General features: G+C 47.5%; 1 protein-coding gene and 1 long non-coding RNA gene across 2 annotated transcripts; one reads left to right on the forward strand and one right to left on the reverse strand.

Moving 5' to 3' along the window:
- Positions 1-3514: 3514 nt before the first annotated feature.
- ANKRD55 (ankyrin repeat domain 55) lies at positions 3515-84004 on the reverse strand. Its single transcript, XM_066253565.1, has 11 exons — positions 83665-84004; positions 57419-57541; positions 55078-55208; positions 50902-51011; positions 42534-42594; positions 29774-29902; positions 25317-25501; positions 19548-19715; positions 15106-15767; positions 6413-6505; positions 3515-3920 (listed from the first exon to the last, which is right to left on the reverse strand). The coding sequence occupies exons 1-11, from the start codon at positions 83717-83719 to the stop codon at positions 3799-3801; spliced, it is 1839 nt and encodes a 612-aa protein (XP_066109662.1). The 5' UTR covers positions 83720-84004; the 3' UTR covers positions 3515-3798.
- LOC136320373 (uncharacterized) lies at positions 27922-29719 on the forward strand. Its single transcript, XR_010728324.1, has 3 exons — positions 27922-28042; positions 28888-28940; positions 29579-29719. It is a non-coding gene; the product is annotated as an uncharacterized lncRNA (long non-coding RNA).
- Positions 84005-144179: the final 60175 nt, after the last annotated feature.

Consider the following 144179-nt stretch of genomic DNA (forward strand, 5'->3'; position numbering starts at 1 on the left):
CCACTGGTTTTATTGCTAGCTTTACCCAGTGGCCAGATAAGTTGCTATTGGATGAGTACAAAAAACGTTTTCTTTTTTAAAAAATTTTTATTTATTTATTTTATTTTTTACAGAGTCAGAGAGAAGGATAGATAGGGACAAACAGACAGGAACAGAGAGAGATGAGAAGCATCAATCATCAGTTTTTCGTTGTGACACCTTAGTTGTTCATTAATTGCTTTCTCATATGTGCCTTGACCATGGGCTTTCAGCAGACCGAATAACCCCTTGCTCAAGCCAGCGACCTTGGGTCCAAGCTGGTGAGCTTTTGCTTAAACCAGATGAGCCCGTGCTCAAGCTGGTGACCTCGGGGTCTTGAACCTGGGTCTTCTGCATCCCAGTCCGACGCTCTATCTACTGCGTCACCGCCTGGTCAGGCAAAAAAACATTTTCCATAAATGTTAAAGACACACTTTGAAATTAAATACCCATTACATTTTGAAGTTCTTTATTACATGTTCTTACAAGCTAATATCTTTTTCAAGTATGGTACTTGTAAAACACTTTAATATGAAAACACGAGAATTCTTGTGATCCGTCCTCAAAGTTAGTTTTGGGTTTGAATGTCATATTTCATCCTGAGGTCAAATGCGCCCTGTCTTGATGACTCCTCGTAAGCCTCTGGTGGATTCAGGGGGTCATTTGCAAAGGGCTGCCTTTAAAAGGTCAGGTGCCCTTGCTCATACAGACATGCCTTAGTGCATCCCGGAGAGGAGAATCAGCGGTGGTGTCTGCCCTTCTGGGAGGTACTATCTTTCTCATCAGCTACTGGTGGGGTTTCTAAAATCATGTTAGGTGTCAAGCGGTGCACCGACAGTTGGAAGGGACACTAGTCTCTCTATAGATTGCTTCTAGGGAGAGGAGAGCACCGGAGATCAGTGTTTGCTGGGAGAAATAACACTTGTGTTAAGCCAGGTGCTTACAGAAGGAGACTAAGAATATGGAGGGAGAAGGGGAACTCTGAACAATGTTAACTGGTTTAGCATACACTACTGGGTTGGTGGGCTCTTCCCACGGAGATCAACAGTTGCTGCACCTTGCCTGCGTAGCACATGGGCTAAATAAAGTGAGGAAAGAGGCTTTGCCCAAGGCATATCTCAGCTATGAAATTTCCAGAACAGGAAAATGGTGCTCTGGGAATTCTGTGTGTGGACTGTAGGACTGGAGACTTCCCTGCAAAGCCCTGCTATGCCATTTATTAGCTGGGTGACTTCGAGCAAATTACTTCCCTTCTACCCCGGCCTTGTATACTTGATTTGTACTTGGGGGACATAGGTTGATGTAATGCTCCAAATGGAACAATGTATGCAAAGTTATGATTTTTAAGAGTGTAAATAAACATCCCTTTCACAATATCTCAGCTATGAAATTTCCAGAACAGGAAAATGATGCTCTGGGAATTCTGTGTGTGGACTGTGGGACTAGAGACTTCCCTGCAAAGCCCTGCTATGCCATTTATTAGCTGGGTGACTTCGAGCAGATTACTTCCCTTCTACCCTGGCCTTGGATACTTGATCTGTACTTGGGGGATGTACACAATGAAAGTTAATGATATAAGTGGTAAAACAAGAAAAAAAAGTCATTTGATAAGAAAATAAATGTTTAAAAATGGTGCACAAATTGGTGAATACCCAATCTCTGATTTGGTCAGTATAATATTGGTTGAGAATGAAATCTACCCCAAACAAGCAGTTTTACCAAACAGTGAAAGGCCAGCTGCTCTATTTGAAGAGGTGGAGGCCGGCAGGGTATGACTCCCTTGTGACTAATGAAAGGTTCTTAACTGAACTTGGAGGGAAAGGCCCAACTTTGGGCTATTCTATGTTTGTACACAGAGGTGCAAGTGTAAGTGTTGGGTGATGTGACTTTTACCACAGCTGCCCACAGTTCTTTCCCTTTCTTTTTTTTTAATTGCTCTGACCTCTTAGCTGTCCACCTGGCAGGGAGCAGGTCAGTGTCCTTAAATGACCACTTAGGGCCAGAGCTTTAGTCCGTGTGCTCATTTTTTGGATAAGTCACAAACATTCCAGTTCTCTCCTGCCCTGACACGTAGAAGGATTGCCTTTCTCTCTGAAGTCAGGCACAGCTACATGACTTGAGTTGGCAAATGAAATAAATGTGAGAGGCAGTGACGAGATGCACCTCCCACTTCCTGTGTTTCAGTCACCAAGGAAGCGCGCGTTGGAGTGGAAACTGCAGCAGCCAACTGCCACCTGGTGTGAATGAGACATGTACTGTGAATGAGAAGGAAAATGTGTTCGTCAATGAGATCTGGGAGGCTAGCCCATCCTGACTCATCCAGGCAGTGTAGAAGAGTTATCTCCACAGGGAGGGTCATGGGTTCAGAAGTCACAAGGGGACACAGGGAGCAGCCTCACTGATACTTACAGAGAACGATTCTTCACTGATGAAAACAGCCCACAAACGATCAAGACAGAGAGCTCTTCCAATTGCACCAGGATGTGCTCCTCTGGCTACTGTCTGGCTGGGAAGGTTGAGCCATATAAGCACTGTCTTTCAAATCTCTGATTCAGAGGACTGTCATTGTCCTAATAAGACTGCACACTCATAGCCTCTTTCCTGATCACTTCCTACATCTCACCGTCTTGCCAACTCCCTACCTCCCTATTTCCTCCTCTTCCTTCTGTCCTGAAAAATATTGAATGAGCCAGGGCCTCTGATATGCCAGGCATGGTACAGATTTCTAGAAGTGCAAAGCCAGATAACTGTGATTGGGCCTCAGAAGAGTGCCTGTTGCGTGAATGGCATGGTCTGACCCCTCTAAACAAGTAAGACTAGTATAAAAGGGTCCATATGATATAGAGGTGTTTACAGACTAACACGCAGGCTCAAATATAACATAGAGCAACCGTGATCTTATATGGCTAACTAAGCCTTGAGCTTCAACTCACTCTAAACAGCATATGAACATCCGAGGAAGGTCTGCAGTTAGTTTCAAACTTTGCTAAGTCATAACTCTGGGAAAGTCTTGTGTAGGCTGAAGTCATTCATTTGAAACAGAAAAACAAATGATCAAATACATAGAGTATCTGAGGAATGTAGGAGAAATGCCCGTCTGTTCCATTCTGTTGGGCCCACATGCAGACCTTTCCAATTCACGTGGTCTCTCCACGGGAACAGCCAGTCACACCTGAAAATGTCAACAGGCGAAATAATAAAAAAACAGAGGACACACAGAAACACTGTCCAGTGATTTGGTCTGTAGCCAAGAACTGACCATGTTAGGAGGATATTTTGCAGAAGGCTGTATGTTTAAGTCATAAACTGTGACTAAGGCATTTACCACTTAAATTTTAATCAGTTCTGTCATTAGAAGGTGGAATGACAACGTGAATAGCAATTACAGAATGTGCTTTTTTCTTGTTTTTTTTTTTATTCAGCAAAGTGTACTTAAAAAACAAACAAACAAAATGTCGAGTCATTCAGAAAAATAAATCCTGACACATTCCACAAAGCAAACAAAGCACTATTTCCCTGCTGATCACATATTTTGGTGTTTTATATGGGTGTGTAGAGGTCACAGAAACTCACAGACTGACAACATGGGCACAAAGATTCTAAATGCATTTACGGGTAACGTCTTTACTGGAGGGAAGAATTTTGAGTTACAAAAAACTGTGAATGGCTTTAGAGAATGCAAGTTACTGAAGCAGTCTGTTCTTATACCCAAGTGTCATCTCATCCTCTGACGGCTGAAAATATAGATCATCCGTATTTCTGCGGTCTGTGACCCAGAACTCAGCTTCTGCCAGCGGTGGGGCTGGTGGAGCTTCCACTCGTGTCAGTGGTGGCGCCGTGCCCGCGCTGGCTCGGGATGGCGGGAAGCACCCGGCTCGTGCGCAGAGGTTCTCCAGAGAGCACTGGGGTGGGAGAGAGAGAATGACAGGCTCTCAATATTTTCTTCTCTCCGAGTCTCAAGAGGAACAGGGGTGGGAGAGTGTGTTACTTCTTAAGGCGTGGGGGCATGTCTAAGCAGCGTGTCTTGGTGAGAGCTAGACTGCAGGAGAAAGCGTCTGTGCGTGCGTGCGTGTGTGTGTGTGTGTGTGTGTGTGTTCAGGCTTGCCACATGTAGTCAGGGAGGTCAAGTTTGCACCAATACATGCCAGGTCTGCATTGGACCGAAACATGATGGCGCTGTGTGTGCCTGGCAGAGCTCCCTCTTCCTTGGGCGGAGTGGCTGTTCATGGCCAAGTCAGCACAGGGCGCTAAACAAGCCGCAAGACATCTGCACTGTGCTTTTGTGCAAACCTCAAAAGGTTCTCGGGTTTCTGTTAGGAAAAGCAATGGCGTACCTTTCCATTTCTTTCTCACGGAGCTAAGGTTGACCAGAGGTCTTTATCTCCCCGCCTCTCTTAGACATTGTGAAAAGCCAAGTTCCTGGGCGCTGCCTAAGAAAACCCCACTCTGTTTGGCTTCTCTGGGCCCCGCCAGTGTTTCAGGCTGATGAAATAGATGTCTTTCTTCAGACATCTTAGACTAGTTTCTGCTTTAAAGACAAGGTCAGGCTTGACTTCCATTCAGTGTTTGAATTCACACCATCCAAAACCCTCACTTTGCACAGATCAGCACGGACACAGGGAACTGCTCTGTTCCGGAAGAGAATTCTGGTTTCTGCTACTCTTTGTGAGATCTGGCATACCCTGCCTCCACCTCCCCCTTTCCTTATCTGCACAGATAGGACTGTCCTAAGACCACCCTTGGTTCATTGCTTTCACCAAAGAAGTTCTAGAACTTGTGCTCTGTCCCCTCCACATGAACGCCTGGTGCAGAAAAGGCATAGGTGGATATTTACTCTGGCAAACAGCTGCTAAGTGTTTGGCATGCTTATCTCATTTATTTCTTCCAATAATATCATCAGATTGGCCCTGCCGTTAGAGGCTATGTGAAGAAAGTCAAGTGCAGAAAGGTTAAGGGGTTTGCTAAAATGGTGAGGGCAGCTCCTACATCACTTAACCTCTGCAATCAAGGAGAGTGGAGGAAGGGAGGGTGCGTGCATGCGTGTCCCTGGATACGTGCTATAACTGGGTGGCTGGGCTGAGATGGGGGGGAGGGTTGGGGAGGAAGCCTATTAGAATCCTGGAAGAACTGTTTGTTTTATGAGGCTGCTGACTCAGCATCCTGGCTCTGCCAATACTCCATCAGTCATCTTGAACAAGTCGTGGAGCTTCTCCGAGCTTGAGCTACAGAATTTCTGGGTGTGTGGCCCAAAGTCTGCTTTATAACAAGCAACCCCAGGGAATATTTTGAGGCACTCAAACAGGAAGATTACTGGCTGAATAGAATCTATTAATATTTTCTACTGTGAGACATTTTTGTATAAACTATAACAGACATCAAAAACACCAAAAGTCCTACGGACAATCAGCTTCTCCTGGGCCATTCCCCCTCTGCTTAGCAACACAGAGCCTGTGGATGCAAAGCAGACGAGATATTTCCATCATTCCAGTGAGGACACCAAATGTCAGGAGACTGGTCTTAGGGATTTTTTTTTTTTTGTATTTTTCCGAAGGTAGAAGCAGGGAGGCAGTCAGATAGACTGCCGCATGCACCCGACCAGGATCCAACCGGTATACCCACCAGGGAGTGATGCTCTGCCCATCTGGGGCATTGCTTCTTTGCAACTGGAGCCATTCTAGTGCCTGAGGCCAAGGCCATAGAGCCGTCCTCAGCTCCTGGGCCAACTTTGCTCCAATGGAAAAAGAGCTGGGGAAGGGTGGAGAAGCAGATGGGCGCCTCTTCTATGTGCCCTGGCCTGGAATCGAACCTAGGACTTCCACATGCCAGACCGACGCTCTACCCCTGAGCCAACCAGCCAGGGCCGTTTCAGGGATTTTTAAAGCTTCTCCCTTAACACATTAGCTTGTACATAAGAAAATAAACTGTTAGCATTTTTTTTTAAATTACTTCTTTTTTTTTAAATTTTATTTTATTTATTCATTTTAGGAGGAGAGAGAAATGGAGAGAGAGAGAGAGACAAAGAGAGAAGGTGGGGAGGAGCTGGAAGCATCAACTCCCATATGTGCCTTGACCAGGCAAGCCCAGGGTTTTGAACCGGCGACCTCAGCATTTCCAGGTCGACACTTTATCCACTGCGCCACCACAGGTCAGGCAACTGTTAGCATTTTTATAGTCCAAACAGGAAGATTTCTCCAGGGGAGGAGCACCTTTGTTTGTTAAACACACATTACAGAGCTGCATGAAGCTTTAAAGGCTGTTCTCTTCCATTTTCCTGTCCCTTATGAGTGCCCTGTTGAGCACTTGAAAAACGAAAGTGACTTGAAATAACATTTAGCTGTGATCAGACACATTGATGCCTGGTGATGGGAGCTGAGGAAAGACGGAGAATACTTACATTTCTGGTCTGGCAGGGGTGCTAGGTTGTTCCGGGGTAAAGGAAGATCCCTGATTTGGGGTCTGTTCTGGGAGAGATGCTGAAAATTTTGTCCTGCGGGCAGACATATTTGCATCAGTCATTTGAGACTCAACCAAAGGCAACGTAGAACATAGCGTGGATAAGATAAACAAAAAATTTTTAGAGATCACTACCTTTGAGATGCTAATCACCACCACCACCACTACCACATAACAGATGGACGTAACTGAATTTCTGTTCTATGCCACTCACTGTGTAAATGAAAAGGCACCAAGAGTCACTTCTGGAATGATCTGGTTTAAATTTTATAAACAAGCACTGTTCGAAAAGTAAAATAGAGCATAACGTATTGCGTCTTCATCAAATCTGTGGTGAATGAGTGAGGGACAAACTGAGTAGGACACATTCTCCTGGAGCAGAGTTGTTCAGTCCTGGCTGGACATAGGATTTATCTGAGGAGTTAAAGAGAATACTGCTGCCTCAGCCAAACCCCAGGTGCATTAACTGAGCACATCCGGAGAGGGACAGCTATGACTGTCAGCTAGGACAGGGAACCACTGCCCCGGAAGACAGAGGTGGTGACCATCTCAGGAGAATGCTGTTATTTAATTTAGACTTGAGGCAGTGCTGGGCTGAAGCCACAGGTACCAACTCTTGAGAGCCGATGGTCAAACTTTCTGGAATTTTGTGAGCTGGTTGACATCACACTGGGGGCTTGAGATTGGGCATGATGGAAGTATTTACACCACGATAATGGGCAAGCACTGATTTTTCTCTTGGAGGGTCAGTGGTTAAATACAGAGCCACACACTACAGATTACCTGAAACTAAAAGGGAATACATAATTGTTTAAGTCTATTTTATAAGTCTATTTTAAAAGTTCAACAAGTGGTATAATTATTGGGAGCTTGGGCTCTGGGGTCTGACAGGATTGGGCTCGATTCCCAGCTAGGGTGAGCAATGCGCCCCCTCTACACCTCGATTTTCTCTTATAGAAAATGGTAAGAATAATTGTATATCTGTCTTTTCCAGTTGTCACAAAGATTAAATAGAGGGACAAATGCCAAGCATTTAGTGTACAGGGTTAATACTCAATAAGCATTAGCAATCATTACGGTTTCAGTCTACGGAGTGTTGAACATGTCTCCTGGACAGGGGTGGGCATTTATTTGCTCTCTTGCCTACAGGTCCAGTAGGAACCAGAATCGGTACAGCAATGCTCATAGAGCTAAGTCTTCCATGTGAGCAAAGTAGTCCTTATAATAAGGAAGGGGGAGGAGAGAGTATTAGCCTTCATAGGTAAGTCCGATGGTAGACCTATAGGCCAGCCCTCTGAGCTGCGTTATTTGATGAAGACTGAACAAAATCTTCAGTCTCCATGGTGGATATGTTCTCATTATTTTTATTCCTTTGGACTCTGAAGGTCAAATAACTTCATAAGCTATTGTTTAAAAACAAAACAAAAAAACAATCTTCTTGAGTAGAATTACAGTAAGACCTATATTGGCTCCTATGTTATTTATTCATGAACACTGGAAAAGAAATTGCAAAATCAGGATCTGAGATAATGATCATTGTGGAGCATGTTTATCAAGCACTTCCTGTTGTTAGAAACAGGGCTACAATCCTTGTAGGTGTCATCTCAGGTAACCCTTCCCTTGTGCAGTAGACGCAGTTATCAGCACAGCCATCATAAACCTTGTGGCTCGGGGGAGATCTCAGAGTGCTCGAGGGCACATACTTGCAGCAACAGGGCCCAGGCTCCAACTTAGGCTGGTCTGACCGTAAGAGTCAAGCTGTCCCTCTGGCCCAGGAGTCAAAGCAGTGTTGGTAGGCTGGGAGAAGTGGGCAGAGAAGAGGTGAGAGGAGAGGTCGGCATCACCAACACTAGCATTTTGCTCCGGATTGAAGGACAGGGTGGAGCTCTGCACAGCCCAGAGCCTTCTTCCCTGTGCTGCAGGCATATTTTGGGAGTGGCCAGGTTTGGGGACAGGGCCAAGGAAACTTGTCCTATACCAAGAAGGCCACAGAGGTTGTCACACTAAATGGGGGAACCAGAAGTGAATGCAGGGTGTTAATCATTAAGCAAATTCAGCCCTCATCCTGCTGCGTAGTGACTGTGCTCCGAGCCCAGAGTTGAGAGGAGGCAAGGTGCCCCAGAGGGGCATGCAGTGCATGTTGGGAGAAACAAGGACACTTGTGTCTTTGAGGCCCAGAAGAAAGAGGGTCCACAGAGGTCAAGGTGCCTTGAGTCTCCTCGACCTCTCTTCCTCACTAACTGTGTGACCTTAGGCAGGTAGGTTAACCTCTCTGTGCCTCCTCCACGTCTTCATCTCTAAAACTGGGCTAAAAACTCTGCTGTGGTGGTATTGCTGACAGGGGAAGGACTAGCTCTCTGCCCCAGAGCAGGCTCAGCAGGGTGGGGCTATTCCTCTAAGGATGAACGGTCAGCAAGAGCCACAACTCCTACAGAGGTCAGAGGGCAGGGTGACCTCTACATCGACCTGAGTGTTGAGCTGGTGGTTCTTTGAAGACGGTAGGGCTCTGTCAAGCACAGGGCCAGCAGAAGGTAAAAGTAGCACAAAGATATCCCCGAGTGAGAAGGCACGGGGTGTGGAGGAACCGAGAGACACTGCAGGAACTGTTGAAGGGGGGAGTGGGGAGGATGGGAGCCGGGCAGGTGCAGAGGCCAAGCATGGGCGGGGGGCCCAGGCCATGCTGCCACCACTGGGGGGACTTGTCTGCCTCCCTTCGGGACATGCAAAGTCCCTGATAGCTTTAAACAGAGGGGGTTGGGGGGTTTCAGGATCAGACCCCCACGGGGAGGCGAGCGCATTGTTGCTGCGATGGTCTAAATATCAACAGTACAACGATTGAAATTTCTTTTGAGAGCCAAATGTTTTAAACTTAAACTATATAGGTAGGCACAGTCCTTATCGAGGTAGCGCCCGCATATGGTATTTTTTTGAAGAGCCACACTCAGGGGGCCAAAGAGCCGCATGTGGCTTGCGAGCCGCAGTTTGCCAACCAGGAATCTAGAACATTCAGAAGAAGGAAGCTCTCTCTTGAGAGAGGAGGGAAGCCAGCATGTTCTCACTTTCTTTGTGAAGGCTCGAGTGGAACCAGGCGGGCAAAAAACGCCACGGAACTTTCTGTTCCACTTTCTCTGAGAGCTGCTCGCAATGAATTCAGCTGATGTGTTCTAAACCCCCTCATTAGAATAAGTGCTCCCCCCCTTTTCCTCCCTCCAGCAGCGGCAGCGCACTGATGGGTCTCAGCAAATGTCCGGCAACACTCATTACAGCTAACCGGTCAGGTTGGCAAGGCGTCTGCGCCAGGAATCCCAAGGCAGCAACTTGGAGCCCATGTTATTTCTACCAAACCCAGAGCCAGAAAGGAGAAAAATCCAAAAGTCACATCCACATTCAAGCCAGGGGCACAGTGCTAGGATTTATAGATGTGTTTTCGACCACCCATCTGCAGACCGGTTCACCAGAAATTCCATGCCCTGTCTGCAGAAGAGTTAACCCCTCGGTGTTGTGTGAAGACTACGGACCCAAATGATCTGAGTTGAATTCGCTTATGCTCCAGGTGATTTCAGCCCTGAAATAATTCTCCTACTGTCACCAGTCCCTAAGGGTAAAAGGTTGAAAATCACTGATTTACAGTGTCCAGTGGCTTCACCACATTCGGCTTTCTCATGTGTGGAGGTCAGCGTAGAGAGCTGAGTGTGTCATCCTGCCTTGACCGGCACAAACCACGGCTAATAAAAACACCAGCTGCACAGTCTGGGAGCCTCGGTAGTTCTAAAACCAACATTTCAAACTGGCTTAAAAGTGTCCACAAAAAAAACCCTCCATGGGCTGAGAAATTTTTCTGACTTTGGGGAGGACAATGTCATTTCTTAAGGAAGTCGCATCACAGGGGATCGGTAGGCATGCCGACACGCTGGGCTTTGAAATTTAAAGGCGGGTGGGGGCGGGGGGAAACATGGCTGTGGCGATGCCTTCCTCTTTAGGAGATCGGGGTTCAAGTTCTGAGCATGTTACCAATGGGGTGGTAACACTTGGAGCAAATGGCTTTTCATCTCCCGGGCCATGTGAATTATACCTGGAAAGGGTCCCATGAAACATAATGGTCCCAATGTTGGATCCAGAGGGTCAGGGACTGTAGCCTGGAGAGAGGACGTGTCTTGCTTTATTGATCATGGCTCATCCAGGCAAGGAGAGACAGACCTCTCTAGGTCTCAGAAACAAAAGGGAATTTTATAAGAAAAAGTTGGCTATCCTGGTGATGGCTAAGCTGAGAAGCCAAACTCAGCACGGAGTAGGAAGGCTATCCAGATGGGAGCCACAGCAGGAAGACGCCAACACCTCTGGGCTTGGAGGGAAGGATGAGAGCTGGTATTACCAAGGCTCGGAAGCCAGAGTGCGGGGCTGTTGTTGGGGTGGGGGGTAGCCGGGAGGAGAAGGAGCCACTGTGGAGGCCCCCACAGCGAGCAGAGGGACACTGCTTGGGAAAAGGTGCTCCTTTTCCTCCTGCTCCTCCCGTCCATCTGTGTCTCCTGGGACTGGGCCCAAAGTCACAGGGGGCTGGGAAGTGTAGTCCCAGAGATGCCGAGGACAGCAGCGGGGGACGGCAAGGTTGCAGCGCACACTGAAATTCGATCGTCCTTCATAGAGGTCAGGTAGTTAGTTAGTCTGTAAGGCATAGGGCCTGGCATAGTTTAAAAAAAACACACTCAATGTGGGTGTATATCTAGTACTACGTTCAAGTCATCGTTCCAAGCACTTCACATATGTTAACTCATTTGCTCTTAACAGCAACGTACCATCCTGTGGGGTAGATATGCAGGTCCATTTTACAGATGAGGAAACAAAGGCTGAGAGACATGAAGTAAGAGCAAGTAACTGGCAGAGCCCGAACCTGGAGCCAGACAGGGTGGCCCAGAACCATTAGCCTCTGAAGATGCTGTCTCTTGATAAATTAGAATGGCAGATGCTTAATAGCCCTTTAATGAATGCGTGAAGAACTAAGATCCTTTCCATGATAACATGAGCAGAATATCAGTTTAAAGTCAGATGAGCAACCTTTGTAGCAAATCCGGACCCCTTAAAGCTCAGGTAGAGGCTGCAGGTCCTCGGGACAGTTGCCCACATCACGAGCTCTGTCGCCTAGAACAGCGCCGAGTTCTCGGCACTCAGAAGCACTGGTGGAAAAGCTACAGGCTTTGATGCAGACACAGCTGGTCACTGAGGAGTCCCGTGGGCTTTTCCCTTTCTGCTGCTATGCAACCAGGCTTTCTCTGGTTTCTTCAACGGAAAAGTGGAACAAACCATCAAACCAACTTGACTGAACTTCCCTTTGACTTCAAATAATACTGGATGTTTTGGAAGGTGCATGTCACCAAATCCTAGGTCTGTAGCCAATACCCACTCTCTCCTCTCTTTTAGAAACAGAAGTCCAGTTTTGGAGGGAGAGCCCAGCTACAGGCTACAATTGGAGCAGCTAGGTGGGACCATGTGACTAAACCTGTGACTCATGAGCCTGATCAGGCGGTGGCACAGTGAATAGAGCATCGGACTGTGATGCAGGGAACCCAAGTTTGAAACCCCGAGGTCACCGGCTTGAACGCGGGCTCACTGGCTTGAGTGTGGGATCATAAACATGACCCCAAGGTCGCTGGCTTGAATACATGGTTGCTGGCTTAAGCAAGGGGTCACTCAGTCTGCTGGAAAGCCCCCCCCCCATCAACGTGCATATGAGAAAGCAATCAATGAACAACTAAGATGCTGCAACAAAGAATTGATGCTTTTCATCTCTCTGTTCCTGTCTGTCTGTCCCTATCTGTCCCTCTTCCTGTCTCTCTGTCTCTGTCATTAAAAAAAAAAAAAGCTGTGACTCATGAGACATCATAGCAGATGTGTAGGACTTCATGGAAGGTGATTCCTTCACGGGAGCTGATTCAGCTGGGGGATGTCCGTGTTTTCTCTCCCCTACATCATTCCTCCTGTGAAATGCTCTGAAGACATATAATAAGTGATGGAGCCCAGAGATGGAAGGTGCCTGGGGCCCTGGTGAGGGTGGAGTGCCATCGCACACCTGGGAACCACCTACTTTGGACTTCATGTGACAGCAGTCACCGTCTGTGTTGTGTAAGCCACTGTAACTTTGGGTTTCTGCTACAGGCAGCTGAAGCCAATAAACATGAGTCTAGAAAAGACAGCCCAGAGCTGTCTGGGGAACAGTAAAAGAATGAGACTTTCAAAAACTTAAAAAGATTTTCAAAAAAAAAAAAGAAAGTAAGAGCTAGGACAGGACTAATTCCAGAACCCAGACTGGATCAAAGCACAAGGGACCACTCAATGTCGGAAGATGATAACCCATATCTTCCCTTCCTGCCCTTCCACTGCAAGACCAAAAACGTGACCCATGCCACCAACCCAATGTGTCAGTACTTGTGGAGGAAGTAAACGCTCGAGTGGAGTTTTCCTCAGACTCCGGGAAAGCAGCCATGTTGGCCCTGGGCTTAAGTACGACTTATCAGTATGTAGGAAGGAGCCTCCGTCTACAACACAGGCTTTCCATGTGCATGAGTGACAGAAGCCAGACTCATGCTGCTTCTTAAGAAACAGTACCTTTCGGTCTTTCATTCCTCTACTTTGAAAAGAAATATGGGTTCAAGGGATGCAGCATTTCCCCCACCCCAACCCTGCTATAAGAAAGAAAATACCAGAAACACATTGATAAAAAACTAGCCTGACAGGACAGTGGCACAGTGAATACAGCATCGGACTGAGATGGGGAGGACCCAGGTTCGAAATCTCGAGGTCACCAGCTTGGGCGCAGTCTCATCTGGTTTGAGCAAAGCTCACCAGCTTGAGCCCAAGGTCGCTGGCTTGAGCAAAGGGTCACTTGCTCAGTTGGAGCCCCTTGGTCAATGCACATATGAGAAAGCAATCAATGAACAACTAAAGTGCTGCAACAAAGAAACGATGCTTGCCCTGGCCAGTTGGCTCAGTGGTAGAGCATCGGCCTGGCATGCAGGAGTCCTGGGTTTGATTTCCAGCCAGGGCACACAGGAGAAGCACCCATCTGCTTCTCCACCCCTCCCCCTCTCCTTCCTCTCTCTCTCTCTTCCCCTCCTGCAACCAAGGCTCCACTGGAGCAAGGTTGGCCCGGGTGCTGAGGATGGCTCCATAGCCTCTGCCTCAGGCGCTAGAATGGCTCTGGTCACAACAGAGCAATGCTCCAGATGGGCAAATCATCGCCCCCTGGTGGGCATGCCAGCTGGATCCCGGTTGGGCACATGCAGGAGTCTGTCTGACTGCCTCCCTGTTTCCAACTTCCGAAAAATACAACAACAACAACAACAAAAAGAATCGATGCTTCTCATCTCTCCCTTCCTGTCTGTCCCTCTCTTTATCTCTCTCTGTCTATGCCACAAAAAAAAAAAAAAAAAGGAACACTGGACTAGACAGTGGTGTGAACTGGCTCGAACCAGGGATGGTGACGTGCACGTGGTTGGTGACCAGGGGGAGTGTGGGTCCTCAGAGCAGCCAGTGGTTCCCAAGTAAGAATTTGGGTCCCATCCTGCCAGATTGTTCAATTTCTCAAGAGATGCCAGAATTTTAGACTTCTATGTAAAACTTCATAATTTTAAAGTATCAATGATTATCACTTGAAAACAGACACAGATGTGGGGGGCGGGCTGTCCTGCAACCTCTGCTCTAGGGCAGGAGTTCTCCAGTTTCTGGTGTGCATCACCATTTACCACAGACCATTTTTCAGAAATAAAAATAAATTTTAGCCCTGGCTGGCTAGCTCAGTTGGTTAGAGAATCAACCCAGTACATCAAGGTTGCAGGTTTGATCCTGGCACAGGGCACATACAAGATGCAACCAATGAATGCACAACTAAGTGGCACCACAAATTGATGTTTCTCCTAGACTCGCTCTCCTCCTCTCTCTCTCTAAAAATTAATAAATTAAAGAACATAAATTTTAGTGTGGTTCATTTACTTAAAAAGGACAGAGAGATACATTTTTAATGTATATAACTATGTGTGTGTATAAATAAACAAAAATTAACAACATTGGTAATGCTGAGGCCAGGGATACGAAGTAATGGGAAAGAGGCAGGAGGGAGACTCACCCTGTCTTTGGGACGTGTGGAACCTTGAATCGTGAACATGTGTGTGTGTTCCCTTTCCACATGTGAACATATAAGGCATTGCCATGTTCCCTTCTCCCGTGTCAAGATTTTGGGTCAGTCGGTCTGGAGTGGGGATTGACCACCTGATTTGAAAACAGTCACACAAACAAATTAACCCCTGGGGGTATACCGCCCATGCCCATGTCCCTGGCTAAGAGTCCCTGCTGGTGAAAATGTAATACTCCTGCTCTAATGCTCCAGTTACCACGAGTCATTGCCGGAGAGACAAGAAGACACACTCTGTTATTTAGAATTGTGGTCTGGGTGAAAAAGCAGAATGTTTCCGTGGCCTGGACATCTTGAATCCCATGGATTCAAGGAGAAAAGGTGAGCCTGACACCCCATTTTGTCCTGGCCCTGTCCTCTAGGCTGCTGTCGCCCCAGTTCCTAACCAGAACCCGAGGTATTTCTTTACACATTTCTGTCAGGAAGGAGGAAGGAAGAGGCAAGGACTTTACCTGAGGATGCATTATGCAGGTGAGGGAGATAGGGGGGCCCCGAGACTTCCTGGTGCCTGGCTCTGCTGGTGAGCAACTGGTCCAGCAGCTTATCAGTGGAGGACACAGTCCACGCCTTGCCCTGGCTAGCCTCACCCCGCCAGGGGTGATTGGGCAGTGCCTGGCCGCCTGTTCTGTTGTTCAATAAATCCTGCTCGCTTCGGCTTTTCTGAGATCGCGGGGCCGTGTGCTGGGTGCCAGGGCTCAGGCCGGCGTGAGCAGCAGCCCCGTGGGAGGCCGGCAGGAAGTGATTGCCCAGGGTGATGGGTGGCAAGCTCTGTGTTCTGATTGGTGGAAGCCCCTGCTGGGCCAGAGGCTTCCTCTCAGGCAGGAGGTACTTTGAATTCTCCGAGGTCCGCTTTTTAAAGTTGACCATCGCCACTCGCTCCCTAGGCTGTTGCTGTTCTTGGCAGTTGGTATCCACCATGCTGTCAAAGGTGGCGATGATGTCATCGACTTTCGAGGGGTGCTGCTCCCTGGGTCTGTCCTTGCCGGGAGCCTTCGGAGAGGCCCCCTGCTCGTCTTTCTTGTTTTTGCAGAAGATTTGGTTGAGCATGCCAAACCGGCCCTCCCTCTTCTGGGGCCTACTGTTCTGGGAGGGAAGGGGTCTAGGAGGTTCTGTTCTGGAAAATAGCAAGGAGAGCATGTGAGTGTACATAAGCGCAGGCACACCCTCTAACTCAGACCCCCTGCCCAGTGACTTGCTGGGGGGGGGGCAGCAGGATGTCTCAGCTCCTTCAGACACCTGGGAGCCCTATCCAGTCTGAGGCTGTATGCCAGAACCCCCACCCCCCGCCCTTCTAGATCACCCATTCTCAACCGGTGTGCGGAGAGAAAATTTTAAAACGTGTAGCCCCTGACTTGTTAGTCAGGGACACTGGCCTCTTTCCTCTTAGATTTGTCAAATAATAATAATAATAATAATAATAATAATAAAAATGATGATGGCTAACCAACAATAGCCGTCCGGTGTGAATGAATCAAAGTCATACCCCTTTTCTCTGGGTCAGGTTGGCAAAAAATATAAGACATTTTTTTGGTGTGCTGCAGAATTTCAGTAATTAGTTTATGTGTGACATGAGATGAATAAGGTGGATAATTACCGTCCTAGATAGGTGTGCTTCTGGGACTTGGTCAGTTCTCTCCCCACGAGGACGTGTTTTAGTTACTTTCCCCTCGCTCCCTTGGGAGCTGTGGTTTCAAATTTACCCCAGATGATCCGTTTTCCCCAAAGGGTAAATGAAGCTGGAAACAGCCCAACAGTTCAGGGCGGGTGGAGGTGTCGGCATGGGGGCCGTGGACAGAGCTCTGACATGGCCCACCGCAGGAAGCCCCCCATTATCATGAGCCGTTTTGTATGTTCTTTGTTCCCTTTCAGTCTTTACTACATTTCCTGTTGAAAAATGTATACTTTTTAAAGATGTACCAACTGAAACAAACCAAGGAGAGCCACTTCAGTCAGGGTTTCGGCCACAGCAGAGGACGTGAGCAGCCCTGATGGGCCGCCGACTCCAAGGGAAGGAAGGCCAGCCATGTTCGGGGACTCTGCATGTGGAGGATTTTCCCAGGGCAGCGTTCTGCTTCTGCTCCTCAGAAAATTCCGTTCTTCTCCTTTGAGGCCACAACTGCCCTGACGATCTTCTGTGGTGCTAGTTCGTGATGAAACTGGACCCACGTGCCATCCCCGAATGCCAGCCTCACAGGGCTGGCTCCTCAGAATGAGACAGCATCCTCTGAAATTTGAAAAATGTTAGCACTCTGGCGGGCTGCATCTAAGGACCGTTCTTTCTACAGGTCACACAGCATACTTGAGCCTTTATTCCCACGGGTGTATTTATTCTTGTCTTCCCTCTTTTCCTGTCCAACAGGCTTTTCGAAAAGTGGAACAACCACTTCTGGACGCCTGACACTACCAGGAAGAACCCCAGGGGGTATCTAATATTATTTTCAAGTGTTCATATATGGGCTATGTCCCTGCGCTTATTAATGCCACACCAGCAGCTCTGACCATCACCGTCTTTTCCTGTTAAGGTTGTGATTTAGGACAGCGTGTCTCAAAGCGTGGGCCACCGAACCCGAGGGTTGGGGGGCCCTGACAGTCCTTAAGGGGTTTCATGGGGTTAAAACGATATTCACAATGATACCAAGATATGACTTGTCTTTTCCACTGCGTGGCTTTCTGCACCATGGGTGCAACAGAGACGGAGGATGGAACTATGGGCTACTCGGCACAAATCAAGACAATAGCATCAATGGACTAGCATTGCAGAAATCGTCATGGGACATAGTAATGTCCAGTACAGGGGATCCCTTTTATTAGATATTGATCTTTGCATAGACATCTTTTGACAAGATAGAAAGTACCCATAAGAAATTCCACTGTCCACTGAAGTGGGATGGTTGTGGTCAGCTGAACTAGGCACTTTTTCATGGGACACCGTTTCTCTGACTTATGAACAGTGGTTATTCAGAGTGGGACGGCTGCAGAAATTTTCTCAAAAACGAACGAAGAGAGCCTGTTGTTTCAAGGGAAAGAGCCGACAGTAATTGTTGGTGATGACCAAAGTCTATCTTTCCAGCATAAAATCTGAATTTCGAAAAACATGAAACACATGCCGCCATACACTTGGCAGCTTCCGGACTCATGAAGTCTTCTCTGACAAAGATCAGTGGTGATATTAACAGATGAGACTTTTTGATCTTGTATAATGAACTGTGTCACCTGGAAGACATTCATAACTAAGGGAATCAGAATTTTCCAAAGGACCCAAACCAGATGTTATAAAACTGTGGGTGTGGACAAATATAGATTTGAATGCAGCTGAGTAGAAAAGTACATGGATGGGGTGGCGGAGTCCACGTCGCAGCGAACCTTTAGGGAGGGGCTGCCGAGATCCGGTATAAAATGAAAGTATCCATAATGAACTGAAACGGCTCATGGAATAGTTCCTTGTCCAGCCACATGTTTACGTGAGACCAGACTGTTTTCACACACTTTCATCAAAACACCAAGTGCAGCAAACTGAGTGCAGAAGCGGGGGTCATCCAGCTGTCTGCCCCAATCTTCTGTCACGGCATTAGAGAGATGTGCAAACTGATGTTGAACAGTGATGCTCTTCTCATGATGCTATTTTTGTTGTTGATGTTTTGTTTTAAATAATGAGTTATTTCAACTAAAAGTATGGTGTGTATGTTAACATGTAAATATGAAGGGTTTATCATTAGTTTCAGTGAACTAGGACCTGGCCGGTTGACTCAGTGATAGAGCATTGGCCTGGCATGTGGCTGTCCCAGGTTTAATTCCCAGTCAGGGCACACAGGAGAAGTGACCATCTTCTTCTCTCCCTTCCCCCCTCTTGCTTCTCTCTCTCTTTTCCCCTCCTGCAGCCATGGCTCGATTGGAGCGAGTTGGCCCCAGGTACTGAGGATGGCTCCATGGCCTCTGCCTCAAGCACTAAGAAGAGCTCGGTTGCTGAGCAACAGAGTGACACCCCAGATGGGCAGAGCATCGCCCTCTAGTGGGCTTGCCAGGTGGATCCCAGTTGGGGCACATGCAGGTGTCTGTCTCTCTACCTCCCTCTTCTCGTGACTACAGAAATAATAATAAATGAACAACTAAATAGTGTACTAAACATTTCTCAGTTTTAATTTTTAATGCCACAAATATCAATAGATGCGACTCACATAAATAAAAGCCCTTGGGGGGGGGTCCTTCCTAATTTTTGAGAGTGTCAAGTTTCCTAGGAATAAATAGTTTGAGAACTGGCAAAAAGAAGAAGAGGACATAGCCAAAAGCAGGGGTCCCCAAACTACGGCCCGCATGCGGCCCCCTAAGGCCATTTATCCGGCCCCTGCCGCATTTCTGGAAGAAGCACCTCTTTCATTGGTGGTCATTGAGAGGAGCACATTGACCATCTCATTAGCCAAAAGCAAACCCATAGTTCCCATTGAAAAACTGGTCAGTTTGTTGATTTAAATTTACTTGTTCTTTATTTTAAATATTGTATTGGTTCCCGTTTTGTTTTTTTACTTTAAAATAAGATATGTGCAGTGTGCATAGGGATTTGTTCATAGTTTTTTATAGTCCGGCCCTCCAACGGTCTGAGGGACAGTGAACTGGCCCCCTGTGTAAAAAGTTTGGGGACCCCTGGCCTAAGGGATGAGGAAAGAAGGGAAAGGTAAAAAGGAGACGGAGGTCCATTGAGCACCCAGCGAGAGAGTTCAGGCTTATAGCTACCATTCCGCTCCACAGAGCTGGGGACACATCACTGTCTTTAGATAAATGGCAAACACGATCACCAAGCCCTTGCTGGTTTTGCAACACTGGCGATTGAGAAAATCTCCTCCAACCTGATCAACATTGGGAAGGAAGACAAACATCAGAGCCCCCCTGCTGCGCTCACCTGCTCCGCTGGGAGAGGAGGTGCACGCATGCTGCGTGGCCGCAGTGCATAGCGTAGGCCAGGGGCGTGCTCTCGTTGATGTCTTGCAGGTGGCTGTCCACGCCCAGGTCCAGCAGCGACTGTACACAGTCTGCCTTCCCTGCAGCAGCCGCCCAGTGCAGAGGCGTCCTGGGGGGTTCACGCGGGAGGGAACAACACAGGCGTTTGAGCACATGAGTGGACGGGATGACCAGCCCGCACAGCTCCTGCCTCAGGCCAGGTGGGCAGGAGAAACGTGTTGCTATTTAGTGTGGGAACAATGTGTGTCCAAGGGGCCTCAGGGCGATGGTGGATGTGTGTGTGTGGGCCTTTCCTCTGACCTAAGGGCTCCCTGGCCTTCCACCTTCTCTGGCCTTTCTGAAGAATTTCCTAGAAGAGGAAGCAGTGGGTACAGAGTCTGACCAATCTTAAGGCCCTTTATACTTCATACCAAACTGCCTTCCGATGGCACACCCTTTTACCATCGGGGTCCCCAGTTCCTTCCACGAGTGAGTGCTGTTCCCATCTTAAAAGCTCTTTGCAGGTGGGTAGGCAAACTGGCAAAATGGTACTTCACTATTATTCTATTTTGTATTTATTTAACTAATGGAGAGGTAGAACTTTGGAAATGTATGTTTACATGCCCCCTGAGTTTCTTCATTGAAATTACTCAATGCCCTTCGCCCCTTGTTCTGTTGGAGTGTTTGTCTTTCTTACCAATTTATCTGGGCTTTATACATATTAAATGCATTAATCTTTCATAGGATATGCTTATGCAAATATTTCCTCTACTTTGTTACTTGACTTGTTAGTTGTTAGTGATTTTCCATAAAATTAAAAAAAAACACGCACATATATAAATACCTCTTCATTTCTTTTGTTTCTTTTATGATTTTATGCTCAGAAAGCTCTTCATCAGCCAGAAGGAAAATAAATACTCACCAGTATTTAAACCTTTATTAAGATGAAAAACCAGTATTTTCTTAATAAAATGAAAAAAAGAAAAGAAAAAGCCAGAGACTTTGGAGAAAATCTTTGCGAAGTGCACATCCAACGGAGGGTTTAGATTCAGGATATATAAAAATCATTCAAAACTGAATAAGAGAACACACAGAATCGTTTTAAAAATTAGCCAAAGGTCAGAACAAACATATCACCAAAGAAGACATACAAATGGTTAAGGAAGTGCACAAAAAGGCGTTCAATGAACGTTCAAATAACTCTTAGAATGGCCAAAATTAAAAAAAAAAAAAGAAACAAATAAACAAAGAAGCCTGGCAACACCGGTGCTGGCTCTCTGACACGTTGCTGGTGGGAATGCAAAGTGGTAAAGTCGCTCTGGATGAGAGTCCGCTCCTCCCGCAGTTGAACAGAGACTGACCACAGGGAGCGAGCGGTCTCACTTCCAGGTAGCACTTAAGGTAGAGACAAGGAAATGTAGGGGCACACAAACAGCGGCACGTGAATGGCTGTTGATAGCAGCATTATTCAGAATGGCTCCAACGTGGAAACAACCCAACGTCCTTCAACAGCCGAATGTCTCCACAGACTGCAGTGCATCCGCGCGATGGAATAAAACTCAGTGATAAAGAAGAACGGCCTACGGCTATGGGGATGGACACAGACGAATCTCAAAGGCAGTCTGCCCAGTGAAATATGTCAACCTCAGCAAATTGCCTGCTGCCTGCTTCCAAGTCCATGGCGTTCTAGAGAGAAGAGAAGCCATCCGTTGGCTTCAGAGTCGGGAGAGGGCTAATGAAAGGACAGCCAGAGTTGAAGTTGGAATGGATGGAACTGTTCTGAATCTCGTTTGTGGTGGTTACATGAATCCATGCACAGGCGGCTAACAGTCCTATAACTGTAAACCGTTACCACCAACAACAAAAAGTCAATTTTATTAAATGTGAATTTAAACAAATCAGTCGCTTCTTCTATATTTATCTGGATTAAAATCAACAAAGTGTGCATGTGTCTGTAGGTGCATGTTGGTATGTGGGGTGAGGGGGGGAGCCGATCTGACTGGTTTTCCAGCGACAAAGCTGAGTGTCTCTGCACCGTGACTAATGTGGTCCGATCGTATTTCAGATCTTGACCTTGTAAGTCTGTTTCTACTCTTCCTCTTTTTTCCCTCATTTAAGATGATGCTTGACTTTGTGCTCAGCCTCAGGGAAGGAGGAAGCAGGAGAGATAAGAGAAACAGTGTCTTTCTGTTTCCAGAGCCAAGCCCAGAGCTGAAAGCAGATCTGGGGCAAAGCAGTCCCCAGCAACAGAAAGAGCCCCCTTCAGCGGTCAAGGTGGGGGGGGGGAGAGCAGAAAGGACTGTGGAACCCGAGAGCAAAGGGGACCAGAACCCGGCTTCCTTGGCTGAGCTGCTGGGAAGTAGGGGCGGGGATATCTGTGTGGCTATCAAGGCCTTGGGACCCTAGGAGGTTAAGGGGAGCATAGGGATGAGGACCTTCCTATAGATGGGGTTTCTGGCGAAAAGAATGGCTAGTCTTCCTATCAGTCACTCTGGGAAGGACCCATCCCGGAGAAGACAAGGAGGGAATGGGAGGCCTGTCCTTGGCCTTGCGCTGGGGTTGCCCTTGTCCTGCGAGCCCAGTGGTCTCTTAGACACAGAGGCAGCCGGGGATGGATGGAGCAGGGTCAGTGGGGGCTCCCTTCCGTGAAGAAGCTCGGGCCGCATTATTTGTAGAGTTGCTATGTTTACAGCATCCAAAGTTCCTCTGTGTAGATTATGTTCTCTGTCAATCAAACATCCCTTTCCTCCTATTATGCTATGGGCAGCAATTTGAGAACACTTTAAAGGACCATATATTTTTTTAATATACTGATCAATCACACTGTTAATTTGAATACAGTATGTGGCAGATAGGCTTTATCCCATTCTACATGAGAGAGGTCTACAGGCAATATCTGGGACACCAGTTAGATGAGACACCACTTAGAATACACTCTACTGTTTAGAGACTATGTTGCAATAAGTTCACTTGCAGGGTTGGACATTAATCAATTCAGGTGCACTAACATAATAGTTTACTTTGGAGCACTGATGAAATACTCCTTTATGAGAACGGCTGAGACCAATTGTTTTCATCCTTTTGACCAGTGGTAGTCAACCTGGTCCCTACCACTAGTGGCATTCTAGCTTTCATGGTGGGCGGTAGCAGAGCAACCAAGGTCTAAATAAAAAGATAGATTTAACTATAGTAAGTTGTTTTATAGAGATTTATTCTGCCAAACTTAGCGAAAACCTGACATAAAGTACTTGGTAAGTAATTATTACTATATGCTTTAACTTGCTGCAACTCTGCTTTATAAATGTTATAAAGTAAAGTTACTTCTGTACTTTATAAATCAATGTTACTGTGAAACTGGTGGGCAGTTAAAAATTTTACTACTAACAGAGATACAAAAGTGGGTGGTGGGTATAAAAAGGTTGACTACCTCTGCTTTTGACCAGCAATGCAGAAGAAGCAGTCCAGATAAACAGACAGGGGGAAACTTAAATTGGTTTTGTGGAGGACTGAAGGGAACCTACAGACAATGTTTCTTAGTACAGGGTCCTTGTGGGTGATCTGTCTTATCCAAGGTCAGGTTATCTATCCTTTTGTTCCTTTCTTATCTCTAAGCCTCGCGCCCTAGAGGAACTCTAACTTAGGCAACATCCTGTCACAGTGACTGGCCTCGGCTCTCACAGTGAGGTGTGGACAGTGGGGGCCTGCGATTCAGAAGAAATGTGTTGAGATGAGCCCCAGTGAGGAGGTGGTGAGCGGTGATGATGCATATAAGACCACAGTATTGGTCAAGGGATCGGGGGCCAAGGAATGATTTACAGGACATGGAAACATTCCCCAGAGAATCCCAGAAATGTGTAGGGAGAATTGCATAAAAGACGATCCTCCCTGAAGATAAATCAGTTGGGTATCAAAGGAAAGTGTGACCTTACAGACTGATGCAACGTGGGACATTTAATCTATACCAGCTATTACTGGGGTGTACGTGCAGTGCCAATGATCTTAGGCTAGTACTGCCATGTTTACATATCGTAGATATATGATGTATAGTATTTTAATACCTAGGAGGACAGGTTTCCCTATAGTTTTCTCCTTCCTTCCTTCCCTTCTTCCTTCCTTCCTTCCTTTCTTCCTTCCTTCCTTCCTTCCTTCCCTCCTCCCACCCTCCCCCCACACCTTCTCCCTCCCTCTCTCCCTCCCCTCCCCCTTCTTCTCCCCTCCTCTCCCCTTCCTTCCTTCTCACTCTCTCTCTCTCTCTTTAAATCACCACCTTATTTATCTTCCCTTTTCACAAAACTTTTCCCTCCACTAAGAAAGAGGAAAGGGAAGTCACAATTACCACAATGGCTGAAAACACTAATACCTAATGAGATTCTGAACAGTTCTCCTCTGAACATAAGCTTACAGCTTCATCGTGACGGTGCAGCTACCTGATGCAGAAAACGGGACACGAAACAGGCCAGCGGCAGCCCGTGCGTGTGAGCTGGGCAGCCATCGGGCTCCAGAGCAGGAAGGAGGGGCTCCTGGAGACTTCCCTTCACCTTGAACTTGCCCAGCACCCCACCTTCCGCACTGTTTTCTTCCCTCGGTTTCCCTTTCTCCCCTGAGGCCCCAGGGAACGGGAGTCTCTTTGCTTCGTGTATGATGGTACAAAATGGGAAATGTTCCATTCGGAGGTGGTTCTAGGAGTATTTGAAGTAAGCAGACTTTCCTCCAGCCTCCCATTCCAATGAGTTTCTTTCACTTTTCTCCCCCTATGACCAGAATCCTTACCCCTTCTCAGCTGCTCAGGATCGACACCTTTCTTAGGAAATGTCTAGCTTCCCCTGAGCAGACTTTCATGTTAGTCAAAGTCAGCCTGTCCACGACCAATCAACACCTCTGAGACTCATGTGCAACCCAGCACCCCCACCCCCACAAGCATTTCAGGTATCAGGGAGTCGTTTGTGGTCTCTGAAATCAGGATGAGTAAGTGGCTAATTTCACCCTTCAGAGAAAGAGGGTAAAAAAAACAAACCCACACAATATACAAACCTTAGACTTCCTTTTAGTCTTATTTTCTGTTACATTATTTGATTTCCATGCACTTCAAGTCCTGACCTAAACAAGGGTTAGTTAGCTACGTGTTGTGATGGAGCAGCTCTGGTGGTCGGCTGTGGGTGAAGCACACGGGGTGGGGGAAGCGCTTCATCTGGGAGACACAGGTAGGAGTCCCCACGGAGGTGCTACTTGCCCCTGAGCTGAGTCTCTTCACTTCCCAGGATCCCGCCTCCTTTTCTGTGCCAACACCTCTTTAATGATTAAAATTTTTTAAAAACCAAGCAAACACTAATAAGTTCTCATCTCATTCTGACTACAGAGCCTCTTGGGTGCGCTTGTAGGGACAACAAAACTTGTTGACTTTATGACATAATTCAGGAGTGAAGAAACACCATTAAGAACAAAAAGTTCCTACAGCAGGAAGCTGGTAGAGAGAGCCTTCTGAGAATACCAGGGACGTTTAGCCAAAAAGTGGAAACTCTGACAACACCGGGCAGTCTCAGTGTATCTCTTCATAACAATGACTTTTCCCTGCCCTGACTAAAATAGAGCAGCGTGCATGGTCACCAGCATTACTGGCAATAAAGGCCAAGTCCTACCAGGGTAACTCCTTATTCATGTGCTTTCTGTTGAGATGAACATTTGGAGAAGGTGAGTGCGCTGTTCCCAACACTTTCTGAGTTACTATGGATACCTGTCGTCTGCATCCAGAGCCTGCAGGTTACACTCGGGGACTTTGGCCAGCTCGGCGATGATGTCACTGAAGCCTGCGGCGGCGGCCATGTGCACACACGTCTTCCCACTCTCGTCGTCGTGATTGATGATGGACGGACCCTGGTGATGGCTCAGAATGATGGAGCACAGGGCTCTGTTTCCACTCTGGAAAAGAGAGCCGGAGAGAGAGTTTGTTTCGGACAACCCGGCGTTCCTCCCTGTTCGCGCATGTGCAGGTGAAAACACCAAGCAAAACAATTCCAAAAAAGGGAAAAAAGAAAATACATTCTATCAAACCGCCAATGCGTTTCCTCTCGTCTCAAGTCACTGCAGAGATGATTATCTCCCGTAAGAGCTACGCTGTCCTCTGTTATTAGGAACCCAAGGAAGACTTACATTAGACACAGATGTAAATGACGGACACCAGAACCAGAGGGGTGCTTGGGCCACCAAGACAGCACCTTGCTCGTTAAAACTACTCGTCTTGTTTCCCCTCTGGGTTCGAGAGGTTGACCACTGGGGAGCCAGCAGAGTTTAACATCCACGTTCACCAAATGACCATGATGAGTACTGACTGGGGGCTCCCTCAGACTGGGGATTCTCACCACAAGCACAGACACTCCGAGGGGCCTGCCCCATCTTGCAACTCGGCTCCTGGTGGTTCCCGACCCCCCAGTCTCCCACAGAGAGGCAGGACTGTGTGTGCCAAGGCTGCCTTGTCCAATCAGACTTCACTTACAAGACACACGTTCAAAGCCGTGAGTGTAATTAAGATTTCCAGATGGTGACCACAGAGCATCACAGCCCGAGCCCAGGGCTCCCTTGAGGCCTGCTATGGATGCTATGGCCGCAAGCCCATGGAGCAGTCCCTGCCACAGTGTGTTTCTTCCCTTCCTCCCCCCTTTCTCTCACACCCTCTCTGTCCTCCATCCTTCCTTCGTCTAACAAGGATTCTGAAACAACCTGGGTCAAGTTCTGTGGCTACATGGAGCACACCTAAGCTTTGTGCCAGCTTCATCAGCTTTTCTAAGATATTTTTCACCTGATGTTACTTAAGCGTATTTTTCTGGGGACTAAACTACATCTAAAACAATCGACACTTTCCTTCCCAGTCCTGGCAAACCCCCTTTAAAAACACTGGCCATTTAAGAAGGAAAACAGAAGCAGAAGGAGTATCAGCTCAATGGACTGATTTTGTTTCCAATCCCATGGAAGAGCAAAGGAATGCAGGTTGCCAAGGTAACTCAAAGGGCAAAATGGCCCCACCCTGCAATGCTCTTCCTGTGTGTCAGCCCGGATGGAAAGAACAGAGCCCTCGGGAGCTGGAGTGTCACAGCTCCTCCTGACAAGTGAAGACTCTCTGTGATGCGGGTGGTTGAGGCCAGGCAGGTTCGCACTGGATTTGGGCAGACCACAGGAGAACGGTGGAGCTGAAAGGTATTGGGTCATTTCCCTTTATTGGATTCTTGCAACTGGCAGGCGAGCAATCATGAAAACTGCCCCTCAGGATGATGGGCAAGCGATCAGGAAAACCTCCCAGGGGGAAAGTACCCATAGCCTTATATAGGCGCGCGCACACACACACACACACACACACACACACACACACACACACACAGCTTTCTGCCATGTGCTCATGCACTAATCATACAAAGTGCTCACAACCAGAAAGCAAGTGAGCAAGCCTAACACAGCTGTTTTCCTTCCATACTCTCACCTCTGACCCTTTCCTCCAAAATGCCTCTTGTCCTGAACTCTCCAGACAAAGCCTTTGCCTATGACCTTTAGGGGGTAGTCATGGATTCACAGTGAGGAGCAGGGAAGCAGTGTGGACTCCTTACTCAGGAAAATGTAGGCCAAAAATGCACACAGCCCCCCACACAATAATCCACACAACAGTAGGGTTTCTGCTAGGGATCTGTCCTGCTCATCATTTTACCTCCCAATGCCGGGTGTATAGGGGGAGCTTAAGAAATACATTTGCTAAGGGGTTGAGGACGTAAGAGAGGGAGGCCTTATGCTTCCACACACTCATGGCCAACATGCAAATACCTCGGGCAGGACTAGACATGGCTTCAGCGCCCGCTGATACAAATTCATGTCTCATCGTGGTTTGCAACTCCAGCTGCACATCCCGTCTCCTGGGGATAGGGGGAGCTTTAAAGCGTATGGGTGCCTGGGCTCCACCCCTGAACAACGGACAGAAACTCTAAGGGTGTGGGGCCTAGGTTTCAGTATTGCTTAAAAGCTCTCCAACCGAGTCTAATGGGCCGACAGGACTGAAGTCAGTGCATTTGCTTAAAAGCCTCACTATTCAGCAGAGAGAACAAATACAAAGGTATGAGTGTGATACCTAGGCTGCAGTGGAGGAAATCAAGGGCCATGATAAGAATGGCCATCTTTTCCAACGACACTTTTGCTGTCACACACACCGTGTCAGTCGCACGCCAAAGACACCCTGAGAGGTCAGCAAGCAGGGTTGCTGACTTTGCTCAGACAGAGCCAGGTCGGTGAAGGCAGATTCAGATTTTCTGAGTTGAGTACATTGTATTTTTTTTCCTGGTTTTGCCAAACAGCCTCTTTAAGGATAAGAACAGGGGTTCCCACCCCCGAAGAGCCCAACTCAGCAGGTGTGCCTGCAGTAGGGTCTGCTGGTCACCCACAGCCAGGCCTGGCCAAGTCTAGGACAGCCGCTCTAAACTGGAGGTGGGTGCGGGAAGGGGGACGTGGATGCACACGGGTCCGAGTGCCCGGGGAGGGCTGTTCAGCGTGCCCATACGTGAGCCCGCCCCAGACAGCAGCAGGTGGAGTGAACACAGAGGGAATGCCTGATTGTGGTGTCACGCTGACCTCAGCTCACAGCTGTCATCCATGGGACACCTCCTGAATGCCCAGCCAAGCTGCCGCTGGGGCCACTGTTATGGTGGTGACCCTGGCCTAGCCAGGGGACTGGGCCCTAAGGGGCAGGGACCAGCCTGTGGGGGGGCAGGGCCGGCAACTAGACACTGAACGTGCTATGAGCAGGTTGAGGGGACAAAGCCAGCCTTCCCACCACACAGCCCTGCCCTGGGCTGGCTGGGTACAGAGTAACAGCAGCCGTGGTCAGAGGGACAAAAACAGAGCAGTTTCCAAATCACTGCCATTTCCTCCTGACCTCAGGCACTTATGTCGGCCCTGAAAGTAGCAGGTGCCCATGTGGGCAGACTCTGCTCTGGCCAGCATCCTGCAGCCACTTGGCACAGGTGCCCTTTCTGGCTGAGGGAAGTAAACAGGGGTGTCCATGTGAGTCATCAAGAGACAGAGTGGGGGGCAGGCCTGCTGAGGGGCACACAGGGTCACCATCCTCGATGGGACGGGATGGGTAACCCATACATAGGTAACCATTCAGTAAGCGTCAGCTGTTGTCCTTCTTCCACTTTTTTCTGGCCTGTGGACTTCTGGGGCCTACTCTGATGTTTTGGGTTGTGTAGACTCCCTTTTGATGTAGCGATGTTGGAGCCATGATCGTCAGCACAGAATTCAGGGTCACCTGGGATTCCTCTGCTTTGCAGGTTGGGGAGGAAGTAAAGAGTCGTGGCCTAAAGACTTAGAAGAGGCTTTCTTGGTAAATCTTTGAAGGCTTATCCTATTGTATTATACTTGTGAGCCCGTGTCAAAAGCTGAGGTAGAGAGCAAGAGGGTGTGAGTGTGTGTGTGTGTGTGTGAGTGTGAGAAATATATGTAAGGATGTGCCTGTTTTATGTGTATGTGGCGGTATGTATGAAAGTGTCTGTAAGTGTATGACTGTGTATATATGTGTGTAGCTGTGTTTAACCCTTTGAGTAGTGAGTTTTTTTCATGCTTGCTGACCCTCTGGGAGTGAGTATTTTTTCAATAAATGAAATGAGTTTCAGTTATAGTTTTATTAACTTAAAATCATGTTTGTTTAATAACCAATTTATTGAAACAAGAAGAACATACATTGCCTTTTTTTAATGTTGCCTTACACATGTACGGCTGTACTCTGGATGGTCAGGAGGCCCAAGGATGTACATGAACTTTCATACTACTCAAAGGGTTAAGTATGTGTGACTGTGTTTTGTGTGTGTGTGCATGTGTGAGTGACTGATTGTGTGTGCGTGTGTATGGCTGTCTGTGTGTGTGTATGTGAGTGTGTGAGTGTGTGAGTGTGTGAGTGTGTGTGTGGGAAGCCGAGGCAGGTACTAACCGATTGTCTATAACTCCCCCCCTTTCTCTTGGCAGGGTTTCCTCTCAACAATTGATGTATCCAAACCCTTTAAAATGACAGATCTGCTCCTGTACCCTGGATACAAATGGAGGGGAGGGGACTCTTCCTTTTTCAAACATGGAAACTCCACACCAGAGTCAGGGCCGTACCTTCGAGCACCCCGCCTCCCAGGTCTGATGTACTCAGAGCATCATTAACAAGAGTCCTACCTGGACCGCCCAGTGCAGAGCCGTCTTAAAGTCCTTATCCACAAGGGTGGGATCGGCCCCCTTCTTCAGCAGTATGTGGGTGTGCTGAGGTTGGTTGTGGAAAGCTGCCCAGTGGAGGGGTGTCATTCCCTATAAAACCAAAGTCAGAGAGGGCAGAGATGAGCACAGCCTCCTGGTGAGGGCGGTGGAATCCACACTTTCCCCAGGACAGCGGGCCACCACCAGTAGCGCCAGTTGCTGCCCTGTCAGTTCAGGCATTCCTTAAGTCATTTATTCAGCACGTACTTGTTGAGCTCCTCCTTTGTGCCAGGCACATAGGTGTTGAAGACACTACAGGGAATAAGATACACAAGGTCCTTGTCCCCATGGGAACTGTACTGTGGGAGGGGAAGATGGACAATAAACGCACACAAACGAGCCAGAGGATTTTTTTGGGTGCCATCTGCTAGAAAGAACGCACACATAGCGCCATAAAGGAGCAACCCTGGGGCAGTGACTGTGACATGACCTTGGGGAGCTGGTCTGGGGGAAGAGGCTGGTCCCTGTGACAGGAGGCATGCTAGGATGTCACCTCCACCACAAGGGCAGTGCACTGTCTGTTTTACTGCTGGATCCCCCGTTACTACAGTTGGTGAATGAATGAATGAATGAATGAATGAATGAATGAATGATGAAGAGGGAGAAGGGGAGAGCCATGTGAAGGAAGGTTGGATGGGGAGACAGGGGCCGACCCTGTATAAGGCTTTTGGATTTTATTCTTAACCGATGGAAGGACTGTTGACAGGATCTGATTTACGCTATTGTGAAATCACTCTGGCCAGGTGGAGAACCGACATGGATTAGTCAGTCTGGTGAATCCTGGTTTCATTCAGAGTGGAAGGTCACACACGTTCGGCATCATTAAATAATGAAGTGAACTTGTGACGGCCTCTTGTCCTTACCCACACAGCTCAATGGCATGAGATACATCTAAAATGATTCCAGATCACGATAAGTGGGACAGAGAGTGTGGAGGTGTTGAGAAGCTTACATGCCTCTCTGCAGATGATACGATGTGAAGATAGGAGTCACTACTCTGGCCTTTGCTCCATCTGCACCATGCTGAGTGGAAGAGCTGGATCTAGCTGGGGGTGCAGGGATGATGTTATCCCAGGGTTCGTCCTCACTGATCCAGAGACTTTTGTGAGTCCTTATAGGTATTATTACACAATCTCCAAGCAGCCTCCCGATTAAGTACAGTGGTCCCTTGTCTACCACGGGGATTAGGTTCCAGAACCCTCTGCGATAGGCGAAATCTGCAGAGTAGCGACCTTACATCTATTTTATTATTTATATATTTTAAAGGCTTTATAAACCCTCCCCACACTTTTATAAACCTTTCCCATACTGTTATTAACCTCTCCCACACTCTTATAAACACTTCCTATGCTGTTAAACACTTTCTACATATTTATTTATTTATTTATTTTTGTATTTTTCTGAAGCTGGAAACAGGGAGAGACAGTCAGACAGACTCCCGCATGCACCCGACCGGGATCCACCCGCACGCCCACCAGGGGCGACGCTCTGCCCACCAGGGGGCGATGCTCTGCCCCTCCAGGGCGTCGCTCTGTTGCGACCAGAGCCACTCTAGTGCCTGGGGCAGAGGCCAAGGAGCCATCCCCAGTGCCCGGGCCATCTTTGCTCCAATGGAGCCTTGGCTGCGGGAGGGGAAGAGAGAGACAGAGAGGAAGGAGAGGGGGAGGGGTGGAGAAGCAAATGGGCACTTCTCCTGTGTGCCCTGGCCCGGAATCGAACCCAGGACTTCTGCACGCCAGGCCAATGCTCTACCACTGAGCCAACCGGCCAGGGCTACATATTTTATTTTGATTTAATACTCTTTTAATATGTTTTAATTAATATTTAATTTTTTTTCAATTTTTTAGGCTAGAAAATGCTTATTTACCACAAAAATAATTCAAATAATAAATATACAAAAATACCTATATACTGCAAAATCCCACAATATAGCAAAAAATCTGCAATACAAAATTAGATATATACAATTTACAAATACGCGATACAGTGAGACCGCAAAAAGTGAACCACGATATGGCAAGGGATGACTGTATTGTGGCAAAATCTGCTACGTGCTCCCCAAACTCTATGTCCTCCTTCTCCAGGGCACACAGACTACACTTCCCAGACTCCCTGCACACAGGTATGGTGTGAGACTGAGTCCCTGACCACAGCCACATGATCACTGTAAGGAAGCCCCTTCAGGCCCGCCCAGAACGCAAAGCCCATGGGGCCCTGCATGCCTTTCTCTTCCCTCCCCCAACTATGGAATGCAGGGGAGACCAGGCTGGACAACGCGCTGGAACCATGAGATTGAAGAGCCTGCAGCCCCGACTGAGCAGGTGGAACAGGGCCCCTGGTTCATCAGCCCTGGCCTCTGATGTTGGCAGGACCTGAACAAGCTTACCCTGTGCCAGGCCCCCCATAAGATTTGGGGCTGTTTGCCGCAGTGGCAGGTGCCACTCAACTTCTCAGTTTCTGGAAGAGGAAGCAGAGCCCCAGAGAAGTCCCCAGGCCCGTGAGTGAGCACGGAACAGAATCTAGGATGTGAGGTCTGTGGGCACTGGCCTTCAGTGTGAAGTCCCCTCGGCCAGAGTGCCATAATTGTCACTCAGTCATGGTCTGCTTTCAAGTTTCAAGGGTCAGCCACAGCACTGAGCCTGCAGAGATCCTCATGAGCAGTGGTCCCCAACCTTTTTTGGGCCACGGACTGGTTTAATGTCAGAAAATATTTTCACAGACCGGCCTTTAGGGTGAGACGGATAAATGTATCATGTAACCGAGACAAGTGTCAAGAGTGAGTCTTAGATGATGTAACAGAGGGAATCTGGTCATTTTTTAAAAAGAAAATATCGTTCAGAATTAAATATAAATAAAATGGAAATAATGTAAGTTATTTATTCTTTCTCTGCAGACCGGTACCAAATGGCCCATGGACTGGTACCGGTCTGTGGCCCGGGGGTTGGGGACCACTGTTCTTGAGGGTATGTATTTCAAGAGACCGGTGTTCCATGTGGAGAAGAACACTCGTCTAAAAGCAGTCGGTCTTGTTCTTGCGCCAACAGCTGAATGTTGACTCGTCACTCAGAAGCGCTCCATGCATTTCAGGGGGGTCCTTTTCCCTTTCAAGTTGGCCCACTGGGGTTAAACATCTGAGCTCAAGAGAACCAGGTTCTTTTTCTGATACGTGGGATTTCCTCGTTCTAGTGTTGTTGAGTCCCACTTGCTTCCATCAGTGGCCTCATGATGACTCGCCACCAGCACCCAGGATTAGAGACATTGAGGACAGTTCTGAAGTCTTTGGGTTGCCAGCTTCACGAGGGTAGGCTGTCTGCCCATCTGGATCCCGGGGGCTAGAGCCATGCCCTGCCCGGCGTACATGCCGAACAAATACCTGTTAAAGGAAGAAAGGATTTCTCATGGTCCTGGATGGACTCTGTTTGCTTTTGTAAAATGTGGCTTAAAATCGTACGCACAGGAAAGGAAGGTAGAACGTGGCCCCTCCTTGAGAGAAAAAGTGGGCTTGTCTGACATGATCCCGGTTACCAGATCACCTCTGGAAATCTGAGTTCTGACGAGGCTCCAAGCAGGGACATAAATGACTGTGTGATGTGAGAATTCAGCGTGAGGATGTGGCTGGGAATTCAACTGTAACTACTAGTGTAATAACAGTCTGTTAATCCTTGTCTCTTGACACAGTTGGGCTTCAAGAGTTATCCTCTGGGAACAACACTCCACCTCCTGCAAACAAACAACTCCTACAGCAGTAGAGGCGTGGGGTAGGGACCAGCCTTACCATTTTCCATATACCTACTTAGTGCCAATGGCTTTGTAGATGATACTCACTACATCTTAACAACCTCAGGTATGTTTTTTTTTTTTTTTTTTTTTTTTTTCACCAGTATTACAGGTGGTCACAGGGGAGGAACTGACATAGACAGGTGAAGTAATTTGCCTAAGTAATAAGCCAGTAATTTGACTGGCTACAAGGCAGAGTCCGGGTCTCTCCAACTCTGCTCTTTCCACACAGCAGCCTGCTGGTCGACATCCATTCTGTAAATGAGCTCAGATGCTGGGAGAGTCTTTTCTCTCTGACTTTAGCTGGACCTAGGGTCTTCTCGCTTTCTAACACGGTGGCTCCCAGTCGTGTAAAGGTTGCCACCATATACAATTACTTGTTTCATTTCTCACCACCTCTCCTAAACGTACAGGTGGCATATATATATGTTTGTAAGGTATTGAAATAAATATATTCCTGCCCCCCCCCGCCCGCTCCACCCAGGGATGTGGGGGCGCTGTTAGAAATAACTGTGGATTCTGTAAGTGGCCCCAACATAGGACTTGAATTACTCCATTACTACTCAAAATAATAATACATACTATAATGCATATCATACATATTATATACAACTATGTTGTATATTTATATCACAATATAAGGAGAGTGCAAATACATTCAGTCAAGTGAAGGGACATTTCGTGTTGCTATTTTTTTTTTCATTCAACTGGGCTAGTGAGAAATAAAAATAAATCCTCTTAGAGTTCGTAACATGAAAACCAAAACTTTCAACACCAGCTCGCATCTAACTCTTGGGACAATTGCACAACACGGTTCGGAACTTTTCCCTAAACAGCCTCCGGCTCATGTTGAATTGGGCAGCACCAGAGCTGCTCTGAAGACCGTGCTGGCCACTGATGGAGCTGACCTTGGGCTTGGCAGCAGACCTGTCCTAAGCCGTGATGCAAATCAAGGTGAAAGGCAGAGGCTGCGGTCTATTCCCCATGGTATGCCCACTGCGCCGAGCACACGGTAGGTGCTCGAGCGACATTTATGGGAAGAATGAATTATTGTACTGCAGGCAGGGAGGAAGGCTCCCTTGGGCTCGTGGGGAGTGTCCAATACCCGAGTCTGTCAAAGGCAAGCCCTGTGTCCACACTGTGCAGACCTGCCCTACCAGCTGCTCTCTGGGGCTTCACGGTGGACTCGGTTGGGCCATCCAAGCACCCAGGGGCTCAGAATCTAGGCCTCAGTGTTGTAATAAATACCCACAGGGCCCTGGTGCATGTAGAATTCCACTTTAAAAAAATAGTATCAGTTCAAAGAATGAAAAGCAACTCACATGAGGTTGGGAACAAGCCTTCCAGAATGTCCTGCAGGGATGTGTTAAGTTTCATTGACTTAGGGTCCACTCTGAGATCGTGGACGGGACTACATGTGTGACCTTTGCTGGACGGGGGCTGCTTTGGAACCAACCCCGTAGCTATGCAGATGCATAATTATTTGCCCTGAGCCCGTGCCACCAAAAATTCAGCTAAGGGTTTCCAAGTCCTATAGTCTTCTCAAGATTTTTTTCTTTTATTTTCCCGAAACCACTGCAAGTTTGTGTTCTCTGAACCAGAAATCTGATGCAGTACCTAGCAGTGGTCACGTCTCGGAACTGCACTATGCACGGGCTCTGGCAGACAGAGAAAGGCACAGAGCCAGGTGCATAGTGGCCAGGCACTGGGGGCAGCGTGGGGAGCAGGGTTGGGTTAGCGAAGCAAAGCTAGCTGCTTCACACATGTACAGCTGGGCTTGGTGGACACTTGACACTCACAAGCTGTTACTCTCCCACCTCTTTTAACTGCCCTTCGTGAGAGTTATAAAGGGTTTTCTGTAGACAAGAGATTGGAATAAGTGATATACCGTATTTTTCGTTCCATAAGATGCACCCCCCCCCAAATGTGGAGGGGGAAATGCCCCTGTGTCTTAAGGAGCAAATGTTTTTTTAGCTGCTGCAGGTTCCCGGACAACTAGAAGAGTATTTGAACATTAAAGTCTCTTCTCATTTGTTAATAAAAGTGCTAATGGTTGTTAATACTGCTGTTGAGCTTATATTGTTGAAATATTATTGTGGTATGTTTTATTAAATATTTTAACACACCATTTGGTTCAGAATATTTTTTTCTTATTTTCCTCCTTAAAACTCTAGATGTGTCTTATGGTCAGGTGCGTCTTAGGGAGCAAAAAATATGGCACCTTAAAAAAATTTTAAAAGAAATGTTTAGAAGTGCAGTGATGAATGCTCTTTTCTTTCAGTTTTACTGGGGGGGTGGAATCTTAGAGATTACAAAGATGAGTAAATTAATTCATAGTCTTTGTTCTAGAGGTTTCTAATTTGGATAAACAAGGAATATCCCAATGGTTGACAGTTATAACTGAAGGCTAAGAATAACCAGAGGTTGGATTTTAGGGCATTAGGGATGGTTATGAACACTGGTATTCCTTAAAAACTCTCACTTTCTCCCTATAGTGACAAAAATAATGTATCTGACAAATAAAAATCTTCAGAATGGAGATTTTCTTAATTTAAAGGAGACACTAATGCAAGAAAAACAGTATAAATTAACTTAGTTCATGAAGTATGAGAGCAAATTTTAACAAAGAACAAACTAATAAAACAAAGCCTTTTGGTTAAATAAGTTTGTAAAATATGATTTTTATGTTTGCTCGCTTATAGTTTGCATTGGGGGCTGGGCAGTGCCAGGTATATGTGGTCTGTGAAATTGCAAATTACCTTCCTGCTTGGAAAGGGCCATTGTTTTGCTAATGTTTGCTGGATAAGAGGTTTTCCTGCCAGAAAGTTTTGAATAGAGAGAGAAGAGAAGAAGAGGGAAGCCATGTTTTACAGGGAGAGCAGAGAGAATGCAGGGTGCTGTGGAAGAAGCCAGTTTGGGTGGAGAAGGGAGAAGGTGTGCAGATGGGGAACCAGAGCTGAGGGGCTTCGGGAGCCGTACTGAGACTGCTGAGGCCTTTGATTCTAGGAGGAACCGGAGAAGATTCTCCTAGTTGTGGAACTGGATAATGTGTCAGGGCTTTGTGAGCTGTGAATGTAGAAGGAAGTGTTTTCCCTGTGTGTTTGCTTGTCGGCCAGTGCAAGACTTTAATAAAGGAATGGCCTACTATTTTTTGGTTCCACTGTTTCTTTACCATCTGCTCGAATTCAGTGTGAACCTGTATGAGCATGGCAGCAATGGCCATAACTACTGCCCATATAAGCCTTTAGTATAGAGGCCTAAGTTTTATATATTTTTCCCCTTTTAAGTGAGAGAAGGGGAGATAGGGAGAGAGACTCTCGCATGTACCCCCACTGTGATCCACCTGGCATGCCCATTAGGGGGTGATGCTTGAATCAACTGAGCTATGCTTAGCACCTGGGGCCAACACTCAAACCAACTGAGCCACTGGCTGTGGGAAGAGAAGAGGGAGAGAAGGGGGAGAGGGAGGGGAGAGATGCTCTAACCAATGGAGCTATCCAGCCCAGGCAAAATCTTATTTATTTATTTATTTATTTTTGCAAGTAGATTTTGAAAATAATTAAGTCACCAAGGGTCAAGCCTGGTAAATAAAATGGGTAATTGAGTTAGGCGATTGACAAAGAGTCATAAAATAAAATAATATGACTTTTCCTTGAGTTTAATAATTTAACTATTTATCTATTAATTATATATATATATATTTGGGGTTAGGGAAGGCCTCCACTCTGGGCAAGTTACTGAACTACAGTAGATGCTAGGGACACAAAGAAGAGAAGACACACCTGCCTCCTCAAACTCATGGGGAGTGGGAGATGGGAAGAGGGACGTGAGGGCTCTTGGACATGGTGACCCTACTCCATTTTTTCGAGGTGTTCATTTTTAGGATAAAAATTCTGGCACACTAAAAAAAACCCCCTAAAAACAAAAAAGAAAACAAACTGGCTCTATTATTTTACCTTTTGCTAACTCTAACAGAAAAAGATTTCTAGAGTCAGGAGCCATTTTGCCTTTATAGCGCACCATCTGTGCTTGTGGTTATAGCTTAGGAATGTTACAAGTTGATTTAGTGCTAAGAATTTTACCCAGAGGTTCACATCTGTTTTTTACAACTTGGATTTATTTTTCTCAGAGTGCTGTTAGAATGGATGTTTCAACGGTTTGGCCACTCCCACACATAGAAAAATCGACTTAATCAGAATTTATACGTGCACTTAATGGAGAACCCACACTCTATCCTAAATGCCAGGGGTTATCAATAGTGCTTCTCTGGATGGATAAAAACTCCTAACCCAGATGCCAATAGTTCACAGGCCCTCTGCCTGGGGCGCTCTTCCTGCCAAAGCTAATAGGAGAGCAGGAGAGGTGAGGTTCTGGGAGTTTAGCGGCTTGTGAACCCCTGTGGCTGCATCGGGCAAGCCTCCCTGCAGGAGAACAAAGGAACAATGGCAGTGTGACGGCCTGACGGGCCCATATTTGTTAAATGCAGCAGTGTGGACGGGCTTCCGACTAAGTCATTTCCTAATTAAGCAGTGAGATTAATGAAACAAACAAAAAAAAGTGGACAGACCATTGTATGGGCTTCCGACTAAGTCATTTCCTAATTAAGAAGGGAGACTAATGAAACAAGCAAACAAAAGAATGGACAGACCATTAGAACAGAACAGAGTTGAGAAAACGAACCCACCTATTTAAAAGAGAAACTTCGTAACTAAAAGCATAGTGTGGTCATGTCCCTGGAGGAGGGGATCAGGGAGAGAGGCCTTTAAGAAAGATAAAAAACAAAAGAATTCATGAGCAAGAACAATCATTCTGATTTGAATCATATTTTAACGTTTCTATGCAAGAAAAGACATTGTGAACAGTTCTAAAGTAAGAAGCGGACTGGGAAAAAAAAGTACTTGCAACCCCCAGCGAAGGATTAATTTTCAAAATACCAACTCCCATGGGTACATCAGAAAACAAGTGACCCAACAGATGCCTCAACAAAGAGTCTAAACAGGCAAGTCACAAAGTCATAAAAAAATGATCTCTACACCTATGGAATGATGCGTCTCATTGGAAACACAACTTAAAACAACAAGAAAACCCAAGTGCAGGAGAATGGAGAACGAGTGCCCTGTCCTGCAGTGGGTGGCGCTCTAAGCTGACACAGCCGTGGCGAGGGGGAAACAGCTGGGTGTGTGGATGGAAAATAAAATCGTACCCTCTCTGTTGCCTACGGATTCCTCCAGAGAAATGCTAGTATAAGACACTCAAGGAGGCTCAGGCAAGAACACCCTTAGGGTAGTGCTGTGATGGGGAATGTTGGAGACAACTTAGACATCCACTCACAGGGAAATAGCAAAACCAAAAAAGGTATGTTCATAGCACAGGCGTCCCTCCTCATCCGTGGGGGATCAGGTCCAAGACCCCCCAGTGGGTGCCTGAAACCATGATTAGACGGAATCCTACATATGCTGTGTTTTTCCCTGTAGGATTGAATTTATAGCCACAGGAAGAAATGAACAATAATACCTAAGAAAATAGAACAAGTATAAGAATATGCCGTGATAAAAAGTTATGTGAAGGCAGCATTGTTGAGGAAAATAAAGGCCACGTGAATGTGAGCACAGAAGCAACGGCACAGTCAGTCTGGTAATGGAGGCGGGCCCTGAGGGACGGACGGCCAGGTGGCCCATGACCACGGGCACGCTGGATGAGGGGACGCGCCACGTCCCAGGGCGGAACGGCGCACGATCTATCTCATCATGCTGCTCAGAACAACGTGCAGTTGAACGCTTATGAACAGCTTATTTCTGGAATTTTCCACGTGGTGTTTTCAGACCTCACTGGACTACGGGCCACTGAAACCATGGACAAGGGGTGGTCTACAGGATGAAGCATTGTGAAGTCATTAAAAGGAAAGAGCCAGGTTACATGTATCAAGGTGAAGCAGCTCAGGGTGACATTCTTGAGTGAAAAAAGCCAAGCTGCAGAAAACCACAGAGTGCAACACCCTCCGTGTTATAGTCACCGATCCCTGCAAATGTAGACAACATTGGGACCGAGACTAAGACAGTGATTACCTGAGGGCTAAGGTGGTATGGTAGAGGTAGCCAAGGGTATCCGGGTATTACCTAGGCTATTCAAATTTTACTAAAGGAAATGTGTCCGTGTATTACTTATGTAAATAAATAATAATAATACATAAAATATTTCAAGTCACTGAACTCAGATCAGGACACTCACCTCCCCGATAGGAAAGTAGCATCGTGTTTGTTTTACCTGAGCAGTGATTGAATGGGTTCAGAAACAGGTGTTTCCTCCCCTCTCTCTACTCTTTAGTTTTGGTTCACAATTTAACCTCTCTCTTAATGAAGCTGCTTTTCTCCTAATAGACCCTTTCACCTTCAGCCATTGTCAGAACAGGCTTGGGAGGTCCCTGGTTCTTCTTGGAAGAGAACGTCATGGGAACCGCGGCGGGATGCCTTGCTCTCTCTGCTCTTGTCCTTGGGAAACCATAATGGTTCCCTGGTACTAACTCACCTTTTCCCTCAGTCCTTAGCCTGGCTGTTTTTTGCTTCCTGTTTTTTTCAGCCGATGTAGCGTGTGCAGGCGCCCACGCTGAAACTGCCACCCCCTGCACAGAGTGGAGACTGCCCTGCGCTGGGGCTCCCTGGAGCCACTGAGGACGGGAGAGTGGACGAAGGCCTCTTCAGAGCACGGAGACACCAGGGGCAGGCATGCCTCCGAGAAAGGAGGCCGGGGCTCTGTCCCCCGTGTCAGAGCTGCCCTCGCTGCCCAATGCCAGGGCTCCTTGCCTGTGCAGGTCTGTTTGGATTGGCTCACAGAAGCGATGACAAATCTCTACACAAAATGAAAAATGCAGGCAAGCGTCACCAGGTGGCTTCAGATAGGTTTCAGACATGTAGACCTGCGGGGACATGGTACAAACAGGAAGCTGCCACACACACATGGGCGGGGGCGTCCTCTCTGAGGACTCAGAAGCCCAGAGTCAGAACTGGTTCATCAGCTGGAGGAAACGTGTCTGAGAGGCTGCTTGGCAGGAGGAGGAACCAGACGCTGTTCCAACGCTGACCACACATTTCCCCGACACGTCACAGTCACCACCACTAGAAGGATCTGTCTCTTTCCCCATGACCACCAACCAGGGGGTCCCCAGGGAGGGGAGGACAGAGGCTCCCTTTGCTGGGAGTGCTTCATCAGCTGACCGCTGGACAGGGCCAGAGGTCTGTCAGGAGGATTTGCTTTTCGGGTACGCAAAATTGGTCTCCTTTCTAAAAAGCCCCAGCTAGGGGGCTGAGGAAGGGCTGGCCACAGCCTGAAGTCGGCCAGTTCATGGCCGGCTGGCACCAGGCAGCCACCAAAGTTCTCTGCTTTCACACCTCAGCTGAGTGACCGGCGGGTGCTTTCCCGTCTCTGCTCTCTGGTTCTTGTTGGCAAAGCAGAAGCTGAACCCCATGCGGGGCCGTCTTGGTGGGTGTGAGGCAAACCACGGAGCTCAGAGAGAGGGAACACAGTAGAAGCCTCCCCGTAGGAGGTGTCTGACCTCAAACCAGGTGGGAAAGCAGGTGCTTTCTGGGGTGGCCGTTAATGCCCAGATGGCGAGCTGGGAGGAGGCTCTGAATCGGAAGGCTGGAGGAGGAAGGAGGGCTCAGCTCATGGAGGGGCTCCATCCCACCCCCCACAATTGTCCATAACCAGCTGGCTTCCCGGGCAACAGTGTGATCTGACCTTTTGGTGTATGTGCACGTTCACTGCTAGCAGACCTGCTTAAAGTGATCATACATTCTTAGTGCAGTGCAGGCAAACCAAGCGTATGTGTATAAAATATTTCATTAACACCCAGGTACTTATATTGGGTTTAAGGAGCTTGTTAGATATCAGGCTGACTAGTCCCTGGCCCATTGGCTCAGTGGTAGAGCATTGGCCTGGCGTGTAGATGTCTCGTGTTCCTGGCACACAGGAGAAGTGCTCATCTGCTTCTCTACCTCTCCCCCTCTTGCTTCTCTCTCTCTCTCTCTCTCTCTCTCTCTTTATCTTCCTCTCCTGCAGCCATGGCTCAATTGGAGCAAACTGGCCCCAGGTACTGAGGGTGGCTCCATGGCCTGTGCCTCAGGTGCTAAGAAAAGCTCAATTGCTAAGCAATGGAGCAACGGCCCCAGATGGGCAGAGCATCACCCCCTAGTGGACTTTCCAGGTGGATCCCAGTCAGGCGCATGTGGAAATCTGTCTCTCTGCCTCCCCATCTCTCACTGAATTAAAAAAGAAAGGAAAAAAAGAAATCAGGCTGACTGAGGAAAAGTCAGTCCCACTTCTGAAAGGAGTCGAACAGCTGTGATAAAAGCCCAGGCTCCATGGGGGTGGGGTAGCTCCCCCCCATGTGTGACCCCCCACCCCACCCTGCACACTCAGGAGCTGTGCTCAGTGGAAGCCTGCACAGGATTCTCTTCACAACACAAAGGAAACTGCAGTTATGACCACTGGCCCTAGGATTGTGTCCTCTGAAATGGGCCCTGGAGTCACCATCTCTCCCGCATCTTTCATGACAAGAATGTGGGCGGCTACTGGCATGTAATCCAAGCTTCCAGGACTTGAGAAGTCAGGGAAGGGCAGGATTTACTTCTCTGGGTCCAGAGGGAAATTACAGAATTTTAGTTCTGTGATAACCGCTTAAGTACTTCGTACAATGCATCCTTTTCTAGTGGAAGCTGCCTACACCCACTATGGGGATAAAATTTCTGCCTGAAGGTGGGTAGTGGAGACACAGGCTTCCCTCTCAGGATGGGGACACAGAATGTGCTCCATGCCTTCCTCCCTCTTGGCAGCACAGTTGTTTGGAAGAAGCCTTCCTCCTACCCTGCCGTGCACAGTGGCCAAGGGTCCCTTAGGAGGGCAGGCTCACCTCGTTGTCCTGGTGGTTGACCTCACTGAGGTTGGACTGCTGTAGCAGGACCGTGAGAAGCCTGTGAATAAAGATAGAAGGAGCTTAAGAGGACAGGGTCTGCCGGGGCCCCCCAGTGACGAGGGGCCCTTCCCAGGCAGCTGGAGAGATGTGCCATGGGCAGGCAAGAAGCTGGTGTGAGAGGGATGAGGGCACCTGGGGAGATACAAGTCTCTTCTTCTTCCATTTCCTCTGTGTCCTGGAGTTTCCGGAGGGGCAGAAGGCACGGAGAAAGGGAATCTTTAGGCTCCTCTCAGTCCCCAGACCTATGCGTGCCTAAGTGTGCACTGTGAGCACCAGGCTCCCCTGTGTCTATTCTCTAGTCATTTTACACAAGGTACTTGTGCCTTACCTTTTACATCTAGTTTTTAAAACATTTTCCATTGATTTTGAGAGAAAAAGAGAGAGAGAGACAGAGTCAAGGGAAGGGTAAGAGAGAAAGAGAGATGTATCAAGTCATTGCTCCACTTAGTTTTTCCATTCATTGGTTGCTTCTTGTACGTGCCCTGACTGAGGATGGAACCCGCAACCTCAGTGCACTGGGATGATGCCTTTCCACTGAGCCATCTCGCCAGGGCATATGTGTCCTTTTAAATGTGCAGATTATACCAGAAGCATTTATGACTTGGCTTATTCTTTGTAGACCTACAAACATCTAACCATAAAATGACACTCATCGGTGTGAAACAGCCATCAGTGATTCTCAGCTTCAAATGTGTATCCCACTTGGGTGCCACACTTGGTAGACAGAGTCCAACACTCCATCTATGGGAGACAGGCTGGTGAGTGTAGTGGTTAGGGGCCCAGACTCTGGAGCTGGACTGCTTGGATTCGCATCCTAGCCCTGCCACCAGTCAGCCGGCCAGCTCTGTGATCACAGGCAAGTAACTTAACCTCTCTGTGCCTAAGTTTACATCTCTGCAATGGGGGTACTAACAAGCACCTACATATAGCTCAGGGTGAGCATCAAATGAGTTACTATGCATACGGCAGTTAAAGCATGCTGGGACATAGTAAGTGTTGTTTCCAGAACACTTAGAAGATTTTTTTCCCCCAAGACAGAGACAGAGAGAGGGACAGGCAGGAACAGAGAGACAGGAAGGGAGAGAGATGAGAAGCATCAGTTCTTTGTTGCAGCACCTTAGTTGTTCATTGATTGTTTTCTCATATGTACCTTGATCTGGGGGGCTACAGCAGAGCAAGTGACCCCTTGCTCAGGCCAGCGACCTTGGGTTCAAGCCAGCAATCTTGGGCTTCAAGCCAGTGACCTTGGGCTTCAAAGCCAGTGATCTTTGGGCTCAAGCTGGATGAGCGGATGAGCCTGCACTCAAGCTGGCGACCTTGGGTTTCGAACCTGGGTCCTCTTTGTCCCAGGCCAATGCTCTATCCATTGCACCACTACCTGGTCAGGCTAGAAGTTTTAACCCTGGGTCCATCTCAGAATCCCCAGAGAAGATATATATATATATTTTAAACCACATATACCTGGTTCTATATTAGGGGTTTCTGACTTAGTAGGTTTAGAGAGAAGCCCAGCTTCTATAGATTTTTTAAAAAAGAAAGCTGTTCAGGAAATTCTGGTAAACCGTCAGGTTTGGGAACCACTGACAGAGGTGCTAAATGAATTAATCAAGGGGACTCATTGTGATGAACTGCATTAGGCCTCCCACCAATTCATCTGTTGAAACTCTGACTCCCTGGGGCTTCAGAACAGGACTGTCTCTGGAGAGAAAGCCTTTATAGAGGCAATTCAGTTACAGGGAAGCCGTTAGGGTGGCCCTGATCCAATGTGGCTGGTTTTCTCACAAGAAGAGGAGAGCAGGACACACAGACACCAGGGTGGGGGCGCTCTCTCAGAGGAGAGCCACCTGCAAGCTAAGGAGACGCCGAGGAGGAAGCCAACCCTGTCCGCACCGTGCCTCTGGCCTTCCAGCTAGGTCCCCACCGGGAAAACCAAGCCCTTGCTGGGTAAGGCCGCCAGACTGTGTTAGTTTGATGTGACCCCCCCCCCCCTCCCAAGATGCTCATCATGATGAGAAAGAACATCTGGGGAGGCAATGAAGAAAATTTGGAAATTATTTTTGAAAGAATTGTTTGAAACCCGAAATGGCTTCACCTCCTCTCCCGTTTTTGCGAAGGTGGCCCAGGAATTATTTCTCCCACGGCACCGGGTCCCGTCTCCTGTCAGCACCAGCTCATCTCTGTCCTGATCTCGGACCCCCTCCCCAGGCAGCAGTGGACGGCCTGTCGCATCCCCAGTATTGGAGGGCAGGTGCGGAGCCCCACCAGGAGCGTCCCGGACAGGCGGCACCGTGAGCGGTGAGACAGCAGATGCTGCGGCCAGACGGCCCCTCAGTGAGAGTCCCTGCCTCATGACCAACCGGCCAGTGTCCTTGGACGAGCCAGGCTACTCGCAAGGCCTACATTTCCTTATCTGTGAGACAGAGACAACAGTTACACCCACTTCTTAACGACTTGTTGTGACTTCTAATGAGTTGGTGTGTCTTAAGCACTTAGAACATAGCACATATATCCGCTGTAAGTTCTCTACAGTGATTACTTTTTTAAAAAAAATGTGCCTACCCTTTATGGTTTGGGGTCCCTGATGGCCGTTAGGTGATTGGAGGGCAGAGAGAGGCCGGCGAGGCGTGTCCTGGGGGGAGCTGGTTACCGTGGGCTTCTCTGGTTCCTGGCCCCTTGAGTGTGTAGCCCTGGATTCAGCCAGCCCAGTGATGTTTGGGGGAAGGGTCCCCAGCCCAGCCAGCTGTCCCCCTGCCCCCGAAGCTGCCTGGTTGTGGGAGTGAGCTGCACAGACACCCCTGCACTCCCACCCCGGATTAGAATGCATTGCCCGGTAGCAGAGAACAGGACCCAGAAGAAATGGTCTCCTTCCTCCCACCGCTGAAGTCAAAAGCAATGAAAACAAGCTGGACTGCAGGCACTCTCTTGGGCAAGGGAGAAAAAAATTCTGCCGGTAACCATGGAGATCATGAGAAACACCTTCAGAGGGCCCTGAGGCTGCTTCAGGCAGAAACTGCTGGTTGCCCTCCCAGGCCCGTGTGCTCAGCCTTGTGCAAACACAGCTCCGGTCTGTTTGGAGCTTCATCTGAACGATCATGCTTTGTCTCTCACAGGGGCACCCCCTGACTATCCTGGCGACCAAGGGAACACGAAGAGCCAGGAGAGATGAACAGGAGAAAACTGCAACCCACCGGGACCTGCTGAGAAACTGAGGGCTCAAAGCAGGGCGGGCGGCCGTGTGGCAAAGGCCGTGGTCCTTTGCTTGTCCCTGCATCAGCGATGGCCTGCGCCGGTGGCCACTCAGCTTAGGCTATAGAGGGGAACTGATTGGTTTGCTGGTGGTCCATTGCCATCCTAGCATGGAATCCCTCCAGAGGCAACGGGTCACTGAAGAGTCCCCTGGGGCTGGTTTCTACATAGCTTCAGGTTGCGGCTTTGCGCGAACACCCTGCAGCCAACACTGAGCGGGAGGGTGTACCATTTGGAAATGGAAGAGTTCATTGATCTTAAGGCCAGTGTGACCACCTGAGCACAAGGCCACAGTGTGACCCGTACATGTGCTCATGGCCACTAGCAAAGGCAGGGAAGGGAGATTCGGGGGAGCTGAAGGGTTGCATTTGATGTTCATTGAGTTCTTGAGTCTAACAGCTCTGAGCCCCAGGGTTGGAGCAGACAGGGGCACTGTCCGAACCCTGATGGCCTCGCAGGAGGTGTGTGCACACATGCGGGCACCGGTATGTGCTGAGGTGGAGAAGGCCAGGTGAGAGCTGGTCAGTGGCGGGAACCAGGAGTCAATCTTTAGCTCCGATGGAATGGTGCTCTGTCCTTTGCCCTTCTCTCCTGTCATCACCACCAACAACGCCCCCCAAACACCAACAACTGATGGTGCACCATGTCTGCCACACATTCACTCACTTTCTCCTGTTTACTTACCTCTGAGGTGAGTTCTGAATCATCCCCACTTTTTAGAGAAGAGAGTGAGCTGAGCCTTGGCCTGGATAACACGGTCACGAGGAGATGGAGTCCGGCTCAGACTCTGACCTGAGCTGGTGCACCGGGCCGCCCTTAACTGCAGTCCACAAGGATGGCTGGTGGTTTTCAGACACATGTAATGAAGTGGGATTACAAGAGAGGAGACTGGACAAGGGGAGAGAGGGCAGGGTGAAGGGGATGGGACTGCAGTCCTTCATGGGCACCGGGGACAGACTCACACTTTATACTTCGAGTTTCTAACATAAATAGAGAGACACATGATCCATCACATCACAGTGCCCACCTAGTGAAAAACGAAAAATAATTATCCAGGAAGAGTCCAGTGATTCCTTTGCTAGTAAAACTTTTTTTTTGTGTGTGTGTGGGTGTGTGTGGATTCTCATAAAGGATCTTTGGATGCTGTGATGAGCAAAATGTTTCCCGACAGTGAGCTAGAGAGGAGTTTTGCAAGACTTTTTCTTGTCAGGGCTCTCTGCGGGGGTGGAGGGCTAACGGCAAAAGGTGGCCATTAGAATAAATCCTCCAGGGTCCACAGCAGGCCCAATGGCAGCTTCCTTATTTTCACACACGCATGAGACAATTCACTTTCTTCTTGGTGCCTCAGTTTTCTCATATATAAAATGAGAATAGAGACACTACCTCTCACGTAGGGGGCGTGGCCAGATTAGATGAGGCGGCCCATAAAAAGTACTCAGAATGTGGCAACTCAACGGCCATTCCTGGGTGTCACCATCACCACCGCGGTACATGGAGACCTATATGCTCCGGTGGTCAGCCAAGCTGGCCTGAATGGCCCTGGTGTCCACTTAGGAAAATTAAGCTGTGAACCAGGTTTGTACCACTGGATGGAGGTTGCTCCCTTCTGGTTGGAGGGTTAGGAAGTCCTCACAAATCAGATCAAGATTTTTTGTTGTTGTGGCTGTTGTTCTCAGAAAGCAATCCTGAGATCATGCTGACACCCAAACGAGGTGCACATGTAGCCCCATCTCTCTGCTACAGAGCACGGTGTAGCACAGAGGGGTTATCCAATTCTGCCAGGGCCAGAGAATTTTGCCATGAAACAATGTCGAAACAGCTCATTTGAAGCCATGCAGCTCCATGGGGAATCCTGTTTAAGTCAAACTATAGTTCGGAACGTTCTCCAAGTAACCCAGACCAGCTGATTTGCTATATGGGTTGTTAAGGTTTAAAACCCAATTTGGTTCATGGAGAACATTTACCAGAAATGATGATTTGGGTTTTGAAACAGCGACTTTGGATTTTACCGGTCACCGCATTACCATAACGGAAGCAGGGTTTTATCTCCCAGATCAGACAAGTGACCATTTAGAACAATAAAACGATAGCATCAGCACACAGGAGGATGTTTACCTTTCTGGCTTCTGCTCTCCTGAAGGTGGAGGCTGGGTAGTTAGGTGCAATTTCAAGAGCAGGGAACGCCAGGCCCCGTGTTATCTCGGTGACAGTGAGGGGGTGTAGCTCTGGAGAGCCCAGGCTCAGGGCTCATAAATAACAAGACTAATGCAAAGAGGAAGTACAGGTGGACAGTTTCCAGCTGATTACTGCAGTGATTTCAGCTGATGCACCTGACCGACAGCAAACAGACTTTGAGTATGATTTGACTGACAAGGCCCAGCGCACCCCTGGGGTGGGTGGGGGCAGTCACACCCTTCTTTCCAGGATTGGAGTCACTGCAGGGATGTGATTCCTTGTCTGGGACTCTATTCCCCAGCACTCCTTACACCCAGGTATGGCCACATGACTTGTTAGCTGGATACGAGTGGAAGTGAATGGGGTCCTTTATTTGCAGGCTAAAATTTTAAACAAGGGGGGCCCTGGCCAGTTGGCTCAGTGGTAGAGTATTGGCCTGGTGTGTGGATGTCCTGGGTTTAATTCCCAGTCAGGGTACACAGGAGAAGTGCTCATCTGCTTCTCCACCCCTCCTCCTCTTACTTCTTTCTCTCTCTCTCTTCACCTGCAGTCATGGCTCAGTTGGACCAAGTTGGCCCTGGGCACTGAGGATGACTCCATGACCTCTGCCTCAGGTGCTAAGAGAAGCTCAGTTGCTGAGTAATGGAGCAATGCCCCAGATGGGCAGAGCATTGCCCCCTAATAAGTGTGCCGAGTGGATCCCAGTCGGGGCGCATGCAGGAGTCTATCTCTCTGCCTCCCCTCCTCTCACAGAAACAAAAAAAAAGTAGGGGGCTTCTCTACACCACTCTTCCCCTCTCTGTGGGCTGAACAGAGGAGTCTGAGATCCTAGGGGTGGACAGAGCCATAAGGTGGAAGAAGGTTGGGTCCCTGAATCATAATGTGGAGGGGAGCCATCCCTCCCCCCCACCCAGGAACAAGTACATTAGACTAAACTTGCATTGTGTTCAGACACCTCAAGCTTTGGGCTTTGTTTATTATGACAACAATAATCACCAAACTAAAGTAGGCATTGATCTTCCACAATCAGTCAGCAAGATTTTGAAATGACCACTCCAACTGAAGCACAACCAAATAGCAATTAAGTAGGGTAAATCAAGGCAGCATAGTCTTAAAAGACACATTGGAAACATATTTTCTCACGATTACCCCTTAGAAAACAGCCTGATTTTATGACTAAGTATGTCGGTGAGTTGTCTAAAGGAGTCATTTTTCCCCCTAATTCATCACAAGGGCGTCATCCCTCTGTGATGTGGACTGCTAGCTCTGAGCATGCTCTTCCTTCTCTGAGCTTCCTTGTTTTGTTGAGCTTTGAGTAAATCTTAGTTTTCTGTTATTCCTGGATTTAACCCAAGGACAATAAGGAACAAGCTTGGTTGGGAATGGTCCTGGAATTTCCCAACCCTTTTTATTTTATTTTATGGTAAAACAGACTGCAATGAAGAAATCCTGCTACCGCCCCACCTGGAAGGCGCCTTGGTCTCGCCCATCCTCATAGAGATTTAGTTTCCATTCTGGACACAGGGCACAGAGGACAAGGCCCCCGCAGGCGGCCCCTACTTCCACCCACACTGTGTGCTGGCTCCAGGCCCAGCTCTTGAAGGACACTCAGTTCCTGTCAGAGTTGTGTCCTGTGTGACCAAGGCTGGGAGAGCACCCAAATGTTGCTGATTCTGACAGCACAAAATGCTGTCATCAGCTGCTCTGAGGGGCTTTCAAAAGACAGGGGACCAAGGACATTGAAACAGGATGGGGGAATTTACACTCGGCCTGGGCAAGACTTCTCCTCTTATTGCTCAATTGTTTCACAAAGTGGGGACCCTCGTGACCATCCCATTTATCTTAGCGCCTTTGTTCCCACGGCTTTCAGCTATACACACGCCTGGCGTCCCTTATACCCACTGCTGTCTTGTCTCAGTCTCCTTGTTGGTCCTTCCCCTCTTCCCAGCCCATAAATGCTGGCACAGCTCTGAGTTCAGACACTCATCTTCCTGCTGGGTCAATCTCTTTCACCATGTTTGATTTTCTTCATAGCACTTGTCACTATTCTAAATTTTCCTACTTAGCCTGACCAGGCGGTGGTGTAGTAGATAGGATGTCAGCCTGGGACACTGAGGACCCAGATTCAAAACCTCAAGGTGGCCGGCTTGAGTGCGGGCTCATCCAGCTTAAGCGTGTGATCATAGACATGACCCTGTCTGTGATCGCTGGCTTGAGCCCAAAGGTCACTGGCTTGAGCAATGGGTCACTTGGTCTTCTGTAACACCCCCCCCCCCCCGGTCAAGGCACATATGAGAAGTAATCAATGAACAACTAAGATGCCGCAACTATGAATTGATGCTTCTCATCTCTCTTCCTTCCTGTCTGTCTGTCTGCCTCTCTTTCTCTCTTTTCCTCTCTCTCTCTTACACACACACACACACACACACACACACACACACTATCCTATTTGTTTTACGAGTGACCACTTAACTCCTTCACTAGAGCGTGAGCTCTGTGAGGTCAGGGACATTGTTGTCCTCACTGTGGAAGTGCGTGAGCCTACAACAGAGCTTGGCCCATAATAAGCACTCAATTAATAGTTATTGAATTAATAAGTGATTGATTAATTGAATGAATAAATAAATAAAATTAGAGGATGACAAATAGCATTGATTCTTAAATCAGACTGGGAGAAAAGGGTTTGATCGATTAAAATTATTCCAGGATATTCTGATTTACTAAGATGTGGCCCTCAACTTCAAAAAATAAAAATAAAAATAAAAATAAAAAATGGATGATTTGTTCTATTTGCCACAGAGAGTTGGAATAGGTAAAGATAATCACCTGATCCAAGCCGGGCCATTTCCCACCTGGTGCCCTGGGAACCCAGCCGGCTACTGACCTCACGTCGGGCTCAGTGGTGGCCGCATGCAGTGGCAGACGGCCACTTTTATCCGGGATGTTGTGTTTGGCTCCATTTCTAAGCAGACTCACACAGCCTTCCAGCCAGCCCTGAAATGCAGGAGCAACGGCGATGTTACACAACAGAACGCCATACAACGCCGTCCCACGAACTCTCTCCACTGCTTTTCCCCCTCCATTCCTGTATCGTCTGAACTCGCGTTTTATTTGACTTGAGTGATGGAAGCACAGTCCTCCTTTAGATACCTCAGCAGAGACCCGATCTTCTTGAGGCAGATCTCGGTTCTTGAGTTTTCGGGTGGACCTTTAACCTGTCAGATGGAGACTGATTCCTAGACTCTCTCTTCCGTGCACCCTCCCCCCCCGCCATTTCTAGGGCTGCTCGCCAGTCCTCCGCTTTTATCCTCGGTCTCTAGATCATGCGATAGGGGATGATTAATCTGCTCTGGCCTCTCGTTCTATGGGTTCAGCCCTCAAATCACGCTTGTCCATGATCCGACCTCAATGCCATGATCTAATCTCAAAAATTGGCCTCCTATTTCATTCTTGAGCCCCAGTCTCCACTCTGTGCCTCAGTTTATCCATATCCAATAAACAGGCATCGGTCCTCTTTTCCAAGTTCCCTTCCAAGTAACCACAAGGACAACATCTTGTGCATTTGAGTCAGTCTCTCTTCCGATGCCTATAATCCCAACTTGAGCCCTCGTCCCGTGGAGGGACCCTGTCACCTTGCTGATGGAGTCTTCTAATGCTGAATATGGGCGCATCACCAACACCCTTTAAGGGTTGCCCATGGCTGCCTTTTATCCACTTATGAATTCCCTAAGAAACTCTGTGAGAACGCCTGCTGGCTCCTGATTCTCCAGATTGAGACGTTCTGCTACATCTCACATGTCTAACTCCGTGGTCATTTCCACAGTGTCTCTCACTCAAAGAGCAGATATAATTACAGGCCAGGCCCCTTATATGTTCCATAGACGGAACCCTACTGATAACCAAGTTTGCCTCATCCACCAAGGACAGTGCCTCCTACATTCACTCATGACCACTTAGGTCACTCACTCGGTTAACGTGGGCCCATGTAGGAGAAACTGTTAAGAAGGCAAATATAATAACTCTTCCCCCCTTCAAATATAATGAAGCCTCATGATTCCCAAGTAAGATGAGAAAGAAGACTGAAGATTTTCCCACCCAAGGTTGGAAATAAAAATGTTATTAAATGCATGGAGAAGGAGAAATATAATGATAAGAAAAGAATCTTTTGGTTCTGAAAAACCTGGAACAAAAAAAAATCTTTCAACCAAAGCACAGAAAAATTCACAAGGTATAATACTAAATATGATTTTGTAGAGTTGACCAATCATGTCTAAGTCTTAAGTGCTTTTCAGTCTTGAGTCAGAGTTTACTAATGTATTAAATCTAGTTTTAGTTGTGAATGTCCAAGACATCAAGTTCTCTTATTAAGTGGCAGGGGGTGGGGGTGGGGGGTGGGAGGATGTGATGCAGAGGCCCCAAAAGAAAGGCACATTGAACAAATTTCAGAGTTTCCAAAGTTTTACAGTTCTTGAAAAACAAATTCAATGAGGGAGGGTTTGAGCATTTTTATCTTTTTGCCACATCTCCTTGAACTATGTGTGTATATGTGGTTTTCTTCTCTTCTTCAGAAGAGACCTAAGATAGTGATCGAATACTTCTGAAACCCATGGCCGCTGTTCAGAGCCAACAAATCCGCTCTGGACTGACTCCATGCTGGGTAAGCCAGCACGGTCCTCCTCCTTCAGTTGGGATCAACCTGGGCTGTCGTTCTTACTACGTTTTACAAACGGGGCAAGAGGTACAGAGAGGTGAAGCGCCAGTGAGGGTCCCCATTACCCTTCCCTCCACCAAGGTGGCTGGAAACCTTCACGTTGCTGCCCATCGAGGGCGGGATCTGTCCCGGGGCCTCCTGAGGGAGTCTGCATCCTGCGTTGGCAGGGGTAACCGAGACTGCATTTCTCAGTGTCCCTTGGCTGAGTTTCTCTTTGTACCTGAACTCAGATATTGCCAGTAAGGAGTGGTGGGCTTCACAGTGCACTTCCTGGGACTCCTCCCACCACCCCCTTCCCAGGGAGCCTCAGAAGAGTGTGGGGGAGGGGTCCTTCCTTTATGTTGCCACACAGGTGGGGGCGTTGTTAAGAGGATGGGTAACGCCACACTCTGTCACTCAGGCACGGTCCCTTCCCATGTCGCCTTAAAAGATGTTCCTAGAGGCCCTGGCCGGTTGGCTCAGCGGTAGAGCGTCGGCCTAGCGTGCGGAGGACCCGGGTTCGATTCCCGGCCAGGGCACACAGGAGAAGCGCCCATTTGCTTCTCCACCCCTCCGCCGCGCTTTCCTCTCTGTCTCTCTCTTCCCCTCCCGCAGCCAAGGCTCCATTGGAGCAAAGATGGCCTGGGCGCTGGGGATGGCTCTGTGGCCTCTGCCTCAGGCGCTAGAGTGGCTCTGGTCGCAATATGGTGACGCCCAGGATGGGCAGAGCATCGCCCCCTGGTGGGCAGAGCGTCGCCCCTGGTGGGCGTGCCGGGTGGATCCCGGTCGGGCGCATGCGGGAGTCTGTCTGACTGTCTCTCCCTGTTTCCAGCTTCAGAAAAATGGAAAAAAAAAAAAAAAAAAAAAAAAAGATGTTCCTAGAAAGAGTTGTCTGCAAAGGTGGCACCCCCTAGGCTGACTGGTCACTCTGACCTCGGGGAGGACTTCTGCCCAGTCCCTTAAGCAGCTGTCTAGCCCAAGAACTTGTGAACTTTGAATTTTAGAATTTTGAAAGATGTTCACTTTGATTCCCCTCCAATTCTAAATGCTAGGAGCAGTCAACCTTAGACACCATCTCTGCTGCCCTCTTCCATCCGATTCAAACTTTCTCTTTTCTTCAGCTCAGACACCAAAAATCTCCATCACAATAGTGGTTGTTCAGGCACGTGCTAAAAGGGAGGGGCCTGGGAGAGCCATCCTATGTCTGTCTGAGATCTTGAACTTCACCCAGGACTTACAGACCAGCGATTTTCTAAACCTAAGTGGGCATGCACATTCCTGGGGAGGTCTGTTTAACATGCAGCCCTCCTTCTCCCCCTCAAACCCCACCGTCCCCAGCATCTGACTCAGGAGGTCTAGGGTGCAGTCCCGGAAACTAATTTTGAGAGAAGCACTTCAACACCCTGGAAAAGTCTGCCCAGAGTTGTGTATGAGTCCTGGAGAAAGTTTGTGCAGACAGAAGATGAAAACACAGCTTGTAAGGAGAGTCCAAGCACTGGGCAGTACGTCATTGCATCCCTGTGGGAGCGTGGCAGATGGACGTTGGAGAAGGGAGGTGTCCTGTTCCACAGCAGCATCAGCCCTGGGGGAGGGGGAGGCCCCGGGACAGTCCCCACCCTCGATGGGCAGCAGCGTGAAGGTTTCCAGCCGCCTTGGTGGAAGGAAGGATACTGGTGACCCTCACTGGCGCTAAGGAGAACTAGTTTGACGTGGAGTGGGGTCTTCCAGAGGACTTTGGGGAGGATCTGAGAGGAGAGGGCCTTGAGGATTTGGGGCAAGGCTCACCAAGCTGGCTCTAATGTTGGAAAATGCTGAGCTAAAATCTCTCGTGATGAGGACTGGCTCTGCACCAGTTTTAAGTCGAACACGGATTCTAGGCCGAGTCCTGTGCTTGCTGTTGGCCCTCAGGAGCCCGGTGTTTCTCCCTCCCCACCCCCATCTGCAGTTCTCCTCGCCCCCCATGTCCCTCATCCTCCACCTTCCACTCAACTCATCCTGCCCCCAGCACCACCTGCAGCAGGTGCACGGCCCACTCAGGGTATTAATGGAGGGAGTGCTCAGAAGGAGTGCCCAGTGTCCAGAAATGCCCAAAGGGAAATCCTGAGGCAGTCAAGTTGGAAAAGACTGTTTCTCTAATGATGATATCATCTCTATCTTAGTGGATTGTTAGGAAGACCCAGAATGACTCGAACTCACGAGACCAACTCTACATGGTGACGTATGTGTCGGAGGTGACTGAAGCAAAGTTTCAAGTTCAATTTCCATTGCCCAGATGCCAAGAACACTCTTCTCTGCCAGAGGGATCCCATAATGACACACTTAAGCCCACCCCACTCCTTAGTGTCCGCCTGTTACAGACACAGTCAGTACCAGGTAGGTGGCCAGGCACAGGCTGGTGCGGCCGTAGGCGTCCTGGGTGTTAACGTTGGCTCCCATCTTCAATAGCAGCTTCACGGTGTCCACTTGACGTCCAGAAACAGCATGCATCAAGGGAGTGCATCCTGGAAGGAGACATTTCAACAGCCTTTTAGAAAACATTTGATTTGTGAAATTGATGAGCATGGTTTATTTGCCTGTTCATGTATTAGGCTCTTTGCCAATTAATGAACTGCCTTCAAAAACAAACAAGCAACCAAACAGACAAACAAACAAAAACAGCTGTTGAGTTGCATGGGACCAAAGGGAGACTGTTGCAACACATACTAATTGTGCATTTTTTCCATCTTCAGTAAATTTTGCAATAATGGGTTGGTTAACACATATTGTGCAGATGATTAACACTGCTTCTTACGACCTTGGGAATCAGCGCCATTTGGGATGTAACAGGCAGGTGTATCCTGACATGGCATGAACAGTGCGGCCTCCGGAAGCACCCTCAGAGGTGACTCCAGCCAGGGAGGGAGGTCCAGCACATTTTTTTTGGGGGGGGGGGTAGTATAATACCCTGAAGCTCTGGTATTTTTTGTTGGTTTGATTTTAAGTTTTCTTTCTGTTGTGCAGTTGGGTTCATTTTTGCTCAGGGGCTTCTCCACTGAGTTTTAAAGTGTGTTTATTGTATTTTGGAGTTCTAGAAATTTCCATTTGATTTTTTAATACACATCTGATTTCATTGCTAAGACTTTTCATTTTTACATTTGTTGTAAGCATGTTGGAAATCGAAGCATGCTTCTTTTTTTTTTTTCATGGCTACTTGAAAGTCTTTGTCAGATAATTCTAACATCTGTCACCTCAATATGTTGACATCTATTGATTGTCTTGCTTTTTGTTCAGTCTGAGGTCCTCCTTGATACGGTAAGTGAGTTTCTATTGGAACATTTAGGGTACTGTGTATGAGTCGCTGAATTTCACTGAAACCCTCTATTTTATTTGGCTTCCTCCTGCGTGCCTGCACAGGGGAAGTGAGAGAGTGCCGCTTCATCACTGCAAGGTGGGGTTGGAGGTCCAGGTTCCCTAATTAGTCTCTGCTGACATTTGAGGGAGAAGACTCTTCATTACTGTGGGATGACGGTGAAAGTCCCAGTTCTCAAGAACAATTCCTCTGACCCCACCACAAGCCGGGGGTGGAGGGCCTCATTACCACCAGGTGGGGGGAGGCCCAGGCTCCCTGCTTGGTCTCTAAGGGAATGGATGGGGCTGGGGCCTAGGGGTTTATTTGTTCTGTGACATTTGCCTGGAGCAGAGTCCTTATCGCCTACAAGTTTTCTGTCCAGACTGTTCCTTTCCTGGTGTTTTGGCTTCTGTTGGGGTTTTTCTGGTCGGTGCCTGCTGCATTTCTAGGTTCCTAGCTTCTTTAGCACCCCGTCTGGAACAGAGGCAGCAAAACCCAAGAAACTCACCCCTCTGTCATTTCTCAGTGCCAAGGTCCTAGCCAGTCTGCTCTTTAATCTCTACCTTCCAGAAGAGTATTGTTATGTTTGTTTTCTACATGACCTCTGGGATGCTCAGCTCTCTTTAGCAGAAAGGGTAGAGAAGAAAGTACTTCTAACGCATCTTCCCAGCAGCGGAAGGTCTGGCTCCTGGTCTTGAACAGTTGTGCTGTTCCAGTGTCCATCGCTACAAAGAGTACCTCTTCTTTCCACACCCCTTCTCTTCGCTCAACCACCCCCATCATTCGTGCAAAGAAGTTGGGAACAGACTCAAACTGACTTGTTTCATTATAAGAGTTGATATAGGCCCTGGCATTGGCCTGGTGTATGAATGTCTCAGGTTCGATTCATGATCAGGGCACACAGGAGAAGCGCCCATCTGCTTCTCCACCCCTCCCTCCCTTCCCCTCCCGCAGCCAATGCTCCACTGGAGCAAAGTTGGCCAGGGCACTGAGGATGGCTCCATGGCCTCTGCCTCAGGTGCTAGAATGGCTCCGGCTGCAATGGAACAACACTCCAGATGGGCAGAGCATCGCCCCCTAGTGGGTATGCCGGGTGGATCCTGGTCAGGCACATGCAGGAGTCTGTCTCTGCCTCCCCTCCTCTCACTAAGTTAAAAAAAAAAAAAGAGGTGATATAAAAGAATCTGTAACTTGGTGCCCAGGACCGTCACTTAAAGAAGTAGCGAGGGACTTGTGCACAGCTGGCCACAGGCCAGTACTCTTTGGCCCTTCAGGGTCTCAGTGGCCTGTCAGATACAATGGATTGCCACAGCTCGCCTCCCAGGCCCTCTGGGAGAGCATAGAGCAGAGCATCCTGTGGGTTCCCAATACACGCGGCCTCACCCTCGCTGTCGCAGCATTCGAGGATGGAAGGGTCCTCCCGGATCACTGCGGTCAGGGCGTTGACATCTCCGTTAGAGGCCGCCTGGTAAACCATGGTCAGGTCCACGTCCTCTGATGAATCACCTCCATGAATCAAACAGAGACACCCTTAGTGTGTGGAGAGAATTCACCGAAGTAACAACCACCACCCAGCACATCACCCACATGAGTGATTCATGAAAACCTCCCCAGGGAGAGCAGGCAGGAGGCCGACTCATCCCCATCACATGCACCCACACCACTTCTGAGGAAGGTGACCCAGCATGGCCTCGGGCAATGTCACCGTGTCCTGGGAAGGAATCTGAGGGATGAGATGTCCCCTGAGGTTTCACGATTCCCCCTGGGCATCAGGCTGTGCGGAATCTGTGAGACCAGACACATGTTGCTTTTCTTTATACTGACTCAGTTTACCCACCTTTGAAAGTGGCATTGTGCCTCTGTGCCCTGAGGACCCACCTGTGCCCACCGCAGCACCCCAGTCCCTCCTGCCTGGCTTGTCCACTGAGACACCCACTGGAGAACTGGTAGGAGAGGAGAGGACAGCTCTTCCTGCTTTGTCCGGCGGGACACCCCCCCAGACACCCCTTCCCAGAGCTCACCGGGCTCCCTTCACGAACGAGCACTGTGTCAGCCCTGCCTCAGCTCTGCATGACACCCCTTCGCAGCAGCCCCTCATGGGAACCACCTGCGGCTTCACGATCGGGCATGCCCGGAAGGAACAGAGCTATATGCAACTCCTTTTGACTTTGGTGGCCGGTGGTAGGATGCCTTTGTGCATAACTGAACCAGTGGTGAGAGAGAACGGTGGGTCAAGTGATGCCCGCGGCACATGCAAGGCCTGGGAGGCGAGTTCCGCTCATAGGGACACGGGGCAAGATGTGACATGGAGCAGGCTGCTGCTCTTATAGCTCTGCCATGCGCAGCCACTGCTCAGGGAAAATGCGTGTGAGGAGCATTTTTAACTCGGATTTTTCTGCCGACATAGACACACCAGAGACACTCACGGCTGTCACTGATCTTTAGCTGGCCGGGGTCCTAGCGCTCTGGCTTGGTTTCTCTGTCCCAGTATTTCTGGGAAGTCATTGATGACTTTTTAACCCATTGACCTATCCCAAGAGAAGCTAGCTCTTGAAAATGATTCACTTTTGACCACAAACTGCTTTGTAAAGTGAGAGATTGCTCCCTCATTTATCCAAAGTAGGCGGTTGTTCTTGTTGTGTCGTTTTTTGTTGTTGTTGTTTTGAAGCTGACTCACCTGAACATTTTTGCCTAGGGGGCTGGAAGTGGGAGGTCAGGGGTGTGAAGGTCAAACGTCCCTTCCTAGATGAGTGCCACATCAATTGGGTTCATATGCTGTGACCATCAGCTGTGCGGACTTGGGCACAAGTCCCTCTGTGAACCTCAGTTTCCTGTTCTTCCCTTAGATGCTGGTGATTATGACAACCACCTATCTCGTAAGGCTGTTGTGAGGAACACATGAATATTTCATCCCTGGTGCTTCTAGAACAGGGCATGGCACGTAGTAAATGACATACAGACTTGGTTACTGTAACTACTGCTTTCTTTTTTTCTTGCATGTTGAGAGATCATGAGACAACCAGGACCATGTAGGGAAGAAGACCTGTCTTTGAGAACGGTGACATAAAGAATCCGTACATGGTGTAGGACATTAACTGTCTGTTAGAAACCCTCCGAGGAGTCGAGACACTTTGCTAAGATTGCTCACGATATTTTTGGGCAGAACCCGGACGTAAGGACCAAGATGGGCACGATATCAGCAGGACCACATCTGGAGGAGCTGGCATCACCCTGGAAGGAAGACCCTAGTGGTGGGCTGAAGAGGTCTGTATTCACAGCCTGTCTAGATCTTATGTAACACATCTGTGTAACGTGCATACACATGCTCATCATGTATTTCTCACTGAGCGCAGTAAAACCTATAAGGCACACTCATCACTGCTGAGCCCACTCGGCTGAGGGAAGCAAGAGCACATTACCTGATAGAATCAGGATCCCCAAAGAACTTTCCTGAAGGATTCTAATAGGGTTGTATTTATTACAGATACACACAGGGCAGTGTATCTCAGTCCCTACCATACCCAACTGAACTCACCGAAGGATGGTTGAACCTACTGTGTTTGTTGCTCATACCCCTCCCCCTGCTGGTGACCTTAACCTGACTACTTTCTCCACCTTCAGTGCGTGGGCTCAGTCAGTGCAGTGTGAGCACACCACTGCTCAGGGCAAGACATGATCTAAACTAAGCGGTTCAGCATAAACATCACCCTGGGCACAGAGACTGGCCCAGGGATGTGTCCTAGTAAGAGCACATAAAGTCAAGGATACTTTGACGAGGAGCACTGGGCATAATGCTCTCCCTTGTCCCACCACCCATGGACCTGGGAGGTGTGAGAGGATATCTTATGGGTGGAGAGCCTGAAATTACAGACAGCAGCACAGACAGGAACGGAGCTGGGCTCAGACGAGGGAATGATCAAGACCTGGTGACATCATGTGAATGCCTGGACCAAGCCACACCGTGAGCCAGCACCATCTCTGGAACATTTACACATGCCCATGAATTCCTTTTTCTGCTTCAGTCAGTTTGCATAACTATCTGTTTTTTGTTTGTTTGTTTGTTTGTCAATAACTGAAAGAGTTCCAACCAAGCGAAGGTTTAGGCGGTGACTCAGGAGAGAAGAACCTCGGGTGTTAGTTGGGCAGTGAGTGCTACAGTGACAGACAGTGTGACAAGGAAGCAGAAGGAACTCTGGCTGTACTGAGAAGAGTCTAGTCACCAGATTGAAGGAAATAACAGGCCTTTCCTGTTCTTCACTGGTCAGTGTCATGTTGAGCTCTATGGCCCGTGGATTAAAGGGGTAACAGGAGGCTGGAGGACATTCAGAAGTGAGTGCCCAGAACGAGGTATGAGTGGGCTTCATGTCACATGATGATGTGTTCTTTCTGGAGATGACTCCACAGCCTCATGCTGGCAATCTTCAGATATTAGAAAAGCTTCTTTAAAAAAAAATTTTTTTTTAAAGAATAATTGTGATAAATATACATTAATGTAAAATTTGCTGTCTTTATTCTTTTTAAAAGTACTATTCAGTGGCATAGTGTACATTCGTAATGTTCTGCAAGCATCCATCTTTAGAACCCTTTTCCTCTTCCCAAACTCCAACTCTGTGCCTATTAGGCAAAAACTCCCTATTCCTTCCCCCGCCTCACCCCCAGGAAACCAACAGGCCACTTTCTGGCTCTGCGAATTTGACCACACCTCAGAACCTCACAGAAGAGGAATCAACAGTATCTGTGCTTTTGTGACCAGCTTATCTCACGTAGCATAATGTCCTCAATGGCATGTGTCAGTGCTTCCTTCTTTTTAAAGGCTGAATAATATCCTGTTGCGGTATGTTTATCCACTCGTCCATGGGTTGGACGAGTTTATCCACTTTGGGGTTGTTTCCACTTTTTGGCTGTTGGGAACAATGCTGTCGCACACATGGGTGGACAGGTTTCCTTCCTAGACCGGCTTTCAGTTCTGTTGGATATATACTTAGAAACGAAATTGTTGGGTTGTATAATAATTTCACTTTAAATGTTTTAAGGAACCCCCATGTTGTTTTCCACGGTGAGTGTATCACTGTATATTCCCACCAACCATGCACAAAGGTTCCAATTTTCCTGTGCCCTTACCAACACTTGTTAGTTCCTGGTTTTGTTTCACGTGTTTGTTTGTTTGTTTGTTTGAATAACAGCTAGACTGATGGTTTTGATTTGCATTTCCCTATGATTAGGGATGTTGAGCATCTTCTCATGTGTTTTTTGGCCATTGGTAAATCTTTTTTGGGAAAATGTCTATTTAAGTCCTTCACCAAGTTTTGATAGGGTTATTTGGCATTTGTTGTTAAGTTGTAGGAATTCTTTATATATTATGGATATTAATCCCTTATCTGATATGCGGTTTGCATACATTTTCTCCCACGCTGTTGGTGGCTCTGCCCCCCGTTGACAGTGACTTTAGGTGCACAGTGCTATAACTTTGAGGTAGTTCAGCTTGTCTGTTTTTCTTTTGTTGTCTGTGCATCTGTCACCATATCCAAGAAATCACTGCCAGACTGAATGTCATAAAGACTACCCCCTATGTTCTTCTCTTCTAAGAGTTATATAGTTTCAGGTCTTGTGTTTTGATCTTTGATCCATTTTAAGTTTCATCTTTTGTATATGGTGTTAGGTAAAACTCTGACTTCATCATTTGCATGTGGCTGTCCAATTGTTCCGGCACTATTTGTTGAAAGACAATTCTTCCCTCACTGAATGGTCTTGGCACTCTGGTTAAAAGTCAATTGAGCATAGATGTATGAGGTTATTTCTAGACTCTCACTCTATTCCATAGATCTATATATCTGTCTTTGTATCTGTACCATACTGTTTTGATGATTGTATCTATGTAGTAGATTCTGAAATCAGAAAGTATGAGATCTCTAACTTTATTCTTCTTTTGAAAGATTGTTTTGGCAACTTGGGGTCCCTTGAGATTCCATGTGAATTTTAAGATGGATTTTTATATATTTGGAAAAACATCATTCGGATTTTGATAGGGATTACATGGAATCTGCAGATCTCTTGGGATAGTATCTTAACAATACTATCTTCTAATTAATGAAACAGAATGTATTTCCATATATTTTATCCTCTTTCATTTCTTTCAGCAATGTTTTGTAGTTTTTAATGTACAAATCTTTCGCCTCCTTGGTTAAATTTATTCCTAAGGTAGTTTATTTTTTTTGATGCTATTGTAAATTAAAAAACATTTTTTAAAGAGCTTTTAAGTAACGTTATGTTTCTGTGAAACTCCAGCAGTTAGAAATTCTCAGTGAACGTGACCGACAGAAGATTATTGTAATTGTCAGAACACTGTGGAAATGTTCTGAATCACCTCAAGGGGTAGTGAGCTTCCTGTCACTGAAGATGGCCAACCTTGGCTAGATGGCCACCAACAAAGTGTATTGCTGAGGGAATTCAGACACAGTGGGGGAAGACAGATGTGTGAGGCCCCTTGAATGCACTTCAGACTTCCTCCAACCCCCAGACATCACACTAAACCACATAGACATTGGGAAATAGGGAATGACGGAGCTCCCGTGGAGGTGGGGCAGAACCAGTCAATGTAAATCACAGTTGGTGTGATAACTGAGCCTCAGCTCGAGATAGCCCAAGGCATCTACATAGAAATGAGTCAGGCTGATATAGACATACCAGGTACAAGGAGAACAATGACTAACGGTCCTCCGGAAGCTAAAACAGGGGGCAAGAAAGTTTTTTTTTTCTACTCCGGGTTACAAACCATTTAAGATTTGCAGAAGATCTACATCAACTAACAACATGCAAGTTCTTCCTTCTCTCCTTATCTGTCTGTCATCAATCTACCATCCTGTATTGACCCTCTATTTTTATCCTGTCTTTCTTTCCATTCAGCTAGGAGAAGGAACAAGCTCACCTGGCTCTTCCCTCTCTAGCTGGGTGAGAGTTACACGGATGAGACTTCCGCAAGGCACGTAAAGAGAGATTCCAGAATTCACACACAGAAGAAGAGAGACTGTAAGTCGAGGAAGTGGGAAGATGCAGAAAAGAACAGGAAGAGAGAAGCGTAGGAACAGCTGCAGTTATGTTATAGAAGGAACTTGCTAACTGTGTGAAAAAGGCTGGGGAACATGCCTCCAAAAGTCAAGGGAGAGAAAAAAGGTGTTGGAGAGTCTTCAGGACTTTCTTACATCTTCCAGATTCTCTATAAGGAATCGACTTTATTTTTTTTTTACAGTCATCAAAGGAAACCAAGTTGTCTTCTTCCATTGTGAAGGAATGTGTCTTACCAGCTTGACGTTCATGTGTGACAATTAAGAAGGTAGACAGAGCCTAGTGTGGCTGTAATTGAGACAAGTCCTTGATATTTGACACAGTTATGAAAAAAAAATATTTGTAGGTATTTTTATAATTCTGACCTTTATAAATACCTTAGTAGATTAAAAAACAAACCAAGACAGGTACCTATTTTTAATTTTTTATTAATTTTTATCAAAACAGTGGAAGGATGGATGTTACTTCCCTCATTTTCATTGTTAAAAACCTTAACAGTTTCTGGCCATGCCATAGGTCACCTAGCTTACCACCAGGACCTAACTCTTAAACCGTAGAGTATCAGACATATAACTGGCTACTAGAAATGTTTCTGATGAGCTGACCTTCTTCAGAGCTTCTCAGATTTTACATAAATGTGGGTTCCTTTCCTAGAACTTCCCAGGGGCTCTGCCTGGGGGTCCTGTAAAGGTCCTTGGGGGAGCCCACAACCACACCAATTACGGGCCCATTTGTTGAAATTACCCAGTGGTCAGCTTGACGTTTTGTTCTGCTTAAGCGGCGGCTGCTTTGTGGAAGGACCAGGTCGGTGTGAGAATAGACTGGGAACTGAGGTTTCAAGAGTCCAGACCAGGATGGCCTGAGAAGCTTTCTTCGGTTGGTTCCATTTTGAGGACCCTTAGGTGTCTCAACCCACCTGAGAGTCATCGGTGAAGTCCAGATTCATTTCGGGCAACTCCAGAGAAGTCAGCACATCTTCCTTAGACTGTTTCTCGGAAGACCTGAGGTTGAATCATTCATCCATTTACTTAACACCTAACACAGGTGAGTGAATTTCCTCGTACAAAGGCTGTAGGGCAGGCGTCCCCAAACTATGGCCCATGGGCCTCATGCAGCCCCCTGAGGCCATTTATCCGCCCCCCCACCGCACTTCTGGAAGGGCCACCTCTTTCATTGGTGGTCAGTGAGAGGAGCACTGTATGTGGCGGTCCTCCAACGGTCTGAGGGACAGTGAACTGGCCCCCTGTGTAAAAAGTTTGGGGACCCCTGCTAGGGTCTCTGTCCCTAAGAAGTGGGAAGACAGGTGTGTCATGTCCAATTGATTGTGATATAGCAGGAATGTTACAGCAGGAACAGATGAAGATTCACTTAAATAGTTTCCTGGGCATTCCTCTATGCCAGATCCCTCTCTCCTCCAACAGGATTGTCCTGGGAGCTCTGGGGTAGTAAAGGAATTACATTCGGGGGGTGAAAGGGGTGCTTTCTGGAATGACCCATCTGTAAGGTGATGGGGCATCTTTTCATTTTTAGGGAGGTGCCAGCCCTTTGCTGCACCCAGATGGCTCCCTGTGACAACATTGCCACCCACTGGTGAGAAAGAGTCTCTGTGACCCTTGATCTGGACCCTGAACCAGGAGGGTGCCATTTCTGCCGGCTGGCATTAGAAGCCACGCAGGACCAAGGTGAAGGTCATGACACCGTTGAGTGGCATGAAAACAAAAGTGGTTTCCCGCAACACGGCACGTGCGTCCTGGGCAGAGGCAGGACAGAAAGTGGCCGGCGTGCAGGCCAAACCTCCAGGGTTTGAAACCCGTTCCTGCCACTTACCCACTAGCTGGTGACCTCGGGCGAGTTGCTTAACCTCTCTATTCCTGCTTGTCAGGTGAAATGAGGACAGCATTTACCTGGTGAGGCTGTTCTGAGAGCTCAATGAGTTCATCCACTTAAAGCACTCAGAGCAAGGCCTGGCCTGGAGTGACAGATCAAACTGTCACGCGTTCCTGTCTCTGCTGCTTCTCTGACATGGACAGGTGCCTCCGAATTCTCTCCCTTTAATCAGACCCTCTGCTTCGCTCAGCAGGCAACAGACACCCCATGAGCGAAGTGGAAACATTCTGCTATTCCTCCTGGCTTCTCTTCCAGCCCCTCAGGGCATGCCGGCCAGGCTTTGAGAGTGTTTTATTGAAGTGCCAGTCCTCTAGGAGGAGGGAAAAGAGTTTCTAACGTTTTAAAGAGGAAGACAGCTCTGAGTTGTCTGCATGGCCCCATGCCCACTGAGAGAGAGAGAACAACTTTTCCGAGCAGCCTCTGTGCCCCGGGGTCCCATCCGGTGGGGAAGAAATTCTCGCAGTGATGTTACCTCGAGGGCACATATCTGGCCACCTTCGCTCTTTCTTCGTAACCAGACTTGTAACACAGGCTGCACGTCTCCGAAGACCCTCCGGGGTGATTCTTCTGAGCTGTGAATGCCATTCCATAGTCAACATCTCCACGGATGGAGGGGTGGGGGTCAGGGGACTGGGAAACGGAATTTGCAGTTTGAAGAAGCATGTCTATGTCAATTCGAATGTTGGTATAATGGTGCCTCTCGAGAGGCACCATTTACGTAGAAGGCACTTTCATTTTAATAATGCTAATTATTAAAAAGATCCTAATCTTAAATGCATAGGGCTCTTAGTGTGTGTGCAATAAATCGATCGATTGACTCAGTTTGCATGTTCAGTGGGTTTTCTTACCCACTGGGGTCTTGCAAACATCCCCTTCATGTTAAAATCCTGTGTCGAGAAGCTCTTTGGTTACTGGGCTGGCGTAACTCTTAACATTTTATGAAGGTGGCCTTTGGAAATTAAAAATGTACTGCTATTCCAACCTCCGTCCTCTAATCCCACTTCCTTCCTTCTGGGTCAGATGTATGACTCCACCTACCTCCTCCAACTTTCTAAAAACGCAGGTGTCTGCCCAGGTATCTTTGCCATTTTAAACAGGGACTCTGGAAACTGAGGGGTAGGTGAAGAAGCAGGAATTGTTTCATTTGAAGAAAAGCAGGCCCAGTGGGACATGACAACTGTTTTCAGATATTAAAAACATGGGAAGAGAGTTTGGATGTTTTTTCTGTACAGCCAGAGGGCAGAACCAGTTCTGATGGGTAGAAATTAGAATAAGTCACACTTTTGACTGACGAGAGCTGTGGTGTGCAGGACTAGCAGAGACCACCTGGTGAGTATGTTCCTTATCACAACCACGTTTCAGCAGGTTCCGACCAAACATGTCCCAGGAAGCGCCTGGAGAGGTAACCTGAGCTGAGTAGAAGGTTGGCTCTAAGGTTCTTCTGTGACTGACATCTGTGTGTCTTTCTCCCATCTGTGGAGTGCCAGATAATACATCATCTCCTGTTGGTAAACCAAGGCTATTGGGCTTGGGGGGGGGGCTGGCAAAGGGAGCCTTCTGTGGGTCCTTTAAACAGCACATTCCTAAAAAAAAACAACAACAACAAACAAACAAACAAAAAAACCCCAGCACATTACTAGCGGCCCCCTATCGTGGCCACTTGTAAAACTGCCTCGAATGCTGTGATCTCCTGAAAACAGTTGAAGGGAACAAATGTCATTTGGGCGGCTCCTCCCAGGGCCAGAGATTAAACACTCCCGTCTCTCTGTGGTCCATGAGCTCTGTGTCACACCTGAAGCCTCATCATCGTGACTCCATTTGTTCCTTCTTTGTCAACAGTTCATTCCTAGAACAACTAAAATTATCCAAGGTGCAGGGTGAGCCATTGGTGAACACTGGGGCCAAATGTGTTGCTTATTGACAGTGAGTCTCTGTCCTCCGTTGTCCTGTCCCAAATTCCCCTCCCACAGTATCATCGAAGGGGGTATTAACAGGTGCTACAACTGGCTTGTTGGAGCCCCCATCAACACAAAGGCACTGATAACAGAAAGATTCTAAAGTGAGGTCGAGCGAATTCTTTTAAAATGTCTCTTTAAAAAGCATAAGGGGCTTGAAAAAGATGGCAGTGGAGTAGACAGACACACAGACGCCCAGCTCTCACCACCAAACTGGAATACAAATCAATTTAGGAAAAATCAGCATGAAAAACCAACTCTGAACTGCAAGAACAGCTCTCAAAAACCAAGGAGCAAAGAAGAAGCCACAACAATCCTGGTAGGGAGCGCCTGAATCTCCTCTGCTTACAGGAACGGGGGGGGGGGGTGAGGCTGAGAGCCCAGAGGGGATCTCACACAGGGAAAAGAGCAGAAACTACTGTTCACAGCAACTTGCCTGGTGACCAGGGAGTGAGGTGTATTGAAAAGACCAGCTTATCTCCCAAGTGGAAAGGACAGGGAGAGGGACAGACTGTGAGGGGCTAAGGAATGCAAGAAACAAACTAAAAAAGCTGACTCATCCGTGATAGAGGCGGCCATAGCTGGGGGAGGGACTGAACCTTTCACAAAACAGAGCTGAAGTGCTTCCGGATCAGAGATCTATCCAGCTCCAATCAGCACAACAAGACACAGCTGAAAACAAGAAGTGGGGAGGAGGGGCAGTAACTCAGGTCTCCATGGAGATCTGAGATACACCTCCCCCTACTGAAGCTGAGAAAACACCCTGCCCCCAGTGAGATTAGCTGGCTAAAGAGGCCTTCAGAGTCTCAAGTTACACCCATCACATTCTTGGATACAGTTTCAAGGAAGCCCCCTGCTGAGATCAGTAAAAAAGACTATCACCTGTTAAGAAAACAAACAAATCAAGACTTCAAAGCTGCCCAAATCCGAAAGTGGATTACAGATAACAGCTGATACCAACCCAAGAAGACCTAGAAATAACACAACTGAAAACTGGAGGCAGACAACACCAAGCCTAGACTCAACCAACTCTACAAATAAAACACCCAAAACCAGATGATGAGAAGACAAAGAAGTGCAATCCAAATGAAACCACAAGAGACACCTTCAGGAGATGAACTGAGTGATATGGAAATAATCAAACTTCCAGATGTGGAGTTCAAAATAATGATTGTAAGGATGCTTAGGGATCTTAGAACAACAATGGATGGTTATTATGAACACCTAAATAAAGAAATAGCAAGTATAAAAAAGAATCAGTCGGAGATGACAAATACAATATCAGAAATAAAGATCACAATGGAAGGAATTAAAAACAGGATAGATAGAGCAGAGGATCGAATCAGCGAGTTAGAGGACAATTGGAATGAAGGCATGAAAGCAGAGAAGAAAAGAGAAAAGAGACTCAAAAAGTCAGAGGAAACTCTTAGAGAGCTCTGTGACAACATGAAGAGAGAGAACATCCTCATCATAGGGGTTCCTGAAGAAGAAGAAAAAGAACAAGGGATAGAGACTTTGTTCAATCATATCATAGCTGAAAACTTCCCTAAATTAATGCAGGAGAAACTCTCACAAGTTCAAGAAGCACGGAGGACTCCATTAAAGAGAAACCCAAAGAAACCTACACCAAGACACATCATAATTAAAATACCAAAGCTAAGTGATAAAGATAAAATATTAAAAGCTGCAAGAGAAAAAAAAGCTATCACCTACAAAGGAGCCCCCATAAGGATGACATCTGACTTCTCAACAGAAACACTTGAGGCCAGAAGGGAATGGCAAGAAATATTCAAAGTAATGCAGAACAAGAACCTACAACCAAGACTACTTTATCCAGTAAAGCTATCGTTTAAAATCGAAGGAGAAATAAAAAGTTTCCCAGACAAAAAAACAACTCAAGGAATTCATTACAACCAAACCAATGCTGCAGGAAATGTTAAGGGGCCTGTTGTAAACAGATCAAAGTGGGAAAAGAATATAGCAAAAAAGGAATACACTTTTAAAGAAGAAAATGGCAATAAACAACTACATATCAATAATAACCTTAAATGTAAATGGATTAAATGATCCAATCAAAAGACATAGGGTAGCTGCGTGGGTAAGAAAACAGGACCCATACATATGCTGTCTACAAGAGACACACCTTAGAACAAAAGATACACATAGAATGAAGGGAAAAGGATGGAAAAAAACATTTCAAGCAAATGGAAATGAAAAAAAAGCTTGGGTAGCAATACTTATATCAGACAAATTGGACTTTAAAACAAAGGATATAGTAAGAGATAAAGAAGGCCACTACATAATGATAAAGGGAGTAATCCAACAGGAAGATATAACTATTATAAATATCTATGCACCTAATATAGGAGCACCCAAATATATAAAGCAGAATTTGATGGATTTAAAGGGTGAGATCAACAGCAATACTATAATAGTAGGGGATTTCAATACCCCACTAACATCACTAGATAGATCCTCAAGAAAGAAAATTAACAAGGAAACAGCAGACTTATTGGAAACACTAGATCAACTTGATTTAATAGATATCTTCAGAACTTTTCACCCTAAAGCAGCAGAATATACATTCTTTTCAAGTGCTCATGGTACATTCTCTAGGATAGACCACATGTTAGGGCACAAAAATGCTCTCAACAAATTTAAGAAGACTGAAATCATATCAAGCACTTTCTCTGATCACAATGGCATGAAACTAGAAATCAACCACAACAGAAAAGCTCAAAAATTCTCAAACACATGGAAAATAAATAGCAGGTTGTTAAATAATGAATGGATTAAGAATGAGATCAAAGAAGAAATAAAAAAATTCCTAGAAACGAATGACAATGAGCATACAACAACTCAAAATTTATGGGACACAGCAAAAGCAGTACTGAGAAGGAAGTTCATAGCACTACCGGCACACTTTCAGAAGCTAGAAAAAGCTCAAATAAACAACTTAACCCTGCATCTAAAAGAATTAGAAAAAGAACAGCAAGTAAAGCCCAAATGTAGTAGAAGGAAGGAAATAATAAAGGTCAGAGCAGAAATAAATGACATAGAGGCTAAAGAAACAATACAGAGGATCAATGAAACTAGGAGTTGGTTCTTTGAAAAGGTAAACAAGATTGATGAACCTTTAACTAGACTCACCAAGAAAAAGAGAGAGAGGACTCAAATAAATAAAATTAGAAATGAGAGGGGAGAAATAACAACTGACACAACAGAAATACAAAATATTGTAAGAAAATACTATGAAGAACTTATGCCAAAAAACTAGACAACCTAGATGAAATGGACAAATTCCTTGAAACATACAATCTTCCAAAAATCAATCTGGAAGAATCAGAAAACCTAAACAGACCAATTACAACAAATGAGATCGAAACAGTTATCAAAAAACTCCCAACAAAGAAAAGTCCGGGGCCTGATGGCTTCACGAGTAAATTCTACCAAATATTCAAAGAAGAACTAACTCCTATCCTTCTCAAACTATTTCAAAAAATTCAAGAGGAAGGAAGACTTCCAAGCTCCTTTTATGAGGTGAGCATAATTCTGATTCCAAAACCAGGCAAAGACAACACAAAGAAAGAAAATTATATGCCAATATCTCTGATGAATATAGATGCTAAAATCCTCAACAAAATATTAGCAAACTGGATCCAACAATATATGGAAAAGATCATACACCATGATCAAGTGGGATTTATTCTGGGGAGGCAAGGCTGGTACAATATTCATAAATCAATCAATGTGATTCATCACATAAACAAAAAGAAGGAGAAAAACCATATGATAATTTCAATAGATGCAGAAAAAGCATTTGATAAAATCCAGCACCCATTCATGATCAAAACTCTCAGCAAAGTGGGAATACAGGGAACATACCTCAACATGATAAAAGCCATCTATGAGAAACCCACAGCCAACATCATACTCAATGGGCAAAAATTAAAAGCAATACCCTTAAGATCAGGAACAAGGCAGGGGTACCCCCTTTCACCACTCTTATTTAACATGGTCCTGGAAGTCCTAGCCACAGCAATCAGACAAGAAGAAGAAATAAAAGGCATTCAAGTTGGAAAAGAAGAAGTAAAACTATCATTATTTGCAGATGATATGATATTGTATATAGAAAACCCTAAAGTCTCAGTCAAAAAGCTACTGGACTTGATAAATGAATTCAGCAAAGTGGCAGGATATAAAATCAATACTCAGAAATCAGAGGCATTTTTATACACCAACAATGAACAGTCAGAAAGAGAAATTAAAGAAACAATTCCCTTCACAATTACAACCAAAAAAATAAAGGACCTAGGAATAAACTTAACCAAGGAGACTAAAGACTTGTACTCGGAAAATTACAAAGCATTGATAAAAGAAATCAAGGAAGATACAAACAAGTGGAAGCATATACCGTGCTCATGGTTAGGAAGAATAAACATCATTAAAATGTCTATATTACCCAAAGCAATCTGTAAATTCAATGCAATACCAATTAAAATACCAATGACATACTTCAAAGATATACACCACATATTCCAAAAATTTATATGGAACCAAAAGAGAACACTAATAGCCTCAGCAATCTTAAAAAAGAAGAATAAAGTGGGAGGTATCACACTTCCTGATATCAAGTTATACTACAAGGCCATTGTACTCAAAACAGCCTGGTACTGGCATAAGAACAGGCATATAGATCAATGGAACAGAACAGAGAACCCAGAAATAAACCCACAGCTCTATGGACAACTGATATTTGACAAAGGAGGTAAGGAAATACAATGGAGTAAAGACAGCCTCTTCAACAAATGGTGTTGGGAAAATTGGACAGCTACCTGCAAAAAAATGAAACTAGATCACCAGCTTACACCACTCACAAAAATAAACTCAAAATGGATAAAAGACTTAAATGTAGGCTGTGAAACCATAAGCACCTTAGAAGAAAACATAGGCAGTATGCTCTCGGACATCTCTCGGAGCAATATATTTGCTGATTTATCTCCACGGGGAAGTGAAATAAAAGACAGGATAAACAAATGGGACTATATCAAACTAAAAAGCTTTTGCACAGCTAAAGACAACAAGAACAGAATAAAAAGACAAACTACACAATGGGAGAACATATTTGACAATACGTCTGATAAGGGGTTAATAACCAAAATTTATAAAGAACTTGTAAATCTCAACACCAGGAAGACAAACAATCCAATCCAAAAATGGGCAAAAGAAATGAATAGACACTTCTCCAAAGAGGACATACAGATGGCCAATAGGCATATGAAAAAATGCTCAACATCACTAATCATTAGAGAAATGCAAATTAAAACCACAATGAGATATCACCTCACACCAGTCAGAATGGCGCTCATCAACAAAACAACACAGAATAAGTGCTGGCGAGGATGTGGAGAAAAGGGAACCCTCCTGCACTGCTGATGGGAATGCAGACTGGTGCAGCCACTGTGGAAAACAGTATGGAGATTCCTCAAAAAACTGAAAGTCGAACTGCCTTTTGACCCAGCTATCCCACTTTTAGGAATATACCCCAAGGACACCATAGAACGGCTCCAAAAGGAGAAATGCACCCCCATGTTTGTGGCAGCATTGTTCACAATAGTGAAGATCTGGAAACAGCCCAAGTGTCCGTCAGAGGATGAGTGAATTAAAAAACTTTGGTACATATATACTATGGAATACTACTCAGCCATAAGAAATGATGACACTGGATCATTTACAATAACATGGATGGACAATGATAACATTATATGGAGTGAAATAAGTAAATCAGAAAAAAAACCTAAGAATTATATGAATCCATACATAGAAGGGACATAAAAATGAGACTCAGAGACATGAACAAGAATGTGATGGCAACAGGGGTGGGGGGGGGGCGGGGGGATGGGGTGAAGAAGGAGAGAGGGGTTGGGGGAGGGGAGGGGCACAAAGAAAACCATATAGAAGGTGACAGAAGACAATTTAACTTTGGGGGAGGGGTATACAGCACAATCAAATGTCAAAATAATCTGGAGATGTTTTCTCTCAACATATGTACCCTGATTTATCAATGTCACAGCATTAAAATTAATAAATAAATTAAAAAAATAAATAAATAAAAAGATAGAATAGGCAAAAAAAAAAAAAAGCATAGGGATGGAGTGAAATTTTTCTCATTTATTTTCTAAGGCTAGCATGGAGACAGACACACACTGAGGGACCCACAGACAAGTTCAGTTTATGAACACAGAATTCTTAACTTCTAAAGTAAGTTCTATCAGATCATCAATTGGTTTGCTTTTAGGATAGCTGTTAATAAACTAGATCACACCGATAGAACAAAAGGGAAATGCGAGATCATACATATAAAGAAGAAAAAGGTTATTTGACAAAATTTGATATCTGTTGCTAAAAAATGCTTACCATCTAGGAAAAAAAAGATAGCATTCTTCATATTATTACATAATATCAGCAATACAATTAGAAATGAAGCAAAAAGAAATGAGATTGTAATAATGAAAGAAGAGCAACATTAATATAATGTAATAATAGCTAACTTTTATAGATGACGCCTGTCCTGCTCAGGTTCATTTGAATTAGGCTTGTTGGAACAATTTCATGAAGTAGGTGGTATCTTTAGCTCCGTTTACACAGGGGGGAAATTGATGCACAGAGAGGTATAGCAATTTCCCCAATGTTGCACAGCGATGAGGTACAAGAGCAGGACCTGAAACCAGTCCATCTGCCCAGGATGACACATCAGAATGAACCACAGGACAATTGGAATGAACAAGATATGATCAGGTTAGTTTTAAAAGAAATATAAAATTAGATAGTTCTCTATATTAAATAATATCATGAGGAAAATAAGGCCTCCTTACGTTGAAAGATAACTCATTCCAATAACTCGCTATGAAGATACACCTGGGAATGAATAGTGAGAATCTGAGGAAAACTGCAGGACTTGGAGGAATACAACAGAAGGGTTGAATTCATGAAGACAGAGTCACTGTTCTCAGATGGGATGACTAAAATCATATAACCAACTTTAATCACTACACATATTCATTTGTACGTTTAATGTCATTTCAATGAAGTCCCAACAATTCTCCTTTTGGGGGTGAAAGGAGAGGCTCAAGAAAATGATGCTAACTTTCATATGTGAAAATAAATAGATCGCTTTATGCTTTCAAGAAGAAGAAAGAGTATACTTAAGTATTTGCTCATCTCTACACAGTGTCCGTTTCTCTGGAACGATGCTTAGAACCACTTACATTGTTTTGCGGAGTGTGGGGTGAGGGGTGGGGGTGTGGATTGGATGGCCATAAGGATTGTATGGGGAGGGCAGATTTTTCCACAGTACTTCGTTTTATCCCTTGAACATGTTTGAATGTATTGTCATTCTGAAGGCAAAAACAAACAAAAAGAGAAAACAAAAATGGGTAAGACTATCCTATATAATTAAAAGAGAGAGAGAAGAGAGAGAGAACATTTTGAGAGGTTTCCTCTATCAAATAGCAAAGCATCATAAAGCTAATAATTTAAAAAGTGAGATCTGTCTCACCTCTCAAAAGTGGGTGGATTCCTAGCACAGCCACGAAGGCTGTGAAACCGGCTCCCTCGCGGTGGGGAGCGTGACCGCTGACAGGGAGGCTGGCTCTCAGCACAGGGCAGAACTTGACAAGAAGGCAAGTCCTCGACCCAGAGGACAAACACCAGCTGTGGGAAAGGGGACGCAGGCGCACTCTTGGGCCTGGGAGCTTCCTGCAAAATTATTTTCCTATGATGTGGTTTTCCTATGCAGGCAAATTCTGCCCCTTCCAATTTCCAAATTAAAAGGGGTGCTATGCTGTTGACATCATAACAGAGGGGGAGATAGCCAGAGGGTGGGTTGTCCCAGCCCGGGGTCCTTGCCAACTTACGCAGCCATTTATAAGGATTCCTAGCAGGTGCTCAGTGATTATTCTGAATTGGATGTGGTCTCCAGGGCCTTGAATGCATTACGTCACAAAATCTTTATAACAATCCTTGGGGGAGTGTTATAACCCACCTTCTAACCATCCTAAAACTGCCGCTGGCCCTGCCTGAGTGATTACTAAGGGCCAGGCTGGGCTGGGTGGCAGGTATCCGTTCATCCAGCCTGTGTGACAACCCTTTGTAGTAGCCGCATCTTTCTGTACAGGCTGGGCCAGTGAGGTGAAACAGCCAGGTCACACGGCAGTGCCTGCAGGGGGACCTCAGCTGTCACTCTGGTTCCAATGGTCATCCCAGCTCTGACACCACATCACCGCTCATCCCTCTGGGTTTTTTTTTTTTTGTGTTTTTTTTTTTGTATTTTTCTGAAGCTGGAAACGGGGAGAGACAGTCAGACAGACTCCCGCATGCACCCGACCGGGATCCACCTGGCACGCCCACCAGGGGGCGATGCTCTGCCCACCAGGGGGCGATGCTCTGCCCCTCCAGGGAGTCGCTCTGTCGCGACCAGAGCCACTCTAGTGCCTGGGGCAGAGGCCAAGGAGCCATCCCCAGCGCCCGGGCCATCTTTGTTCCAATGGAGCCTCGCTGCGGGAGGGGAAGAGAGAGACAGAGAGGAAGGAGAGGGGGAGGGGTGGAGAAGCAGATTGGTGCTTCTCCTGTGTGCCCTGGCCGGGAATTGAACCCAGGACTTCTGCATTCCAGGCCAACGCTCTACCACTGAGCCAACCAGCCAGGGCCCCTCTGGGTTTTGATGGTCACACAGAAAAGGTGAGCGAGTCAGATGACATGCTCACTAAGGTGCCTTCCAACGCCACAGGAACTACTGTCCTAAGGTGAACACTTCCAGGCTCCATCCTTAAATTGATTTCTACTGGGTGCCTACAGGCACCCCCAACCTGGAAGTTTGCTGCTCCTAGCTGAGCCCACCGAGCAGAGCACATTGCAAAGGCCAGCTCCCCTGCTGACCCCACTTGAGCCGATCTGACCTCCTTTGCTTTCCTTCCCCTCCTTGGGCTGGCGGTCATGAAGGGCTTCGAGGGTGGGCTGTCAGAATCCAGAAAGTACAATGCGGCTGTGAAGGGGATTGTGAGGAGGTCTCAGGGATCAGAGCCAGAGTTAAAATAGTAGCAGCTTTGCCCCTGAGCTGTGTGGCCTTGGGTGTGAGTGATGTGAACTCAGATAACCTGGAAATCAGTATCTCTCAGGCTGTTCTGAGGATCAACCGAGACACCAGACACAAAGAGTTTCGCCCAGTGCCTGGCACAGGGGAGCTGTTTCATCAACTGGACCCGCTCAGTGTTTTCGTTTTTGTTTTTTTAAGAGTGTAAATATCAAAAATGTCAATGTCATAAAAGACAAGGAAAGTTGCAGAAATATTCCAGGTTAAAGGAGACTAAGACAACATGACAATTGGTCCCAAAGCTTGCCAATTGCTAAATATTTTGAGTGTCACCCGTCGGGTGTAACTTCAGTGCTAGAACTAGTGTTTGGCCAAATCACAAAAGTGTCAAAATTTACGGAGTTCCCTATTCTGGTTTCCTTTTAGGTTCAATACACTCCCTGAAGAGTCCAGTGCTTCCTAATCAATCCATTTAGACAGAATTCACTCAGATAAAGATTTTCTAAAGTGTTCCAAGAGAGAGACAGAGAGATATATATATATAGAGAGACAGAGACAGAGAGATAGAAGGTAATGAAATGTAATACCTAATCCTAGACTAAATCCTATACTGTGGGGAAAAGCTTTTTAAAAAAACATTTTTGGGTCAGCAGACAAAATTGGAATGCAGACAGATTAGGTAAAAATACACACACATGTGTATATACACATATGTACACATATATAGAGAGGGGCAGAAAGAGACACATAGAAAGAGCAAAGAACAAAGCACATGTGGTAAGATGTTAACATCAGGTGAATCTGGGTACAAGGTACACAAGTGTTTCTTATACAATTCTTCCAACATTTAAGTTTGAAATTATTTTCAACCAAAAAGTTAAAGAATAGGAACTCTGTGAAATATTATGTATGTATATTTTAAAATGCTGAGGACACAAATATAATGGAAATTGTACCCTTGTAGACCAAAACATCTTTCCCACTCCCCTCCCCCAATAAAATACGTAGTAACCTGCTATTTGATGAGCGGACGCCATTTTCAGGTTTGACGGAGATAAAACAGACCGAGGGCTCTTACTAATCACACAACCTATTTACAAGTTTCAAGCTAATATCAGCATGAAACCACCAGAATTTTGGCAGGATACGTGAGCTATTCCTTATTTGTGACAGAAGTGAATTCTTGGAATCAGCAGACCCTTGGCATTTAACCACTGACTTCCGGAGAGTCCCAGTGTGCTAAACACGGGCCCCGGGGCTGGACGCGGTCTTCCTGCAAGGTGGTGTTTAGCTCATGCCCATCTTCTACACAACCGTCGCCCTTACTGCATTGGGACCCTCCCCTTCCCGCCTTGTCCCATAGTTGGGGATGGGCAAGATGCTTTCTTCATACGTGCTTGGTAATAAAAAACAAAACAAAACAATAACAACAAAAAACCAGCTACTAATTTTAGCAGTTTTTCTCGAAAACACCTTTGCATCCTAATGGTTGCATCAAAGGGAAATCCATGAATGTCAGTTATCCAACATAGTGGGCTTAAATGATTGTTAAAGTAAAGTGTACTTTATGGATACAGACAACAGGAAAAGCTCAGCTGACTTTGGACCAGAGGCTGAGTTGCGTGGCTGTGGCTACCTTGTGGGACACACATCAGGTTGATTCTGGAGGTCTGGCTGACCAGGTGGGCCCTCATTCCCTCTGGGTACCCCACCCACATCCTCCTTCATGGGGGGCACACACTCAGGCAATAGGCCCCACTCCTCAGGAGCTGAGGCTAAGGCTGTGAATGGTTAGCTGTATGGGATAAGATCAGTCTGGGCTTCCTTCTAGCTAGGACTGCGAGGGGGGTGGTGGCCCAGAAAGGGACTGGTCCTCAGGGGGCAAGAACATCACAGAAAGAATTCTCCTCCCATCTCTCTTTGCCTCTCTGCCCCTCTTTCATGACCAAGAGAGAGAAGAGGTTGAACATTTCCTCCGAGGCAATAGATAATCCAAAGCTTCTAAACCTCTAGGTCGTCATTCACCCGCTAATCTTCCTGTGTCTGGGCCACCAAGCTGAAAGTCACTCACAGAACTCTCCTCAGGGTTCCTGGGCTTCCTTCCTGGAGAGGTCTGTGAACTAAAAATCACCCACAGAGCCCAGTCCATTCCCTCTTTCCTGCTGCCTCCGCCTGCCCTTCCTCTGCCCTGTTCCCAAACCCTGTCCAGTCTGCTGCTTCTTCCTCTGGAGGCGTCTGGTGGACACATGGATTTTAATTTTGCTTTTTCAGCAAAGTGCATGTCTGTGTATGCCGATTCCTTTTTGTTGAGCCCTCCCATTTAAGACGAAAAGTTGGACAGGAAAACCAGTACATCTGTTGTGTGGGACCTTTAAAAATCCCCAACAGGTCCTGGCCTGTTGGCTTACTGATAGAGCGTCAGCCCAGCGTGTGGATGTCCCGGATTCGACTCCAGGTCAGGGCACACAGGATGGGGGATGATCTGTTTCTCTACCCCTCCCCCTCTTGCTTCTCTCTCTCTCTCTTTCATGGCTTGGTTGGAACAAGTTGGCCCAGGGGGTGTGAGGATGGCTCCATGGTCTCTGACCCAGGCACTAAGAAGGACTCGGTTGCTAAGCAACAGAGCATCGTTCCCTAGTGGGCTTGCCAGATGGATCCGGTCAGGGCTCATGAGGAGTCTATCTCTGCCTCCCCTCATCTCACTGAATAAAAAAAAAAAAAAATCCCCAACACAGTGGGATTACAACCTGATTGTGAAAATACAGCCGCTGTTCATCTGAATTCATGCAAATGCCTTATGTCTTCAGTACAATTTACAGTGGATCCAGGATCAAGCAGGTGAAGGCTTGAACCTCAGTTCTGCCATTTTGTTTCATGGTAACCTTGGGTAAATCACAACCTTGAGTCTTCTCGTTGCTAAAAGGGGTGCGTGTGTGACAATGGGGCTGATATGAGGTTATCTGCACAGCCTGGCTCTACTAGAGCTCTGGATATGTCATCCTCTCATCAGGATGGATTCTCTGCAAAGGGCCCACCCAGACACGCCCTTTCCACCCCAGCCCAGAGGCGCAGTTTCCTTCCAGCTTAAATGAGAGTGGATTTTAGCAGAAACCACCTCACGAGGCTGCAGGCTTTCCGAAAAGAGACTTGAGAGTTGCCCTTTTTTTGTGCCCTGGAGATATAGCCGTGCCCCTAATTGCCGAACCTCTGACTATCACCTTATATGGCAGAAGGTGTGATTAAGTGAAGGGCCCTGAGAACAGTCTTTATCCTGGACCCGGGGTGGGCCTTCAACGTAGTCACATGTGTCGTTCTGAGAGTGAGGCAGAGGGAGTTCAGACACACACACACAGAAGAGAGGGGCCCACAGAGAAGGCCCAGCGAAGACAGAGTGGAGACGGAGAGATGAGGCCACGGGCTGCCGGAGGCTGGGAGAGGGAGGAAGCATGCTCCCCCAGAGCCTCTGGGCGCAGCACAGCCCTGCCGACAGCTCGGCCCAGGCCTCCTGGCCTCCAGGGCGGTGAGAACACATGTCTGTGGCTGTCAGCCGCCTGGCCTGTGTCGATTTGTGATGATACCCAGGACACAGAGCTCTGTCCCCACCAGGGCTGAAGGGTCAGCCCCTCTGCTCACCCTCTCCACAAGGCTAGCAGAGAGAAACCTGTGAGGGTGGAGCCCGTCCCTACGGGGCCTGCAAACATTCAGCTCAGCAGAAGCACCCTTCTCCCAAGACCCAGGCTGGGGCTGGGGCAGGGCCGGGGGAGCAGGTCCCTGACCACACCTGTGCCAGCTGTCTTTTGAGGCCTGGGTCCTTACTCAGGCACCACAGAGCGTGACTTTCCACAATTGGGGACAGAGCTTGAAATGCAAACACCTTCAGCGACATGACCTCTCAGCGTCCATAGGAACCTCGCTATTTACTACGATCCTTTCTGCACATGGGCTTTGAGAAGCAGCAGAGCCCAGACGAGCGTGGGGCCCGAGGAGATGTTGCCATGGCAAAAGCAACAGGCACCTTGTAGGGGGTGTGTCTCCCCAGATGTCACAAAATAAGCCTGAACCCTCACCCTCACCCCAGTCCCCACCAGTTGAAAAACCAGATCTTTAAACCTCCCAGCAGCGATCCTGCAAATCTCTGATGTTGTTCACAGCCGGAAAGGGGACAGACAGGGCCTGAGCTAACATCCATCCACACTCAAGCCCGCGGCCTGAAGCCATCTCCTTACCTCTGCTGAGTGTGGACTAATGCGGTTGGATTCAGACTGACCCAGCCCACCTTTTCTGAGCTGTGAAGGCGGTTCGGCACCATATTCTCCAAGTGCACAATGTATCCATTCTCTGGGCAGCCATGAGCCAGAGCTGTGGAGCAGCCCCCCCCCCCCCCCCCACACACACACAGAGGTGCAGCGAGGGCCAGGGGCCGCCGGGTAAAGTTCCTGACTGTTCTGTGTTCTGATGAAGGACTCCTGGGTCCCAGCCCCTGTCTTCCTAATTAGCTGTAATTCCTGTAATGGACCCACCTTTAACTTCTCTGTGCTTTACACTCCCCACCTGCCTGAGATGTTGGGGGTGGATCGCTTGGGTGGTTCAGGATCTCTGCCATACATTAGGACTTCCCCAGGAGTCTCTGTCAGGTCCACCTCATGCTAGTTAAATGGAAATCTTCAGCAGGGAGACCCGGGCACGAGCATTTTCAGACACTGTCCAGGTGAGTCTGAGGGGGGTGGGGGCCCAGTTTGAGGACCAATGGCTTACATGACTTCTATGACCTTCCCGGATGTGATGCCTTTCATCAGCATCTGCCTGTGAGGCCACTGGCCAGGACAGATTCGAGCCCCCAGACATTCAGAAATTATGGGAAACTCTCTACCGAAGCCCCACACTCATCTTTTCAAGAAGAAGGCATGTCACCATGGCTTGCCCAGTGATATGGTATTTAAAAATCTGTGTGATGGTCTACACCTATTCATGCTTTCAAGACGGTGGACAGATTAATGAGATCCTAGAGCTATTCAGATATAATTTAGTTAATTACGCTTCTAGGGGTTGCTCTAAAGCAGTGGTAGTCAACCTGGTCCCTACTGCTCACTAGTGGGCGTTCCAGCTTTCATGGTGGGTGGTAGCAGAGCAACCAAAGTATAAATAAAAAGATAGATTTAACTATAGTAAGTTGTTTTATAAAGATTTATTCTGCAAAACTTAGTGAAAATCCGACATAAAGTACTTGGTAAGTAATTATTATTATATGCTTTAACTTGCTATAACTCTGCTTTATAAATTTTATGAAGTTACTTCCCTACTTTATAAATCACCATTACTGTGGAACCGGTGGGCAGTTAGAAAATTTTACTACTAACAGAGATATAAAAGTGGGCAGTAGGTATAAAAAGGTTGACTACCCTTGCTCTAAATCAAGCGTCCCCAAACTATGGCCTGCGGGCTGCATGCGGCTCCCTGAGGCCATTTACCTGGCCCCCCCCCCCCCCCCCCGCTGTACTTCCGGAAGGGGCACCTCTTTCATTGGTGGTCAGTGAGAGGAGCACTGTATGTGGCGACCCTCCAACGATCTGAGGGACAGTGAACTGGCCCCCTGTGTAAAAAGTTTGGGGACCCCTGCTCTAAATGGTACCCTGGAGTTCTGAAAAAATAAAAATAAAAATAAAAATAAAAAATTAATGTAATTTAGTTAACCAGCATTAGCTGAGCTCTCATTTGTGCTGAGGACTGCTACATTCGAGTAGAAACAGAGATGTAAGTAGCCTTTTGCCCTCGAGAAACTCAGTCTAGGAGGTTACTAACAGCGAGAGCAATAAAAATAACAAAAGCAGCTACAATTGGAAAGTGGTCATTGCACACCATGGCCATGAGACAGGTGCATTCTTACATTATTGTAGATTCTCACAACAACCCTGCTAAGTAAGCATCCTTTCTTCCAATTTCTTGCTGAGGAAACCAAGGCCCAGAGAGGTTAGGTAACTTGCAAAGGTCACACAGCTAGGGAGAAGCCTCTGTGGCCCATGCTCCTGCCTCCACACCCCAACCCCTTCTAGAGAGAAAGGGCTGAGAAATGGAGGTGGTGGTGGCCAGGAGAGGGTTACCTTGCATGGGAGGGAAGGAAGCCCAGGGCAAGGAATCACTGTGAATTGCTCCCATGAAATGTGCTATAAAAATAAACACTGCATGTTAACATTTTAACTGCATCTGGGCTGAGTCTTGGGAGACACCGGAATCGATGAATTCCTTGGGACGGGCTAGTTCTCTGCAGTCAGCTCTAGCACTTCAAGTTCATTGAATAATACACCCACCGTGTCCTCTTTGGACTACATGGCTCAGCAATGTCACTTCTTAGCCAGAAGGAGGTCTTTGCATCTAGATATATTTTCACTGTTGTTTACTGTCAGCAGTGAACAGAATGTACCAAGGGGAGCCGGTGGGGGTGGGCACATCTGTAACAATCTCTTTCTCCATGGAATTCACATCCAAACACAGCAAACCTGCACATTCTGAACACACACACACTGTTCAACACGAGTTAAGACCTGGAGATTAGATCAAACCACACACACACACACACACACACACACACACACATACATACACACCCAGAAATCTAAGTGTCAATCTATTATTTGAGAAATCACTGAGCTAGAATAATTCACCATGAAGCCAGATGAGGCTCTCAGGGTAGTAAACACACTACGGTCTGTCTAGAGAGAAGAGGGAAAAAGGAGAAAAAAAAGAAGCAGTACATTTTCTTAATGAGGCTTTCAAAAACACCGTTTTCCTGTTGTGGCCAAACCAAGGAAACGACTGAAGGACCTTCGGATCCCGAAGAATATTTAGTAATGACAGAAAGTGATTTGGATATCAGATATTTCTTTAAAAAATAGATTATAAAAATATTGATGACGCTTACAGAATGAGGATTTCCTCTACATACGCAGAAAGGACAAATGATCACGCACAGGCATTATGTGCACGTATATAGACACACTTCATACGCAAAAGGTACACACACAGACTTGTATGGTTGAATACATGTCTTTTTAAATAAAAATGGGTTGATTTCTATAGCAATTTTTTCATTTGGAAAATTACCTCTCTCCTGGAAATTATGAGTAAGAAAGATATGTCCTGCCATTGCAAATAATAACATAGTGATAAATGATTACACAACCTCTGATGAGATAACATATCAGCAGCCACATCAACCTGGGCAACATCTCTTGCTGAAGGGAATGAAGAGATGTTTATGAAGCTGCAGTGAGGAGACATGGGACTAACAGACTCGAAAGAGACCCACGATGTACTCTCTGTGTATTACTTACTCTAATCTATTTTCTAAGATTTGAAAAGGGAAAGCTAATGAGCAGAAAGATGACACTGAGAAATGGCTTGAAACTCAGTTTTTAAAATGTGTACATAGGGACACGTTAACAGACAGACAAGACGAAAGCTCACTTAGGAAACAGGCTGGTTTTTTATGTACAATCCTCTTTCTTTCCACGTCTCTCTCTCTCACACACACACACACACACACACACACACACACACCCCTTCCCTTACAACTGCAGATGCCTCCTGTTGGACTAACCGTGCAGAGAGCCGAAGGATATGTGAAAGCAGCCTTTTACCTTTCTGCTGATCAAACACAGACGGAGCGCTGAAATCCATGGTTGCCTGTCTCATCGTTTATCACCAGCACGGCACGCAGCCTCCAGGTCCCCAGGGAGGAGAAAACACAGTCTCGCTCACAACTGTCAAACCCACAGTCAGATGCAGCGTCTGTGCCAAGACCTGGGGTAGAGAACCAAACGTGCCTCCGAGCTGCAGCAGTGGGCACTGCAGATGATGGCCATAGGGAGGTGTTCTTCCTGTAACACCTGCCAGGAACAAGTGCTGCTCTGACGGCCTTGTTCACCAGCAACACTTGTGTGTAAGTATTATGCACCCTCTACCCCTAATCAAGTACACAAAAGAAGCTCAAACCCTGAAGAATCACTCTTGGGGGTGTGTGTGTGGGGGTGGGGGGCACCTGCCTTGGACCAGGGTCAGGAAACACTGGTGGTCACTCAGGCTTCAGCAGCTGGACAGTGGCTCTCAACCAAAAGCATCTCAGTGGGTGAGTGAGGATGCGGGGCCCACGGAGCATGTGCGGAGCAGCCGGCAGCTGGCTGTATTCTCCCTGGAGGGACCACTGCATCTGGGTCACGTGAGCAGATGCCAGCTCAGTGGACCAGGATGTGGACGCTGGAGCAGGAGACTGCTGGCCATGTGTGTCCGGGGGTCATTTCTCAGCTTTCTCTGGCGGCTTCCCTCCACCTCCCTCCCACTCCTGCTCTCAGTGACAGGGAGGAGGGAGGGGGAGGAAGTGGTGTTTGAGTGGCTTTGGGGCTCAGATATCCATTTAATTTTAATGGGTAAAATTAAAACAGCCCGCAGTCCTTGGCGCGTATCGGGCAGTGTCCATGCGGCAGCAGAGTCCTGAAAATCACTCTGAAAGGCACAGCATTTGAGGAACACTGGAAAAAAAGAGATGTGAATTCATATTTCAGATTTAAAGATCTGAGGCAAATCTATATGAAGCTAGCTGGTGCAATCAATCCCTCTGATGTATTGTTAAAAACAAAATAAAACAAGATATCTGTTTTATTTCTTCACAGGTTACAAAGCCAGCAACTACCTACTGCATACATAAATCTGTTGTTCACATATGTTCATAGGACCGCCGAGGAAGGTGCTACAGACAGACACCCACGGAGCTCTTAGTACGAGTTATACCGCAGGGGACTGTGCAGTTGAATGAAGAGCCCCCTAATTGTTCTTTCTCTGCCTCTGTGGTTTTCAACTTCTTAAAACAAACGTGCTTATTTTTATATTTATAATTATTTTCATATTTTACAATTATTTATATTTTTATATTTGTAATTATAATTAAAAATCTGATATTTTTATATATATAATTAAAAATCTGATAAAAGAGATGCAGAACAAACACACAGAGCATGACACTCAAGACCATCGGATTTCTGGATGTCACACCGTTGCATTCATAACAGGTGCTCTCTCATCAATGTTGTCGGTAATGGTGATAGTTGTTTCCTCTTTAAGTTAACCAGTGTCTGAATGTGGAAGAGAGGGCAATGACCTGCTCTCTTCTGCGGTGGCCACGTTTGTGCTGCTCTGGGCTGATGGAACGTGCAGACTGCCTGCACCCCTGAACGGACAGACTCCCTGCCTCTGGTATTTCCCCGGGGCTCCCCATCCATTTTCCACCAACATGTTGTGACAACTGTGAGCTCACTTACTTCCCCCTTATCAGCATCTACATGTGTGCAACGTGCCCTGTGCTCTTTTATTTAAAACACAGGTATAGGACCTAATTCTTATCAATTATCACCCAAAATGTGCTCCATAGGTAAATCTCTTACATTTCTCCAGTGCTGGTTTTTGGCCATAACCATGAAGGCTAAACAAAGGGGTGGAGAATGGACAGGAAAGAAACTCTGGCTTACACTAGCAGATGCTCTGCTGGAGGGTTGGGGGAGACTCAGGCTCCAGGCTCATTCAGTGGAAGGAGGGCGGGGTGGGGGGGAGGAGGTATGCGGTTACTTTACAAGAGAAAAGAGAAGGGTTCAGATGGACTTGCTGTCCATTCATTTGTTCATCAGTTGCTATGGAAGGGTTGCTATGCACCCTTTGGTTCTACAGGCTCAGGCAGAAGTGCCATAAACAGGGCAGAAAAAGGTCTCCACTCACATTCACACTCTTGGGTGACCTTTGCTCCAGCCATCCTGGAGTGTAGGGACTGGATTTACCCTCAAACTGGGCAAAGTCTCCGAAATAACCGTTTTCAGGCAGCAGGTGGTGCATGGGGGTGCAGGCCAGTGGTCCCTGGGAAGTAGGGGGCAGTGGGGGAGTGAGGGGGTGGGACAAGAGCTGAACCTGAGGAGTGCCCAGCTGACCACCTGGGGCGTTTCCAGGCAAAGCCCAGGGAGGGTGTGTGGGCTCAGTGCTGGCCCCTGTAAAGGATGGGTGCACCCCTTGATCCTCAGAACCTATGACTCTGACCATATTTGGGAGAGTTCTTGTTGGTCAGGATAAATTTTCTGTATACCCAAAGCCAAGTGTAAGATAACAGTTTTTGTGTCTCCCACAGCACGTTGAACAAGGACCCTTATCCCGACACGTGGGCGCCTGTGGCTCAGGAACTCTTGTCATGTAGCAGGGACGGAGGACAAGGTCTGCGTGATGAGCCAGACTGGCCCTGGCTGCCCCTGCGGTGAGGGTGGAGGAGCCCCGTCAGGGAGAGCGGGCCTAGTCCACGTCACGACCCCTGTCCAGCTCCCTGCTTCTCTGGGTATCTGTGGCAAAGAACCAGATTTTTCAATTTCTAAGACACCAGGGACCAATATATTCATAAAATTTAATAAGAGTTAATAATAGAAAAATTAAAATGATAAGATTTACAGAATGCAGGCCCTTGTTTTTGTTACTCGATTCATCAAGCCTACAGCTATACCTTGACACATGGAATCCAAACAAAAATAGAATAAAAAAGTGTAGGCGTTGTGCCTCGAAAGCACAATTAGACCTTAGCATGCAGTGCCATTCAATGGGGTGGCCACGAGTCGCATGTGGCTTTTCAAATTTAAAATTAAGTAAAATGAAAAATTCATTTCCTCCATTACAGTAGCTACTGTGATGGCATTTTGTCCTCATTTAAAAACGTTTGCTCTCTGGGAGATACTGGTAACGAGAAGAAAGGACAAGCCCCCAACGACAGGGAGAAAATATTTCTGAAACATACCTGACCAAGGAACTGAATCCAGAAGACAAAAGAATTTTCAGAACTCAATTATAATAATAAAAAAACATAAGCCATCCAGCTTTTTCAAAGCCAGAGGTCTGAACGAACATGCCATCAAACAAGAGCTCTGAGTGCCAAATAAGTCCATGAAGAGATGCTCAGCGTCACTCATCGTTAGGAATGTGTAAACGAAAATGACAAAGAACTACCACTCCGCCCCTTTGGAATGGCTTTTAAAAAGCCAGAAGGTCCTGCGTGTTGGTGAGGACTGACTCACTGTGACAGGCAGATGAAACGGCACCGCTGTGCCAGAAACCCGTTTGGCACTGTTGGGCAAATGAGTTTGTAAAATTTGTATTATTTGAATTTTCTCATTTTTATTGTTAAAAATGGCTCCGGGCAATGCCAGGTATATGATCTGTGAAATTGCAAATTACCTTCCTGCTTGGGAAGGGCCATGGTCTTGCTAATGTTTGCTGAGGGAGAGAAGCCAGTTTTGCAGAGGAAGAAGCCATGTTGGCAGATGGGGAACCAGAGCTGAGGGGCTTTGCCAGCTCCACTGAGACTGGTGGGGCCTTTGATTCTAGGAGAAACTGAAGAAGATTCTCCTGGTTGTGGAATTGGAGAATGTGTCAGGGCTTTGGGAGCTCTGAGTGAAAGGGAAGTGTTTTTCCCCTGTGTGTTTGCTCGTTGGCTGGTACGAGACTTGAATAAAGGAATGGCCCACCATTCTTTGGCTCCACCATTTCTTTATCATCTGCCTGAATCCAGTGGGAACCTGCATGTGCATGGCCATGATGGTGGCATACCTTGGCCCTATAGGTACTTTCTTCTAGAGTTAAGCATCAGTGTGGCCTGGTGTTCCCACTCCTTGGCGTTTACTTAAGATGAATGCAAATATCTCTTTTCGGCCCTGGCAGGGAAGCTCAATTAGTTTGAGCGTCATCCTGATAGACCAAGGTTGTGGGTTTGATTCCCAGTCAGGGCCCAGACAAGAATCAGCCCATGATGGCATGAATGAGTGAAACAACAAATCAATGTTTCCTTTTCTCTTTATCTTTCTCTCAAAATCAATAAATTTTAAAAAAAGAAAAGAAAAGAAAAATATCTGTTTTCACAAATACCTATATAGGAATGTGTCCAGCAACTTAAGTATGACCCCAAACTGGAAACAACCCAAATGTTCATCAGCTGGTGAGTGAATGAAGGGATTGTCACACCTGTATGATGGAATGCTATGTGGCAATAAGTGGCAGCAAGTACCGAGACCTGCAGCAGAGGGGTGGTCCGAAACGCATGAGACCCAGTGAAAGGGGCCTGGCACAAAATGCTATGTTCTACATGATTCCACCGAGAAGGTATTCTGGCAAAAAAACAGAGATGGAAATCACAGGATTTCCTCCAAGGGAAGGGAGTGGACTACAGAGGGGTGGAGAGAATGTTGGGTGATAGGAATACTTCGCATCTCAATCATGGGCATGGTTACCCTCTGTGTTCATTTGTCACACCCATAGAAATGAACACCTCAAAAGGCTGAATGTTACTATACAAAAATTATATCTCAGCAAGCCTGAAGGAATAAAAAATATAACATGCATTTCTAGAACCTACTAGTTCATGTTGTCCTAAACTATAAAATGCATTTGTTAAAAATGAAAATTATTGGAAACAGCGAGCTTTGAAAGGATTAGTGCTTATGGGTACTTTTCACAGAGCGCTGATGGAAGTTTTTTTTTTTACAGAGACAGAGAGAGAGAGAGAGACAGTCAGAGAGAGGGATAGATAGGGACAGACAGACAGGAATGGAGAGAGATGAGAATCATCAATCATCAGTTTTTCGTTGCGACACCTTAGTTGTTCATTGATTGCTTTCTCATATGTGCCTTGACCGTGAGGCTACAGCAGACCAAGTAACCCCTTGCTCGAGCCAGCAACCTTGGGTCCAAGCTGGTGAGCTTTGCTCAAACCAGATGAGCCCGTGCTCAAGCTGGTGACCTTGGGGTCTCGAACCTGGGTCCTCCACATCCCTGATGGAAGATTTTAACACACTTTTAGGAGACAGCTGACACACCAACCTTAAGATGTCATATACTCAGTACACACATTTGATAGCCATCAAATGGGTGTGCATGCACCGTGTGAATGGAAAACGTCCCTCAGCGCAGGCTCAGAGGTGTGGCAATGTCACATGGCTGTAAGCATGTTGCAGTAGCTCCATTTAGCAGTACCACTGACCTTTGAACAGCTCTGGGGTCAGGGGCACCCACCCGCTGTGCAATGGACCATCTGTGGATAATTGGCATTGGCCCTCTGATTACACGGATTCCCAACCTCGGAGGGAAAACGCAGCCCTCTCAGTTACCTTGAACTGGGACCAGCAGTCCCAGGACGGGCACCCGCCAGGCCCACCCTTGGCCTAGGGCAGGTCCAAGTCTCTCCTCCCTGAGTGTCCCCGTGGAAGCTGCATCTTGCCTCCAGGGTTTGGATCACAGAGGACCCCAATCCACATTCCATCCAAAGTAGCGGTTGCTCCTGCCCAGTCCCAGTTACAGTGACTACAGTGTCCTCGCTTCTCCTTCTTATATTTGACCCATTCTATAATTACCTTGTCTTTTGTTATGTCTTCATTGTCCATCTCCCTGCAGCCGATGCTCAGACTGCAGACTTTTTGATGTGCTGGCTTGCAGATGCTTATATCTGTATTCGGGGTCTGAAGGCACAAGGCCACTTTGCCGGAAGTGCCAGAGAGCTGAGCTCCCTCCCTTGACCTACAGCTGCCCCCACCCCATGACTCTCCAAAGCTAGTTGGGGGCTGGGCCGTAGCTGCCCAGCACCTTGCCTTCAGATATGAAGAGTCTAAGCTTGCTGTCTTGTGCCATTTCCTGCTTTCCCTGCAGAATGAAGCTCCGTCCCACCTGTGATGACTGATTTATTAACACTCCACATGAGCCGCCATGCCCTCCCTTTCTAGGGGCCTTTCCTTCATGCCTTAGTCAGCTATTTGCACTGGTGTGACTGTCCCAGCATCTGCTTCTGGGAGAACACACCTTAAGAGACCTGTCCCATGGAGGGCAGAACCCTGGTCTGCTCTGGCCACTCTGGGTCCCTCCAGTCTAGCACAGAGTGGGGTACAGCCTAGGGACCCAGTAAGTGTTTCATGAATGAAGGACATCATTGAGAGCTGCCCTTGCCAAAGCTGGTGACTTGCTCATTGACAAGGTGACATGAGAACCCAGCAAGCCATTGGTCATTGGGGTCATTCTGTCCAAAGGACTGTCTGGTAAGAATTTCTGATGATCTTGAAGTTTTCCCAGGTAAAATAAAAACCCCACATCTTTGAGCATTTCAGATGCACTGCCCTTTTGAATGCTACTCTAATTGTGCTGTGAGCCAGGGGTGAACTCAGAAAGATTTTAGGAAGTCCTACATTTTATTCAGAGTGTTCCCTACATGCTCAAGTTCAGGAAGGGGTGAGGATGTAGGCAGTAGCTCCGGGTTTGGGTTCAGACAGCCGAGTTTAAGTCCAGCTCCAGCACATTTCTGGCTTTGTGACCGTGAGCAAGTTGCTTAACCTAAGTCTGAAGTCATTTACCTATTTTACTGAAAAACTGACATTTGGTTTGTTTCTGACTTTAGAAGGCTATGGACACACAACGCCATATACAGATCACGGACCATAGAGGTGCACACCTGAAACCTAGATGACCCCATTAACCAGTGTCACCCCATTAAACTTAATAATTAAAAAAAAGAAGGCTTATGTATAGTCCTTTTTCCTGGTTGAGTGAATTAAAAGCAGACCAAAGAAATCAGTGAGTAGCTCAATTATTCATAAGACTCGTGAGAAAAATCAATCTCTTAAACCAAGCCTGGTTATCACTTGAAGTGAATCAATGTAGTTCTCTACCACAAACCTTCCAAGAGATGTACATTCTTATAACAAATAAAAGGTTACCAAGTCAAAAGCCTTTGGATTTATAAACAAAAGACTTTCCATATTACATCTCTCCCCCCTTTACTAAGCAAACTCAACTTTATCATGGCAGGATGTACACTGAGAGCGGACTAACGTTTTATTTTATGGTAACTGGCCCATCATTTTTTTTTAACCTTCTTTTTTTAAAAATCTACTTACAGGCTTCTAACTAAGCAGCACTTTGCATTCCCAAAGTGCCTCAGTCAACACCTTCTTTACTTAAAACTTTTTGTTGAGATTCATGAGGTATAATTTCAGTTGCAGTTTGAATCAGCACTGACTGAAGTAATTCAGGTGTTTTCGTAATTATTTCCACAGTGCCTGCTATTATCGGGTTCTCTTCACACAGCCCCCGCCCCCAGTTCATACATTGAAACCTAATATACAATGTGTTGGTACCTGAAGGGGGAGGCTTTGGGAGGTAATGAGGTCATGAGCAGGGAGTCCTCACCAATAGGATTTGTGTCCTTAACAAAGATGTTTTTTGGGGAGACTTCAATTGGATCCTCCTGGTGGTCATTTCAGAGCTATCCCGTCCAGCATGGTAGGTACTAGCTAATACACATGGCTAGTGAGCATTTGAAATGTGGCCAGTCCAGCCTGAGACGTGCTGGAAGCGTATGTTGTGGGGTTTGAAGACTTGGTATGAAAAAAATAATAATGTAAAATATCTCCTTAATAATTTTTTCATTAATCATATATTATGATAATGTTTTAGAAGTAGTGGGTTAAATACCGTGTCTCATCAAAGTTAATTCTATCTGCTTCTTTTTTTTACTTAGTTTTGACTATGCCTTGCCTACTAGAAAAATGAATATTACACCCATGGCTTGCCCTTTATTTCTATTGGGCAACACTGTGTTCTCAAGTCTTGCAGGGACCTGTTTCATTAAGTGGCTCAGCCCTGTGCCTGATTCTAGCAGGACTGAGGGGACACAACTTGAAAAAGCTGAGGTTGGCCTTGGCCGATTGGCTAGTGGTAGAGCATTGGCCCAGCCTGTGGATGTCCCAGGTTTGATTCGTGGTCAGGGCACACAGGAGAAGCACCTGTTTTACCACGCCTCCCCCTCTCGCTTCTCTCTCTCTCTTCCCCTCCTGCAGCCATGGCTCAAATGGAGCAAGTTGGCCCCAGGTGCTGAGGATGGCTTCATAGCCTCAGCCTCAGGTGCTAATAAGAGGTTGGTTGCTGAGCAACAGAGCAATGCCCCAGATGGGCAGAGCATTGCCCCCTGGTTGGCTTGCCAGGTGGATCCTGGTTGAGGTATATGCGAGAGTCTGCCTCTGCCTCCCCTTCTCCTGCTGAATTAAAAAGAAAAGAAAAGAAAATTCTGAGGAAGAAGGAAGGAAGAACACAGGACATTGAGGAGCTCCGAGAAGCTGGGAGGTCATCATTACCACCATCATCATGTTGATGTCTACCATCACTGTTCTGCAACCCAAGAGTCGCTCCTTCCTTCTGTCTCAATCTCCATGCCATGTTAGCTTATGTCCTTGAAACTGGAGCAGCTTCAGGGTGACATGTGTTCTTTCCCTCCACGCCCCCCTGGCTCCTCCCACCCATACCTCTTCCCACCTGCTGCTCCCCCAGCTGACCCATGAATGGGTGCTTCTATGGGACCAGCACAGGCGGGGAAGAAGAAGTGGAGGCTACTCAGGTACTGTCCATGTGGAACAGAGCTGTGGGCCATGGGACAGAGTGTTCTTGCTGCTGTCTTGGTGTCGAGGGCTCCTTGGCTGCTTCCAAGGACACCCCTTTCAAGTCAGTGGGCACTGTTCTTAAGTTCACTTGGACTTTTCCTAAGGATGGCCTGTATACTTATAAGTTATATTCTCAGAACTATATATATATTTGACCAAAATCCTGGAAGAACACTATTGAAAACTGGTGCTGTCTGTCACTTCAGATTTCCAACTGCTTATTTATACTCTATCCACTCGTTTCATGAAGCAACACAATGTTTCTTCCTATAAAATATGCTTTATACTGTGTATGTAGTATATGTAGTTGTGTGCCTATAGATCTTTGTATGTTTGTTTGTATGTATGTATGTATGTATGGGATTATCTATTGAGAGAAAGATGCCTTTCTATACATATTATCCCTAAGACCATTTTGATTTGGCTTTGGTCTTACAAAGCCTACCTTTTAACATTCATCCATAGTCACTCATATGAACAAATAAGCACTTACCCCTTATTATGTGCCAGGGATTCTTATAGCTCAAAATATAGCTCCTTTCCAAAGAATTTCTCTGACCATGTTAACATTCCTTAGCCCATTTCACACCTAATTATAAATTACAGTTGGACCCCTCTCCTCCTGCTAGTTTGCATTGTGTTTTTCCATATTTGTTATGTATGTGGTCATGTTTGTCTTACCTTTTCAGCCACATTCTGAGTTCCCAGAAGGTAGGAGCCGAATGACAGGTGTTCTGACTCTCATGACACCAAGGCGGTGCTACACGCCGAGTCAGCAGCCGGTAATAGACTCAGGCTTGTTAAATGCTAAATGTCAAGTGACCAAATGGACAAACCCAGCCTTTGGCAAAATGGTGAAGGAGGTGACAGAGCCTTCTGGCTCCAGAGAGAGTGTCCCTCTCCTACATTCCTTCAAGTCTGCACACCTCCCCCACCTGTCCCCAGTTTGTGCACACACCCTGATGTCTGACTTTACCCTGTGATTTCCTTTTGATTTCCGGACGACTATAAACTTTCATTTTCACGCATATCATGATGGGGCATTGGTAAGCATTTACCAGGCATTTGTCGCATTCAGGTTAACCTGGAGCAATGACTTTGTTTCTTCATTGATCATTTGATAACAGTTTAATGAGCATGAACTATGTGTCAGGCAGGTGGTCTTGCTGCTGTGGTTGTGGACAAGGTGGTGACCAACACAGGCAGGTGGTCCCCATGCCCAGAAAGCTCTCTCATTTGGGGTGATTTGGGAGGCCACCTCCTGTGGCTTCCTGGCGTCACCAAGTCCTCGGATGCCGCTCTTGGTCCCCAGGAACCTGAGGAACTATGTATTTCAGAATGACCGTGTTCTGTAAGGATACACAGCTGGCACACAGACTGCTCTTCCTCCTCTCTGTCCTCTGACGGGCAGGTTTGCTAGCCTGCCTCGGCGAGACACAATGTGCAAGGGTTGTTTCCACCCTGTCTCCTCAGTCACATGGATTTAGCTAGTCCTGCACGCTGGTAATGGCTGTCACCCTGGGTGTCCACACAGAACAATTTGGGCCTTTATTTTTAAAATCTCAGGTTAAAATTTTGGAAATTTCTTCTTTCTCTAAACTGTATTTGTTTCATTTCTAGATTTTCATCCCAACTGGAAACTTGGGGTTTCATGGGCCATTGCACCTGGATTGTGGCCCCTCCCTCGGCCACCCAGAAGATTTGGGAAAAAACAGAAAGTGAACTAGAACACACACCCAACCCACTAGTGCTTTTACATGTCCGTGTGTACGGTGAGTTTGCTGAACATCTCAGAAGTGTTTTTTAAAAAGTTCTAACTTGGGTCACATCTCCTCAGCTTCTATTTTCCCCTCATGACTTATTGGCCATGTTCAAATGCAGTCCTGTGGTTTGAATTAAGTAAAGTAGCTTGTCACAGAAGTCTGGCTCCAGGAACCTCCCTCCCCCACCTCCTTCTTGGCACAATCTGGAGTGTTTAAACAATATTATTCTTTGCATTAACTTTTCTGAGAGGAAATCCTTGTGAGCAGCCCAGTTGGCCTTGGCTCTCCAAACGTCCTTGTACAGTTAGGAAAACAAATTTGAGGTTATTAAAGAGGTTAATGGAAGAGAAGTCTGTGGCTGTTTGCCTGGAATCGTTGTTCATGAGGCCAACTCTCATGCCGCAGAGTTGCTCTGTTTTGTGACCACAGACTGTCCCCCCAACAGCCACAAAGGGGACAGGAGGAGATCAGGGTGTTACTGAGTCAGTGCCAGCAGCTGCCAACTGAAAAAGGACTCAAGTGAGACACTCTGGGGACACGGGAGCTCCGATGTTGTTGTGGGTGAAGCAACGCTTCCTAAGTTCTGACGAGCACACGTGGCTCGAACACTGGATTTCCAGCAAGGTCCCTGATGGTGCCAGTGGTCAGTCCAGCCTTTGTGTAGTGAGGGGCCAGAGTATGTTTCAAATACTAAGTAGCCCTGGCCAGGTGGCTCAATGGATAAAGCATCATTCTGGTGTGCAGAGGTCACGGGTTTGAGCCCTGGCCAGGGCACATTCAGGAGGTGACCGGTAAGTACACAAGTAAATGGAACCATGAGTTGATGCTTCCTTCCTTCTCTCTTTCTCTCTGCCCCCCACCCCCACTTTCTCTCTCTTTCTCAAATCAATGGAACAATTCTTTTTAAATTCTCAGGGAAAACATACACTTCTACAATTACGGGTTTTACGCAAAGGATCTACTGAGCAGTAAAAACCCAGCCATATAAACTTAGCCCCAAAGGTCCTCACTCAGACAGTGTATCTGTAACAGAGGGGAGTCGGAGGCAGGGCCCAGCTAATGACGGGCAGCGCCCCCCCCCCCCATCTCGGTGGCTGTTTGTAGAGTACGGAAGGAATAGCCCTCTGGCTCGACGTCATGGTGGACAAATGGTGATAGAAGGGAGAGCAGATTTGGGGTGCTGAACACAAAATACAGCACACAGGGGATGTGTCCTAGAATTGGACACCTGAAACCTGTATCGTGTTATTAACCAATGTCACCCCAATAAATTCAGTTAAAAAATAGAATAGAAAAAGAAGCACCTCAGGTACCCGGTGCCCAATAGAGCTCCATGAATGTGAATTGCTCTCACCTTAGCCGCTTTCTCCGGATTCTCCCAGCCCTTGAAGTTTGAAGCACACCGTTCAGCACGGGGTACTCCATTCCGGCTTCCTTCTCAAGAAATACTACCAGGGGCTTCCCCTCAAGAGTCTGGGTCTCTTGAAACCGGCTGCTGGCTGCAGGGGTGTGGCCATACCCTGCGGATCCCATGATCGGCGGTGTGTTGCTCCATCACCCCTCCAAGGAACCGTGGAGCCTCGTTCCAGAACCTTTGCAGTTCATTGCACCCGCCGGTTTGATCTCCTCCACAGGAAGCATCAGCGGCTAACCTGAACAACCTCAGGATCAATCCCAGGGGAGTAACGTCTCTCTCTCCCAAGTCTGTCCGATGATAAGTTTGCCTGCATCAGAACAGGGGGGAACAGACCATATCTGAGAGGTTAGATAGAGCAGGTTGGTGGTCCGGGCACACGCTTTCTCACATTTGTCTAAAGGACTGTAGCCGGCAGATCACTTGGAAAGTGGCACCTGCCATTGCAGGTAGGGAGGCAGTGCCCCTCTGCATATTTCTGCTGACAACATGCTTGTAAAGAACAGCCCAGCTGTCCCGTGGGAATGGCCTCACCATCTGGTCTCTCTCCTACCCTTTAAGTTTTGTCATTCTTTCCCCTAGACCCTCCTTATTCCCTTCTGCTGGGAAAAAGGAAGCGTCTCCTCCCCTTGAGGATGCAGGTGACCATTGTTGCGGCTCGTCCTGCACAGACACAGTTCCCAGGGAAGCAGACGGGCTCAGCCGCAAAGAGCACGGCCTCTGGAAGCCCGAGTGGTTCAAAGCCCAGTCTCGCGACTTGACTTCTTCCCCTCACCTGTAAAATCTGAAGGACACAGTGTCTTCCACATGGGGTTTTGAGTGAATTAAATTGATTTCAATATGTCAAGCCCTTAGAGCAATGCCTTGCATACCGTAATTCTTCCACACGTTTAGTAGTATTATTTTTATCAGCTGTTAAGTCTCTTTGGCAAAGTCATCCTTTTTTCTCCTCAAGATCCTTTCCCCAGGCCCTGACCAGTTTGCTCAGTGGATAGAGCATCCGCTCAGTATACAAACATCCTGGGTTCAATCCCCAGTCAGGGCACACAGGAGAAGCGACCATCTGCTTTTATCTCCCTTCTCTCCCTCTTCCCCTCGCACAGCCAGTGGCTTTATTGGTTCCAGCGTGGGCCCCAGGCAATAGGATAGCTTGGTTGATTTGAGCATCGGCCTCAGAAGGGGCTTGCCAGGTGGATCCTGGTTGGGGCACATGTGGGAGTCTGTCTCTCTATCTCCCCTCCTCTCATTTAAAAGAAAAAAAAAAGATCCTTTTTCCTAGCCTGCATGTATGCTCACACCTGCCAACCCTGAAAAAACCGTGATGTTTCTCCAAACAGGCTACTCTTACCTCCCTGACCACCTGGTCTCCCCAGTGCTACTCCAGCCCTATGGCTACTGAGCTCAGGCACCACTGCACATGCTCTGATGGACAGACACCTGTTCTGAAGGGACTGTCAGCGTTCACCTCATCTATAGCCACACTTGGGTTTTCAATTGCCAGGGGGAGGGGTGGTGATTGGTAACACCTGTTATGAAAAACATGCAGGCTTGAATAATATTTCCCACAAATCTCAGGTCTCTGCCAGATAAGCCTGCAGAGTTATTTGGGGGTGGGAGGGATGGATTGTGACAGCTTAGCCCAGGCAGGGTGTCTGATGTGGTGCAAAGGAAGGTCACCTTGATGTCACAGAACTTGGGCTCGAGTCCTCATTTAGCTCTATACCTGGCAGACACTCAGTTAACGCTCATTTAACGAAAATGGCTTATGTGCTCAGCAAATCACTCAGAAATCTTGCCTATGTATTTTCACATGATGGTACCCACTCTCCAGGACAGCTCTGGCCCCCATAGAGCCTGGACAAAGTCTGTGTGCCTGTCTGGACCTGGAAGTCAGGGGTTAATAAACCCAGGAGCTTGGGAAGGATTTTCCCTCTGAGGGAAGATTTAGGCAGGGAGACGAAGGGTTAATGAGTTGGCCAAAGGACCCAGATCTGTCCCCTGCAACAGAGGAATGGGAGTTAGCCTTCTCCCCCTCCCTCTGGAAGCCTCCCTGGCGTCTCTCTGGTGTTATCCCTTGTCTCCTCTCTCTCTAGCTCTGTCTCTGATCTCATTTTCTTCTCAGGAGACTCTTGACCTCAACATCCCTCCTGTCACGTGTGTTGAGACAAATCACCAACATTCAGAGAAATTATAAAACCATATCAGAGTAAAAAAGTTATCTTAACCATCCTCATATGACAAACAGACCCGAAGAGCTGATACCTAACCCGATAATAATCAGGGAAAACAATGGTCTTTTATGTACAGGAAGAAAGACAGGAGCACTGTGGATTGTTGCTTGGCTGGTTGGGACGACAGCCTCCCTGTGCGTGAATACTGCACCAGCAATTTAACAACAGCAAGGATTTGGGGGTTTCCTCTGCATGCGATCCAAGAGGATGTTTCCACATGTGGTTGCATCAGATAACCGTTGTAAAATGCTGAGTGATACCAGCAGTCCCTGTTTTGATTTCACAATTTCTTTCGTAAGACACAATTAAAAAAAAACAAAACTATTTTCTTTCCTCCTGAAAAGGATGTTGGAACACATAGAGTTTCTAATGAGCTTACGGAGTAGAAAAATCAAAATTTTTTTTAGTCATGTATTTTATTTGGTCTACATAGCAAACAAGTGTGATAGGCTACAGGTCCCTACAGTGATGGCCTTTTTGGTATTCTATCGACCCAGCCTATGAGACAATGCTGGACTCTTTCTGTAGCCCAATTTGCTCTGTTTGTGTGAGGTTTGCGGTAGGAGTTGTTTGTGGAGTCGTAGTCGTCTATCAGCCTTCGGGCAAGCCCGGCTTGACTAAATAGTTCCCCTATCTGCAGGTTGTGAGCTTCCAGGGCTGTATTCTGATATTTTTTCTCTTTCCCCTGGGGCAAGAAATTCTCCTGAAATTCACACTGAGATGTGGGAGAAAGAAAGAGATCTCAATAGGTGGCAGCATGGAGTTTTCTGATAGGACTAGGTTGGAGGAGACACAGCAACAGTTTTCAAGAACTAGTTATGAATCAACCTCCACCTCTCCAGCCCGGTAGTGGGCTGGTGCTTCCCTGCACCCCGTTAAACAAACGAACTGAGGTGCCATCTTGTCTAGCAACACGGTTGTCGTTTTACTGAGATATTCTCTTCCTAGTCATTCAAGACACCAAAAACACTTAAAGAAGGTTTTAGCTATTTGAGACACAGAAAGAGGAGAGCAATGATGTTCAAGATCAGGTTACGTAGACTAATTGATGGGGACAGGAGGCAGTTGTGGGGACCTCTGAACGATTCCCCCTCCTCGGCAATGACAGGCTCCATGAGAGGAAGTCAGCCCGCTGAGGTGCCCGGACACAAGTCTGTGAGCGTGGGATGGACCCTGTGTATTCAATTCTGTGTTTGCCATGCACAAATAGGGTCGCAAGTAGAATTCTTCAGTTTTTCTCTCAGTGACCATCTGAATAGCTGAGTTAGAAGGGCATATTAGAACTCATTCACTGGCTACTGATCACGGAGTATGTTCTGAATGCTCACTGAGTGCCTGGCCCAATGCTGGGTGCCCCGGACAAGATTTTACCACCCCAACATGCCTCATGAAGGAGCTGCCTAGTTTCAGATCTACTGTACCCCGAGCCCCCAATAATCAGAAAAAGAGAAGTATTTCCTCTTTAAAGACCCAATTTTCGGCCCTGGCTGGTTGGCTCAGCGGTAGAGCGTCGGCCTGGCGTGCGGGGGACCGGGTTCGATTCCCGGCCAGGGCACACAGGAGAAGCGCCCATTTGCTTCTCCACCCCCACCCCCTCCTTCCTCTCTGTCTCTCTCTTCCCCTCCCGCAGCCAAGGCTCCACTGGAGCAAGGATGGCCCGGGCGCTGGGGATGGCTCCTTGGCCTCTGCCCCAGGCGCTAGAGTGGCTCTGGTCGCGGCAGAGCGACGCCCGGAGGGGCAGAGCATCGCCCCCTGGTGGGCGTGCCGGGTGGATCCCGGTCGGGCGCATGCGGGAGTCTGTCTGACTGTCTCTCCCCGTTTCCAGCTTCAGAAAAATACAAAAAAAAAAACCCCAAAAAAACAAAAACAATTTTCTAAGCATGGAGAGGGATCCAGGAAGTATAGGCTTTGTCTCTGGCGCCCCCTGGCCATCTCCTGTCTGCTGACAACCCGTTCTCTCGGCAGGCTCATGATTCTCACACTGTGACCTCCCTAGACCACCCTTCAGAACAAGTCCCATGTGCTCAGAACCTTTCCTACTCTTGTTCAGTTACATTTACCCTGCAGGGCTGGTGCCCATGGGCCAGGGGGCAATGGTCAGCCATGCCACAATCCGGCGCTATGGATACAACATCATGAGCATCCCCACAGAGCGTCTCAGCGGTTTAGAGCAGCAGGTGTTTGAGGACGTCTGGTCCAATACTCTGATTCTGCAAAGGAGAAAGCAGAGGCTGCAGAGGTGTGTCCTCTGGGGACAGGGCTTCCTCCACAGCTCCGTGCTGCCTCTTGCTCTGTGAGTGACAGCAGCATGGAGCCATTATCAAAGGTGCTGTCTGGGAATGATGCCTTAGCCAAGTACCTGCGACTCTGAGAGCTAGACAATATGGGGGAGGGGGGATCACTTATTACCCCATTTTACACACTTATCTGCTCTACCGCTAGGAGTGAGTCAGCCTCCTGGGGCTTGACTGCTCCCTTCGGCCCCTAAGAATAATTTCTGAAGGAGCCAACCCCACATTTCATCTCCCCCTGTCTCCCACCTCCCTTCAATTCCCATGATCCCCACCCACACCCAGCCTTTAGTATCTTACTCAAAACTCACATGGATAATAACGTGTTTATAATTACAGATAATTTGTATGAAGTGTTCAGTGTGGGGCATGCCATGCCAGTCAGCCTCTTTATAGTATTCTTTTTTTCATTTAATTTTCACACAAGCCCAGTGAGGATGGTGGTATCGATAGCAGCACTTACAGATTAGGAAATTAGGGCTCAGAGAGGTCAAGTCCCTTGTCCAAGGTCGAAGACCCAGACTTTGCACTGAGGTAGTCTAACTCCAGGCCTGAGCACTGAATCAGACTCTTCAGAATTCAATAGAAACAGTCTGAGCATCAACTACACATGTGCACGACACTTGGCCAGGCTCTGCAAAGAATGGGCGTCCTGCCTCGATGTGGTATCTGGCTTTTATATATCAGGAGGAGTATACTAGAATAATAAGTCAGTAATAGGCTAGGGTGAGGTGGTCATGATCTTTTTTTTTTTCTGTGCCAGGGACTTCTTTGACAGTCTGGTAAAACTTATGCATTTTTTTAAACCAGATTAAATGCATAAAATAAAAAGCAGAGAATTGCAAAGGAAACCAATTACATAGAAATATTGTAAAAAAAAGTTTTCAAGTGTTGTAACGTAGTATTTTTCAAGCTTTGGTATTAACACATTACAGAGCAAGATGAGGTGGTATCTTTGGTAATGACAGTAATTCTATTGTAGGGCTGAGCATGATCAGTATTTTGAGATACCCACAAGAAATATATAATACGAAAATATATGTGATTTCTGTCAGTGACAGAGTCACATTATATCCGCTGCCACTGTGGTTTGTGAAATGAGGAAAATATTCCACTCAGAGGTTACTGAAAATAAAGAAGTCTTTTTTTCCTATTAAAGATTTGTGAATCCTCTGAATTCTAACCACAAACAACTTAGGGAGTGTCTGTGGACTTCAAGTTAAGAACCTCAGGTGATGTAAGGAATGGAACAATCCCTTGTGGTCTGAAGACCCCCAAGGAGCAGACACTATTCTTTTTATCACAGTTTTCTTTGATTTTTAGTTGTAAGAAAATAAAACAGCATAAAATTTACCATTTTTAAGTGTGCAGTTCACATTGCTGTGCACCATCTCTCAGAACCTTTTCCTCTTACAAACTGGAGCTCTTGCCCAGGAAATGCTAACCCCCCTCCCCTCCACCTCTGGCAACCACCATCTACTTTCCATTTATAGGAGCATGACGACTTTAGATACCTCGTGTGAGGGGGTGAAGGCAGCGTTTGTCTTTCTGTGCCCGTCTTACTTCACTGAGCATAATGCCCTCGCAGTTCACCCATGTGCCGGCACGTGGAGGAGGGGGCGGAGGTCACCAAGCCACTTCACAGTTGGGTCGGGAGAGCACATGGCTGCTACATGACGCTCAGTTAACCCATGCTGCACTGGGACCCCAGTTCCCAGCTCCATGCACATCCCCTTACACAATACCAAAGGCTTAGGCCCTAGCTTTCAACCACGTGAGGACGGAAAGGGTTTCTTTTTGAAATAACCAAGGCGTAAGACTTCATAAAGGTTGTCATCCTGAGAACCAGTGACATGGAGGGGAAGGGCCCTGGGCCCCGAGGGGCCAGAGCTGGAGGAAACCCACCACTTCTCATCCCACCCTGCATCCTAGCCCCAGGGTGGGTGTGTAAACTGCCTGCCTGCTCATTGTGCTGTGCCTTCCTTCCCACATACCAGATTCCACCATGGCTCACTCAACAGACACATGCTTGTAATGCTACCACATCTGCTGGGCTAAACCCCGTGTCTCAAAGAGGTCATTCTGAAGGACTGCACAGCCTTGTTTCTCTAATGTTTGGCATGAAAAAAGCAATTGTAAAACTAGAGGTTAGTGTCCCCAGAAATGAATTTGGATGGTTTTCAATAATTGTGACAAGTTGTGTTTAAGCGTGAGGTTTCTGTTGTAGACTATTTCACTTTCTGTACAGGGCTGGCGAGCGTCACTTGTGTAACGACAATGGGGAATTAGAAGTCATTTTACTGCAAGACGAGAACTGTTCATAGGAACCTTCCTCTCTGGATGACACGAGGCTGTTTATAATTACTGACACCTACTCTAATTCACGGTCTGGTATTTGGAGCTGTGGTTTTGCAATTGCTTTTTCAAAGAGAAACATCGGCGGACCTGGACTGGAAGCGACACATGGTATCAAGATGTGCTTTTTCATCTGAATTTCCCTCATGAATAAGGAGGCTGAACACATTCCCATTTGCTTGTTGACTATTTTGAATCTTGGTTTGTGAAGCGCCTACTCAGAATTCTTGCCCAATTTCTTAAAAAGTGTTGTCTTTTTCTTATCATTTTATAGAATTAAAAAATATATATGCATGTGTAGTTATATATATGCATGTGTGTTTGGTGTGTGTGTATGTGTGTGCAAGTGTGTGAGTTCATGTGTGCATGTGTGTGAGAGCACATGAGTGCACACATGTGTGTGCATGCATGTATGTGTGAGTGTATGTGAATGTGTGTGTGGATGTGTGAGTGTGCATGTGTGCACACATGTGGTGTGTGTGTGCATGTACGTGAGTGCATTCATGTGCATGTGCGTATACCACGCACATGGGTGTGGTATGAGTGTATGTCAATGTGTGTGTTAACATGTGCATGAACGCATGTATGTACCAGTTTAAGGTTTGCTTTTGCCATTCTCTTCGTCGTATCATTTGTTGAACCAAATTTCTTAATTTAATTGTATACTATTTATCAATATTTCCATGTGTCCTGTTTTAGAAACTGTGGCCGACCTTGAAGTCCTGAATATATTTCCTATGTTTTCATTTCCCAGCTCTGGCACATGACACACCATGAATTAATGCTTGTGTGTGGTATAAAATAAGGGCCGTGGTTTCTATTTTCCACTGGAGGGGGAGAGAGAGACAGAGAGAAAGAAGAGGGGGAAGGGTGGAGAAGCAGATGGACGCTTCTCCTGTGTGCCCTGACTGGGAATCGAACCCGGGATTTCCACACGCTGGGCCGACACTCTACCCCTGAGCCAACTGGCCAGGGCCTGTTTGCTTCTTTTTAAAAATAGACTTCCTTGTTGAAATTCTCTGACTTTTCTTCGATTGGACTACCATTCCCTAGATTTTCTTGAACCTAGTCATCATGAATATTTAAAACTCTGTTAGTATCGATATCTGAATCGCCTATAGTTTTTTCCTATTAAGCATTTTTTTTCGCTTGGAGTTCAGTCATGGGGTTCCTTTTACTTTTTATTATGTTTTTTTTTACATGCATTGTTAGTGTTGGTTAAATGCCAGGTGTCATAAGTGAAAAGCTATACAGCAGACTTCAGATGACGTACTCTCTTTCCACGGCTGACTTTTCTTCAATCAGGTAGGTTGTCGGGATTGTGTAAAAACTTGATTTGATGCTTTCTCAGGCTACTCTATGTGGTTCTTCCCTGTTGCTATGGATTGACCCTTATACCTAGAGCATGCCTCTTACTCTTAAATATACCATGGTGAAATCCGGGCTATTGAACAGGCTACCTCCACCTTAGTAAGAATGTAGTTATGACTTCTACCTCCCTAAGACTGCAATCTCTGGTCAGCTGCTTTCTGCTTTTCTTTTTCTTCCTCTGCCCTGTGTATACTCAGCTCAGGAGTTCAGCTTAGGGAATGTGTACACAGAATTTTAGCTTCCTTCTCTGCCATTCTCCACTCTCCAGGACCTGGCTCCCTAAGTAGCAAACTCCAAACGACTCCAGACTCTCCTGCTCTCTAGCCCAGCGAGACCATTATTGTAGATCTCTGTACTCTGCAATTTGCAAATGTCTCCAGAAAAAGATCTAGGTAAAAGTGGAGCTCACGTCATGAGCTTTTCCTTCAAGTCTCAGCTGTGGTTACCGTCTCCAATGCCCTCAGACAACTAACTGCTTTATGCATTTTGTTCGATGTTTACGGTTGCTGTTGCAGTCAGGGTTCCTATAAGGCAAGCCATTCTCTCCTGGCTGCATCCTGCAGAAATGTCTTTGTGGGCAAAATAAAGTAAAACTTGCCCTCAATGTCCTCTCGGGTGGCACTGATGCATCCAAGCTCCGAGGTCAGTGTGGGACGGAGGGGGGATAAGAATCGACTGAGGACGAGTCACGCAGTGTGAGTATGATGGAGAGGAGGCTGCGCATATGCAACTTTCTAACTTTTGGAAACATTATGGAACAGTCCTTAAAGAATTAACCCTGGCCTAGCGTGCGGAGGACCCGGGTTCAATTCCCAGCCAGGGCACACAGGAGAAGCGCCCATTTGCTTCTCCACCCCTCCGCTGCGCCTTCCTCTCTGTCTCTCTCTTCCCCTCCCGCAGCCAAGGCTCCATTGGAGCAAAGATGGCCCGGGCGCTGGGGATGGCTCTGTGGCCTTTGCCTCAGGCGCTAGAGTGGCTCTGGTCGCAACATGGCGACGCCCAGGATGGGCAGAGCATCGCCCCATGGTGGGCGTGCCGGGTGGATCCCGGTCGGGCGCATGTGGGAGTCTGTCTGACTGTCTCTCCCTGTTTCCAGCTTCAGAAAAATGCAAAAAAAAAAAAAAAAAAAAAAGAAAGAATTAACCCTGATGCCTTAAGAAATCCAACTCATGCTGCTTTGTATTCATTTCCAAAGGAAGAAATGACGAAACTCCGGATGGCTCCAGAACTGTCTTCTGAAAATTATTTTCTAAAAACTAGGCTGTCGTAATTTTAGTTGGACAGGTCTATGGTGCTCCACATGGGTCAGGAGGAAAAGCCTATATCGCCGTAATGGTACTAGGACTTTGAGATGAAAGAAATTTACAACAATAAATTCTTTAAAAACAACAACAGCTTGGAGGAGGTATGGCAAGAAAGGCTTCAGGAACAATGTAGGGAGGATGAGGTGAAGGAGAAAGATGAACGGCCTTACCTGTGGTGGTGTAGTGGATCAAGTATCCATCTGGAATGCTGAGGTTGCCGGGTCGAAAGCCTGAGTTTGCCTGGTCAAGGTACATATGAAAGTTGATGCTTCCTGCTCCTCCCCCCTCTTCTCTCTCTCCTTACTAAAATGAATAAATAAAATATTTTTTAAAAAGAACATCATTTCTTTAAAGAAGAAGAGGAAGAAGAAGGAGGAGGAGGAGGAGGAGGAGGAGAAGAAGAAGAAGAAGAAGAAGAAGAAGAAGAAGAAGAAGAAGAAGAAGAAGAAGAAGAAGAAAAGGAGGAGGAGGAGGAAGAACAAAAAGCAGAGAAGGAGGAAGATGAACAACTTAAGTGGGAGGGATTCTAAGACCTGGGAAAGCCCTGATGCAGGAAGTGAGAGCAGCTGCAAGCATCACCCCAGGGATGGTGCACCCCATCTTTGTGTTTCTTCCCCTTCTATTCAGTGACTCTCTGGAGGCCCCTGGGGTCCTCATGGTGCCCAGGGTCCTCACCACTGTGTGCCCAGGCCTGTCAGTAGCCAGAGACCCGCACTGGGTTTGAGGAGCTGCCATCTGCCAGATTGTGACCTCCTCACGTTACTGAATGGATCCTTAAGGAGCTCTTGATTGTAACTAAGAGGAAATCAAGCTTTGAAGTTTCAAACAAGAAGAATAATTAGTTCCCTCCTCTATTAAGCAGTCTCAGGTACCCCTTGTTCAGGATGGTTTACTCAGTGGCTGGATGACATCATGGCGAGCCGAGGTTCCTTCCGTTTGTCCCCTCTGCCATCCTCAACTGGCAGGTATTGACTTTCGCTACTTTTCTTCATACCCTGAGTCACATTCAGACACACCATCAGATGGAAGGAAAATAATTTTTCTCCCTATGTGTATGTCTTTATTAGCTAGTGATCCTTTCCAAGTCCCAGTGACCTCACCTGGCCACTTGTTCTGCCTAAGCCGATCCCCAGCGAGCAGACTGTGCTTCCTGTGACCAGCCTCCTGAATCGGTACACAGGTCAGAGCCAGCTGGGGTGAGGACGGCCATCTGAATAAAACCAAATTCTGCCCACACGGAGGGAAGGTGAGTTGTAGGTGGACAACCACTGCTGTTCGCTGCACTTGACACTTCCCGAGCCTCATTCTCTTTATCTGCAAAGTGGGGGGACCACAGGACCCGGTTCATAGGTTTGCTATCGGGATTAAATGCAACAATTCACAGCTTATTCCTCCAAAATCTCCTTCAGGATGTGTTTTTTAAATTTGTATCTCCCAGATGCACATGGATGGAGAGCAAGTCCTACCGCCCAATGGGTAGAGTGGCCTCTCTTCCTCTGTGTGGCTTCTGTCCTATTGGGAACACCACAGGGCCACCATCTGCGTTTTGTCTGGTGTTGTATGCTACAACAGGCATATATTCTATATATATTTTTTCTAATCCAACTAACCGAAATGTATTCATGCATTGTTTTCATTCATTCATCTGTCCACATCTATTTCATTGCCGGTATCTCAGGTTACAGACAATGAAAGTGAGATTTGGAGAAGTTGAATTCACAGTGACCTAAGTGGGAAGTGGCCTGGTTAGACCCGTGCGTAGGTTGGCCCCCCCCTCCCCCGTACCACCTGCGAACCCTTTACGGCTTGCGTTCCTCAGTGTCCCCTCGCCTAGCTCAGCCTCTGAGAAGGGGTGTCCAGGGCAGCTAGCTGCAGGGTGTTAGCTCACAGCCTGGGGCTGAAGGGGAGAACTGCTGTCAGAGGGCCTGCCGGGGACTAAGGTTGGTTCTGCTCGGCGCCAGCAGGTGGCAGGCTGGTCTCAGGCAGGGCTGGCCTCCTCTGCTGGTCAAGAGGCCACCACGGCGGTGAGGACAACTTCCTGGGCAATGGCAGAATCAGACGCAGCCCTGCTTGGCCCCACTCTGCGGGAAGGTGCCGACCCTTCCCAGCGACCTGATGCATGGGGGGAGAGAGAACAGGAACTCCATGCCAATTAACCCTTTTCTGTGGAAAAGTGCTCTCGTGGACTGTGCACACGTTCACTCAAGTGAAGTGTTGAAGGTTAGGTGTTCTCACCTGTTGTGCATGCTATTGTTTCCTCCATACAGTCGCCATGCCATCCCTGCAGGGGTGAGCACCCATTAGTGGTCTCTGGGCACGCAGTGCCTGGGACAGCGCCTGCTGCGCCACGGCCACTCGGTTGGTGTTTCTAGAGTGTCGTGAATGACCAGGCATAGGACCGCCCGAGTTTGAGCTTTGTGGTGGCCATTTTCTAGTTGGAAGGTGCTTGCTTCCTCAGTCATCTGTGCTCTGAGCCTCAGTTTCCTCATTAGTAACACAACGATGATGAAAATTCCTAAACTCACATGTTGTGAGAATGGAAGGTATAAGACACGGGCTTGGGAAAGTACCCATCAGAGACAGTTATTATTTTTTGATGATTGAGCCCAAGTTGTACAACGTATGAGTGGCTGATGCTTTTTGAAAAGGATTAGAATATGAAGCGAGTGGGACCAGAACTCGGGCCAACCCCACGGGAGACAAATCCTCTCTGGTTGGTGTTACCTGCCCACAGCTCAAGTACGTATTCTGTCACTTCACACAGGAGCCGCAGAAGTGACCTACTGATCATCCATCTGGGCTCCAGTCCTACCGCCTTCAACCTTGGTTCCTTGAGCGGCTCTTCAAGGATGTCCTTCTGCAACCAGCTCAATCTGCTTGTTTCCCGGTCACTGTGTGCCACCCACTGTGTCCGTGCACACGGCAGCCAGCAGGCGGCAGGCTCATGCCCGGGACCCTGGCACACCTGGCATGCTTTCCCTGCCCTGCCTGCGTGCCCCTTACCCTCCCTGAACCACCCACCTCTCCAGGACCCCTCCTCCAAGAAGGCCCCCCCAGCCCACCTTGATCTCCCATCTCAGAACTCCCGTTACCCCAATGAGGCAGGTCCCTGGCTATTTAAGGGCCTGGAGTCAGATCCTGGCAAGTGAACTGGTGTGCCTCAGTTTTCTTATCCTTGAAGGAGAACAAGAAAAGCACCAGCCTCGTAAAGTTGCTTTGAGGACTTACAGAGATGATGTATATGAAGAGCCTGGACCAGAGTTGCATTCAAACAGCGGTGGGTATTAGCATCACTCCTGTTTCCGTTACGTAGGTCCCTCAACATGTCTGGATTCCGCTTTGGATCATCTGCCTCGGAAGACAGGCAGCTTGCTTTCTGGGGTCACACTTTACCTGTAACTGTGGCCCTCACGTTGCGTTAGAAACCCCCTTTATGTGACAGGCACTCCACCACATTTTATGCTTCATTAGTCTTATCTAATATTAAGAAGTGAAACATATAATGGAATACTACTCAGCCATAAGAAATGATGACATAGCGATATTTACAACAACATGGATGAAAACTGAGAACATTATACTGAGTGAAATAAGTAAATCAGAAAAAGCTAAGAACTGTGTGATTTCACACATTGGTGGAATATAAAACTGAGACTCATGGACATAGATAAAAGTAAAGTGGTTACCATGGGGAAAGGGTATGGGGGAGGGGGGTAAAGAGGGACAAATATAAGGTGACAGAATGATCTGACTTTGGGTGATGGGCACACAACACAATCAACAGTTCAAATGTTATAGAGATGTTTACCTGGAACCTATGTAATCTTATCGATCAGTATTACCCCATTAAATTTAATTTTCTAAATAAAATTAAAGAAAAAAAAGTAAAACTGCTCCTCAAGTTCATTTTTAGCAAAGCCACACAGACACTGGTTGAAGATGCTGTTGCCACATGCCAGGAATCTCTGTAACAAGTTTTATGATCATTAGACCCCTGCGCTGGAAATTCACAGAGCAGCTTGAATAACAGTAATTTACATTTCATTAAGACAAGGGGATTATCTTCTACACAGTCTGGGCATTGCGCCTAGAGCAGTGGTCCCCAACCCCCGGGCCACAGACCGACACCGTTCTGTGGGCTATTTGGTACCGATCTGCAGAGAAAGAATAAATAACTTACATTATTTCCGTTTTATTTATATTTAAGTCTGAATGATGTTTTATTTTTTTAAAAATGACGAGATTCCCTCTGTTACATCCATCTAAGACTCACTCTTGATGCTTGTCTCGGTCACGTGATACATTTATCCGTCCCACCCTAAAGGCCAGTCCATGAAAATATTTTCTGACATTAAACCAGTCCGTGGCCCAAAAAAGGTTGGGGACCACTAACCTAGAGGATAGGGAATAATCAACACAGGAGCAAAGTCTGACAAGTGACAAAGTAATACTGATGAAGAACAGGATGCTGATGAAGCCTAGAAACCAAGAGACCACCGTGAGCCTGAGCCAGCATGGTCTCTGACCTCCCCTCCCCCGTCCCCTGCTCTGGGGCTCTCGGGTCAGTGTCGAGGGATGGCCAAGGTCCAGGATTCCGCCTCCTCCCTCCTTCAGTTTTCATGATTCTCAAAAGCAGCACTGAGCTGCTTTTTCTGTCCCTGCCAGGGGTGGATGTGGCTGCAAAGCTCTCATCTCAGCCCCAAGTGAAGACGGTTGTACCTGTGGTCCCAGAAGACTGAGCGCCCATTGTCAAGCCTTTGGTGCGTGTGCTGGGGACCCCTAAGGTGGAATGTCACTCCTCTAGACAGTCTGGGATCTTTCGCCACAATGGGTCGCCTCATTTTACACTCGGTATGAGCCTCGCCCTCAGGGCCCCTCTGCTGGACGTGAGAAACAAGACTAGAAAACTGTTCTTTCAGGCAAGGAACCCTGAATTAGAAAATAATGCATAGGCCCTGGCCGATTTGCTCAGTGGTAGAGTATCAGCCCAGTGTATGGATGTCCCAGGTTTGATTCCCAGTCAGGGCACACAGGAGAAGTGCCCATCTGCTTCTCTCCCCTTCTCTCTCTCTTCCCCTCTTGCAGCCAGTGGCTCAGTTAGTTTGAGCATTGGCCCCAGGTGCTAAGGATAGCTCAGTTGATTCGAGCATCAGCCTCAGACAGGGGCTGCTGGGTGGATCCTGGTCAGGGTGCATGTGGGATTCTCTGTATCTCCCCTCCTCTACTTGGAAAAGAAGAAGGGAAAAAAGAAAGTAACGCACAGAGACGCAAGAATTTCAGAAAGGGGCTGTCATACTCAGGTTACAATATAAAATGATGAGGGAGGACCGAGCTAGCAATACAACATGTCTCCCTCTGTAAAGCAGATCAACCATTAGACTCAGATCTTCATCCAAAACTGAAATTAATTTAATAAGAAGTATTGAAAAGAATCTCCTTTGGGGAAATAACTATAATGTACAACTGCTTTTTTTTTTCTTTCAACACAAGGTTGGCTGTCTGTGGAGCTTGCTAAGCCCACTGGAGCAAACCCATGCAGGACATGCCCCTCACCCACATGCACTCTGCCTTCCCCGCTGGCTTTGGTCTCGTCTGATTCATGAGCCAGACTACCCAGGCCCCAAGGGGAGAGACGCCACAGAAACCGGAGTGAATGGATGGAATCAGACACTGGCGCTCGCTCAATAGATGGGCATCCTGCCTGTAGACTGGGCTCTGGCCCGCTGGCCCAAGGTCATGTGACTGCCCAGGCTCCCCACTGAGAGGGAGGGCCTGGACTGTGGTTTTGCTCTGATGGTGAGAGGGGTACCCAGGACAGGTGGCTTCAGGTGCTCACTCACGATAAGTCACTGAAGGGCCTCTTATAAACAAAGAAGCTTTTCCGTTGTTTGTCACCAACAGGACCAGAACAAGAGACATCAGGACCAAGCATGTCTGTGACGAAACTTCTCCTGGCTTGTTTTCTGATCAAATGAAAACTAAAGTGAAATCCACACACAAGATGACAGAAGATAAACTGACCACCCCAGAGGAGAAGTATACTGCTTACAAAAATGAGGGGATCAAGGAACGTGCAGATACTCCAGTACTTTCCGTCTTTTGTCTAGTGCATTTCACCAATGAAATAAAAGTTGGTTTTGCATCTCATCTGCCTAATCAACAACTTTCTTTGATTTGTCATTTGCTTTTCTGATGTTCTTGTTTAATAAAAAAAAAATCAAATGCTTCTTTTTGTTTTATTGCTTTGTATTCATTTTGAAATACCCCTAATTTTTGTGAGCAGTATAGATAAACAGTTTAAAGAAAGTCCATGAGAGATAGAGGGCAGCAGATAGTAACTTTTGACAACAGAGCAGAAGAGACACTGGTCAGGCAACTCGAGGGCTCCCTGTGAGGTCAGGGGGAGGTAGTGCTCTGCCTAGGCCGTGGTCACCCTGGAGATGCAAGGCAGCCCACAGCCAGAGGGGGTCAGAGGCGCTCCACGTCTTAGAGACTTGCAGGCTGTGTTCCTGCCCACACCTCCAAGTCCTGTGGACAGGAACCTGGCGGGCACTGCCCTGGAGCCTGCACTTCTCTTCGGAAGAACAGAACCACGGAAACAGAGCAGGTGCTGATCTCAGACGCTTTCCCGCAAGGATCGCTGTTGACTTCAGAACAAGTTGCTCACAAACTGCTTACAAAACAGTGTTTTCTGTCACAAACCCTCTTCCTACCCCCCACTGGCTTCCAGCGAGAACCCCTTGTCGGACGCAGAGTGATCATGTCCAAGCAGGCGGCACCCTGAAGCAAGGACTCCAGTCTATTCCTCAACCATGATCTCCACAGAGAGCAGAGTTTCCCCTTTAAGTTAGTGGCAGCTTAAAGGCAATACTGAGGTGAGGGGCAGGGGTCTGACTGGTTTACCGGTACACAGGCAGCCATACAAGAGGTGTGCAGGTGAGCACACAAAAGCCAACATCATCCTGTCACCGTCATGTAATGTCATGCTGGCAGCTTGACGTTGGCCATGGTCGGAGTACTAATAGCACAGAAATGAGCAAACAGTGCAAACAAGCTGAGTTCATTAAAAATATGAGCACAGTGATGACTCCAGAGCAGGTCTGAGAGTACACTGTGTAGCACAGGCATGCTCAGACCAAAAGAGAAAAAGGGACAGCTAATCTCTGGTGGCGCAGTGGATAAACTGTAGACCTAGAACACTGAGGTCGCCAGTTCGAAACCCTGGGCTTGCTGGGTCAAGGCACATATGGGAGTTTCCTCCCCCCCATTCTCTCTCTCTCTCTTTCCTCTCTAAAATAAAAAATAAAATAAAATTTTACCAAAAAACAACAACAAAACAAAACAAAAACAAAAGAAATGGCCCTGGCCAGTTGGCTCAATGGTAGAGCATCAGCCTGGCATGTGGATGTCCTGGGTTTGATTCCTGGTCAGGGAACACAGGAGAAGCGCCCATCTGCTTCTCAACCCCCCCCTGTTTCTCTCTCCCTCTTCCCCTCCTGCAGCCATAGCTCATGGAGTGAGCTGGCCCTAGGCGCTGAGGATGGCTCCATGGCCTCCACCTCAGGTGTTAAGAAGAGCTTGGTTGCTGAGCAACAGAGCTATGCCATAGATGGGAAGAGCATCACCCTCTAGTGGGCTTACCAGGTGGATCCTGGTAGGGGTGCATTCAGGAGTCTGTCTCTGCCTTCCTTCCTTTCACTGAATTTTTTGAAATAAAGTAACAATATCTGATTAGCCATGATCTTCTAGTATGAACCATTTCAGAAACTATAGTCAATGGTCTCATCAAATTGTCTTTCCAAACAAAGGCTAGCCAGAAATCAAATGACATTTTCCTAAGTAATGTTTAACTGTTGAATCGTGATGCTAAGTAAAGCCATGCAGCCTTTCTAACTTTGGACCCTGGGGAAAATGTGAGCCTCTTTATAAAGTCAGATTTATTGTTTCTACAAAGTGAAAATCTGAAAGAAACTCTTTCTATTTGAGGGCACACCAGGAGACATGAGCAGTTGTTCGGGTTGGATATTTTCTGGACAACTCACAGATCGAAACCCATGAAGTAGTTAAGCTTTTCTTAGAGAAAACACTCTCCTAGCCACAGATCTCCACCCTAACCACCCATCAGAATTGCTGGAAGGGACGTTCAGAAGTGTCTGCTATGCTGTAAGGGTTGTAGCATCTTTTTTTTTTTTTTTTTTTTTACAAAGGAAATGTGTTCACAACCTATATATTTTTTAATTGTAATTAAATGTTTTAAATAGAGTATTGGCCTGGTGGAGTCCCAGCAATACAAGGAAGATGGCCAAATGGGGGTGGCCACTCACTGGGCGTGGGAGACAGATTAAAAGCAGGGGACAGGGAGGACTGAGGAAACAAGTCACCATCACAAGGTGATGGGAGAAGGGGTTAATGAATACAGAAAGGGAGAAAGCGAGAATGAACCATGGAGTGTACAAGAATTGGAATCTTTAGTGTAAACTTAGAGTTTTCAACACGTAGAGTTAGATTAAGAAATGGATGTTGATGTGTGTTTATGTGTGAGGATGCATACATATCTGTATCTGCATATCCTTACACACACACACGTGTGTGTGCACATACATAAATACATAGATTTTCTAGCTCTGTCTCTGAGGGAGCTTGTAAGTGGTGAAACCCCAATAACAATGGGGCTACCTGGCTTCCAGATTTTGACTGCTGAATATTATTCTCTACTTATAGGAAATAGGTACCTTTGGAGAAATAATTGATTCTTGTGTTGGAATGGGGAAAAATTTAAGTTTAGAATATCTCGTCATTCCAGAACATAAGGAAGTCCAAAGGACACAGAAGACAGTTCAAAAAGAGCCAACTGAACCAATCTGGGATGATCTGATTATCAAAGTAATCACAGTATCAGATCATACCCCATTGACTAAAATAGGCATCCATCAGTCTACCCTGGTGGAAATAAACAAATGAACACAGAATAGGAAAAGAATTCCCTTCCCTATAGTACAACACCAGCTAACAAACTTTGAAGGATTCATGGAATTAGAAAAGCACAATTTGAGATCCACAGTCATAATTCTTTTAGGCAAGACATATCAAGAGATACTAAAACAAGGGGTGAAAGTTGGATGAAGAATGAGATATTTACATCATCTCAAACTATCCTCCCACAAAACATTTATGGCAAAGGACAAAAGGGTAGTGGAGAATCCCACTAGACACCATACTACTCAAGAGATCAAAGTTTACATCCCCAGTGACAGAAGAAACCAAGATCATGTGTCACATTGTGTGATGCAGTAAAAAGGCCACAGCATCACATCTGGGATAGTCCTGCCAAAATGCATAATCTCCCCTGAATGTAATCATGAGGACACAGTGAACCAATCCAAACTGAGCCAATCCCTTGAAGCAAATCTCTTGGTATACACATGCAGGTCTGCAGATGCACACAGGGATGCAAACACATTCTATTGGTCCTGATTTTCTGGGGGACCCTAACTGACACCACACCAACAATTTTTTTTTTGTATTTTTCTGAAGCTAGAAACGGGGAGAGACAGTCAGACAGACTCCCGCATGCACCAAACTGGTATCCACTCAGCACGCCCACCAGGGGGCGACGCTCTGCCCACCAGGGGGTGACGCTCTGCCCCTCCGGGGCCTCGCTCTGTCGCGACCAGAGCCACTCTAGCGCCTGGGGCAGAGGCCAAGGAGCCATCCCCAGCGCCCGGGCCATCTTTGCTCCAATGGAGCCTCGCTGCAGGAGGGGAAGAGAGAGACAGAGATGAAGAAGAGGGGGAGGGGTGGAGAAGCAGATGGGCGCTTCTCCTGTGTGCCCTGGCCGAGAATCGAACCCGGGACTTCTGCATGCCAGGCTGATGTTCTACCACTGAGCCAACCGGCCAGGGCCAACAATTTTTAATCCAGCAACTTTTTGGACATTCAGCTTGCTAAATACAAGTCTTTGCTCAAATGTCACATTCTCAGAGAGGCCTGTTCTGATCACTCTATCAAAACTGAACATTAGTTACTTCTGTATTGCATATCTGTGACCCCCTGACCACACTCGGAACCCCATCCGCAGAGCGATGGCACTTTTCACACACTGTTCCTACGTACTGTGTTTGTTTTCTGTCTTCCTCCTCCAGTATATAGCTTCATCATGGTGGATGTTGCAAGGCTAGTTCCCTGGGAAAAGAATTCAGAGATGGAGGTTTGTGTACAGGAGGCTCTTTGGAGACAGTGGTGGGAGGATTGTTTCCCCTTAGGACAGGCAGCCATAGAAACTGAGTCATGTGCAGGATTGGGGAGTGGAGCTGCAGTTGCAATGGAGGGCTCAGCAGATCCCAGGGGTGCTCTGACACTAGGGTGGCACCTCAGGGATGTCCTGCATTGAGACGAAGGGGGCTGGGCCTTTGTATCCATAGCAGCCAGTCACGGGATGCAGGCTGCACTAGTGTAGGGCACTACCTGGGTGACATAGCTCCCTGCAGCCAAGGGCAACCCCTGGGAGGACTCAGGAGTGGGTCATCAGCCAGCAACACACCTGTCTGCTGGGGAATGAGTGAGTGGTCCTGCAGGGGGACCCGGGTGCTGCAAGGCAGGGTCTTTGTCTCTTGTAATCCCGGCTCCCAGAGCAGGGTCAGGATTGCTAACTGGATGGGTGGATGGATGGATGGATGGATGGCAGACAGGTGGGTGGATGAATAATGGATGGATGGATAGATAGATAGATGAACGGATGGATGGACAGATAGATGAACGAATGGATGGAGGGAAGGATGGATGGATGAATGGATGGATGAATAAATGAATAAATAAATTTCTTTCCAAAAAGGTCTGCATGCACAGAGAGGACATGGCCTCCATTTTTAGCTGACAAGCTGAATGACAAGAGTATAAGAAGAGAAAACAGGCCAATGTGACCACAGCAGCCTTTAGGACGGTTCAGCACATTACAACACAAAGGTAGCAAGTGGGAGAAGAGAGGCCCCGGGCTGCTGGAGGAGAGGTGAGGTTGGATGCAGCACTGAGTAAAACTGTGTTGTGAGGGTGTTGCTGTAGGACCTGGTGTGCTATCTCTTGCTCGAGGGGCCTGGGGCTAAGAAAACCATCCCAGTAACACCAGCAACCACTGGCCCCTGTGACAGAACTTTGCCTTTTCTTGTACCTGCCGACTTCATGCAGACCAGGAGATGCTTTGAGAGGAGGCTATGTGGCTCTGAATCAGCAGGTGTGGTGGCATGCATTCTGGGGTCTTGGAGCAGAGGGCAGCACACAAAGCACCTCTACATCTTTAGAGATGCTGTGCCAAGTGGCCCTGGGGTCAGGGGAGACTCTGGGCTGGGAAAGGGGAGGAGCCAGAGAGAGGAGCAGGAAGTACCCATGAGGGCAACAGGCGTGTTTCTAATGAAACCCTGGGCACCCATGCCCAGAATGGTGCATCGTGGGTAATCAGCACTCAAGGGACAGCTGGTGAATGACCAACCACATAATACTCAGGCCCTGGGTTCCAGTCCCGGTTCTGTCACACACTGGCTATGTGACCTTGAGGATGTCCCTTCTCTGGTCCTTGGTCACCTTGTGTATGACATGTTGGCCTCAAACACAAATGGAGTCTTTGGGCATGAAGACCCATGTGTCTTGAAAAGCCTTCAAAAAGGGGTCTGCAGTGGTGAGAAGCTGAGAAGCTGAGGACTACAGAAAGCCTGCGGGCAGGAACCCACCGCTGCTTCTGAGCTAGTGAGCAGCTGGTGCACCTGCCGTCAGAACCTGCCGGGCAAGTGAGCAGCCTGCCCACGCCCAGCCCACCCCACCCTAGGAGCCGTGTGCCTCTTCCACAGCTGCCTGAAACACAATAGACCCCCAGAACACAAGAGACCCCCCCAGAACATGACAGACCCCCCAGAACACAACAGACCCTCTCTGGGGCAGTCTGACACCAGGCTGTAGGGAAGGGCAAATGCTTCGTGATGCCCACTGCACCTCCATGATGTCTGTCTAGTCAGACCATCTGCTAAAGGCCCCAGGGCAGGAAGAATTGATTTCAGTCAATCAACTGCTCCTTTCCACCAGAGGCCTGATGTAGTAGAAAGGAACAACAGGTTCCCGCTAAGAATGTTAAGAGTTCAAAGTCTAGCTTTTCTGGCACTTGCTAAACGTGCCAGCAACTGGGTTTTTCTGGACCTGTAGAGGGGCCGGTCAGACCCCAGGTGACAGGTGTGGTCTTATGGCAGAAGGTCTATGAGACCAGCACATTTGCTCTGTCTCGCCCTTTCTCCCTCCCTCCATCTGTGCGAGCCAGCCCAGCAGGGCACAAGCAAGGCCCAGGGCCTGATCCAATGCCCGTGCGAGACTGGAGATGGCTCCCTGTCCTGGCCTTGTCGGTCCTGGACGGAGACCACTTGGAACATGTGTGCTCACACCTCGTCACCGCAGAGCCAAGGCGGCCTGCCACGGGCCAGAGTCACTGTGGACAAATGCTATTTTACTTAGCAAGGATGCTGAGCATGTTTAATGCCTGACTCATCAGGAAGAGGGGTCTGGCCAAAGGGGGCGTGGGGGTGGATGGTGGGTGAGACGGAACCCAGTGAGGCCAGACTGCAATTAGGGAGGTCGGGTCCCGCCGCCCGGCACAGAGGAAGAGGGAGGAGTGACCCTTGCCCTTAGAAGGGTGAACGTGAAACCCCAATTCCACTTGTAAGTCTGAAGAAGGAAGGCTTTGGGGTTTTCCTGCTGGCTCACGGACGTGGGCCTATTGCTGAACCAGGGGATCCAAAGCCTGGGAGACCCTGCTGAGGGCCGACACCACCGAACAGCGCCCTCGGCATCCACACAGGCACCAGGCAGTACTCATGCGCCTCTCTCAGACCGGCGAGCTCAAGGGTGCTTACAGAGGACGCATGTCATTGTGACATGTGTCCGGTCCTTCTGTTCAAGTCAGTTGGGATTCAGACCCGCACGACAGCTGGGCCGGATCGAAGCCTCTTCCCTCGGGTGCTCTGCTCTGTGCTGGTCCCTGCTCACCCTCGGGGTGTGGCCGCTCAGTCACCGCAATGAGCTTCCCAGCAGCTGTCTCCTTCCTGCTGGAGCCCAAGGCCAGTGATAAGGTGGCTGGGCCTCCTCTGCACTGCTGACTTCTAGCAAGCTGGAAGGCACTAGGCCCCTGGCGGGCACTAGGTCCCTCCTGGGCACAGGGGACAGTGACCATCACCTCCCTGCCCCTTTCTAAGATGCTGACAACCCTCCCCAAGCCACATTTAGGCCACGAGAGTGTCCTCCTCTGCAGGGCAGAAAGATGCTGTTACACAGTTCGTACTCCAGTGGGCCGAGCGAGTCACCCCAGGTGAGCGGTCACAGAGGGGCCTGAACACTGAACAAGTTTCAAGCAGGGACTGTGGCACCAGGGAGCCCCAACCAAGTATGTGCTGGGGAATTTACCTGCAATGCATAGTGTGTCCCCACAGCATTCCTGAGGTATGCTCACTCCCATTTTGTGGATGAGCATACTGAGGCTCAGGGAAGGGAGGCGCGGAGGCGGAGGCCGCGGGTCTGACTCTGGAGCTCACTCGCACGCCTGCACCTCGGCCCTCCACGTACGGCACAGCAACCTCCACCTGATCCTCTGGGAAATCCCATGTGTCAGGTTCAGAGTTAATCACAAAACCCTACAAATTATAGCTGGAGAAGCAGAAATAAGTGTGTCAAGATGATCTGTAGCGTGATAATGTAGTGTGATACAGCTCCAATAATTTGACTGGACTTGGAAGATGGTGTGTGTGTGTGTGTATGGGTGGGTGGGTGAGAGAGAGAGAGAGAATTTGTGTATATGCATGAGTAATAAAAGTATCAGTCAATGACCACTGGTCCCAGATGCTGAGGCCTAGTGAGAGAGCAGCTTAGGAAACGACTTGAATGAACAGAGGCTGTGCCCTGGCTCTGCCACTCACTGGTCTGGTGACACTGGGCAGGTTTGCCACTCTGGGCCCCCAACCCCTTTAACTGCAAAATTAGTGTGCTTGCTATTGAAAGTTATTTCAGGTACTGGACCCTGTAGCATCTTATCATTCTCTAAGCAGGTGGTACTTGGACCTGAATAGTCACTCGTTCAAAGAAGACATACCAACAGCCGACAGATCTATGAAACCGTACTCCATGTCATTAGCCATCCAGGAAAGGCAAATCAAAGCCACAATGGGACATCATCTCACACCTGTGAGGGTGACTGTCATTAAGAAGGTAAGAGAGGAGGGTTGGTAAGGATGTGGAGGAAAGGGAGCACTTGGGCAGTGTTGGTGGGAATGTAAGTCTGACCTGCCTCTATGGAAACCAGTATGGAAGCTCCTCAAAAACTCAAGACTCGAGTTACCATCTGCTGCAGCAATTCCACTGCTGGGTATATATTCGAAGAAAATCATATCTTGAATTGGTATACACACTCCCATGTTCACCGCGGCATTATTTACAACAGCCAAGGTGTGGAAACAACCTAAGCATCCCATCTAGGGGCAGGTAAAAAGTATGTTAAAAAGTTGTGGATAAAGAAATGAGAGAAATAGACACACACATACATACAATGGAATGTTATTTAGCCTTGAAAAAAAAGAAGAAAATCTTGTCATTTGCAACAACATAGGTAGACCTAGAGAGCATATGCTTAAAGTGAAGCCAGGCACAGAAAGAAAAAAAAACTACATGAGCTCACTTACACTGCTCCCAAACGTTAGGGGATATTTCAAAATGAATATGAAGCAATAAAATATCCCTTTATTTTTGTGAGCAATGTATGTGTGGAATCTTAGAAGAAGCGGAGGGTAGGGTGGTGGCTACCAGGACCGGGCGGGGCGTAGGGAATGGAGAGATGCTGCTCAAAGGGCACAAAGTGGTCGTTCTAAAGGATGAAGTCTAGAGATCTCAGGTACAACGTGCCAACTCCAGTTATAACACCGTACTGATCCTTGGGACGCTGCTGAGGGAGTCGATCCCATGGGCTCTCACCACACACCAAAGGTAACTATGTGAGGAGGACATGGTGACAATGTGCTCCATCATGGGAACCATTTTACGATGTCTGTCAAACCGTCGTGTACATCTTAAATACATAACGTCATGAAACTAATACCAAGGGGGTGGTACTGGGTGGAGGCTGGAGACAGAACCTGATGGATCTTGGGAGCCCAGCCCGAGATGGAAGGGTTCAGGGTGACCGAAGGCTGATGCTTATGGGGGTCGCTCTTGAAGCTAGCCCTCCGCTTGGAACCTTGACACTGGCTCCCCACCACCCTCCAGGACTTCATCTCTTCAGTTATCTCACCTTGTGGCCCATCTGCTGAGGTCCGACACACTGCCCAAGTCCGTGCTGTGTGAACATGACCTTTTCTTGACTTCCCCTTCCTTTCGGTCCCTCCGTTTCTCTTCTTGATGACACACCAGCTTCCTAGAAGGAGAACCCACACTTGTTACCTCCAGACCTGACCTTTCCAGGTCCTCTTTGTAATCCTCTGCATTCAGGAGTTCATCCCCTAGTGAACGCCACACCTGCCTCTGCAGGATTAGCAGGTGGTCCCATCCGGTGGCTTCTTATCGGCTCCCAGTCTTCTGGACTTCAGGAAAAATGGCACTTGGTGCTGTGGGCCATTCGCTCCTCAGATCTCTTCTCAACTTCGCTTCCAGAAACACCACCTGTGAGGGTCTCCGCCGCATTCTTGGTGGGCCCCTCTCTGACTCCCCCTTTCTCCAGCACGTGTGGTGGATCCCAAAGGTCTGCTCCTAGCTCCCTCTTCTTCCTCTTTCCACAGCTTCTCCTCTGGACTCTTTCATAGCTCTGCCATCACCTTCTTGAGGGAGATTCAGCTTTTTATCTTCAGCTCTGACTCTTGTTCCTTGCTCTAGTCTAAATCTCCACATGCCGGTCAGACTTCTCTGCCAACACATTGAACTCATGATGTGCAAACCTGGATGCAAACATTTTTCTTCTCCTCCCACTGTGTTTCAAATTTCTGCCCAGTGGACCACCCTATTCCCTGTCACCAAGCTATTCTCCCTTCCTTGTAAGTAACAGTTACTAGAAAAGAATCACAAGACCTTGGGGTGCTGGATCTTGAAGGGACTAGAGGTGGTATCTTATAGTAGGAGGCATCTCACAGTAGGAATCTTGGTGGCTAAGAGCAAGTGTGGCCTTAGACTTGCATCAAGCTGGATTTGAAGGTTGGCTTCATCTCCTGTTTGCTGAATGAGCTTTGGGAAATGACTTAACTTCTCTGTGCCCCTATTCCACCTCTGCCCGATAGAGAGAATACCCTGAAATCTTAGTATCAGCATCAACCTGGATGCTGCGTGGAAAGCACTCAGCGGAAGGCCCAGCACTTACGAAATGCGCCGTGACTGATCTCTATTATTAAGGATTCCACCCCCGGATTTTGCAGATGGTGAAAGCAAGGGCCACACGATTAAGTCATAGTACAGGAGTCAGGACCAGAAACCAGTCTGATAACTTCAAGACCTATGTGCCTTCAGGGACTAATGATTGGAAACAGTGAAGACAAGTGTCTTTGGGGAAGCTTATTTTTAGATTGTTCCTAGGGGGAAGGAACCATGTCTCTTGCACTTGCTGTCAAGCCTTAATTATTCATGCTAAGTGGGACTGAGGAAACATGGGTAAATGAAAGGTACCCATAGCCCAAACCCCACGTACACAACAGCTCCCACCCTTTCCTCAGTTACTGTTTGTCAGCGTCGCGGAGGCTCTGCAGTCAGTGTGGAAACACAACACGAGAAACAGCTGAATGCCTGAGTCACAGATTTCTAACTCGGTCTCCAAACAGGAAAAAAAAAAATCACAAATAATGACATCTCCAAAGAAATCTTGGAGAAAATTTTGAAAAACAGAAAGGGAACGAGGGCCTTGTGTTCACTCCGACCAGACAAGTGAAATTCCCTGTGTCTGTTGTTATCGATGTCTGAAACAGCTCCCCGCTTGGAGGAAATTGCTTCCTGCTTCCTAATGCTGTTCTTCATATTTACTTATCTTGTTAACTTTATTAAACCCAACAGGAAATAATTTCAGCATCACAGCTAATTTGTTTTGACGTGCCTCGAGAGAGCTATTTTTTTTTCCTTTTCTCTTTTAAACAGTGCCTGCTGCTTTCTATCAAACCACGGCCCCACTGAAGGGGCATCTGTTATTGGAATGCCTGTTCAAAAATAAGTGGGGCCTGACTGTCTGGAAGGTTGACAATAAAATCTTCTATTTGAGGCCCACATTTGCAAGGGGGACGCCTAGATAAATTTTTATTTATTTCTTAATGTCTTTCCAGGCTTTGGAGAAAGTCATTGTTAGCGATAGTTTCTTTAGTTCAACTCCATCGATCAAGTGGGACTCCCTGGGCTGATGTGTCCCCATAGGAGTTGTGACATATATGCTATGTTCTAGATTCTTCTAAAGCCCCCAGGATGCGGGGTGTGCAATTTGACTTGCATGATTTTTAAAGAAAACACCTCACTTCTTTTTTTCTTTTTTTCTTAAGTGAAAAGTTGGGGGGCAGAGAGACAGACTCCTGCATGTGACAGGGATCCACCTGATAAGCCCACTAGGGGGTGATGCTCTGCCCATCTGGGGTGTTGCTCTGTTGTTCAGCAACCGAGCTCTTCTTAGTGCCTGAGGAGGTGGTCATGGAGCCATCCTCAGTGCCTGGGGCAAACTCACTCTAATTGAGCCATGGCTGTGGGAGGAGGAAAGAAAGAGAGGGAGAGAGAGAGAGTGAGAAAGAGAGAAAGAGAAAAAGGAAAGGGAAAGGGGTGGAGAAGCAGATGGGCCCTTCTCCAGTGTGCCCTGGCCGGGAATTGAACGCAGGACATCCACACACTGGGCTGACTTTGTATCACTGAGCTAACCGACCAGGACCCTCACTTCCACCTATAGTCAGTTTCCCATGGCTTCTGTTTTGAATGGGCTTGAGCCAATTTGGTTCTCCAAGCGACACCTAAAGTTATTTTTGATATGGATTGAGCCAATCGTAGCAGCCAGTGGTGGTAAGTGGGACGCCATGATGCCTTACTCACAGCCTCACTAACAGAGAGTACAGTGCGTTAAAACGAAAGTGAGTCTTAGATTGCATTTTGGCAGATGCGTCAGTATCTATCCATAAGCATGAAAAACAAATGCAAAGGTATTTCGAAGGCAGAATGGGCCAGCCTTGTAAAGAAGGTTAAGCTCAGCACAAAGTTAAAAGAGAGCTGAAGCTGAGCACACCAGAGTGTCACTCCTAAGTCATCACCTACCCCTCACACTAAGTCACAAATGCTGGGACAGATGCTGACAAACTCTCTGAGGTAGAGAGTTTAGAACCTCTAAAAGTATTGATTGCTGATTCGGATTCCCAACAGTGTATTAACTTCCCGTGAAAGGTAGATTCCTAATTAGGATATTTTAATGATAGCTAACTGCTGTTAAATTGCTAGGTTGGCATTAACCTATAGACGTACACAATGCTGCTCACAGCCAAATGAGTCTCCCAAGCTCCCACGCCAGCCGTCGCGGGGCCTGCCCGTGTGGGCCCGTGCCCCGCCCGGCAGCAGATCCCGACAAGCCTAACTGCACAATCATCACTCGCACTTGGCTTCTCCCACACCTCCAGAGCTGCTGGCTCCATGTCAGCCCCTACTCTCCTCAAATGATTGCCACAGCATCCTGACGGCTGGTCTCCACCTTCCTCCCTTCCTGTCACTTCTTCTCTGCTCTGCAGCCCGCACCCTGAACACGGGCCCAGCCCGTGTCCCCATCACACCAGCACGCGTCCTTCTGAGCACCCCCTGGCCTGTTGTGTTTCATCCAAACTCCTTCGTGGGCCCCACGCCACATAGCCATGTGGACCCCTGTGCTCCAGCTTCTAGAAACTTCCCAGTTTCCCAAACATTCTGACCTGGTTCACCCTTCAGGGAGGTGCAAGGCCATCCTGGTCTCACGATCTCAAAGGAAAGACTGACCCTGCCTTTAAGGCCTCCTTTGTGAAGGACGGGGGTGTGGGGTTCGGGGCTTGGTGCCCACCTTGCCCCTCCAGCATGTCTCGTGCGTGCTCACTGACAGCAACTGCTGCGCTGTGTCAGTTCAGATCACCAGACACAGGACGGGCTGGCCAGTTCCACTCGAGTTTCAGGTTCATCATGGACAGTGTTCGCTAGGCGCACGCCCATGAAATGTTTAGAACCCACAGTGGTTCTTCATTGTTTTCCCAAATTTCCAATGTCGCTGAGCATCCTGGCATTTATTTGGCTGATTCTGGCAAGCCGGGCAGAGCTGTCCTCCAACTGTTTACATGTCTGTCCCTCACCGGCCCCGTGGGCTTCTCACCAGCACATGGGTCTGAGCGAGCACCCGGTGGCAGGTCTGGCATCAGCACTCACTGGATAAATGGTCCTCAAATAGTGTCAGAAGGGAAACAGAGAAAGACTGAAAGAGAAATGAATGTCACTACTTGTCTCTGTCTACTCAGGGAAAAAAAAAGCTTTGGGTGAGTCCCTCAGTACAGGTAACAGGCTCCCTATGCCTAGTGGTATTTTGTTGAGTACAGGAGTGTTTTCTAGCATGGAAGCCAAAGGCCATGTCTAGCACTTTAGAGCAGGGGTAGTCAACCTTTTTATACCTACCGCCCACTTTTGTATCTCTGTTAGTAGTAAAATTTTCTAACCGCTCACTGGTTCCACAGTAATGGTGATTTATAAAGTAGGGAAGTAACTTTACTTTATAAAATTTATAAAGCAGAGTTACAGCAAGTTAAAGCATATAATAATAATTACTTACCAACTACTTTATGTCAGATTTTTGCTAAGTTTGGCAGAATAAACCTTTATAAAGCAACTTACTGTAGTTAAATCTATCTTTTTATTTATACTTTGGTTGCTCTGCTACCGCCCACCATGAAAGCTGGAACGCCCACTAGTGGGCGGTAGGGACCAGGTTGACTACCACTGCTTTAGAGTAATGATAACAATAATGACAATGAAATCATGTTAGTTCCAGTGGACCCACATCAACACGCTGTAAGGACACCCCCGTGACCCCTCACAGGCCCGAGACTGGGGCTCATCACAAGCACTGGACTCCCTCAGTCCCCAGTCTGTGCCATGTGAGCTCTGTTTCCAAATGTGACTCCTCTTCCTTCCCAAAGACCCTGGGGGAGAGGACTCAGAAAAGAGAGCTCTTTGGAGCCCCACCTTGCAAACGGAGAACAAAGCACGAAGTTGCCTGGGTTCCGCGAGGGGTTCGGCCTCCATCCCATCCCCCCTTCGGGTAGCTTCTGTGCCTATGAGGGGTTCCCAGACCTTTTTCTCTGTCTTGGAGGTCCTAAAACTGCCTTGACTAAACATTTGTTTTGAGCTTTTATGGCTCTAGGACGTAAAGAAATGTTTGGAGAAGGGAAGGAGATCCAAGCACACAGGATGCTGTGTGGGGGTCCACTGTGCCATGCCCCTCACCCCCTTTCCTTGAGCCCACAGTGGGAGACCACTCAGAAAGCCAGCAACTTGGGGAATAGCCCTTCTCAGTCGACATTGTTTGGATATGAATGGATCCAATCGGCTTTACATGTATTGTCCCCCCCTCCTCCCCGTAATTTCTATTTTAGGCAGATCGGTAACTATAGAGACTAGAACCGCCTTCATTATGGATGGTCAAGAGAGTCCATGTTGACTAATGGTTACAGTGGAGGTGGGGGGGAGCTAAGGTCCAAGGTCCTAGTTTTTGCCTAACCACAGATTTACCGTGAGCCCATCCGTGACTTAACTCCATGTGTTACAATCTTGCCTTAGCGAAGCAGGAAGGAAAACTGTAATAGCTTCACTGGAGACAGTGGGGAGTGATATTCTATAGTTTGTTTTTGGGAGTGCCTGAAAAGGAAGAGGTATGAATGAGGGAGAGAGAGATTTGGATACACAGTGAATTTAGGAAAATGCTGAACTTGGAAGACTGTGGTCGACCTGCTAAGTATTATATTAACTGGCAAACAGGAAGTGACAACTTTTCACAGCATCGCCTCTGGGGCTGGGGGCTGGACAACTGGGTCTCGGGGTACTTTTTAAAAGTGTGTGTATGTGTGCGTGTGTGTGCACCAAGCCTCAAATTCCCAAAGGTAAGATATAAAGGCTACCATTGACAAACTTACATAAATGATTTCTCCCTATCCTTTAGAGAAAAGTTATTTTATTCTCTAGCATGTCTCTGGAGGCTAATTGTTGAAAGCTGTAAACTGCAACTTTCATCATGAAGATTTTTGGACACAACACTGAGATGCTAACAGAAAACCCACACACCCATCTCCTAGCTCAGCCATGGCCACCTTCTGTCCTCTCTGCTTTCACTGTTTCTTTTTTCTCTTCTGAATTATGTTAGAGCAAATCCAAGACAATGTATCACTTTACTTGTAAAAGATGATAGTAAAAGATGATACATTTACTTTCTTTAACAAATAAAGGTCCCCCCTCCACCCTCATAACCACAATATACCATTCTGACAGGCAATAGAATGAACAATTCCTTCAGATTATCTCATGACCTAATCCATGTTCAACTTTCCCAGATGGTCTCAAAATATCCTTTTTATAGTAGGTTTTTTTCCCCCACTTGGGATGCAGATGTGGCCCAGACATTCCCTCTGTGTATGTCTCTTAGTGTCTTTTAATCTATAACAATCCCCTTTTCCTTTCCCTCCTCATTTTGTTTGGAAATAGTTAGAGAAGAGTTGTAAGAAGACCATTTTGCTTAATATTTGCTTAATATTCTCTCTCTTTCATGTGTCTTATTAATTCATATCATCATTGCTGCTCTTTTGCTGAACTGTTTGAGAATTGCAGGCATTTTGACATTTCACCCTTAAATACCTCCATGCATTTTCCTGAAAAACAAGGGCATTCTCCTACAAAGTCACATTATCAAAATATCCCATGGAGGAATTGTAATGCTCACACAATACTATTACCCCTGATTCACTCTAAATATATTCAAAATTCCCTCAATTGTCCTAATAATGCCCTTTTTCGCTTTTGCTTTCGAACCCAGGAGCAAATGCAGAATCAAACGTTGCGTTTAGTTCTCATGAGTCTTAGGTTTTCTTTCATCTAGAACGCTCCCCAGCTGGTTTGGCTGCTCGTGACATGGACATTTGTTGAAGAGTCTAGGCCCAGCTGTTGGGCAGAACCGCACTCCGTTTGATTTGCCCGACTGTTTCTATTTACAGGTCTGAGAAGAATTAATGAAACTGTGCTAAGATGTATTTAGAGCAGAAGTGCCACGTGCTGAGGTTGAATTTTGTTTCTTCTCTTGATGTTTCCTGCTCCTTGACACGGTTTTGTGCTGCAGATGTTTGTCCTCAGTGAGGCCTTCTGTTGTTGTACAGTCTGTGTGATCCTCTGCGGAGTAAGACCGAACTTTATTCCCAGGGGCTTCCGCACGGACTTACGAATGCGTTGGAAGTACTGAGTCTTGGTCTGGCTCTTCAGATTCTCCCTGGTTTCTGGTCAGAGACCAGTGGAGACAGGTGGGTGCCTGACGTTATTGTCTCCTGGACCATGGCCTAGCCGCTGCTACCCCCGCCCCCCAGAGATCTGGAGCTCCCGCATGTCCCCCGCTGTGGGGACAGGCGGCACAGCGGTCCTGTGTGCACGCCCAGCCAGCTGTCCGTGCCCGCAGGTGTCCCTGGCCCCTGGGCCAGCCCTGCTCTAGCCAAGAGGATTGGCTTGGGTTGGTCCTGGGTCACTACAGATGGTTGTGTATTTTCTGCCCAGATGTCCCCGAGCCACTAAGCAGATACTGACTTACAATCCCCAGGGGAGTGTGGGGATTGGCAGCAGGGCACCCTGGGAGTCTGCGTCCGCACAAGGGTCTCTGTGTCCATGCCAGTGGCCTCTCTCCTCCCTTTGCCTGGCTGGATTCTGTCGGGCACTCTGTCCCATCACTGGGAGACAGATGGTGCCCAGCGCAGCTCCTGCTACACGCGGCGTGATTGCTCCCCACAGAGCTGGCCCTCATCTACCAGGCCGTTTGACGGAGTGACACAGGAAGGAAGAGGGTGAGCAGGAAAACGCTCTCTGGTCATAAACAGCAAACAGCTCTGTGTCACTAAGAGATCCTACCTTCCTGCCACTCAATGTCAAGAATCACTCTGTGCCAGACTCTGACTGACAAGTGGGCAGGGAGGGGCTTTGCTCCCCCAAGGGAAGCAGGGCACCTGCCACGGAACCAAGGCCAATCAGTCTGCACCGTTTCTGCCTCCCAGAGTCTCACAAGGGAAGCGGAAAAGGACAGTAGGTCCAGGATAACAGTGACCTGTCATGAATACTCCTCCTCCTAATAATGGTCACAGCTGCCACACAGCGGTCCTTCTCCTTCCTTCTGCCAGCACCGTGTCAAGTGGGGGCTGCAGTTCTCACCTTAAAGGTGAAGGTGCTCATGCTCAGACAGGTGATGGAGCTGGTCCGCAGCCAGCAGATGGGCCGTGACAGGCTAGATGCTGACCTAGAAGGACAAGCTTCTGCCACTCCCTGCAGATGTGGGGAGTGTCACCGTCAGCTTCTGCGATTTCTGTACTCGATCTCTCCACCTCCGACCTCATGGGATCAAACATGACTTCACAGCCAAAGGGCTTTTTATTCAGAGGACAGAACTCTCCCTTGGTGTGTGATCGTTGATACAGATATTAATGTAAGGAGATTTATGTCTCCATGTAAAAATGGACGTGTGTGTGTGTGTGTGTGTGTGTGTGTGTGTGTGTGTAATCCGGGCGCCTAGCTCATGCTAATGCTTCTCGATGAAAGGATGGGGCAGAGAAAGGTGAAGCAGAGCCACAGTTGCTCTCAGCATCGACACTTTCCCCAAACAACTCCTTTCCAGAGCCAGGTCTGCAGGACAGCTTCAGATACTGGCGCCCTGAAGGTCATGCCACACACAGGGAACAGAATCAAAAGGGAGGTAACACCAGAGAGAAGGAACTCCCCTACCAGTTATGTGGTGGGCTCTGAGGAGGCCAGGGCTGCCTCTGCCCTCGACTTCATGACTCCCAGCACAGTGGAGAGAGCTCTCAGCCTGTGTGTGGAAGGAGGGAGCTCCGGCCAGGTCAGGGACAGAACCCTCTGACTTCTCCCAAAAAGCCTGAGGATGTGTAACATCTTGAGCTAAGGATGTTTACAAGAACTGCACCAAAGAACGGGGCAGGGGCAGTCTCATCCTATAGAAACACTTGATGCAGCCCAGAGAAGGGACCAGATGGCTGGACCAGGAGTACACAGGTATACTGGGGATCAATGGAAGATCAATACCCCTCACAGGAGCCAAATAACTCCCCCTCCAGGGGGAACCCAGGAGCTCAAAGTTAAAGGAATAAGAGATGTTTTCCAGACATCTGTTTCTCCCAGGGTAGTGGTGCTGATCCTTGCCTCGGAGCTCCCTGGCATCATGGTCCCCAACTTGTGTGCCTCCACAGGAGTGGCCCAAGTGACTCATGCCCCGGGCGGATTCTGAGTGGCGGGAGCCGTTGGGTCATTCCTTCCCCACCAGTGCGTTGTAAACTATTATAACATCCATGCACGTCAGGATAGGGACAATGCTGGACGTCCCCAGTACAGGGTATCTCTGGCTTTGCCAGCAATCTTGGGCAGCTGGCCGCACACTCGGAATCTCAGTATCTGAGACAGATGGACCAAACCTACATGACGCAGAACTAATAAGCTTCTTGCTTTCATTTGGTGTCTTGGTCTATTCGGGCAGCTATCACAAAAATAACATAAACTGGGGGGCTGGTCAGCAACAGTAATTTGTCTCTCACAGTTTCAGAGGCTGGGAACTCTGACAGCACAGCAGATTCAGGTTCTGGTGGGGGCCTGCAGCCTGCTCGGTGGACCATCTTCTTGCTGTAATGAACACAGGGAAAGGAAAGCAGAAAGCTCTAATGGGGTCTTCTGTGAGGGCACTAATCCCATTCATGAGGGCGCCACCCTTGTGACCTGTCACCTGCCAAGGGCCTCACTGCCTAACGCCCTCACATTAGGCATTAGATTTCAACATAAGAATTTGGGGGGGGGGCACATATTCAGACCATAGCTTCTGGGCTCAAAATAAGCTTCACCCCTGAGCAAAGGCAGTACAGAGCGTGTAGGGTGGGCACTTGCCAGGCCCCACTGTGGGCTTGCTGGCTGCTTAGGGGTCGGTCCACTGGGTCACAACTGGGATGGCCTGTGAACTTCCTCTCTTGCTGGCAAAACACTTTCTGGAGAGTTGTATTTTTGTATAACTGCCTTGGTTGGCTGGGGCCTCCATAACAGCCCCAGACACTGGGCAGCTGAAACAGCAGAAACTTACTCATTTTCTCATGGTTCCGGAGGCCAGATGGCCAAGACCCAGGTGTGGACAGGGTTGCGTTCCTCTGAGGCCTCTCTCTGTGGCTCAGAGATGGCTGTCTTCTCGCTGTGTTTCCACCTGCCCACCCCTCAGTCTGTGTCCCGATCTCCTCTTCTTATAAGAACACCTGTCAGAATAGATTGAGTAAAGCCCAGCTGTATGACCTTATTTTACCTTAACCACCTTCTTCAAGGCTCAGTCTCCAAATACAGCCAGGTTCTGAAGTCCTGGGGGCCAGGGAGTCCACATTATTGATGGGGGGTGCATAACTCAGCCTATAACAGTCACCAATAACACTACTATTCTTTTTTTTTTTAATTTTTTTTTTTTAGTTTATTCATTTTAGAAAGGAGAGAGAGAGAGGAGAGAGAGAAGGGGGAGGAGCAGAATAACACTACTATTAATCTGTGGCTGGCTCAGGCCTGCAGAGCAAGAAATAGAGGATGTAGCAGTTTTTTTGTAAACTATTTTTCAATTACAGTGAACATACAATATTATGTGAGCCTCAGATGTACCACACAGTGATTAGACACTTCGACAACCGACAAAATGAGCTGTAGACAGCCACTGCATCTGAATGTGTCCACCCTACATGCAGCTGAGCACAGAGGAAGGGCCTGCTCAGCCTTGAGTGACCTGGCAGAGTGAGGTCACTAAAACAACCTGAAGGCTGTTCAAGCAGGGTGGCAAGCACACAGTGCTACCGCAGGCTCAGGATGTCCCGATGTGCTTGTAGGATAGAGCGTTCGTTACATAGTTATCACCTCCACTCCCCAGCACAATACCCTCTTGTTTAGAAACAGACGGGTTTTCCAGGCTCAGGGTCATTGCGTCTCCATTGGAGCACAACGTCCCATGCGGCCCAAACTCTATCTATGTCTCTGTGTTTTCCTCCATCCTCTGTAGCCCCCACTCAGTTCTTGACTTCCCCACGCAGGTCGCGGCAGGGATCACTTGGATAAGTCTAGTGCCCACCTGACATTATACATCGTTATTACACTATTATTGACAGTAGTCCCTGTGCTGTACTTTGTGTTGCTGTGACTACTTTTATAACCGGCACTCCATACTTCTTTATCCCCTTTCCTTTATGTCCCGCGTCTCCCCAACCTTGATCCCATGTGGCAACCATCACCTTGTTCTCTGTATCTCTGAGCCTGTTTCTGTGTTGTTCGTTAGATTCCACAGGTAAGTGAAATCGTATGTGCTCGTCTTTCTTTGTCGGACTTACTTCACTTGGCATACTACCCTCTAAGTCGTCTATGTTGTTGCAAATGGCAAGGTTTCACTCTTGGTTGTGACTGAGTAATGCTGCATTGTATTTATGTACCACATTTCCTCGATCTGATCGCCTGTGAGTGGACACAGGTTGCTTCCACATCTTGGCTATTGTAAATAATGCTGCAAAGAATAACAGGGGGTGCATACCAATCTTTTTGAATTGGTATTTTGGATTTCTTTGGATAAATACCCAAAACAGGAATAGCTGAATCATAAGGTAGTTCAGTTTTTATTTTTACTTTTTGAGGAATCTTCATACTGTTTTCCACAGTGGCGGCACCACTTTACAATTCCTCCGACTATGCACAAGGGTTCTCTTTTCTCTACACCCTCGCCAACACCTGTGGTTTCTTCCCTTCCTGATAACAGCCTTTCTGACAGGTATGAAGTCATATCACATTGTGGTTTTGATTTGCATTTCCCTGATGCCGAGTGATGTTGAGAATCATTCTATGTGTCTGTCGGCCATCGGTATGTCCTCCTTGGAGACGTGTCTATTCAGGTCCTCTGGCCATTTTTTAATTAGATATATATTTTTTTGATGTTGAGATGTATGAGTTCTTCATAATTTTTGGATATTAACCCCTTATTGAAAATATTATTTCTAAATATCTTTTTCTATTCAGTAGGTTCCCTTTGTGTTTTGTTGATGGTTTGCTTTGTGATACTAAAGCCTTTTAGTTTGGTGTAGTCCCATTTGTATATTTTTGCTTTTCTCTTCTTTGCCCGAGGAGACATATCCAAAATAATAAGGCCAATGTCAAAGAGTTTATTGCCTATGTTTTCTTCTGAGAGTCTTATGGCTTCGGGTCTTACATTTAAGTCTTTTTTTTTTTTTTTGTATTTTTCTGAAGTGAGAAGTAGGGAGGCAGAGAGACAGACTCCTACATGCACCTGACTGGGATTCACCTGGCATGCCTACTAGGGGGTGATGCTCTGCCATCTGGGGCATTGCTCTGTTGTAACTGGAACCATTCTAGCACCTGAGGCAGAGGTCACAGAGCCATCCTCAGTGCCTGGGCCAACTTTGCTCCAATGGAGCTTTGGCTGCAGGAGGAGAAGAGAGAGACAGAAAGAAAGGAGAGGGGGAAGGGTGAAGAAGCAGATGGGCGCTTCTCCTGTGTGCCCTGGCTGGGAATCGAACCCAGGACTTCCACATGCGGGACTGACATTCTACTGCTGAGCCAACCAGCCAGGGCACATTTAAGTCTTTAATCCACTTTGAGTTTATTCTTGTAGATGGTGTAAAAAAAATGGTCTAGTTTCTTCTTTGTCTTTTGCTTGTTTGTTTGTATCTGGCAAGTTTCCCCAAAACCACTTATTGAAGAGACTGTCTTTATCCCATTGTATAGTCTTGCCCCCTTTGGCAGCTCCCTAGTTTTAATTGCACTCACAGCTCACAGGGTTTTAGAACAGAATGGTGCCTCTTTTTGTAGCTAGTTTTACTGGAGCGCAGACATGCTCTTGTACTGCCACATTAAAGATGATATTTCCAGCCTCCCTTTCAGCTAGGTGAGACCATGTGACTAGCTGTGGTCCAAGGAGATATGAATGAAAGTGATATATGTCACTGTGATGCTGTGGCCCGAAAATATTGGACAGGCATTTGTCCATCCCTCTTCTAACGTCCTGTTAGCTTAGTACTGTGTTTCTACAAGGGGCCAGATGTCTATATTTGAGACTTTGTGGGCCACAGAGTTTGTTGTAACTACTCAAGTCAGTCCTTGGGGTGCAAAAGCAGCCATAGTTAATACACAAACAAATGAGCACGGCTATGTTCTGATAAGACTCTGTCTACAAAAGCAGGTGATCAGACAGCTTTGACCTGTGGGCTGCAGGTTGCTGACCTTTACCCTAAGAGATGGCTGAGTGACACAGAGGGGAACGTGACTTCCTGAATGGCCACCTTGGGGGGATAAAGAAACCAAACACTCACCTGGACTGTTTATCTCAAGACTGGTTTATGAGGGAAAATAACAAATAAACAATACAACGCAGTTACGCCTCTCTCCATTTGGGGCTCTTTGTGATGCACTTCAGCCTTATATAGCGGTTCTTAGGCCTGTGGGGAGTCGCCAGGACAGGGAGGTACTTTCAGATGTTTGCTCAGCATCTTGCTTCTCACATGGACAATGGAAAGTTCCCTGCGGACCTACTGTGAGCCAGTCTCCCTACAAAGCTTTACGGGGCTGAAAAGGTGAGAAGGACATATTCCTCCCCTCACAGTGTGCAGTCCCCGTGTTAGGACTTGCAAGTGGGTTGTACTCAGCTGTGACATCACCACGAACAATTTATAACTTTACAAGTGTTGAAGTTTGTGAACGATGTGTTGTGTGTATGTGGGGGACAGGGACCCCCAAGACTCAGAGAGTAGGGCCTGCCCCACACACCCTCCGAGGCGCACATGGAAAACTGTCGAGTTAAGACAGAGCTCGGGAGAATGGATCCCTTCGGCCATCAGTGCTGGGCTTGGGGTGGCTGGGGTTGTGGCCAAGCCCACCCTCTGTGGCCCATTGGCTGTCTCCCTTTATCACCGTGGGTGGTAAAGTGACTGTCATTTCCTCCGTGTGCAGACATGAGACAGGGTTGAAGACCACAACGGGGGGTGGGGCACTCTTTTCTTACCACAGTCATCACACTAAGTTATTCCTGGGTTAACACTTTAGCATGGACTTTCCTGATGAACTCCTGCTGGTCCTCCATGGGAGGGAATGAACATCAAGCACCTCTTGGTGGGGAGACGAGGGACATGTGGGTTACAGGCCACCCTCTCCAGAGGAGAGAGTTGGTTGGGATGCCGTGGGAAGTCCTGGTGCAGGTCCTGGCTGGCCTGCAGCCAGGAGACGCAGGGAGACAGAGCACGGCCCTGGGAGAAGACTGGGAGGCTCTGAGTGCGGCCCTGGGGTCCCTGGGGAGGGCTACTGGCCTCAGGCCTCCGCTCGCTAGGTCCTGATCACACACGCAGAAGGCTCCACTCCTGAGAGACATTCTACAGCCTGAGTGCTCGCTGGGGGACCCCAAGATGCGGCTGACTCACCTGCAAGACCGCAGACTTGAGTTTCGAAAGGGTTGATGAGTCATCCCAAGCGGGGGCCTGTCACGGAGTTGACAGGTCCCGACAGTCTCCCGCTGAGGGATCAAGCTTCTCTACTCCCCACCCTCGTCGGGCGTCCCAGCTGCCCCCTCGGCCTCCCAGCCCCTTTCCCATGGCCCTGCCTCCCAGCCTCGGCCACTGCACAGCCCTCGGTGCCCCTGCTGCGAGCCCTTTCTTCCGTCCCCACCCACTCGGTGCTGGGCACCCGTCCAGACACGACCCGCTGCTCCAAAGGCACACCCCCTGAGGGGCCACTTCCTGGCAAGCCCTGTCCACAGGCAGCCACGATCTGCCTCTGAGGCCCGAGGGCCAGATGGACAGTCGAAGCCGATGGTGTCCAGCGAGGGCCTTCTCGAAGCTCTGCCAATTCCCCTGCCGCTGCCCGTCCCCCGTCTCTGGCTCTCCCTGCCTGTCATCTGCTCTGTCGGCCAAAAGCCTTTTCATCTTTCCCAGCTTCGTCTTGGACACGGGCCTAGGGAGGTCTGTCAAGGAGACCCTGACGCATGAAGTTTGATGTCTCTCCCAATGCCACCCGGGGCGGCCGGCCTGCACTTCACCTCCGTCCCCACCCCTGTCTCCAGGACATGCATTCTCACGTCGCGAGGGGCATCTGTCCGACCCAAAGGCCAAGGAAATGATCATGCACGTCATTAGTTTCCAGTGAGAGTTTAAATAAAAAAGATGCAGCTGTGGAAATGGAATCCTCAGGAGAGATTCCGGGGAGGATGGAGGGAAACACTTAAATAGAGAACATCCTTGTACAGAACTGAAAAGTCTTTAAGGGGAGCAAAACAAATCACACTCCAAATAGCGCTGTCATTTCGGAATCGGGAGCCGTGCCTCTTGTCGAAATCCAGTCCCCCTCCAAGTATTTCTCAATATTCCAGGCCTGCCCCAAACTCACTTGCTTTTTTTTTTTTTTTTTTAAACCAAATCACTCATTATTTCTCAGCACGACCGCTCAGGGTTCATGGAGTCTATTGCTGGCTGTCGCTCGCACCGGCTTGCTGCATCCCTCCCGGACCTGGCTCTTCCCACGGAACGAGCCCACACCTACTTCGGTTTTCACTTGTGGGTTTCATCTAAGATGGACTGTGGCTAACGAGGCGCCTAGCACGTGACAAGCACCATCTCATTTAATTCCCATCACCACTCTGGGAGACAGGTATGCACATGGCCCTCCCTTGAGAAATGCACAGGAAGACGCAGCTTCTATTACCAAGTAGCAGAAACAGAACTCGCACGCGGGCACCTCTGACCACAGAGCCACAGAGCCCGAGCTCTGGTCCACAAGCTCTCACCATCGCCCTGTCTGTTGAATGAGGTCACTGAATTTAGCACACTCACTACTTTGCCATTTGGGAATATAAATGCCTCCCACCACACCTGTCGGCCTCGGAAAATACAGCGCTCAAGCTCACAGCTACTCAGACCAGGAGGAAAACCCAGCTCTCTGTTAGGGGAGCCCTGTGAGACAGGGACACCCCCGCTGCCTGCTGAACCCGAGGGTCTGCACGGCCAAGGGCGCATCCCGGCCGCCATGCTTCAGTGCAGATGCCTGTCCCGCTGCAGGTGTTCGGGAGCAGGGGAGGGTGATCCCGCCACCCCGCCCTTAGGTCAGGAAGGTTCCAAGTCAGCTCTGGCCCGACCTGTTTTAGAGGTGCTCCCCCAGGGACCAGTCCCTCTGCTGTTCTCTATCCAACCAGTGGGCTCAGAGCAGGGGTCAGCTCTCCTCAGGTCTCTGTCATTCTTCCCTCAAAGTAGGCCCCGTAGTTTCGAACCAGGGGCTCCCTTGCCTTCCTTGCCCCTGGGTCATGGCTGTGGTCACCGCTGACCCTTAGTTCACTTGAACAGATAGATCTCAATAACTTTGAATCCCAAGGCAGAGCAATTGGGGCTTTAGTTCTCTCCCCCACTGAAGAGCCTTAGGGGTCCAGGCAGGTCTGTACACCTCTCGGAAAATGCCAAGCAGTGCTTTTAAATAGTCTTTTCAAATATTCAAGCTTCACCTCACTTTGCTACCATCACAACTCAGCCCTTGGGGTAAGTGTTCGCTTCCGCCATTTTGCGTGCAGATCAGCTTTGGCCCAACACACCACGTGGAGGCTGGACACACGCGAGCCCCTCCATGGCTGCGGTGACTCTTCTGAGCCCCGGGAACTGGTGTTCGCCGACCAGCACCCTGGAGCGGTCTCTCTGTTCCTTTGTCCCTCTTCCTTTTCTTAGCAATGCCAGGAGCAGGATGTGGATTTTTGGCAAGGCTCTTTGGACTCTTCAGATGAGAGATGTCGGAGGCGGAATCCTGTGGGGTTGAAATGGTTTTATTCTCAACCACGCTGCACCCTTTCTGCACCAGGCCTCGGATTAGAAATGTTACAACGCAGCCGAGTTATATTTCTAACTAGTCCATCTTCACTGGTATCCCCTGGGGGATGCAGGGAGTGGAGACTGGAGACCGGGGGGAGCCTGGGAAGGTCAGGGTCTCTGAAAGGAGCTGGTTGGCACAGCACTGGGGAGAGTTCGTTCCCCTCTCTGCTTTCCTTTGATCTGATCCCAGTTGGACTCCCAGTCTTCTGGCTCCGCGGCTGCTCCGGCCCAGGCAGTGGGGTCATCGTGCTAGGGGTGGGGCACATACTCTTTCCCTGTATACTCTGTTCTAGTCTTGCTAGTACCACGTCTGCCATGGGCAGATGCATTGCCAAGGTTACGATGCACAAGGACATTTTTTTCCCTTTGGGTCCGACGTTTTGACCTCAATAAACCAGCATGAAAAGGCACAGACAATAAAAGTCACCATTTCTTTAGTGACTTCTGCCACCAGACACTTAACATGCAGTGTCTTATGTAATCATCACAGAAACACTGTGAAGGAGGTCTTATTCCATTTCTCTATCTAAATGAACAAGGTCACCTAGCGAGACCCTCACTCAGCACATGATGGAGCAGGAATTTGAATCTGAGGTCTATGGTCTTTCCACCACTTGTCTCTTCTTAAAAGGTCATGGCCAGTGGCCTGGGCAGTGGTCTTCCCTTGGGGAAGCTGGCCAAGGCAAAGTCAGCATGCTTTTCTACTCAATTATTCTTTTCATCTATTAAAAAATATGAAAAAAAGAAAAAGAAAAAATGTATAGTACTAAAATGTCATTTCAATGGATGATACTAATTTTAAAACACAACTGAGGTCCTGGCCAGTTGGCTCAGTGGTAAAGCATCAGCCTGGTGTGTGGAAGTCCTGGGTTTGATTCCTGGTCAGGGCACACAGGAGAGAAGCACCCATCTGCTTCTCTACCCTTCTCTTTCTCTCTGTCTTCTCCTCCCACAGCCCTGGCTGAATTGGTTCGAGCTCATCAGCCCTGGGCACTGAGGATGGCTCCATGGAGCTTCTACCTCAGGCACTAAAAATAGCTCGGTTGCGAGCATGGCCCAGATGGTCAGAGCACTGGCCCCAGAAGGGAGTTGCCGGGTGGATCCCGGTCAGGGCACTTGCGGGAGCCTGTCTCTGTGCCTTTCCTCCTCTCACTTGAAAAAGAAGGAAAAAAACACCACAACTAAGCACTACTCAGTGTAATAAACTCACTCATACTCCAAGCATGCTTTAATTCCACGGCTGAGTAAAACCTGAATTTCTATTGATAAGTCACTCTCAGATTTTCAGTGTGGCACCTCCTCTGGTTTGTCGTCAGAACTGGACTGTTCTCTGGTTCCTGCATCGCTACCTCACGGTCAGCATAGCCATGGGAGTCCTATGGTGGTTAAAGGCACAGACCCCAGGGCCACAGGGGGCTCAAAGCCAACTCTGCCACCTACTGAGGGCCATTTGTCTGATGACGTGAAGATGAAATGAGTTACAAGATTCAAAGCATTTAGAACAGCGAGACCTCAAGAATTTTTACCATTGTTTATACTAATGTTTGCAACTGTCCTAAAAAAAGAAAAAAACCTCGTCTACTTCTGCTTTCCACTGTCATTGCTCAGCTGCAGAGGGAGACAGCCCATGGGCGTCCCCACTGGAAGGAATGCCCTGGGGTCTGAGAGAACCACCGGCAAGCCCACAGGTGGGCAGAGGTGAGCATCGGGGCGGGTAAGACGGGAGGGGTGCTTGGCATTGCGATGAGATAGGACTCAAAGGGGAGGGGGACATGTTGACTCTTCTCCATCTTTTATATAAAAATCATCTTATTTCAATAAAAAAAGAAAATCCTGTCTTTCTAGAGTGAGAGGCCTATTTCTCATGTCAGCAGCATGGTTCCAACCATGGAAAGGAAGCCGTATTTTATACTGGAAAGGAATAAGTAGAAGTATCAGCAGTGGTTTCTCTGAGCAGTAAGACTACTACTATAAATAGATTAATTTCGTTTGGGGGGGCATGTTTCCATAATTTCTAAAACCCTTGATGACTATACTTGACTTTCACAATTAAAAAAAAATTATGAAAAACAAAGTTACAGGAAATCTATAAATTAAAACCAAGTTTCCCTCCACCTTGTCCAACCTCTGCCAATAATAATTTTAATGACAGTGCTGATGTCTCCCAATCATTTCCGTTTGGATCCACTCATGAGACTGCCAAATTTAACGCATGTCTTAATAAACCTAATTTCAGGAGCGAAAAAAAAATCATCATTCTTCCTTTCTCTTCTGGCATTGTGCCTCTGGTTGAGACAAAAGTGGGGGAAACTAGACACATTCTAGGAAAACCATAGAGTTTAGTATAAATAAATTCCCGAAAGAAACACAACAGTACTCAGCCCTAGCCTTGGCAACCTAATATCACCTGACTGGGTTGAAGGTACAAAGATGGCCTCATCTTCATTTGTAACATTGTGGTCCTTACTGCACACCGCTGCATGCTATTAAATGTCTCCACCTGATGTGCTAAGTACTGGTCACCCTGAAGAGCTCTCCTAAGTACTTGAAAGGCAAAGTGAGGTTTTAGATAGAACAATGATCTCAGAAGACTTCAGAACCTTCAGGGTCCCAAGAGAAACTAGTAGGAAAATTTAAAACAAGGGTCTTTCTCAATGTATTTAGCTACTTGTTTTCCCCACAGACAGTTTAGAATGTAACTCTTTAGAAAACATACCCAGAGATGTTCATTCAGTATTAGGGAATGATTGAGGGGTTCCTCGCAGGAGGAGAAAGTTTATTTCTTATTTATCTGAGTCATTGTTTAACGATCAACGGGCGAGGTGAGATAACTTCACATGAGTCACAGTGCCAGGCAAGGCAGAATTACAGCTGCCATTTCTGTAGTGTAGACATTTCTGCAGTGTAGACACTGGTCTAAGCACTGAACGCATCATGGAGTCATCGATCCTTGCAACAACCTATGAGGGAGGAGTTGGTGACCTGTGTGTCACTGGGGAAGAAATGATGACCTGGAGAGGTTAAAGGAGGTCAATGCCACAGAGTCACCAAGAGGCAGAAGTAGAGCCGACCCTCAGGCCGCCAGCTCTGGGTCCGTGTTCCTCGCTCCTAGGCTGTGCCGCTGGGATTGATCTGGAGCTAGATCTGGAGTTGTGTGGACTGTGGACTGTGGACAGGGCCAGGGTCAGCCACAGCACAGACACAACAGGTCACCACACCACCAGCAACCTTAGATATATCCCCGTCCCAATCCCCGAACCTCAAATGTTACCTTATTTTGTAAAAGGGTCTTTACAGAGGTAATCACCTTAAGGATCAAGGGTCAGAGAAAGCATCCTGGATGTGATGGGTGGACTCTGAATCCAATTCCTCCAAGAGAAAGGCAGGAGAAGACCCGAGACAGAGAGAGAATGCACAGCAATGACCACAAGGCAGAGGTGAGTACGATGTGACCTCACGTATAGAAATGGTGACAACCACCAGAAGCTGGAAGAGCAAAGAGCAGGTTTCCTGCCTAAAGTCCCCCAGAGGGAGAGGGGGACCATGCTGGGCTTCAAACCCCTGGCCTCCAGGCTGTGTGAGAAGCAGCTTGTAGTTCTAGGCCACTCACCTGGTAGTAATTTATCACTGTGACCTCAGTCACTAACACAAAAGCCACACACATGGATACAGCCCTTCTCAGTGTTCTGAGTGCTGACACACTCACGTGACAGTCTCATCGGGTCCACACCCTCCTGCATCCCATACTAGTCCAGTTTGGGGACCAGGCTCCATGGCACATCCACAGTTTCCCCACGGTCCAACTCTTCCTCTGTGGGGGGGCAGTAACATGCCTGCCCTGAGCCCCTCCCTCACCGAGTGTCCTGAGGGTCAAGGGGAAAGAAGACCCATGAACGAGCTTTCGATGCCTTCCCTCCCCTTCCCTCTTTCTCTTTCTTCTTTTCTCTTCTCCTTTCCTTTTCTTCTTCCTTCCTCTTCCTTTCTTCTTTTTTCCTGTCCTAATACTGGTGTAAACGTAGAACGGAGAGGTGTGTCAGGAGGTCCAGCAATTGCTAAAGCACTAAAAACACCTCTTTTGAAGGAACCAGCGCTCCTTACGGCCTCAACATCAAGTGCTGCCTAGACATTTCCAGGTGGTGTATCTTACCCTGTGAAGCAAAAGCATCTCATGGTGCTGCTCCATCTTTAAGCAGCTGCTCGAAATGAGTCACTTTCAGACTTCCCCTTCCCTTGGGTGGCCACACTCTTCTTAGCACCTGAGGAGGAGGCCATGGAGCTATCCTCAGCGCCCAGAGCCAACTAGCTCCAATCGAGCCATGGCTGCGAGAGGGGAAGAAACAGAGAGAGGCAAGAGGGGGAAGGGTAAAGAAGCAGGTGGGCGCTTCTCCTATGTGCCCTGGCTGGGAATTAAACTGGAACTTCCACACGCCAGGCCAATGCTCTACCACTGAGCCAACCAGCCAGGGCCTATTTTAAAAATTTAAATAAATGTATACACTGTGACAGGCACACTATTTGACTTGGGCGATGATTAGGAGAGAACTTAACACATTGCAGACCAATAATTTTATTGCTAGCTTTAGCCAGTGGCCAGATAAGTTTTATTTATTTATTTATTTATTTATTTATTTATTTATTTATTTATTTATTGTATTTTTCTGAAGCTGGAAACGGGGAGGCAGTCAGACAGACTCCCGCATGCGCCCAACCGGGATCCACCCGGCATGCCCACCAGGAGGCAATGCTCTGCCCATCCGGGCATCGCTCTGTCGCAACCAGAGCCACTCTAGCACCTGGGGCAGAGGCCAAGGAGCCATCCTCAGCATCCGGGCCATCTTTTGCTCCAATGGAGCCCTGGCTGTGGGAGGGGAAGAGAGAGACAGAGAGGAAGGAGAGGGGGAGGGGTGGAGAAGCAGATGGGCGCCTCTCCTGTGTGCCCTGGCCGGGAATCGAACCCGGGACTTCCGCACGCCAGGCCGACGCTCTACCAGTGAGCCAACCGGCCAGGGCCTAGTTATTTTTATTAGTAACAACAAGAGACTAATCACTTAATTCCTTTTGTAATTTTTAACTTCAGCCAATGTGTTCTTTGTTATACTGTTTCTCTCTAAATGAAAACAATGAAAAGCTGAGAATTCTCGTGATTGGCCACAAGCCTTAGAACAGAAAACATGAGAATTCTCACGATTCATCCACAAAGTGTTAAGAAGAAAAAAGCACCTCCCACAGAAGTTCTACACAAGGAAATCCATTAACCTAGAGCACACAAAGGCAGACAAAGAAAGATGTTAAAATCAGTGCGCGTGCGTGTGCACGCGCGCGCGCGCGCGCACACACACACACACACACACACACACACAGTGTGGATCAGCATTTCATCACTCCCTTTCCTGAGTAGAGTGCTACTCTTTTCCGGTGTAAATGATCTTGCTCATAATGTTTATAATAAAGTGCAGCAGCAATAAAATATGATGAAAGATGAATGGGTGTGTTTGAAAAAGCAGTTGCACAAAAGATTGTTTATGTTGCGTGGCAGGCTATTTTTCATACGAAAAGTGGCTACATTTACCCCCATGAAACATAATCTTGTTCACTGCTTTTCCTGTAAAGGCTATTGAAAAGGCACTGCCTTCCCAAAACTCTTTCATATTTTGCCCCTCCTACCCCCCACCCCAGCCTTTGTAGGTTGGACACTGGGTATTAACAACTGGCTAACGGGCTTATCTGAAGGTGAACCACTTCTTCATAGCGGAATCCTAATTCCAGGGAAGCCCACTGAGCTTGTGTTTTTAAGGAAGACTCTTAGCCTTCATCTGGGCCTTGATGTAAAGTGGATAGTAGTGGGTTTGGGATCCAGAAGACCAGAAGTGAAGACCCTTAAAGAGACTGCATCTTCCCATCGCCGCACAGGAGAAGGAGGCTCAGGCCCGGCCTCCATTGCTCTTTCCTGGGCCTTTCTTCTCAGGATGAAGTCCAGTGAGGAAGAGTTATTGTTTGTTTCTCCACCATCAGTCTCTCCCATCCCCTCCCCACCCCCTACCCCCTACCCCCGCCTCCAGCTGACTGCTGAAATCTAAGGGCATTCATCATATATTTTTCTTCTTGCTTGAACTAAGCTCTTTGGTGGGTGAAATCACAGCAAACTCGCCATACACATAGCTTCAGCACAATTGTCACTTCCCTCACCAACATCACCACTTTCATCAGTAAGGACACGGCTACGAGTCTCGGTCTATTACTGACCTGGTACGGTATTTCTGGTACTGTCTGAAGAGTTCTCCACACACTCCCTTGTTCACACTTACCGCAACTTCACGGAGGTAGGTGACATGTTGATTTCACGTCACACACGAGGAAGCTGAGACTTGCAAGGCTCAACAGACATGCCCAAAGTCTCAGAGAGTGAAAGTAGCAGAGGCTGAGGTCAGGGCTTTCAGACGCCCCCCCACACTCGTCACCCCCACATCACACACACGGACAAAGACCCTCCATTGCTTGTGGCTTCTTACTTGAGGAATTATGGGGTGCCGACACCTTGATCCCAGTCCTAATGGCAAGGCCACTCAGAAGCATGTCCTGATCTTACAAACTCATCTTAAGGTGTTTAAGCAAAATATGATCATGATGGTAAATCTGTTTTGTCTTTTTTTCAAAGTACATTGTTCAAAATAAAAGATACAGTTCTCGTCTTCCGTAAGTATGGCTTGTGGAGAGCTGACTCTCTGTCATTTTAATTTTATATTTCTACTCCTTAGCTGCTTTTTTTTTAAGTCTTTATTTGGAAGCACTAAATCAAAGAGGAAAAAGTCAAAGTGA

The sequence above is a fragment of the Saccopteryx bilineata genome, chromosome 1 (genome assembly GCF_036850765.1).
Source record: "Saccopteryx bilineata isolate mSacBil1 chromosome 1, mSacBil1_pri_phased_curated, whole genome shotgun sequence".
NCBI classification, from domain to species: Eukaryota; Metazoa; Chordata; class Mammalia; order Chiroptera; family Emballonuridae; genus Saccopteryx; species Saccopteryx bilineata.

Coding starts and splice junctions, on each gene's coding strand:
- ANKRD55 (XM_066253565.1), bottom strand. CDS start 83,719: ATGAGACAGGCAACCATGGATTTCAGCGCTCCGTCTGTGTTTGATCAG. Junction 19,716..25,316: donor GCTCTGGATGCAGACGACAG/GTATCCATAGTA, acceptor TGAACCCCCCAG/GACGCCTCTGCACTGGGCGG. Junction 15,768..19,547: donor CTCCTCTCCCAGCGGAGCAG/GTGAGCGCAGCA, acceptor GCTATTTTCCAG/AACAGAACCTCCTAGACCCC.